This window comes from Cynocephalus volans, chromosome 8 (genome assembly GCF_027409185.1).
Source record: "Cynocephalus volans isolate mCynVol1 chromosome 8, mCynVol1.pri, whole genome shotgun sequence".
NCBI classification, from domain to species: domain Eukaryota; kingdom Metazoa; phylum Chordata; class Mammalia; order Dermoptera; family Cynocephalidae; genus Cynocephalus; species Cynocephalus volans.
The window spans coordinates 61080912-61225090 of record NC_084467.1 but is presented as its reverse complement, the minus strand read 5'-3'; the positions used below and the strand labels follow the sequence as shown (position 1 = coordinate 61225090).

At 37.4% G+C, this 144179-nt stretch overlaps 1 long non-coding RNA gene across 1 annotated transcript; it reads right to left on the bottom strand.

Moving 5' to 3' along the window:
- Positions 1–54427: 54427 nt before the first annotated feature.
- On the bottom strand, positions 54428–134044 carry LOC134383106 (uncharacterized). Its single transcript, XR_010024172.1, has 4 exons — positions 133980–134044; positions 58365–58538; positions 56920–57101; positions 54428–54542 (listed from the first exon to the last, which is right to left on the bottom strand). It is a non-coding gene; the product is annotated as an uncharacterized LOC134383106 (long non-coding RNA).
- Positions 134045–144179: the final 10135 nt, after the last annotated feature.

Genomic DNA, 144179 nt, shown 5'->3' with positions numbered 1-144179 from the left:
AGGTTAGGACTTCAACATATAAATTTCAGGGAAATACAATTCATCCCATAACAAGGAGAAAGAAAGATTTTCCAGAGGAGTGATGCTTGAACCAGTCTTAAAGGATAAGGCTAGGGAGGGTATAACCCCACAGACAGAATAGCAGAAACAAAGGCGTAAGAGCATGACTTTTCTATGGACTTTCAAACAGTATTGTATAGATGGAGCTTAGGATACATATGAGGGGTTGGAAATTGGTAAAAGATGAAGTTGGAAAGGTTATTGAATTATAAAAAAATTTTGTATTGGGGTGGGCAAAATGATGATAACAAATATGCCTCAAAATGTAATAGCTCAAACACAACAAAAGTTTACCTCAGGGTGGGTGTTACAGATCCACTAGGAGCTCTCTTCCACACAGTGATTCAGGGATCAGACTCCTTCATCTTAAGGCTCTCATCTGTGTGGTCAAAGCTGAGTTGCTTTGTCCAGCACTTTGACTTTAAGTGAACCAGCAGTGGCAAGCCTCTCTCCTGCTGTCCTGCCATTATGAGAACTGGTCATGTGACTTTTCCCAGTTGCTGGGTTACAGGAGTTATTACGTCATAATGAGTGTTGGTTGGTAACCCTGGTTATAATTCTATCATTATGGAAAGATAGAAGGGCAATTTGCACATAGGAGCTGTATTCATCAGTTCTGTAAGTCATACTAAGAGTTTTTATACTGAAGAGGACTTTGAGGATTTTTAAGTAGGAATGATGTAATTAAATTTTAGTTGTAAAATGTAACACTGGTAGCCCTGTAAAAAAGTATCTGTGAGACAATATTAGAAGCAAAGATATAATATTGAGGTGCCTCTTTTAGTCATTCTGACAGGTGGTTCTAAATTAAGGCAGTGCTGGTAGGAATGAAAATGGAATGGATTCCACTGATATTTTTGAAATAGACTCATCATGACTCCTGAGTGATTTCTTGTAAGGGGAGAGGAAGAGGAAAATTTCAGTAATCCCCGATTTCTGGCTTGGGTGAATGATGAGATTTTGATAACATTAATTGAGAAGGAGTGAGCTAGGGAAAGGCTCAGTTGGAAACATGCTGAGTTTGAGACATCTATGAGATATCCGAAAGGTTGTGTGAGTTGTATATATGAATCATGTTTTCAGGAGAGAATGTGGGGCTAAAAAAATAGTCTTTATGGTTATTACAATACTGATAAAAGGTAATTGAAATCACATGTGAATGAAGACATCCATAGTAATCACAGATTTATGTAATGACATAAGAATGTTGTTTTCTAATTTCTATTTTAAGTTCAAACAAAAAAGGTCTTAAGTAGAAAACAAGAGTTTAAATAATGCCTAATTATGAAAGCAGTAGTTTAGCTATTTTACAAGCATCTAATGGCAGAAAGAAAACAAAATAATTCCCTCAAAAATAATAGATTCAAATATTGTAAGAAGATAGACATGTTAAAACAGAAAATTACTACAAGAAGGGTTTTCTGACCTTGACAAAACTCTATGCATGATTATTGCCATTATATACGAGTATGTACAGTCATTGAGGTACACGTTTAATTAATAATTCTATGCTCTTGCAAGTATCCAGCAAGTATGTTGACAAAAGAAGAGGTGATAAATTTTATTCTTCCATTTATCTTCATGGCAAATTGCCAGCTCCTATCAGGGTTTCTGGAAGCCCTGAATCATTTACATTTACTTTTTTATTAACCTGCTCATTGGAGGACAAGCCCGAGGTAATTACTACTAGATTAAAGATGATCATGTGACCAACGAGTTTGTTAGAAACATGAATCAAAGACTGAAATGAACGAACCTATAAAGTGACTGTGAAGAAAATGCCAAGCAAGCAGCTAAATAATATCCAGATGTTAGAAAATGCTTGAAGTTTCTTTAGATGATGTTACTAAATTCAGGAAATGAAAAGGTAAAGTGATCATCTAATACCATTCATGAGGGTTCTACCCTCATGACCTCATCACTTCCTGAGACCCCACCTCCAAATACCATCACACTGGGGATTAGCTTTCAATGTATAAAACCTTCTGCCATGTAAGGTGTTTTCACTAACTCAAGGTAAAATTCGTTAATTCCTCCCTATCCTTGAGTCTGTACTTGTGGTATTTGCTAGCATGAGAGTTAGTGGACTGTTCATCTAAGACAGAGAAAGCATAGCAATATTTTCGAAGAATATTCCCTTCTGAATACTGCACTGCAAATGTGCATTTTTATATTTTATAAGTTCTAAAAAAATTATTTTATTTTATAAATTAGAATATAGTTATATTAGGTTCTTTATAGAGAGGTCCATAAGTAAACATTAGGAGATTTGAGAAACCTTTAAAATTACTTGGTGTGTAGGTTTGTCTTTGAATTTTTGCAAGGAGAAAGTCCATAGTTTTATCATTTTCTCAAAGAGGTCTGTGAACACCTGTCCCATCCATCAGAAAAAGTGAAGAGTTATGGGCCTAGAGTAATGATAAAGTAAACAGTCTCCCAAGTTTAAGTGCTTTATTTAGCTAGTAAATTAGGTAGTGTTATAGACCAAATGTTTATTTTCCCCCCAAATTCATATGCTGCTTTGTTTTTCTCTGGTTCTTAACCGCTTCTAGGAAATATCCCTGCTCCATAAATTTCCTTCAAATCCCTCTTCTACTAACTAGCGAGTGATCCAGGGCAGGTTGTTAAAGCTCATTTTTTTATATGGAAAAATAAAGATATTAACTGTTTTATTGTTGCCAGGAATAAATCACATCATTAAAAAAAAATGGCCTGAAACAATAACTGGAACATTCTAGGGTGGTGATCAATAAATTTAGTTTCTTTCTTTGTACCAAAGAGCAAACAAGTGGGGAATCCGACCTAGGAATTTGGGAAAATGGGAGAAAAGAAAAAAAGAAAGGCTTCCTCTAGTTCTGTCCTGTGCCAGCTTCAGGGAAAACAACAGTATTTTCTCCTCTAAGTACCAAGAACAGAAAAAATGTGTACTGATTTATGGAAGCTAACTCTTATGTAAGAGAGGGGTGTTTTTGTTTTCTTTTTTTCTTCAGGCTTTCAGTGTGCATTTGGGACTATGTTGGAATGAAGCATGCCCTGTGCTTTCCATATTCTGATGACTCAGGCTGAGACTGTCTGAGGTATAATGCACAGAGTGTACTAAATACATGCGCAGTGAAGGACTCAGAGTATGGCCATTACACACAGCACCTTTATTAATGGTGCTGTATTGCTAGACAAATTTATTATGCTGAGAGAAGATACATGCTGCATTATAAGTGCTAATGTAAGTTGTTAGAGTTGGGAACATTAAAATATATTTCCTAGTGGCACACCAAATAAGTGGTGTCTATTAAATAGTTTATTGAGAACATTACATGCTTTGTCAAAAACACTCAGTTATAGGCATCTTTGGCGACACACTGAATAAAAACTACATAGGCTTAACACCAACTCCAGTCCCAAATTTCCAACTGTCACAAGTGATTTACCTGCTATCCCTCCCTCACCCAAAACTCACCAGGTTTATAATCCCTGTCTAAGACCAATTACTCTGAGACCAGTTAACAATCTCCATTCCTAATTTTCTTATGACTTTAAATGCACCAAACTTGTTTTGAGCAAAGCAGCCCTATTCAAGTGTGCAAAAGGGGAAAAATATATCTTGGGCAGGAATTTCTCCCCCTTTTGGATGTCTTTTATTTATTTATTTATTTTTTGCTATTATCTCTTCAGCCCCTTCCCCTCCCTACTGAGACATTGCTTTCAGCCAGTTGTCAATTTCCTCCTTTTCTAGATTTTAATTCATGTAATATTTATTCTCCCAGAGAACTGATAAGAGAAAAACTCAAAAGAATGACTCTGCAGTGGTGGAATTTTAAAGACTGTGCCAAGCACAAAGTACATTTACTTGGGGAGGGAAGTCTTTCCTGACACTTACATATAATACATGTCTCACTACCAAAAAAGCTTTACTTTGCAGTGAAGAACACCTAAAAAGGATCTAAATAACCTCTTTTTTGTTACATAGTCATCAGCTCCAACTTCCTAAAATCCTATTTTGTTTATGTTATTATCCAATTGAAGAACCTACAAAAGCTCCTCTATTTTGTAGGACATTGCAATTTAAAACTTCTCTGTCAGACTCTCAATCTAATCTTACAGTAATTTTTTTCTTCCACTATTTGAAGTATACAGACTTTAAACTTTTTGAATTTTGGAATTAAACTACAAAATTAAATTTCGAGTGTAGAGTTAATACTATATATTGTTAATTAAATTGTTTGGTTAAATAGTGAATTAATAAGTAAAATCATTAGTGAATGAAAGATTGCTGTACCTGTTCCCTACATTCCACTATTCTCACTCTATCCTCTACACTTTTGCCTATGCTATTCCTTACACCAGGAATGCACACTTCCTACCTCTACACCAGTGGTCATAGTGTGCACCAGTATCACCTGGGGAATTGTCAAAACACAGATTGTTGGGCCTCACCCTAGGGCGCAGCCCAAGAATTTGCATGAGTTCCCAAGAGATGTTATTGATGTTAGTCCAAGGACCACACTTAGAGAACATGTATCTAGAGCTCATATTATCTAGAGTTCTGAGGCATACCTTGTATCTCAAATGCTTTTTTGTGATGTCCTCTCAATTATTTGAATCCATAGTCTCTACTATTTCTAAGTCTTTTTGTTTAGTTTTTCTTACTTCTAGAAACATGTTAGATATTGATCTTTTCTCCCAAAACTTGGTGATTTCCCATCCTAGTACCAACCATGCTTAACTTCTCATTTCTCCCTGAAAAGATTATGTGTTTTTGTGATTTCATGCTATTCTTTTTTCCCAGTTTACTTTCCATCCCTTTCATCTTGGTTAAATCTAAGACCTAGTTCTACTGTCCCCTCTTCTACAGTTTTTTCTCTCTGTAAGTTACCACTCCCATGGGTCTATTTGCTCCCATGGGTCATTGTACTTGTCAACACCACTGAATGAATCTGTGTATTTTCCAGATGCCTAAAAAGCAGGAAGTAGGACATATTTATATTTGAATCCTTAGTACCAACACAATGCCTAACTAAAAGTATTTTTTAAGTGCCCCAATTATTTGCAAAATATTGTGTTGAGTAAAAGCAAAAGCAAATAAAACTAAACCAAAACAACCACCACCACCAAAAAAAGAATGTGCTAAAGGTAGAATTTACATACTGAATCGCCATGCATAATATTGAAAATCAATTAGATCAATCTAGGTGGACCTTCTCATTAAGGCCCAACTCCAGGTTCTATCTATGATTTAGCCTAAAACACGCCAAATAGCAGAATGATATGTCTATTGCTCTTTATGTTTATAAATAAGAACTGAGCAGAAAAAGTAGGCAGAAAGGAAGTAGAACTATCTTTGCTCAGTCTAAGCAAGACTGATTAGATGAAAACTAGTCAAGGAAGTGAATGAATACTTAAATTTACTTGTTTATTATAAATGTATATTTTTAAAATCTTTAATGTCACTTCATGGTGAGAAGTATCTGAAAACAGCTCTCATGACCTCTTATGAACTATTTCTACCTTTAGTGTGCTTCTTTCCAATCAAAGATTTGATTCTTTTCCTCATGTCCTCTAGATGCTTTCTTGCACTTGACTTAAGGATCAGGGCATCTTGGTGGGCTCATGATCGACTTAGCTCTCTCCTTTCATCTCTAAAATATAAACCACATGTAACTTCAATGGTTCTGTTTAGACCTGGTGATCAAAACGTATCACAAAGAGACAAGAGAAAGTTTAGAGCTGCTAGGTTAGAGGAGGTCAATATGAGGAAGTAATCATCTGGACAGCTGACACTATGGCTTGTAATAAACTTGACCAAATGTTTGTTGTGGAAATTTATTGTTTCTGTTGTTATGGTTGCTTCTGTCAGGAAAGGAGATCTGGAAAGTGTTTTAGAAACCATGCTTTTCATAATTCAGATGATAAATCATCTTACATAACTATCACACTTATTTATATCTTCACATAGATGTAGGTAGATTCTCTGAAAATAGTGTTGCATGTGGCCTGTATTCACAAATCTACAGAGACACCTAATGATTTCCTTATAGTCAATACATGAGCATTTTTGTAGTTTAATATTTTTAAAGCTATGTTGGTAATAAACAGGCCACTTTTTCTGATATGGAAACTATGCAGGGAGAAACTGAGTTTCTCAATCACACAGTTAATGCAAATCTACATAGTCAGAGGATGTAGAAGATCAAAAGAAGCTTGGCTTTGCCAAACTGAGTTTCCTCAGCAGAAGTAGCTGAATTCCTGAAGTGGAGCCAGTCACTTTGAGATACGTGTTTTATTTGTACTGCAACATCTTCATGATGATGTATATTACTCATGTGTATACTCAGAGCCACATGATTGTGAAAGAAAAAAATAGAATTCAATGGGCTAATTTTGTTGGCTAACTTTGGTCAAAATTTTGTCTGGAGTTGTTGGTTGAGATCGTTTTGCCTTGCAGATAGTTTAGTGTATGATCTAATGTGTCCCCTTTTCCAGGTAATTAAGAGTTTAGTTTTCTAATTTTTATCTGTCCTTCTGATAATCTAGGGTGAACAAAATCATGCTTTGAAGTCACAGTGACATGTATGGGTCACTTATGAGACACAATGAGGCCTTGATAGAAAGTCAATAAAGACTCTTTCACTCTGATTTTCAATCAGAATTGAATTACACCCTGTGATAAGAAAGTATAGCTACATAGTGTTGGGTAAATTGATGAACATTTTTGAGCTTCAGTATTTTCATCTGTAGAAAGGAGCTAATGATACTGGGTTTACAATGCTGCCAAAAGAATTAAATGAGAATATATGTGAAGAGATTAGTGCAAGCCTGGCATGTAGAAGTTTTCAATAAATGAAGCTATTATTATCATTATGAGTAAAACATATTCTCAGAAACTAGAGCTATCCTGCTTTTCCACGTGGCTGCTGACTTCAGCACTTAGAGCATATTTTGACTTCTCAATCAACTACCATGAAAGAGTTTGCCTCACTTATTTCCAGTGGCTGGCAGTATTGTCACCATCTGGGGAAATATGGAAGTGAATCAAAAAGCTAATACCTCTTTAACTTCTGAGTTTAAAAATTGCCATCACCTCCTCTGAAGTCATTATTTCTAAGAATATCTAACTATTGGAAGAAAACATATAGAGTGAGTCCAGCTATTAACACTAGGTGATGATATCTGCTTTCATTCCCAGTGTTTAAAGGACAGGATCATTGTCAACAGATAAAAAAAAGTAAAGGGTCTTTTTAAGTAGACATTCTCTGCCTTCACATTCCCAGAACCTGTTTATTTGGCACCTGCTATGTGCTGGACCCAAGCAAGTAAAAATAAATCTGAGATCATCTCTGCCCTACCAAAAATCATTTCATTGTTTAATGATGTCTATTTGGGAAAAATATTGCAAATACATAAAATTATGTTAGCAAACATCAGTGAGAACCTACTTTTTACAAAGCACTGTGCTATGTGAGGAAAAGACAATAGAAGAAGGCATGATCTTTTTTTTTTTAGGCAGGGTAGATGCAATTAAATAAAATCCAGGTAAGTCAGTGATAGCAGCCACAAGCAAGGAATGAATAAAATGTTCTGAGAACTCAGAGAAGACAGAGTTTACTCCTATCTTAGACAAATCTGCAAGGCTTCACAGAGGCAAAGGAAACTAATATGGGTCTTGAAAGATGATATTAAGTTCATTTACTCTTCCATCAAGTATTTATTAAACCATTACTAAATACCAGGCATTATGGCAAGTATCTAAGATACAGCTCTGCCCTTCAAAAGCTCATGATCTGGTGATGGAAGACACAGACATGTATAACATGATAGACTTATATATTAAATATAATAGATGATATATAATATTAATACAATTCAATATAATATAATATAGTTAATAGAATATTGTTACTGAGGGAGTCCCTGACTCTGCCTTGGGTCTACAATTGTGTGTGTGTGTGTGTCTGTGTCTGTGTGTGTGTGTGTGTGTCTGTGTGTGTGTGTGTGTGTGTGTGTGTGTGTGTTTGTGTGTGTGTGTGTAGGAGGGAGACCTGGAAAGTTTTCAGAGGATGCTAAGACTTTGATCTAAGTCTTGAAGAAGAGTAGGACTTCAGCAAGCTGCCCTGGGTACTGGGGACATAGGAGGAGTGATGGAGGAAGGAAACCAGATTTTCTTCAGAAACCACAAAGAAAGGGAGAGTCTGAGTATAGTGTAAGGAGATGAAGAGTGAAGTTTAGGGTTGGGAATGAGATTATCAATTATAGTTTAGACATGAAGGAGAAGTGAAAACTCAGGTAAGGACCAGATCGTGAAAGGCTTTGTACAAAGCAATAGCGAATCACTAAGGTGGCTGTGGTTCGCTCAGTGGCTAAGCCCTGCCTTTGGGGAGCCTGGGCCAACATGCTGTACTCTGCTTCATTTATGCTGTAGCTTCAGCCACCTCTGATTCCCACTTCCACCCTGCTGTATTGCAAATATATACCCTCAGTGTGACTATGAAGCCAAAAGTTATTGGTATTGTTCAATATACTTTAGAAACACAAAATAACACTTAGTATGGAACTGTTAGCTTCATCTTTGGATATGAATGTTGTCATTTAGGTCTGAAAATTGAGACATAAAACAGGGCAAAATAGGTGGAAGCATTTTTAAACTGATAAGAGACTATATTTTTTGAGTAATAGTTCGGGAATGATTTCTTTCACCTTGAGTTACTCAGAATAGTTAACTTCTTTTATTTTTGGAACATTAGAATATTCATCCAGATTTCATAACCCATTTAATCACTAATCTCTCCCACTGGTAGAGGTACTCATGCAAATACTTTTTCTTCTTCCTTTTCTACTGGAGTTTTTGAAGATCAAATAAAGTATTGGAGATAAAACTGCAAATTGAAAGTGTTGTTTATTTCTCCATCAGTTACTAGTAATTTAGAGGAGAGATAAGAGCCCTTCCTTAGCAACGTCTGTGAATTTGGTAGGCAATTATCTTTCCACCTGTTTCCCAGCTTACTACTCTGATATGAACACTGATTAGAGAGACTTGGTTTAGGGTGAAAGCAATGTCATTTCGTACAAAGTGTTGTGTGTCACAAAGTATTTGATTAACCACGGTGGCCAAAAACAAGTTAACTATTTGGTCAATATTTTACCAGCCTTTTCAGTTATTACCCATTTTATTTTTAATTAGTTTATTTTCCTATTTTGCCCTTTACACATCTGATATGTTTTACATAATGTACTTAAATTGTAAGATGAACTGCAAAAGTCAGCCCAAAGACAAAATCATATTTTAGCAGAAACCTGTACCTGGCCTCATTCTGTTAAGACATGTTGATTGTAAAAACCACAAAAAAAGAAAAAACCTTCAGAAAAAGATCTACCAATTAGACTTTTTTTTAACTTCACCAAGTTTCTTTCAAATTGCTTTTTTATATACCTGCACTGAGATATAACATCAGAGTGATGGACGAGAACTACAAAATTTTTATAGCTTGAAGGTAAATGGGGAAAATCCTTTTGAGAGTGGATGTCATATGAAAAGTGAGGAATCAAAACACACTGTATCTATTAGTCTGTACTGCTGCTTTATAACTTCAGATTAGTCATTAAAAATGCTAAAGGGGTTGTATGTTTTCAACAACAGAACATTATTATATACAAGGACAATTTACAAAGCTCTGATTGCAGCTCTCCTGAGAAATGGAGTTTGCAAAATCTGTGGTCTGGGGGACTTTCTCAGTTCAAAGCAACTAGCAAGAGTTTTGTTTAAGCCAAATCTTAGAATTGGGTTCCTTAGTTCCTAGGTTGTGAATATGTGTGTTAAAAAAATAATCTGTAAATTTCAAAGATGAAATAACAGGCTAATGATGTAATGTAAATTTCTAGAATATTCTACTAAGTAGCTGTTTTTAAATTATAATTATTGATTGTGCATGCTAATTGTAGCAAGTCAAACAATCAGAAGTATATGAAGAAAAATATAGTTTCTCCTGCTTCTAATTCCTTCCTCTCTAAAAGCAGAAAGTGTCTTTTGTATATACCTTCTCATGTTTTAAAACATATCCTACATTAACCATCAAAGTTTGATATTTTTAACTTGGCAAACATGATTTGTAATTTCTATATAATTCAGTGGTTTTCCGTTTTTTTCACAACATAACACTTCTTTTTTTCCAAATTAAATCTCATGTAAATTATGGTACTTTTATGCTTAAAGGCTAGTTGGTCTCAGCTTAAATGTCACTTCTCCTGGGAAGTCATTTTTATCCCATAACTAGATCTATAATTAATTCTTGAGTGATTTTTTTTTTTTTTTTGGTTTAATGCTATAAGTTTCTTGAGGTAGAGAGAGATGCTATCACTCTATTATCAACAGTTTCCAGTCCAGTGCCATAGGTATAAAATGATAAATGAGTTCCTTCATTATTAACAGAAACTGTTTCATAATTAATGTTTTGGAACCATAGTCTTCAAACACAATTAAAGCAGGCCCATGCATAGTACCTGATAGATAAAAGTTGCTCAGTATTTGTGGAATGAAGAATAATGTTCCTATAATCATGCCAAGTAGTTTTAGCATGCTCTGGGACACGCTTGAGAACCACCAGATTAGTGGACAGGGCAACAACAAAGGAGCTAAAACATCTGGCTTGCAAGTTTGGGTTTTGCATAGCCTCTTTGTCTTTCAGTTGCAATTTCTACTTCACTTGCCTTATCTGGGCACTTGACATCGTTGTCCACTTGGCTTTCCCTTATTTTTCTGTTCTCTTCTACACCCCTGAGAGTTTCTTTCTCCTCAGTGTCCTTCAGGGTGGATGACTTCTAGAATACGGTACAGCTCTTTTCTCTTTACTCGACATACTGGGTTGTTTTTTTTTTTTTTTTTTTTTAATCATCTTATCCATTTCTGTGGTCTTAGTTACTTATATGTTGCTGGGTTCCACCAGCAGGTTTTTCCTCCCTTTCCTAACCTCTCCCACGCCGAACCCAAGAGCAAGCTGCCCTAATGCTTCACCTCTCGGCCCTTAGAGACGGCCAGGGGATCTCCCTGGGGGGAGTGAGTGATCTGCCCGCCAACCCAGCCCCATAGAAAGGACACTCAGACACAGCAGGGGTTCCGTCAAGCAGTTCCGTTTACTGTTGGTTAAGCAAGCCTATTTAAGCTTGGCCAGTGGGGGAGTTCCCTCCGCCCAGCCAATCAGGGTAAAGATCACGCAGTCATGCATGGGGGTTCCTTAAGCTATGCTAAGCAATCATGCCTTGATCACGAGCACGGAAAACCAGGGCTGCCAATGGAATTAAACGAAAGCAAAATGAAGAACCCAGCTGTCCCCTCCCACCTTGCTTCCTCTCCAGGCCATCTTTAGGTGGCCGCATGGAGAGGGCCTTGCCTAAATCGCCATTTTGGCGTTACTGAATCACATATGAGCCCAACAATACGTTGATGACATTGGGTCTTTATTTCCAGAGCCCACCATTCTTCTGATTTCCAGAAAACATTTCTAAATGCTGCTGGACAACCACAATTTTATGTAATGTGGATGCCTCAGATTCTCAGCTATCCTTTCTATTGTCATACTCCATAATCATGCTTCTTTTACTGTATGTACTCTCTCCTTTGGTTAATGTCATTGTCAAATCTAGGAAACTAAGTCATCTTAAGTGATTTTCACTTCCTTTACATATCACCAGGTCCTGTTGGTTCTAGCTCTTAAATAGGCTACTTTATATAATTTGTTCCTGCAGCCCGTGCGTTGGATCAGAACCTCAAGATCTCCTGCATGGGTTGTCTCTCTTCTACAATATTGCTAAAAATATTTTCTTTTTAAAACAGAAATATGAACATTTCATTCTCCTTTCTAGAAAAATATCAGTGACTTCCGTTGTCTAATTTATTAGTCTCTGTGTAGCCCCAGAATGTACATTGAGGTTCAGGGAAAAAAATTGGGATTTTTATTTATAATCACTCTTTTTAATACAATATTTGATACTTACTAATGAATGTAACATATGCATAAGTTATAAGGTATGATAATAAAATAAATGCTTGTGAACCCACTGCTGACTTCCATCCTGGAACACCACCACAGCTGCCCATCCACCTTTGCTTCCACTTCTCCTCTCCTCCTGCTTCCACTGACCCAACTCCACTCAAGGTGAATTTTATTTTTTATAATTCCCTTACTTTTTCCTGGTTTTACTACATATGTATTTATTTAGAAATAATATGTCGTTTAGTTTGTTTGTTCTTGAACTTTATAATAATGGTATCACCCTGTTGTTGATCTTTGTAACTTGTTTTTAAACTCAGTATTATGTTTTAAAGATTCATTCTAATTGTTGATAAAGTGAATGAGTGTAGTTCATTAATTTTTACTGCAGAGTAATGTTCCATTGTGCAAATACATCAAAAGTTATTTATTCATTCTCTTGTTGATGGATATTTGGGTTGTTTCCAAGTTTAGCTACTATGGACAATGCCAGTATGGATAGTATTGTATATTCTATTGGTGCATATGTGCAACTTTCAAGAATATACGTGGCAGCAGAACTGTTGTATCATAGAGTAGGCAAATGTGGAAAGCAGAATATATTAGTGGTTATACATGTACATATATGGGGACTTCAAAAAGTCTGCGGAAAGAAATTGAATTAAAAGATAAAAATAAAAAATATAAACTTTATTTCTCAACATAGGTTCCATCAAGTTCAAGACACTTTTGTAAATGATGATACCAGTGATCTTCATCTCTAAAGAACTGAGGGTCTAGGAATTAACCATGTGAAGGCAGTCTTTTTTTACACTATTAATTGAAGAAAATGGGTGCCCTTTAAAGATTTTTTGAGATTAGGAAACAAAATGAAGTCAGAAGGAGCCAAATCAGTAATATAAGGTAGTTGCCTAATGATTTCCCATCAAAACTCTCACAAAATTGCGCTTGATAAGAGGAATGAACAAGAGCACTGTTATGGTGAAAAAGGACTCCCTGGTGAAACCTTCTCGGATGTTTTTGTGGTACAGCTATGGCTCATTTTCTCAAAACACTCTCATAATAAGCACATGTTATCATTCTTTGACCTTCCAGAAAGTCAGCAAGCAAAATGCCTTGAGCATCCCAAAAAACTGTTGCCATGACTTTTGCTCTTGACCAGTCTGCTTTTGCTTTGGCTGGACCGCTTCCACCTGTTGACAGCCATTGCTTTGACTGTACTTTGTCTTCAGGATCATACTGATAAAACCATATTTCATCTCCTGTTACAGTTCTTCAAGGAAATGCTTCAGGATCTTGATCCCAATTGTTTAAAATTTTCATTAAATGCTCTGCTCCTGTCTGCAGCTGATCTGGTCGCAACAGTTTTGACACCCATCAAGCAGAAAGTTTGCTCAACTGTAATTTTTCAGTCAGAATCATGTAAGCTGAACTCAATATGTGTCAGCTATTGTTTCTGCTGTTAATCACTGTTCCTCTTCAATTAGGGCACAAACACCATTAGTTTTTTCCTCCCAAAAGGATGTGCATGGTCTGCCACTATGGACTTCATCATCAACATGGTCTCATCCCTTCTTAAAACAAGTTACCATTCATAAACTGCTAATTTATTTGGGGCATTGTCCCCATAAACTTAACATAAAGTGTCAGCGATTTTGCCATTCTTCCACCCCAGCTTCACCATCAATTTGATGTTTGTTCATGCTTCAATTTTAGCAAATTTTTTGTTACTTTGATAGGGGCTCTTTTCAAAATGATGTCTTATCCTGTTTAGTAGCTCAAGCTATATCCTGTTTAGACGTGTTATAACAGGTTAGTACTAGTTTATTTTGGTGGAAAAACATTTTGAAATCCATATACAGTTTTTTTGATAATACACATTTTCCATGAATTTTTTGAAGACCCTTTGTGCTTTATTTTAAAATGTATTAAACATATATTAAGAGTGAGAATTCAAAACATTTTTTTGTGAATAAAAGTGTGTGATTAAAAATGTTTGAAGACCAAGGGTTTATAGAATAAAACATCACTCCCAAACCTAGCTTCAGATTTCCTCTGTCTCCACTATTTCTAAGCAATCCTCTTTTGCTCCTGCTGCTATGAGTTCCATTGCATATATCACTATAACAATACCTTTCAGAGTGGTTGCTGTTTATTTCATACCAGTCACTTCACCTAGACTTAATAGTCAAGACTAGAGTTGCAGTCTCTTTCATTTTTGTATCTCTAGTACCTAGCCCAATGGTAACATGTAGTAAGCAAAAATTAAATATCTACTGAATGAGTGAATGAGTGTAAAACAGCACTAATAGCACATTTTTATATAGCTGAGAAGACTGATGAAATATCACAAGAAAACTGTGCTCTCTTGGGGAAAAGCATCATACAAATTCAAGGTGTTAGTGTTTCATGGTAATATTTAATCAATGGCGTTCTACAGCCTGGATATCAAAATATATATTTTAATTTAGAATTAATCAAGAGAGCCAAGGCTACATTTGTTCCTTATCTTTACCTTAGATGCACTAGCAGCATAAGCAAAGCAATGGAAAATTCTCTTCAGTCTCTAACTTATGTTCTCTTTATTAATATTCCCAGAAGGAAAAGATTATCTCAGAACAGAAAGATAACTGGACTAGGAATCAGACAGACCAAGATTTTTCTCAGTGTTGTCTTTGGCTAGCCATGTGACTTTGCACAAATTAACTTCTTTGACAATCTGTATAATAATTTTTAAAAGCTATTGCTTTTAAACAATTTTAGCTATTGCTTTTTTATTGCCATTTAGCTATTGCTTTTCAGGCACAGTGATAAACATCTTACATGGATTATTCCATTTAGTAATTGATATAAATATAATCCCTATTTTACAGAATTAACAAATGAGGATCACAGAAATTTTACAACTTGCTCGAAGTCCTTCAGAAACAAGTCACAAGTCACTTTGCATTCCCCTCTAGAACTTGTTTTTTAGTCATTATACTGTTCTACATTGTCCTGGATTCCTCCCAGGAGTTTTGAAAGGATCACATGAAATGTGAGAATATTCCGTAATGCCTGTAGTACTTCAGTGAAGCTAATGGAGGACACCAAAGGCATTGAAGTCGTGGTAGTAATGTGATTGACCTAAACCCCCTGGCAGGCTTTCACGCATATGTGCCCACCTTTGTGTCCTGAAATCACTACTGACCACAGCTTTGTGTGAAAGCAAACGTAGAATGCAGTTGGTCATGCACTTGTCATGTACACAGGAAGTCAGTAGGTAGTTTTAACTTCAGACATTTATTTATTTTTTTTTAATTTTGGAATATTTGAGCAGTGTTTTTTATTTTTTATATATTTTTTTTCTTAATTTTATTTTGTCGATATACAATGTGGTTGATTATTGTGGCCCATTACCAAAACCCCCCTCCCTCCTCCCTCTTCCCCCTCCCACCCAACTTCAGACATTTTACTGCTGCCACAAAGCAAATCAAACCTTATGGGCAAAAGCAGCCCTTGTTCCAGGTAGAAAAATATTCTGCTGGTGGGAAAACATGCATTACACATGCACCAGAGGGATGCTAGGTGAGAGCTTGTCCAGTTGGAATTTCTAGACTTGCAGCTTCCTTTCTTTCTCCACACTTGGAAACAAGGCATGCTGGGTCCTATATTTAATAAATATCCTTTTTGACGAGCATTAGGCATTTGTCAGAGACCCAGAAACTTCCTACAGAAAATTCTTTCTCTCCAAATATTTACTCTGCTAGAGGAGAATCCAGAAATTTGGACAATAACTTGGACTTAAGCACTAGGCAGATTCCATTGTTTAGGCCTGCACAGATATTTGTTTTTAGTAAGAAACCAGGTGAAAAAGACAATTAACCAGATTTGGTAGCAAAGAAATGGTGCTCTGGGGGTAGGCAATATACTGAGTGCTAGTGTAGACAAATACTCCTCCTTTGTACATTTGGAGATGTATACTTGTGTTTCTCTGGGTACATGCCTTTCTTTGCTACTAGATCACAAGCTCCTTGAGGGTGCAGACTTTTAAAATATACATATATATTAAATGCTGGTACTTAAGCTAGTTCTTAAAATAGACTCTTAGTAAAATCTCTCTTTTACTCATTTAAAAAGATACTGAGCATCTATCATGATTATTTACAATTTAAATAAGTAAGTGAGTATATAAATAAAAAAACAAATTAAAGACTTTGACAATAATAGCTGTGTGTATAACTAAACTTCATCAGCTTCCTGAGTCGTCTTATCTGTCACCAGTTTATTTGTAAGAGCCTTGTATAGAATATGTATAGCATCAACAACGTACAAAATTGTCAGGATTTTTGATTTCTCCTTCAGTGCTTTTTATCCTTCTTCATCTAACCAATTTTAATGGTCAGTAATAAACCATGAATGAATGCTGTCAAATTCAGGATCTCTGTTTCAGAAAAGAAAACAGAAACAAACATTTATTTTGTTCTTAGGATGTGCTATGCTCTTTCACAAGTTACGACATTTAATTCTTACAATAATCCTCTGAAGTAGGTAGTATTAACCTCATTTTATATCTATAAAGAAACTAAATTCATACTTAGAATTTAGAAGCATGAATTTAGAAGAAAGAGCAGCATTTTTCTTCTGTTTCCATGTAATTGTTTGTTCATATATATGTCTTCCCGTATTGACTATGGTCATTGAAAAAGGCTTTATAACCCCAAAATTTCATTTTCTAGCTTTGTGTCCATATTTAAAATTCCCATATTCCTTATACTTTGGACTGTGGACACTGATACTATATGTCAACATGGAAAGAAACATAATCTGGAGAGAAAACAAAGTAAACCATAATTAATCATTAACGCCTTGGTTCAAATTATTTTTATGAGATTTCATTTAGCAAGCAAAACCCTGAGAAAGTGAAACCCTGGTCAAATTTATTTTGAAGCCCTAATCAGTCCCAGTGGGACCTTGAATTGAAGTCCTGAACATGAGTTACACGAGAGCTAGAAATCTGCCCAGTCCCCCATTTTCTCCAGCCCATTGAGAGGCTGTCATTAAAAACAAGAAGTTAATTAAATGGCTGGAAAGGCATGAATGACAAGCTTAGTCTGGAATATAAAATAAATTCCCAACCTGTAAAGTTTCTCCAGAAACTCTTAGTCTGTTTCCTGAACGTTCCCTTTACCTTGTTAATTATTCTTTTGAAAACCTTTTGGCAGTTTCTACGCATAGAGAAATTGAGACAATTGTCCGGATTAATCAGGCCCCAAACTCTTAGCCTCAGCAATTGCCAGAATCAACAAAGTCTCTACAAAGGACAAGTAGGTGACCGTGAGCCAGCTCTGCCCCAGTAAGGCCTATGGCTCCTTTATCACCAGTGAAGACATACCTTACCATCTTAGGCTGGTGGAACTCAAAACTTTTGGTGAGATGTTTAATGATTTCTTTGTGGCTGTGACAACTGGAAGTTTGTACTAATCCTCTCCTATTTTTCTTTACAAAGAGTTGGTTAATATAAATGGAACTTTCCCTGAAACTTTTCTGGACTCCAATGGTTTTTCTTTCTACTGCACAGAGTGTAGAAGAGTATTTCCATTAAATGCAGATTCAACATGCAATAGCCAATTCCTATGTTTGTCTTCTTTTATCCCCCAGCTACAGCAAAACTACAAAAAAAAAAAAAAAGAAAGAAAGAAAGAAAAAAAAAATGTCTTCAGTAGAAGCAAATATTACAAATGCCCAATGAAATGCCTGAATTTTAGTTACTGTGTGTTAGTCACCACAATGATATTTGCTGCTTGAATTGAAAAGATATCTAGCCATTTAAGCACATACAGTTAAATGTACTAGATAGGTGCCTAAAATTGAAATGGGTTTTTAATCTAGGTAAATAGGCTCTGCAAGATATGTTTTTTACTTTCTGTGTTTGCAGACCAGCTGTGTTCCCAAATTTCTCAGCTCCTCACAGGTCACTGGAAAGGAAAGGTACTTCATGATGGGTTCTGAGAATTAAGAAAAAGCAAGATTCTTCATAGCATGACCCAAAAGACCTCCATCTAAATATACAAAGCCAAGAAATTTCCTGGTAAAAAAAGGGAGAATTGACAAAATTATTTCTTTCTCATCGGTTAAGAACTCAGAATCTATCTGGGTTGAGCTTGATCCCTGCAGACTAAATCACAGGGCAGAGTTGCAGAATGATTCAAATTATTAGAGAAATAAATTCTTATGGGCCTGGCAGCGGTTGGGGAAGAGAAGAGGGATCTGGAAACGATGCTTTACAGGTGGCTACTTGAACAGCATGTAGTGTCATTCCAAATGTGCCCAGGGAGCAGTTCCAGGCTCTGTGTCATTCATGGTTCAACTTCTTACTGAAAACCAGAACCTCTGTTTGTATCTCTGAATGACTATTTCTCAATTTGGATATTTTAGGTTTAAATGTAATAAAAAGTTGTCCTTATTCTCTGCTTCATTTTGCCTGGGCTTTTGTAGCCCATGTATCTGTTATGTAGAGAGGTCTGTCTATATATTACCACCATCATTTGCTTCCAGAACTGAAATAAGAAGTGGACCACAAATTGGTGAGCTATTTGTTCATGTTCAAAACCCAACCATAGAACCAGCATGCTAGTGCTATCAGAAGCTGAAGGATTGTCCATTCTAATCTTTCCTTTTCTCAATGAGGAGAGAGAGGCCTCTCTCTCTGTTTGGATCAGAGTTGTGAAGAGACTTGCCCAAGACCATACAGCAAGTTAGAACATAGGCAGGTCTGGAATTGAGACTTCCAACCCTTATTTCCTGTGACTCAAGTCCAGAATGATCACTGCATTGATTAGGATGCTGTAGAGAAAAGGTAAATTCTTGTCTGGGAACAAAGTGAATGGCTTCCAAATAAAGTTCTCTTTGAATTTTCATTGAAATCGGCCAAATGAGCCATTACATTTGAGGGTCTTAACTGCTAACACATCTGGGGACTCACCAACTGTCAGGTCAAATTTATTGTGAGTTTAGAGATTGTTACCAAGTTGGTAGAAGACAATCAGGCTCTCCAAACTATTTAAACAGATACGATCTGATATCCAAATTTGGTGTTCTTAACCAGCATGCTACATTTGTGCCCTCACCTCTTCCTTCTCTGTTATGTAAGGTCTTTGTGACTCTTAACAAGTATACTTCCTTTCCAAACTTTTCATTCATTTGTTTATTCACTCATTTATTCAATAGGCAGATAGAATTTAACACATACCAGGAAACAAAGACAGTTTCTCCCCAGAGTTCATAGATTAGTGAGGCAGACACAGATTATAACAGAAAATGACAATTAAAAAGTCTGAGATTGAAGGTAATATACCTGTGAGAATCATCTGCACAAGTTCTGTGACTTTTCTCTAGTGAAGCAGATTACAATGTGCTTTTATGTAAATGCTTCTCACCTCAAGCTTGTGAGGCAAGCAGAATAAAGAGAGGTCCCAAAGAGGTCGGAAGGGTCAGTAAGCCTCAGGAACCCTCTCTGTCCTGTTTAACACTCATGCCTTGTGCCTACCATAGGTTCTTGGAATACACTGGGAGCTCAATAAATATCTTTAGATGGAAAGGCTAAACATAGCTAGGAAATGTTGAAACTGGGCCTTACATGCAGGTCTCATCGTCTTCAGTCCAGTATTTATTCTATTGCATCCATTTTCAGTTTCACCTGTGACCATTACCTCTCTTTACTCCTCGGGGCTATAGCTCCATCTACCTCAAGTCTCACCTCCTTTAGAGAAAACATTCCAGTTAACTATTGCTTAGGAAGCTATTACCCAATATACTAAGAAAATTAGAAACAGTTTCAGCTGAGGTAGAGGATTATTGATTCTCTAAGTGACGTACTTCAGTTGAGTGGACAATCTGGACCAAGGGACCCATCAAATCATATTGGAGAAGTGATGCCCCACTCCCCCTTTGCAGAATCCCAGCCTTGGGAGTCCCGTGGCAAGCTTTGTGAGAAGAGTGAAGAGCCAGAGGTGTGACATTTTGTAATGGCAAACAGCTATAACTTTGGTTTTGAAATGGCTCCTATTTTGATCATTAAATGATGGATATTATGAAAATAGTAGTTATGATGAGATCATTGATGGCAGTAATGAGGCTGATAATAATAAAAAAACTGACTACCATTTATTGAGGTCCTCCTATGTTCCAGCAATGTTCCAAATAATTTACATGCTATCTCATATGTAAATCATTTAGGAAATCCTAACAATTCCATTAGTAGATTATATTAACTCCAATTTACAGATAATGGAAGCACAAGGGCTTCCATTAACTTCAAATATTCAAGGAATTCATCCTTAAGACGGTGATCCACCCTTAAATGGATATGCTGCTTTCTTTTTCTCACAGCTACATCTTTACATCTCCACCACCCCCAACACACACATAATATTAAAATACAAGTGTATCAGCTATAAGAAAGGACACACTAGCAGCTGAGTGAACAAAATATTGAGGATCGTGGAATACTTCCAGACTCATTCTGTGAAGCTGTCATTACTCCGATACTAAAACTAGGAAAAGACATGACAAGAAAACAAACTATAGAACATTATTTCTCATGAACATAGAAACAAATATACATGTATATTAGTCAATCAAATCCAATGATATACAAAAGCACAACACATCATGACTAAGTGGAGTTGCCTCAGAAAAAAAAAGGTGGTTTAACAATAAAAAACTAACCAATGTACTTCATCATATTAACAGACTTAAGAAGAAAAACCATATGAGTATCTCAATATATGCAGAAAAAAATTTGAAAAAATTTAACATTAATTCCTGATAAAATCTCTCAATAAGCTAGAGGTTAAAGGGAACTTCTTTCACCTGATAGAGGGCATCAGTGAAATTTTCTAGCCTAATATCACATACAGTGACAAAAATCTGAATGCTTTCCTCTCAAGATCAAGAATAAGACGATGTCTCTTCTGTATTCCACATTGTACTGGAGATCCCAGCTGGGGTAATAAGACAAGAATAAGAAATAGAAGGAATACAGATCAAAAATAAAAAAATAAAAGCTTCTATTCACAGAAGACTTCATTGTCTATGTAGGAAATCCTAAAGACTTTTTAAAAAACTTCTAGAACTAACCAGTGAGTTTAGTAAGGCTGTAGGATACAAGGTTAAAATTTAAAAAACAATTTTATTTCTATATACTAACAACAGTTGAAAATTCAAATTTAAAAGGCATTATCACTTACAATAGTGTCAAAAATATGAAATAGGAATAGATTTGATAAAATATGTACAAAACTGGTACATGGAAAACTGAGAAATATTGCTGAGAGAAATTCAAAGAAGACCTAAATAAAGGGGAAGATATACTGCATTCATGAAATGGAAAACTCAATATTGATAAGATGACAGTCCTTTCCAAATTTATCTATAGATTCAAGGTAATTCCAATCAAAACCCCAGCAGGCATTTTCTATAAAATGCCAAGCTGAATATAAACTTTATAAGAAAATGCCAAGAAACTAAAGCAGCAAAAACAATTTTGAACTACCTGATTCCAAAACTTACTATAAAGCTAAAGTAATCAAGATAGTATGATACTGACATATAGGTAGACATATAGATCAATAAAACAGGTAGGAATTCAGAAATAGTTTCACACATATATGGTCAAAAGCAAATCAGTTGTGAAAATAATTTTCAACAATGATGCTAGAACAATTGGAGAGTCATATGCAAAGCAAAACAAAAACAAACAAAAAACCTTCACTCTTACCTCATACAAAAATTAATTCCTAGACTTAACTATAAGAGCTAAAACTATAAAAGTCCAGGAGAAAATACAGCATAGGATCTTGGTGACTTTGAGTTTGACAAATATTTTTTAAATAGAACACAGAGTTCTTGCTATTAAATTTTTTAAAAAATCTATAAATTATACCTCATTAAAAATAAAAACTTTTACTTTCCCAAAGATACTATTAGATGAAAAGGTGGGGGCCACAGCATGGGAGAAACAAATGTGTGAACATGTATCTGATAAAGGATTTGAGCCTATAATATAAAAAAGACTCTTGCAAATCATTAACAAGAAGATTAACAACCTGATAGACACTGAGCGAAGGGTTTGAATAAACATCTACCTAAGAAGTCATATAAATAGGAAATAAGTACTTGAAATGATGCACAACACCATTACTCATTAGGGAAATTAAAATTAAGTGCATACCCACTAGCATGGCTGAAAATACAAAGGATGGTCGTACCACATGTTGCGGAGGATGTGAAGCAACCGGAACTCTCCTTCCCTACTGATGGAAATGTAATTTAGGACAACTAGTTGTACACTGAAAACTGAAAAATATTGCCAAAACACAGCTTCTTAAGTTAAACATATACTCACCATATTACCAGCCACTCCACTTCAAACCCAAGAGAAATAAAAGCAGACCCAGAACCAAAGACTTATACACAGATGTTCATTAGCAGCTTTATTTGTGATAGCTTAAAACTGAAAACAGAAGTCCATAATGGATAAACAAGTTGTGAAATATTTATACAATGGAGTACTACTGAAGTATAAAAAGGAACAAATTCTTGATATAGACAGAAGAATGGATGAATCTCAAAAACATTTATAAGTGAAAGAGCCCAACAAAAAAGTGCATATTCTATGATACTACCTATATAAAATTCTAGAAAATACAATCTACAATGAGAGAAAGCAAGTCAGTGGTTAACTGGGGACAGTGGTGGGATGCGGGGACAGTGATGGAGGGTGTGTTATAAACAAGCACAAGGAAACTTTTGTGGGGAAAGTGTATATTCCATTTCCTGATTGCGGTGATGGTTTCATGGGTGTATATACACATCAAATGTTATCAAATTGTATATGTAAATGTGTGCAGTATTTTATATGTTGATTATACATACCACAATGAAACTATAAAACATAGAAAATAAAAACAAAACCAAGATAAAATAGAAGGGTTTTTCTCTCTCATGTTTCAAACTGAGTATAAATAGCGCAAGGCTTATATGGTCGTTCCGTGATATTGAAGACACAACCTCCTTCTAGCTGGTCTGAAATTCTCTACATGCACCTTTCATTTTGTGATTTAAAACAGCTGTGCCAGCTCCTTCCATTACGTCCACATGACATAGGATATCCAGTGGGAAAGAAAGGAAAGTGAAAGACAAACTTTCTTTGACTGAGCTACAGCAAATATAAATGTACGTGTTATAGGAAATTTCATTTGAACCAACCCAGTAAGCAAGCTATTGACTATGTCACAGTTTTTACAAAGGTCATAGACCAGAAACATCCTCTATTTCTTTTTTCTTTTGTAAGATGGGAAGAGCTAGGTGTCAGATTGAGAAAGAAAGGAATGGTCTCCTGGATCCTGTAATCAAAGTTCAAAGCTATGTGAATGTTGAGAAGACATGAAAATTGCTTATAATTTTGTAGCATTTTGTAGTGATGTTATCTCCTCAAGAACAAACACCCACGGTCACTAAAGCTTCGAGTCCTCTGATCCACAGCCAACCAGGTCCACCAATATTTCTATGAGTCTGCACAATATGTTTAAATCTCAATGAAGCAGATCAATCTTTTTTTTTTATGTCTATTAGCTGTTTTCTGGGGAATGATTCTTTTCTCTGATCATGAATGTGAATATTTAGGATCATGAAAGAACTAAGAAATGTTAGCTCTGTTACCAAAGATGGATCTCTTTTTCTCCCTGAAGATTCCTTAATAAAAGATGAAGGCAATGTTCTGACACAGAAAAATGACTATACACATTATTTATCCGAGACTCTTATATTCACTGTGGAGTCCAAAACAAACAAAATGTTCATTTCCATTTAAGCTATAATATTATTTCCTCTCAGTTTTTCAGAGTTTCATGAAATCTAACCTCATCTAAACTTCTGATAAATTGGCTACAAACATCCATTATACAGGGTTCTGTCTCCCTGTTTCTTTTCTTTAAAATTTAGTTTCTGCCTTCTTACATCTTTTCTCTTCACCCGTCTTTTTTCTCTCCTTTTACAGAGCTCACACTTTGCAAGTACTTTGAACTCAAAGTTTAGTACTTGCCATTTTAAGGTGGTAGAGTTCAGATGAAGAGAATAATGAATTTATAACTGTCACATGAATACTACCAGATTTCCAGAATTTAGGGAGAAAACATTCTTTTAAGATGATCTGTTCCATTCTTCCCAGAAGAATATTTGATCTTATTAAAATGTGTGCTCTAATTTGTGGTTTGGAAAATAGGAATTGTTACTATAACTATAGAGGGGGAAATTTTATTGATGAGTATAACTGAGTATAAGAAAAAAGTCTGAGAACAGGTATTAAGAAAGAGGTACAGTACATCACTACAATATTAGATAAAAGTGTCTCTAATCTGTCTTGTTTGGTTGTCTGTCTTCAGTTCTACCAGTGTGATAGTTTGCTCAGGTTAAGCACTTTTGGGTCTCAATCTAGAATGATAAATTTGACACCCATGACATCTTTTTTTTGGTGGCATTTGTGATCGCTGGGTCAAATCACATTTGTTATTACAGTTCCACTGCCAGAACATTGCTCAGTGATACATATTTTTTTATCAGCACCACACTCTCCTGAGTGAGCCACCGGCCGGCCCTTTATTTTTTTAAACCAGTACTTGATTTATTTCTGTTTTGTAAATGCTGCCTCTCTCTGAGCATCCTCAACAGAAAGGATGGTTGAAATATTTTTTTAAGCATAGAATTAAGTTGAATAGCTTTTAAATCATTGTATTTCCCTGAGCAAAATTAATGTTCTGGAGCTATCTGGTCAGCTCAGTTGGTTAGAGTGCAGTGTTATAATACCGAGGTCAGGGATTCAGATCCCCATACTAGCTGGCCACCAAAAAAATGGGGATGAAAAAGAAATTAATGTTTTCATTTAAAGTCACAGTCAAACACCTCCAGCCATGGTTCAGCATCCTAGATGTAAGTGGTTGGATCAGAGGCCATGGCACATGTGTTGAGAATAAGCTGAAGATCTCACAGCTGTGACACTGGTCAGAAAGCCTTGTGGCTTTAGGCAGAACATGAGTGCCATTTTAGGGTTTTGCAGCAGAAAAGGCAAATGAGATCATTTTGAGCACAGGATTGTCTTTTGGACTAAAAGGATTAAAACTGCAGACCCTCATTTTCCTAGAGAAGTGTTTTCCTTTCTCTGTTTTCAGTTCCTTACTAAATTGTTATTAGCATTTCTTACAATAATAATAGGTAATGATTATTGAGTGCTTGTTAAATGCCAAACCACATAGTAAGTATTTTGCATGAATTATCTCTATTGATCCTCACATTAATTCTATGAAGTTTGTACTCTTATAATCTGTGTTTTACAGATGAAGACATTGAGCTCAAAGTTTGTAAGTGATGAAGTAAGCACTTCAAATCAGTCCTTCCTGATTCTTCAGCCATATGCAAGAAGAAAGCTAGTGTTCCTTATAGGGAGCCTTCTTTAACTAGTACTATTTTCTTTTTCTTTCTTGTAATACCCTATGTGGCACACATGGAATTCAAAGATATTTAAAGAGTCTACAATGAAAACATTTTTGTCAAGTAGCTATTAATAAGCCTGAATATTTCATTTCACTGTGAATGAATTGAGATAATACCTTATCTCAATCTCTCTCCCTAGTCTCATTTCCTGACAGCTTGACACATCAAATTGTTTAAAGTTACCTGACATCTAGTGAGCTGTCACACTTCTAGACCTTCAGATATGCTTCTGCCAGGGGTGACTTTCTTCCACATTTACCCATACATTATGACCTTTTATGGGGCCTTCTGAGACTCTTCCAGGCAGAACGAATGACTCTGTCCTCTGAATTTCTCCTTCCATGTCAATTTATATGTACCTTGGTTACAAAATATTTTTAATGGTAGCTTTTTGAAAGAGTGGTATATACTTATATAGAATTAAAACAGTAAAAAATGGTTTACAGTGGAAAGTATGTCTCCCTCTCCTGCTTGACACACAGGCTTTTCCTAAGGCAACAATTATTACCTGTGATGGTTCACACACACAGAAAGGTACATGTACACATAGCTCTTTGTGTTTAGCAAGATTGGAAGCCTGTGTAACACAGTGTTCTGCACTTTGCTTTTCTTCACGGAACAATATTTTGGACTTCATTCTATATTAGTATATAAACGTTATAATTATAATAGCTCTAAATATTATATTACATACTATAATTTACTTAACGCTCCTCCCCCAGATGGACATTTGGATTGTTTCCAGCTGTTATGTATGAACGCTGCTGCAATAAGCCTCATCATGTGTATGTTTATACAGACAGTGAGTGGATAAGAGGATGGGCCCTGAAGCCGGACTTCCTGGGTTTGAACCCTGGCTCTGCAAATCTTAATCAAGTTATCTATATGCTTCAATTTTCTCATATGTAAAAATGGAAATTTGAAGTTATTTCATAGGGTTTTCTGAGGATTAAGTGAAGTATGACATGGAAAGACTAGTATATAGTAAGAAACCAGTAATATTTACTACTGTTACTATAAAGATCATATGTCTTTGACCACATGTGTGAGTACATCTTTAGGATAAATTCCTGGAAGTGGAATTCTTGGGGAAAAAGGCTTGTGAATTTACAATTTTTATAAATATCTAACTTAACTGAGTTCCTTTAGAAGCAGGTCCTGGAACAAGGGGTGTGGAGGTGAGACAGGGAAGAGAAGGTAGTCAGTGACGGGCACGCTGTCAAGTCAGTCACCACTTTGGGTAGCTGGAGCTTAATCCTGCTGAGGAAACTCTGGGTGCCAGTATAGACAAAAGCTTCAGAGTTATTCTATCGGGGATGAGGAGGTGGGGTATTAGCATACTCACTTTGTCCTGTCAGGTCAGTCACTGGCCAAGGGCTGCCCGTGGGAGCAGTACACCCAGGGCAGAGCAGCGGGAAGGCTCTGCCTCAGGTTCTGGCAATAACAATGGGATTGTCTGCAGAGAATTTTGAAGGAGTAACAAAACAGACTAAAATTTATTCAGACTTTTATCATCACGCTATGCAGGGGCTTCTTAGTTATAAAATACTCCTCCCCTCATGGGCAGCCCCACCTTACCTCCCGCTCTTCCACTGCCTGGGAGATATTACTTCCCCACGCTTCTGGCCTATTGCACAAGCAAAGTGTGTTTTATTGATCAGAGAAAGAAAGAAATGTAGGTGCTGGCAGTTGGGAGCCTGACCAGTATGGACTGAAGGGTAAGGGACAGAGGACATGGTCGGAGTACCAACAGCATCTGCTACAGTTGGCCCTGCCCACTCAGGCTGTCCACACAAGTTGATGATCAGGTGTAATGTACTGCTTGAAGCTCTGCCCAGAGTAGTGAGAATTTCCCTCACTGCTCTTTCATGGCCACCCCTGAGTAGAGCTGCATAAGCAGTCCACTTTCAGTTCCCACAACACACTGAGCCCGCCCACCTGTGAAACAGACCTGGGTTCTTCATTCTCTAGCCTTCACAGAGGGTTATGGGAACCCTCTGGAGGCCATAAGTGTGACCTGAGGGAGAGGCATTGTTTAGCAAATTAAGTAATGCGAGGGGCTGCGTTGCCAGTTTGTGTAATGTACTTGTGCCCTCTGGACATGCTCACGCCTGACCACAAATGAACCATTCACTGGGTAATGAATTATCGCTGTGGCCACCCAACTTCGTGAGTTGGAGGATCTGACAATAAAAAGGTCATGATAAGCAGCCAGTCATATGATCTCTTGATGTCCTATGATGAGTCTCAATTTCTATTAGATCCAGTAGCAGACTAAGAGCTGTTTATTGAATGGTAAATGGTTCTTCGAAGACTTTGGTCTCTCACATCATGTCCTGATTGATAGTTGAGCCTGTCTTTTTTTCCCTCAGTCTACCAATGACACTAACAGCCAACTCCACGGTCCTTATAATTCCCATTATCCCCTTATCGCTCATATTCTGAAGATCTTGCATAAACCAGTGCATGCCCTTCATCCTGTATCCCAACACATTTCAGTAGGTGATGGGATTTGGAAATCAGGCCAGCATACGCTGAAATGTAAGGGAATGGGGATATAGGCAGGGTGCCAGTTGCTTCTACTACGCTGTCACTAAATTATCCTCCAAAGAAGGCATTTCATTTTACATTCCCATTAACAATACATAAGATGTCTGTTTTTATGCATCTTTGCCATCTCAATATATTACCAAATGTTTTGTCTTTGCTAATCTGATAGGCTTTTAAAAATGATACTTCATGGTAATTTTACTTGCATATCCTTGTTATGAAATTACATATATTTTCAAATATTAGAAACATTGATATGTCTTTCACTATGAAAATCCTTTGGCAATCCCTTTTTACATGCTTGCCTATCTTTCTGTCTAGTTGTTGGTCTTTTTTCTAACAATTTGTTAAAATTCTCTCTATTCTAATGAAATCACTCTTGTCAAATGCTTGTAAATTCTTTCCTATTTTCATATTTGTTCTTTTTTGTTGTTTATGGTATTTTTTTTTCCTGAAAAATTTTCCTTTTACATATCTACAAGTTTTAATCCTTTCTTAATGCTTCTATGTTTAATGACTTACTGTAAAGATCTGCCTATTAATACTATTATAAAAATAATTCTTCTCTGTTTTCCTCTACTTATTTTATTATTGTATTTTTACTATTTATTTATGTTTATTTCTCCCTTGCTAGTCTTTAACATTCTGGAAATGTCCACAATATAGAATACGTTCAGTTAATGATGGTTTCTTTTCTTTCTCCCTCTCTTCCTTCCTTACTATCTTATATAACTTTCTCAGTTCAATATCTATTGCGGTACCTGGAATGTGTACAGTAGATGCTCAGTCAAGAATGATTACAGTAGATGCTTACTCCAAGAATGAACAAGCGTCACGGACGTCTCTACCTTTATTTTTAAGTAAATTTTATCTTTCTGAAATGTTTTCAGTTTACAGAAAAATTGTGATAATACAGAGTTGTCATGTACCCCACACTCAGTTTATTATTATTATTAATATCTTACATTAATATGGAACATCTGTCTCAATTAATGCACCAATATTGATATGTTTTAATTGACTAAAGTTCATTCTTTATTCAGATGTCTTTAGTTTTTATCTAATGCCTTTTTTCTGTTCCATGATTCCATCCAGGAAATCACATTATATTTAGTCGTCATGTCTCCTTAGGCTCCTCTTGGTAGTGACAGTTTCTCAGACTCCTTGGTTTTGATAACCCTGACAGTTTGGGAGACCCTGAAGAGTATTTGTCATGTATTTTGCAGAATGCCCCTCTATTGAGAATTGTCTGATGTTTTTCTCATGATTAGACCAGGGTTATGGGTTTCTGACAGGTCGACCACAGAGTTAAAGTGCCATTTTCACTACATCATGTCAAGAACACATACTAAAACATGACTTAAGACTGTTGGCATTGACCGCGATCAGCTGACTAAGGTAGTATTTGTCAGGTTTCTCCACTAATTTCTCTTTTTTCTCCCTTTCTTTACTGCAATAATTGGAAGAAACCACTATGCACAACCCAAACTTAAGGAGTAGGGAGTTATGTTCTACTTGAGGGTGGAGTAGCTACATAAATCATTTGAACTTCTGTTTGGAAGATTTGTCAGTTCTCTCCATTTATTTACTTATTCAGTCATTTATTTGTGTAAGTATGGACTCGTGAATATTTATTTTGTACTTTGTTTTATAATCTGATACTACTTTATTTATTCTGTTGCTCAAAATGTTCCTGCTTTGGCTATTAGGAGCTCTTTCAGTTCACTCCTGTGTCCCTTTGACATATCCCCATACTTGTCTATGTATGTATTTTGTTTGTTTGTTTTGTTTTCTAACTTTCTTACTTTTTGGCACGACAATATGCCCGCAGCTCATCTTATATATTTCCTGCCCCAGTCCTAGAATCTGCCATTTCTCCAAGGAGCTCTGGTTCCTTTAATTGGAGAACTGTATCAGAAACCAAGATCTGGGCTCTAGATATTCCTGTTATTACTGGTACTCGATTTACTTTTTAAGCATATAGCCAAAACCAATATACTATTGTTTATTTAATAAGCATGTTTGTAATGTCATTCACAATGTGCCAATTGTGCTAAATTACAAGTTTCATCTGACAGAAATAACCCCAGGCAATCAATATTCCTTGAATGACTTTTACATAAACTTATGTATTCTCTTCTTAGCTACAAATTAGGTTGTTACAATATGTCAAAGTATGTACATATAAGTGTGTATTGGTTGTATATTTCTAAAAGAAAAGAAGCACCTTTCTGAGATTTAGCTGCTAAGTTTTTCAGACTAAGGAATGAAGATAAAAATGTCAGTTTGGACCCTTAAATGCCTTGCAGTGTAGAGATGATTTTCCATACTTAAAATAAAAACAAGCACAAAAGCTGTTACGTCCTTTTACTAATATTTGAACTTCACCATCATAACATTTGGTCATTATAGGGACCTAACATTCAGTGACCATAAATGTCCTTGACAATAAAAGTGTTGTCTTATGACTCTAATCTAATCTGACTTGCTAAGCACAGGAAACACTTGGCACATTCCTAGGGCATTGATTAATAAGGAAACACTCGATTTTGAAGTTAATGTGAATTATTATAACCCCTGGGAACCTATTAATTTTATAAGAAACCAGTTCTGTATGATAATTGCATGCACTGGTGTCCGTGTTCATAACATAAGAGCTACATCTTTTTTCATCAAGATGAAAAAATGCAATTTGGCTGTATTAGTCCTTTTCTGTTGCTTATAACAAAATACCTGGAACTAGGTGATTGATAAGAAAATGAAATTTATTGCTCACAGTTTCTGAGGCTGGAAAGTCCAGTCCATCTGGTGGTGGCGACAGTGACCCAGGGGTCTCACGTTATATGATGGTAGAAGCAGAGAGAGCACAAAGAGAGCAAGAGAGAGAGAAAGACAGACTCTCCTCTTCTTGTAAAGCCCTCAGAACCATGCCCCTGACCACCATTTTTAATCCATTCACTACTACATAGTCCTACCATCCAATCACCTCTTCAAGGCCCCACCTTTCAATTACCATAATAGGATTTTCCACCCTCAACAGCTACAATGGGGATTAAGCTTCCAATATATGAAATCTGGGGGACACAAATCAATCAATCTATAGAAGGGCTAATTTTTGGAAATGCATGCAATGTGCTAAATGCAACTCCCTACTCTTTTCTGCCCTTTTGGCTTTCCAGTGACATCATAAATATAAAAGGAATGGGGGAAATTCCAATTAACTGACTTTGCTACTTGTACATATATTTAACTCAATTCTTACAACAGCATTATTATTTCTATTTTAAAGTTGAGAAAACAAAGATTTGGAGAGGTTAAGTAACTTGCCCAAGATCATACGATTTACAAAGAGCAAATTATAAAATGATTATATGGATTTTATACCCTGATCAATTTGACTCCAGTGGAGGTTCTCAAAACTGGCTGCAGGTATAAGAATAATTTGAGAGGGTTTAAAAAATAATGATACTTGAGGCCTACTCCTAGGGACTCTGATTTAATAATTCTGGGGTAGAATGCCAGTGTCAGCAATTTGTAAAAGTTCCCGGGTGATACTAACATGTAATCAGTCTCAACAATAGCACGGCACCATTCTCTCTTCCCTCCCCTAATTGTGACAAACATTATGAAGTGTCCTGACAGTTTTTAACGGTTTTTTGTACATTGTTTAATTCTTAAACCACCCAGATAGGGATAATTATGTCCATTTTATAGAAGAAGAAACAGACTCAAGGAGTTTGAAAATCTCACTCAATATTACAGATGTAGTAGCTAAAGCCCAGGATAGTTTGAAAAGAGCCACTCTGTTTTCATCCTTATTTAGCATCTCCTAATTTTGCTCCATTTTGGATCCCTCTCTCTCTTTACCTTCCTTCCTCTTCTAGTCTATTCCTCAGTCCAGGCCTGCAAGAGTCACGTGGATGTCACTTAAAGCTATGAACTATGTGCGCATGGGGAGAAGTGGCAGCTGTGAGGACTGATTCATTACTAAAGAAACGTGGGTTAGTGTTAAAATCAGAGATCTGTGAATAAAGTTTGAATCACCTTAAGAAAGTGATTTTATTTCTTTGAAGCTCAGGTTCCTCAATAGCAAAATGGGAAAAATCATAGTAGCTACCTCACTGTTTTATCATGAGAATAAAAGAAGATTATAGGTAAAAAAGAGATTTGCAAATTGGTAGGCATTATACCCATGCTAGTCATTACTATCTCACTTGTAATGATTAGTTTTGAGGTGTTTGGTATTAGTTTCCCAGGACTGCTATAATAAATTACCACAACCTGGGTGACTTAAAACTACAGAAAATTATTCTTTTCCTATTCTGGAGACCAGAAGAATGAAACCAAGTGTGAACAAGGCAACATTCCCTCTGAAGGCTCTAGAAGAGAATCCTTCCCTTGCCTCTTCTGCTTCCAATGGCTGTTGGCATTCCTTGGCATTCCTCAGCTTGTAGCCTCATCACTCCAGTTTCTGCCTTCATCTTCCCCTCCATGTCTGTCTCAAATCTCTCTCTGCCTTTCTCTTATGAAGATACTTGTCATTGGATTTAGGACTCACTTGGATAAATCCAGGTGATCTCTTCATCTCAAGATCTTAATTACATCTGAAAAGACTCTTTTTCCAAATAAGGTAACACTCATAGGTTCCAGGAATTAGGAAATGGACGTATCTTTTCAGGGGCCAGCATTCATTCTCTTTCCTTAAACTCAGTATGTCACCCTCTGATTCACTGCCACTTGCTAATAGATTTAAGTTCTAAATCCTGGATATGGTGAATAAGGTCTCCAATCCACAAGTCAGCCCTGCCTCATCCCCCAACAGAGAACTTTCTGCTGGTTCCTGAATATTCCCGAACTTTCCTAACCCTGTGCCTTCACATATGCCTTCACTTTTACTTACTTTTCCTCTTTCTAGACCTCATCCCTATTTTTCATCCTCTTCTGTGAAGTATTTACTAGTCATCAAAAAAGACTGCTCCTACTTTTCTTTCCATATCTACTAGATTTCTAGGCTTCATATCTTTATTCCAGCACTTTCCATGGCTGATCTTTCCCACGGTAGCTGAGCACCTGCCTGCTTCCCCAGAGGACTGAGATTTGTGTTTGTTATGTGCTCAGGATACAGATGCTGACTCATTCATTTTGTGCTACTCACTGCATGTGGTTCAGTGCCAGGTGCATGCTAGGTTCTCAGCAAGGTTAGTAAGACTCGTGTGATGATTGGCAGCTACTTCCCTCAGGTTCCCCTAGTCTGTGACCACGTGTAGGCAGCTGAAAGTCTTATTCCTTTTTCAGTGGTACAAATTCTATTCTTTTTATTTGAGTATTTATTATCCTATTACTATTTAGACAAGTTGGTTTATGGGCCCCTTTTCTTTTTTCTCGCCCTGTAGATTATTCTGTGGTGATTAACTTCTGCATGTTCTAAGGTTTTCTTCTCTGAAAGTATTTTTTTAATGGAATTTCTATAGTTTACTGTCAGTGATAACTGATATTTCTCACATCACCTCGGTTAACACTTCGGGTGATGTCGTGGGAGGCTGTTTGAGTCTCTATTCTCTCCTCAGATCTGTGCTCTGTGCTTTGATTTAGGCTTCACCTTTTAAAAAAAAATTTTCTCTAAATTTACATATATATTTTTTCTTTATTTTTTATTGAAGCATAATTGATTATACATATTTTTGGGGTAGAGCATTGACTACCATCACCTGTGTACAACATGTGATGATCAAATCAACATTATTAACATATTCATTATTACAAATCATAATTATTCTTTATGCCCTTTACCTAATCTCTACCCAACCCCTTCCCTCTCCCCCCGCCACCACTAGTAACCATAGATTTGTTCTATCCTTCTGAAAGTTAAATGTAATAACGTGGTCTTTCTTTCCCTCTCTCTCTCTCTCTCTCTCTCTCTCTCTCTCTCTATCTCTCTCACTCTCTCTCTCTCTTTCTCTCTTTGCTCCCACTTATGAGTGAGGACATGTGGTATTTCTCTTTCTGTGTCTAGCTTATTTCACTTAACATAATTTTCTCCAGACTCATCCATGTTGTTGCAAATGGCAGAATTTCATTCTTTTATATGTCTGAGTAGTATTCCATTGTGTATATATACACCACATTTTCCTTATGCAGTCAGACATCGATTGACATCTAGGTCAATTCCATATGTTGGCTATTGAAAATAGAGCTGTGATGAACATGGGAGTGCAGGTATCCCTCCTATGTTATGATTTCCATTCCTTTGGGTATATACCCAGAAGTGGGATTGCTGGATTGTATGGTAGATTTATCTGCAGTTGTTTGAGAGAACTCCATTCTGTTTTCCATAATGGCTGTACTATTTTACAGTCCCAGCAACAGTGTAGAATAGTTCCCCTTTCTTCACATCCTCACCAGCATTTGTTATTCTCTGTCTTTTTGATAATAGCCAGTCTACTGGAGTGAGATGATATCTTAATGTGATTTTGATTTACATTTCTCTGATGATCAATGATGTTGAGCATTTTTTCATATACCTGTTGGCCAGTTGTATGTCTTCTTTTGAAAAAAATATGTTTGTGCATTTTTAATTGGATTATTTATTTTTTTACAGTGAAGTTGTTTGAGTTCCTTGTATATTCTGGATATTAATCCCTTGTTGGATGTACAGTTTGTAAGTATTTTCTCTCATAGGTTGTCTTTTCACTCTGTTGATTATTTCCTTTGCTGCGCAGAAGCTTTTTAGTTTTATATAATCACATTTGTTTATTTTTCATTGTTGTTGCTTGTGCTTTTCAGGTCTTATTCATAAAGTCTTTGCCCAGCCCTACTTCCTGAAGTAGTTCTCCTATGTTTTATTTTAGTAGTCTTATGGTTTTGGGTCTTAAGTCTTTAATCCATTTTGAGTTGATTTTGGTATATGGTGAAAAGTACAGGTACTCTTTTCCCTAATATATATTCTTGTTGCTGTTGTAAAAGATCAGTTGGCTGTAAGTGTGTAGGTTGATTTCTGGGGTCTCTGTTGTGTTCCATTGGTCCAAGTGTCTGTTTTTACGCCAGTACCATGCTGTTTTGGTTACTATAGCTTTGTAGTATAATTTGAAGTTGGGTAATGTTATGTTTCCGGCTTTATTATTTTTTTTGCTCAGGATTGCTTTGGCTATTCAGGGTCTTTTGTTGTTCCATGTGAATGTTATGGTTGTTTTTTCTATTTCTGTGAAGAATGTCTTTGGTACTTTAATGGGGATTGCATTGAATCTGTAGATAGCTTTGGGTAGGATGGACATTTTCACAATGTTAATTCTTCCAATCCAAAAGCATGAAATGTCTTTTCACCTTTTTATGTCCTCTTTAATTTCTTTCAGTAGTGTTTTGTAGTTTTCATTGTAGTGATCTTTCATCTCCTTGGTTAAATTGACTCCTAGGTATTTTATTTTTTTTGGTGACTATTGTAAATAGCCTTGCTTTCTTAATTTCTTCTTCTTTTTTTTTTTTTTTTTGTCGTTTTCTCGTGACCGGCACTCAGCTAGTGAGTGCACCGGTCAGTCCTATATAGGATCCGAACCCGCGGCGGGAGCGTCGCCGCACTCCCAGCGCAGCACTCTACCAAGTGCGCCACAGGCTCGGCCCTTAATTTCTTCTTCTGATAGTTAGTTATTGGAGTATAAAAATACAACTGATTTGGGGGTATTGATTTTGTATCCTGCAACATTACATTAATTGTTAATCAGATCTAAGAGTTTTTTGGTAGAGTCATTAGGATTTTCTATATATAGGATCATATCATCTGCAAACAGGGACAATTTGACTTCATCCTTTCCAACCTGGATGGCCTTTATTTCTCTTGCATGATTGCTCCAGTTTGTACTTCCAATACTATGTTAAATAGGAGTGGTAAGAGTTGGCATCCTTGTCTTGTTCCTGTTCAGGACGATATTGGTGATTGGTTTGTCATAAATGGCTTTTATTATGTTGAGATAATTTCCTTCTATACTTAATTTTCTGAGAGCTTTTATCATGCAGGGATGTTGAATTTCATCGAATGCCTTTTCTGTGTCTATTGAGATAGTCATATGGTTTTTGCCCTTGATTTTGTTGTGGTGGTGTATCACATTTATTGATTTGTGTATGTTGAACCATCCTTGCATGCCTGGTATGAATCCCACTTGCTCAGGGTGTATAATTTTTTGATGTGTTGCTGTATTCTGATTGCTAATATATATATATATTTTTTAAATTTTATTTTGTCGATATACATTGTGGCTGATTATTGCTCCCCATCACCAAAACCTCCCTCCCTTCTCCCTCCCCCCTCCCCCCCAACAATGTCCTTTCTGTTTGCTTGTCGTATCAACTTCAAGTAATTGTGGTTGTTATATCTTCTTCCCCCCCCGGTTTTGTGTGTGTGTGTGTGTGTGTGTGTGTGTGTGTGTGTATGTGTGTGTGTGTGAATTTATATATTAATTTTTAGCTCCCACCAATAAGTGAGAACATGTGGTATTTTTCTTTCTGTGCCTGACTTGTTTCACTTAATATAATTCTCTCGAAGTCCATCCATGTTGTTGCAAATGGCAGTATTTCATTCGTTTTTATAGCTGAGTAGTATTCCATTGTGTAGATGTACCACATTTTCCATATCCACTCATCTGATGATGGACATTTGGGCTGGTTCCAACTCTTGGCTATTGTAAAGAGTGCTGCGATGAACATTGGGGAACAGGTATACCTTCGACTTGATGATTTCCATTCCTCTGGGTATATTCCCAACAGTGGGATAGCTGGGTCGTATGGTAGATCTATCTGCAATTGTTTGAGGAACCTCCATACCATTTTCCATAGAGGCTGCACCATTTTGCAGTCCCACCAACAGTGTATGAGAGTTCCTTTTTCTCCACAACCTCGCCAGCATTTATCGTTCAGAGTCTTTTGGATTTTAGCCATCCTAACTGGGGTTAGATGGTATCTCAGTGTGGTTTTGATTTGCATTTCCCGGATGCTTAGTGATGTTAAGCATTTTTTAATATTTTGTTGAGGATTTTTGTATCCATATTCATCAACGATATTGGACTGTAGTTTTCTTTTTGTGTTGTATCTTTGCCTGGTTTTGGTATCAGGGTGATGCTGGCCTCATAGAATGAGTTTGGGTGAGTGGCCTATGTTTCAATTTTTTGAATAGTTTGAAGAGAATTGATATTAATTCCTCTTTAAATGTTTCATAGAATTCAACAGCAAAGCCATCCAGTCCTGAGCTTTTCTTTGTTGGGAGACTGCTGATTGATTACTGCTTCAATCTCATTGCTTGTTATTGGTCTGTTCAGACTTTTTATTTCTTCTTGGTTCAGCCTTGGTGGTTTGTATGTGTCCAGAAATTTATCCATTTCCTCCAGGTTTTTATATTTGTTAACATGTAGTAGTTTATAATAGTCTCTAATGATTCCTTGTATTTCTGTGGTATTGATTGCAATGTCTCCTTTTTCATTTCTGATTTTTGTTATTTGGAACCAAAAATGAGGAGTAGCTATTCTTATATTGGATAAAACAAACTTTAAACCAATAACCACAAAAAGAGACAAAGAAGGCCGCAATATAATGATAAAGGAATCTATGTAGCAAGAAAACATAATAATCATAAATAAATATTCATCCAACACAGGAACGTCCAGGTATATAAAACAAACACTATTAGCCCTCAAGAAAGAAGTAAACTCCAATATGATAATAGTGGGAGACCTGAACACCCTTCTCTAAGCATTTCAGATCTCTAGATCTTCTAGGCAACAAATCAACAGAGAAACACAGCATTTAAACTACACTTTAGACCAAATGGACCTGGCAGATATCTACAGAACATTTCATCCAAAAACTATGTAATATACATTCTTCTCATCAGCACATGGCACATTCTCCAGGATTGACCACATGTTAGGTCACAAATAAAATCTCAACAAATTTTTAAAAATCAAAATGATTCCAAGTATCTTTTCAGACCACAGTGGGTTAAAATTGGAAATCAATAACAAGCAAAACTCTGGAAACTATACAAATACACGGAAACTAAACAACAGGCTGCCAAATGACCTATAGGTCCAAGAAGTAATTAAGCCAGAAATCAAAAACTTTCTTGAAACTAATAAAAAATAAAGATACATCATACCAACACCTGTGGGATAATGCAAATGCAGTACTAAGAGGGAAGTTTATTGCAATTAACACTTACAGCAGAAGAATCAAAAGACTTCAAATAAATGAACTTACACTATACCTGAAGGAATAGAAAAACAAGAACAATCCAATCCTAAAAATAGTTGGTGGAAAGAAATAATTAAGAGTAGAACTAAAGGAAATAGAGACCCCCCAAAACAACACAAAAGATCACTGAAACAAAAAGTTGGTTTTTTGAGAGATAAATAAAATAGACAAACCATTAGCTGGGTTAATTAAAAAAGAGAGAGAGAGGAGACCCAGATAAGATTTCACCTTTTTGTAGTTCAATATGTGTTTTTCTTTTTCTTTCCACCTGTACGTTTTGTAGTGAAATCCTTTCTCAGTCTTAGAGTCAAAACTCCAAAATTAGGTTTAGGATAAAGCAAACAGAAGATTGGCTGCTGTGCCATTTCCACACTCACCTGAATGATTTGTTAAAAGATTTTCCTTTCAAAGAGGACACTTTTCTCAGAACCTCCTTTATTGAATAGCTATACTCACATATTTCTTAGACTGTAAATTCTTTAAGAGTAGGAAATGTCTCTTTTCCATCTCTATAATCATGATGCCAGCACAGTGTCTGCCTCATAATAGGTATTTAAAATTTTTTTTGATAAATGCAAATATGTCTTAGTAGTTGGCATAACATCAGAGATGATGGATATCTCTGATTTCTCTTTCCTACTATAAAATGTACTCTATTTTGTGGCAATATTTTAATAGAAATATTAAATCTCTCCTTTTTCCAACAAAACATCTAGAGAAGCCCAAAGAAACTTTTGTTGAAACCAACACATTTTGCAATTACTGTTCTGCATAACCTACCTCCATACAACAGCAGCTGATGACTATGTGTTTTCTTATAACTTCCCCAGTTCTACTTTGAGAATTTAGGGTCAGCTTAGGTCTGTGGGCATTTGAGTAACAAAAAAGAAAGCTGTTGCACTCTAAAAGCAGTCTCTTCCAAAAATCAACATCTGTCAATGTTTTAAGTTTCAGCCCTAGCACTTAAGCCTCTAAACTTGGGGGGAGATCTCTGGGGATTTCTCAGGAGACTAAGGTACCTCTTCTCTCAGTCTGGTTTGTAAATTTTTTCCTAGGGGCTTGGACATAGGTCTTATCACATATGGTACTGATTCTTCTGGAGGTTTACACTAAACTATAATTCCCTGACAGTATTAAGTATCATACCTATTTCCTCCCACTGGCCCAATGTATATACTAGCAATAAATGGTCAAATATCAAAACGACCAAGTCCAGACCCTCACTGCTTTGTCACTTGGGCTTGGTCAGGTTTATCCAAGATAAATTCATTCATTCGTTACAATCGCCTCCCAGTGCAAGCTTGACATTCTTCAAGGAGTGTGCTAAGTTTTGCATGGCAGTGGTGTCCTAAGAAGGCTGAGCTGCTCACTCCTCCTCTATTGCCTTCAAAATAACATACAGAACTGAAAGGCAATTCCCATGTTAACATATGTATACATTACATTTTGTGTCTCACCTCGGACAAGAAACAGACAGTACCTTAAAAGAAATGCTTAACACATGCCCAAGGTCTCTTTCCTCCCTCAATTCATCACTTATATGTAAATATGATATAAAATTACCAACAAAATGGATATAAAGGGGTATTGAAGTAATCTCTAGGGGTTCAATATCTGTTTCCCATTACTCAGTTAGAGCTGTGGACACTTAGCCATTGATTCCTGCACAGTAAAAGAGGGTGACACCCAGAATGAGAATACAAAGCAGCCTCCTTCAAGGTCCAACATGATGTACACATAGAAAAGAACACCACTCCCCCACCCCAACTCCAGAACTCTGCCTGCTGAGAGAGAAGGAAATACTGTCCATGATAGGAACTTGGGGTTTGGCAGTCATCCAGCAAAGAAATAGGGACAGAAGTCTGTAAGATAAGAAATAAAATTAAAGTTAATCTGAAACAGGCTTTGTATCTGAAGAAACATGCTAAGAAAAATAAGGGAGAAAATTGGTAGCTTTAGGCTATTTTTGCAATCCAAGGCTGCACCTCCATGGGAAATGCTGCTGCCAATGAAGTGTGAGTGAGGCATCCTCAAAGTCCTTACTACTAAAATTTATTTCTGATGTGCTCAAAATTTCCACCATCACAGACACTGCATCTAGAAAATCTGTGAATTATTGAAGAGTTTAATTCTGAATCACTGAAAGACATAGTACAATTACATCCCCAGGACAATTGGTACAAACTCATATCTATTTTCTCTCTTAAGTTATTTTTTCATCTTTGTCTTCTGTTCATCACCCATTTTGTTTGCATCCCTTGGTTCCAGTCCTTAGAATATCTCATGGAGGTTATCGCAATAAGCTCACAAACTGCTTTCTGTTTCTACTTCAGTCCTCTGCAACTTATCCTTCACACTACTGATAGTCTAAAACTCTCATCTGGTCCTGTTAGTTCCCTCCCCAAAACTCTAGTTTCCCAAAAGTAAAATCCAGCAGGATAAAATCCAAGAAGAACCATAAAAGCCCTTCTTAATCTGGCCCATGATTTCCTCTTCCCATCCCTCAGAACTCCTCACAGTTGCTCCAAAGCTCAATAGCACTTCACGGCTCTGTGTGTTCTCTCATGCACTTTCCTACTAGCCTGGGATACTCTTCTCTTCCAAGGCTGATCAATTTCAATTCATCCTTTGAGACTCAGCCTGGGTGCAATTTCCTGTAGGAAACCTTCTTCTATTCCTGGAGTGAATTATGTGCACTGCAGGTTACTATAGCATCTGGTTTCCTCCCTGCAACACAGCATCACAACTGTACATGTAATTGTCTGCATCCCCCACTAGACAGAAAACAACTTGAAGGCAAGATCTCATCCCCATCATTGGGTTGTGCAATGCTAGGTACAGAAGAAGTGTTTAGTAAACATTTCTTGGGCCTTTTCACATATATTATGCCTTTTAATCTTTCCAGCAATAACTGACATTCAACTCTGTACCCCATAAATATGTATAATCAAGAATAAATTAATTTTAAAAAAGGTCACATGCAACACTCCCCTCCCCAAATCTTTCCAGCAATAAATTCAACCCTTTTCTTTTACAAAGGAATGGTCCAGTTCTTGGAGCATTCTTCAAGCATCAGGCTGAGGTACACAGGTGAGCATCATTACACCAGGCGATTCAAGGAAAAAGAGGATGCTGAGATGAGAAATGGTGATGGAAGGGAAGAGAGTTAAGAGGGCCATAAAGCAGAGATCTTAAGACTTTACAACTCTGATGTTATAACAAAATATTATCTCCTCATTTGAAATCCAAGAGGGAAAAAAGAATGTGAGATGGTATCATTGTATAGTGTTAACTCTATAATATATTCACTATGCTATATGCTTTTATGCATTAACTTTAATTCTCAAAAAACTTCAGGGTATAAGTACTGTTATTATCCTCATTTTACAGATGAGAAAACTTAGAGAGAAATAATATGATCAAGGTACACAGTGCCTAAGTGCCAGAGTGATGATTATAAACTCAGGTACTCTGAAACCAAAAGACTACGCTCATAACCACTATATTATCTTCTGTCTTCATGATGCAGTTCTGATGCAGAGGGGTAGGTATTTTAACAAGCTATAAGCAGTGCATAGACTGATGGCAGGTTGGTGGTTAGGGAAGCATCACAGAGGAGGTGAGAAATAACCAGGTCTTGAAGGAGTAGGAATTAGCCAAGGGGTGGAAAGTGTAAGAGTATTTCAGGAAGTGGGAGTGGTATCTGTAAAGATGAGGAGGATGTGGAGAAGAATCTACCGTCTTGGTCTGGAGCTCGATTTATGGCTGTATGTCAAGTGAAAGGAAAAGAGGAGAAACAGAGAGACCAAGATGGGCATCAGTGTGGATTGCTCAAGTGCACTCAGTAGTGTTGGCCTTGGTCACCCAGCAGGGATGTGGAGGGAGTCTGCTTTGATAAGACCTGAGTATCCCTCACATGAATAAGCTAGGCAAGAAGCTGCAAACAAGCACGCCCCAGACCCAGCAAAGGACTGGGATGCTTGAGAGACACCAAATGCACCCTATCAGGATAGGAAATATCCACATCTTCATACTGTCTCCACCCCCACCTTTTTTTAAAATCAATGAGGACACAGAAGTTCAAATAGATTAAGTGATATAATTAAGGTTATACAACTTATGAACAACAGGATTAGAACTGGAAACTAGGTGATGCAGTGTTTTTCTTTGAAGAGCTGAAGATCTTTCAGGGAAGTAAAGATATAACATGGAAACATGTTGATATTAATAATGGCAGAGCATCACAGCAAATGCAAAACAAACAAACAAAAATCAGTTGCACAATTAAAAATCTAAAAGCTTAAGGGCTGACTAAGGTGGAAACCAGGAAGTCTGCAAGTCTTCCTGTAGCAGATTAGTTTTTAACCAGGTTTTCAAGAGGTGATGGACATTGGCTGGAGGCAGGGAGAATGGAGAGAAATGAGCTCTTGAATAGGGGCGTGCCTTATGGTACTGTGGTATACATGAGTTTGGTGGTTTGTATAGGCAGGCAGCTGGCCACAGTGGAGAGAACAGAAGAGAGTCCTAAAGAACTGGGGTCAAGCTGCTGCGTTCATCAACTGTGGAACCATAAACAAGTTCAATTATTTGAGCCCAAGTGTTCTCATCTATTAAATGAAAGTAGAGGTTCTTAACACACGGTGGTTATTATAATTACAGAAGCGTTTTGTGACAGTCTAATACACAGCAGGGATTGGTGTCCCCAGGTCTCCTCTTTTTCACTGTTCATTGAATAAATGCATGGATGAAGACATGAGTGCATGAATTCCCAGTTAGATTTTCTTCAAGCTAAAGAACTCTTTAAATCCACCTGAGCAACGGAAACGTGGTACTCACCAGTGCATTCAAGCATGATCTGATAAAACATATCTCACTGTCCCTAACCTTCTTACGTAGCTTGCCTGGGAGGAGAATGAACTTCCAAGACCAGTGAGCTGTGAGGGCTGTTTGATGAACCAAACAGAAAGGAAGAAGTGTTCCACAGGCACCTCTCTCTAAGCTTCTGAGAAACACCCTTATCACAGCCATGGGTGGAGGGACATCTTATCCTTAGATCCTATACCAGAAGTGTTTGGAGTTTTACTCCTCTTCAAACTGCAGGAAAAGAAATCCATCATCTGTGCTCTGTTTCAAGCTGTGCGGTGAGATATTTTCTCAGGTTTGTCTCTGAAACACCTAAATGTTGTTCCTGTTTATCCTCTGCTATCTTAAGGAGTTCTGGAAGGCTCAATCCTGGAGGAGAACTAGTAAGTAACTAATCAAAAAACTGGGAAAAGAGATTCTGTAATGTAAAATACCATAAAATCTCAGAGTTGGATGAAACCTTAAGGTCATCCACTTTAAGGGTTCCCAGACTTTGGGATTTCAAGAACTAGTAAAATTTCAAAAAGCAAAAGAAATAAAAACAAAAATAAGGACTCGGCATAAGGTAGCTATATTAGTTTCCTGGGGCTGCTGTAATGAATGACCACAGCTTGGGTGGTTTAAATGACAGAAATTTGTTGTCTCATGGTTCTGGAGTCTAGAAATCTGAGATCAAGGTGTCAGCACGGTTGGTCCCTTGAAAGACTGTGCAAAAGGATCCACTGCATGCTTCTTTCATAGCTTCTGGTAGTTTGCTGGCATTCTTGGGCACTCCTTGGCCTGCAGATGGCATTCTCCCTGTGTCTTCACATTATCTTTCCCCTTGTATGTATCTGTCTCTTGTCCAGTTTACCCCCTTTTATAAAAGGACATTGGTCTTGGATTAGGGCCTACCCAATGATCTCATCTTAACTTTATCATCTGCAAAGACTATTTCCAAATAAGGTGACATTCCCAGGTACTGGGGATTAGGACTTCAGCATCTTTTCGGGGACATAATTCAATCCATAACAGTGGCCAACTTGTAATTTAGTTAAGTGAGGACATTAAAAAAAGAAAAAGCCTGCATCTCACTATCTTCATCATTTCAAAAAGAAGATATTTGAACTCTAAAAAAATTTTAGGAATGTTATTTTACTGCAAAGGGCAGTGTTTTTCAGAAAGAACAGCTGGAACTTTACACCAAACAATATGTACACCTGCACTGCATTGCTCTTCTTAATCTTACTCCAGATTGCCAGGAACATTGTCACAGATTGGCAGGAATCTGATGTTCTCATACAACTGCTTGTTCACTGCTTAAATCTCCCCTGCCACCATCTTAGCCAGAACTTTGAAACCATAGTTCTTGTATATGGTAACAGATACAAACAAAACAAGAGTTTATGCTGTTGACTTGCCATCATACTCTTTAACTGAAATTATGTTAGACCTGGTTCTTTTCCCATTCTCTGTATTTTCTTTCCTTAAGTATGCTATGAGCTGTTTCTGTGAAGCAGGAACTTGTTTTTATAATGTCTTACTGCAAGGATCGAGCCAAGTGTTGTAAAACATCTTTGCAGCATCTAGTATATAAATTTCAGCTCTGCATCTGCCTACCTGATTCACAAAATGTACTGATTTAATGACCTCCACACTGGATTTTGCATGAACGATTTGTAGTTGTATGGAATGAGGAGTAACTGCTATTCAAAGGCAATGAGTGATCACAAGCAAAGACTCTTCTCGTATCTGTGGCCAGAGATAAATTTCCTCAAGTCTGTAGAATACTGCCCATATTAACGTTGGATTGTTTGAGTTGCTGTGCCTGATCAGCAACTAACTTGGCATTATGAATGTCCAGAGACCCTGATACACAAAGAGGGGGGACTATTGACTGTTAAGCAGTTTTGAGAAAATAAGAAAAGGATGCGTAAAAATTATGGCTTGTATATCATTTGTTCATTTCTCCTATTTGTCATTTCTTTGGCAAAACTATCCTCTTGCTACTGCCGCTGTTAGGAGAATTCAGGGTTGAGTTATCCAGAAAAAAAACGTTTGAGAGAAAACCAACAGAACACTAAGATAATTATGCTGTAGGTGAAAAGATTGGATTTTGGTGTCAGATATAGGTGATTTTTTACCCTCACCTCTGATATTCTATTGTTTTGTGATCTGGGTTACAATACTTAAACTCCTTGAGTCTTAGTTTCATCATCTATAAAATGGAATTAATAACATCTACTCTATTATGCTGTTGTAAAGATTAACATATCTCTGCCGGGGTTTGGGGTGAGATGAGGGGAGAGGACTTTCAAGAAGCAAACAGTGGCCTAAATGTACTTTTGCCTAAAAATGAGGCTTGATTCAAATGCCACACACATTGTCATTCATGATAGCATTTCATTAAAATATTTTTATTTTCATTATGAGTTGAGCAATTATGTAACATACTATTTTGGGGGAAAATGAGTTTGCCTTCAAGAACAACAGAAAATAACCAAATATCCTTCATTTCAGACAACCAGAGGGTTCTGAAGTGTGTTAAGCTATTCAAGGTCATATAGGAAACTAGGAACTGAATGCAGCTTTCTGGCAGACTTGCAGGCTCAAAATGCCATTTGGTAGTAAACATAGTTAAACTGATGATTATCGCAGAACTACGTAAGAAATCAAATTTATCAGGTCCTTCAAAAGGTTATTTTCCATTCTGACCAAAAGGAAAACATGCTTCTTGGCATTTATAATTTCATTTTTGAATAAAGCAAAAGATGTGCAGAAGTTCTGCTGTTACATATAGATTAAAATTTTTTGTTTTAAGAATAAAATTGTTGAATTTAAAAAAATGTTAAATGAGATTTGGATTTACGAGCAAAATGGAGTTTGAAAGATGAAGCTTCCCTTAAAATAACAGGGAAGCTACCAACAAATGACCTTTCTCTGTTGCTTTTTATTTTTTTTGTTGTGAATTTTTTTTTATTGAAATGCAATTGATTACACATATTTGTGGGGTGCAGAGTTGAATGTCAATACCTGTGCACAATGTGTGATTTTCATCAGGATAATTAGCATATTTGCCATTCAAAACATAATTATTTATTCATTTTGAGGACATTTGACCTCCTTTCTTCTAGCCATTTGATAACATGCAGTACATTAATGTCAATGACAGGTGCTTAGCTTGACTGTACATCAATAGAACCTATTTTTCCTAACTACCTGTTTTGTATCCATTAACCCATTTCTTGCTGTGCCCTACCTTCCTCCTTTCCCACCTCTAGTAACCACAGTTCTGTTAGCTTATTAGTTGGTTGGAGCGCAATGTCATTGTAACACCAAGGTAAAGGGTTCAGATCCCCACACCAGCCAGCCACTCAAAACAAAACAAAACAGAAGATTCATCTGTTGCTTTTATTTCCAACAACAAATGTACTTTGACTAGAACATTTAGAGTATTTCATCTTGGCAGTAGTTTTCAAAGGAATTTTTTTCTGACATTTTAACATTTGGTGTAATGAAATCCTATCCATTCACGGAAAAGTCCTGACGCTTCAGGGAAGGGTTCTTAGTCATGGAAAAGGCATTTCACATTTCTGCATGAATGCTGACATATGAACTTAGGAAGCTGGATTCTAATTAAAATAATGGTTTCTCTCTGTGGTCTTGTCACCTAACTAGATAAGGCAGATGTTGGAGAAAGTCCTGGTGAGGCAGCCTCACCAGGAATCACAAAGAAAGAAGTGTGTGACAGAAAAACCAAGAGCTACACTCCAATCCCAGCATGTTGGCCATGTTCCCTTATCCTTCTTTAAGCCACTATCCTATGGCTGAAACAAGAGGCAGTGTGCTGTGGGGGAAGGCAGCCGGCATTCTTGAATTAAATCCCAGGACTGCTACTTACTTAGCTGCATGACTTTAGTCAAGTATATTAGCCTCTCTGAGCCCCAGCTTACTCATCTGTGACATGGGATACCAGTATCCACCCTATGTGGATTACTGTGAAAAATAAGTTTGGTAATATAATTGCCAGCACATAACGGGTATATCATCAGTTCCTACCCTCAAACCACACAATCATAGTGTACTGCATGAGGAGAAAGATGATCTGGGAAACTATGGATCTGGGAGCTGATAAACCAGATCCGATGTGAGCTGTTTTGTTTTGTTCTTCCTTTAGCTCCAGTTTGTACTCAGTAGTAATGGGACCTTTTTTTTTTTTTTTTTTAAATTGTACATTGTTTCTGCTTTCCAGGAGCCAATTGCCTAACCACAGAAAGCACATAGATAAAATATTATTTAATATGTATTTCAGGATCTGCTGTGGGTGTAGTATTATGTTACCTGCTAGAAAGATACAAAGGTAAGCTAGGAGACGTTGCTGCTCTTAAGGTTACAATTTCTGGAGAAAGAAGACATGGGCAGCCACCATTTACTGAACCCTCATTTTGTGCCAGGCACCATGCTGGGCACTTTTAATACATTACCTTATTTAAATCTCAGAACAAACCTTTGAGCTCGGGTTAATATCAACATTTTACAGATGAGAAAACTCAGGTTCAGAGAGGTTAACTAATATGCCCCAAAGCAACAGCTAATAAGTGAAGGAATTGGGATTGAAATGCAGGTCTGGCTTCCTCCAAAGTCTTTTTTTTCCCCTGAGACTCCGTGTTTTACTACCTCACCTCTATGTATTTTACACTAGAGGTCACACAGTAGGTGCCCCAAAATACTGATTCATAGATCATTATAAAGAAATAAATTACCAGCATTGGAAGCCATTTCAACATTGACTCAGCCCTGTTGTAGATTTGCCCTTCTCAGCTGAGTGAGATTTCATAGCAAAGATTGTGTTTACTTGTGCCATTCCCATTTTAAAGTGCAATCTCAAATGTCTTTTCCTGACTCATGGCACATGTCTCTTTTATATGGTTTGCCACATCATATAAAGCATTTGCTAAGCATTTGTTAGGACCTTTTGAGGTCTCTGCTGATGATCTTGGCAAATTTTGTAATCTTCTTTTCCTTAGGCTATGAGTAAGGTTGCAAGAAAGTCCATGCTGTTTTTATGATTGCTGTTGCTAAAGAAAAAGAATGCAATGCAAGTCTGAAAGCTCTAAAACAACCAGACTATATCAAGAACACAATCCCCAGCCCTGGAGGGCACGTTATCTAAAGCCACAAGTGGGTGTACTCTGGTACTGTCTCTGTTTTCATATCCTTTGGCAGCAGTAGACAGCAGTTGATATCCTTGTATTTTAGAAACTGGAGGGGCTTTTTCGAATTTGCTTTGTTCTTAAGATTCACTTTTATCAATTAGAGTGAGAGAGAAAGAACAACTACAAAGGAAAAGGAGAGAGAAAGAGAGAAGGACTAGGAGTTTTAAGCCTTTAAGATTGATCAAAATATTTCTGGCTGCTTATTAATAAATCACTGGAGATCTGAGGGTGGCATCTCCAGTTTGTGGATGAGTGTGTTTATATCAAATGGGAATTCCAGAAATGCATTCCAAAATCAAATACAAATAATTTGGGGATTATTGTTTCTTCATTTTTTAAATTAAACAATCATTAATTAAGTGCCTATGTGATGGATGATAGTCTCTGCCTGATAGAAGCTCATGGTCTAGGGCCAGAGATAAGCAAAGGCACTGCTGGGAGTAAACTCATAACAGTAGGATTGTGGATTGTACTTGAAATCCAAAGGGGTGCCACTTAATACAACTAGGTAGATATGGAGTGAGTCAGGAAACTCCTCCTGGAGAAATAAAGCTGAGCTTTGCAAGGTGGGTGATAGTCACTGCTACAAAGAACTGGGTTCCGGGAAGGATAGCATGCTAATAAGGCATGAAGAAAGTACAAGAACTTATGAACTTATGTTTAAGGTACTGAAAAAACAAAATAAAACAAAAACTCCTATGGTGTGTAACTAGGAGCCCTCACATGTAACTCTAGAGGTAAGCCCAGAGAGAAAAACAACAGTCAGATCTTGAAGGGCTTTATATGTCCGATTAAGGAGTTTGGACTTTGTCCTAAGAAGAGTGATTGAAGGGTCTTTAGTAGAAACATGATAAAAACGAATTTCTCTTGTAGCAACTTGGAGGATAGGCCAGGGAGGGCTGTGTGTGAGAGGAACAGGCTGTTACAGTATGAAAAGATAGAATCTGCAGGGATAAATATTGAAGTGATAAAACTAATAAGACAGAGTTACTGGCTAGGATAAGATTAGATGGAACCTGGCAGTTGAGTGGATGATAGTAACATTTACTAAGATAACATACATAAGAGGGAAATTTAATGGAACAATATTTTGTGCTATAGTTGTTTTTGTGTCTATTTCTTCTATCACCCATTTGTTTGCAGGGATTAGAAGAATGATTTGAGGAGGTCATTTCAAATCTCAAATCACTTATTGGCTTTCTCATCTCAAGGAGACCACTTAGCCTCTATAAGCCTCAGTGTTGTCACAGGTAATGCACATAGAGTTCTAACACAAAGTGAGTGTTGAATAAATGGCAGTTGTTAATACTGTTGTTGCTGTTGTCTGTTGAATGCTCACTGAGTGGAGGGGCTACATTTCCTTCAGCTCTGTGTCCCCCCAAGGACTTTATTCAGTGGTCTGTACATAGTAGAACGTCAAGAAATAATTGTTGAATTGAGCTGAACTGAAATGATACAACATGGAAATACCAAATGAAGTTTCTGAAAGAGATGAAGAATTCATGCATGCTTAGTGTACAACTTCAGTCAAATAAGTCACACAGAAAAGGTGAAGAGTAACATGTGGAAATGAAGGACAGGAAGAGTCATGATACTGATTAGATAAAATGAAGGTGACTGACAGTAAAGAAAGCAAATCAACCCAAGGGAAGAAGCTTAGGAAGGAATCCTCACAGACACATGGGGCTTTCTACAAGAAGTTAGTAATCTGATGGTTTTCCTTCTAAGCTCAAGATTTTGCCAAGACATTATATCAGATATTATCTAACATCTTATCTTGCAAGAAGAAAACTGTAGGGAATAAACCGTATGAAATAAATTAAACAGGATCTTAGAATAGGAACCTAATCTAAATATTGATATATTGTCCAGTTGGCACATCATGGTTCTTATTTTATTCTTCTTTTGGTCATTTAATTTTCTTTGAATGTGAACCATGTTAAAGTTTATATACAATTTTTTTAAAAAAGATTGCTTCTGCATTTTCAAACTAAACTTATCCAATGGAGAAATAAAATAATTATATTTGTCATTAACATAAACATAAAGTATAAACCAAAAAAAAAGGAATAAAAACCTAAGTGGTAATTCTCTTGGTGTACTGATACTGGATTTAGATTTTGGGGGCTTAAATCAGGGGGTTGCTAAAGGACAATTTAGCATTTATCTAGGTATAGTAGGTCAGCAGTATATAATCTAAGCCAAGGTGGCATGAAAATGGGGAAAAAAATTCTTTAACACCAGATAAATCCAGCAGTTCTCAAGCATTTTCTTTTCTTTTTTTAAATTTATGTTTAAATGTACATATTTGTGGGATACAGTGTGTTGTCTCAATACATGCCTCATCATGTGATGCAATGATTCACTAAGGGTAGATAGCATATCCATTACCTAAACATTTATCTTTTCTTTGTGGTGATTATGTTTAAGATTCTCTTTTCTAGCTATTTAGAAATATACAATAATATCAGCTATAGTCAGCCTAGAACATCAGGACTTATTCTTCCTATCTACCTGTAACTTTGTACCCATTAATCTACCTCTTCCCTTGTCTAGTAACCATTATTCTACTCTCTACTTCTATGAGAAACCCTTTTTTTTTTAAGATTCCACATGTTAGTGAGATCATTTGTCTTTCTGTACTTGGCTTATTTCACTCAATATGATGGTCTCCAGTTCCATCTGTGCTGCCATGAATGACAGGATTGCATTCTTTTTTATAGCAGAGTATATATATCACATATCCCACATTTTTTAATCCATTCATCCATTGATAAACATTTAGATTGATTCCATCTCTCGGCTATTGTAAATAGTGCTGCAATAAACATGAGAGTGCAGGTGTCTCTTTGATATATTAATTTAATTTCCTTTGTATATATACCTAGTAGAGAGACTGCTGGGTTATAAGGTAGTTTTATTTTTAATTTTTCGAAGAACCTCCATACTGTTTTCCATAATGGCTATATTAATTTATATTCCCACCAACAGCACAGGAGAGTTTCCCTTTGACTGCATACTCGCCAGCATTTCTCAAGCACTTTATTTTCTAACAAACCTATCAAACTCCCGCTGTGCACTATGACCCACCCTACCCCAGGGCTGCTGCAAATTATCATGTACATTGTTCACAGCACAAGGGTGTCAGACAGAGGAGGAGAAAAGTGAATCCCTAAGGAAGAATCTTTTTCTAATTTGCACAAATCTATGAGTAAATAACAGCACTGCTACATTTCATACCCACAATGTCTTTCCACTGGGGGGAAAAAAATCCCAAATACATAAATTAAGGCCTAGTTTCTTACTGTAGAACTGTCTCTTTTCCAGCACCTCAGGTAGATTTAAAAGCCTGGGGGGAAGGCAGGGAATGGGAAGATGAAGGTCAAGGGAACACAGTTGCTATTAAGTAGGATGAATAAATCTGGAGACCTAACGTACAGCATGAGGACTATAGTTAATAATATCGTATCGTATACTGGAAATTTGCTAAGAAAGTAGATTTTAGGTGCTCTTACTGCGTACACACACACACACACACACACACACACACACACACACACACACACACACACACACACACACGAAAGGTAAGTATGTGAGATGATGGATATGTTAATTTGCTTGACAGTAGTAATCATTTCACTGTGTATATGTATAGCAAACATGATGTCATATACCTCAAATATATATAATTTTTTAAAAAGCTTGACAGACTGAAAACTAGGATCAACACTGATATATTTTGGTGTTTCTGAGTTTCCTTGACCCTCTCTGTAGTTCTCTCTAGGAGTCTGTTATTTATTCTTTAAATGGTAGTTTTTCAGAGGTTTTAGATCTGCTTGATATCACAAAAGCCATTTCCTTTGTGTCCCTTCCTGACTGTAAGGTGCCTCCTGCAACACTACCATGCTAGCACTGCTTCTGCTAAGAGGGCTTGTTGGGGCTGTTCTCTGCCTCCCGGAAACTCAGCTTGGAGCAAGGCCAGGGCACTTGGTGCACATGGTGCAGTTCTGCTGACTTTCAAATATCAACACCCGCAGCTTTGCATGCTTTGATTAACACCAAAATGAAAGGTAGAAACAGTGTTGATGCTTCACTGCTTTCCAGTCAGGATAAAACCCTTATAAAGCTGCCTTTTCTAACCCTTATTTTGAGCTACTCAGAGAGTTCTAAATAGAATATTATATTCAAGCATAATGGAAGAAAGAAATATTTTTCTGTTCTCTGCTCTTGTTTACATACTGGTCTATAGTTTGTGTTTGAATATGAGCTTTGGAATATTATGAAGCAGCATAATCACCCAGCCAGAAAATGAAAGCTAATATAAATCAGACAGCTCACATGCAAAACAGATTTCTTAAAACTTGCTTTATATTCTCTAATGCATCACAGAGAAGATATCAGAAATTTGGAAATTTAAATTTATATACAGAAAGTAATTATTTAGGGGCTTTATTGAAAAGTAGGTACTCTTGTCTAAGAGTAATAAGCAAAATTAGAACCTAGAATTGAACCTAGAAAGCAAACTTCAGTCATTCCCTGGGCCATAAACAATAGCAGGAACTATAGATTTAGAAACCTGAGGCTTCCTCCTGCCACCAAAAAGGAGAAAGAAAAAAAAAAAAAAAAAAAAGAGGATGCTATCAATAGGAACAAACATAACATTTGGGTTAAAAAAAAGAGAAAGAAAGAACTGTAATAATTATGACCAGCTAAACCAGAATGATCAGCAAAAGGGCTTGGAGATAAAGCAGACCAAAACCTGAAGCTAAAGCATTTAAAAGTCATGTGTAAAAAGTGCCAGGAAGGAATACATTTACTAAATTCTCCACTTAGTCCCTTTTAGGTTGCAGTATTCTGTAGAATTCTAATGGGAATGAAAAAAGATCTGAAGAGCCATTAGAGTCTGTATAAATGCCCTTCCCATCTCAGATGGTCTTAGGCCCTCACCATTAGTGTTTAGAGGGGCTCTTAACACCACCCAGTAAACCTTTTCTTCCTGCCCACAAAGAAAATTATAAATTTCCTTCCCAAGTCTCCCACATTCTTCATTTTCTGTCCCAAAACATTTTCCTGCTGTCATCTTCAGGATCCCTCATTCCCCCATCCCCTATGCTGCAGCTTCCCCCAGCGTTAACTTACTCCTCCTCCTCCATAGTAAGGAGTATTTAAGAACTGGGACCCTGGAGTTGACAAACCTGGATCACAGGGCCAGTTCTGCCATACACCAGGACTGCGACCTTGGCAAGTCACTTCATTCCTTCATTCATTCACTCATTCTTTCATGAATTCAACAATATTCATTGAGCATCTAGTGTGGACCAGGCTCTTTACTGAGCACTGGGGAGAGAATAAAGAACCACACAAAGTTTCTGCTCTCACGAGGCTTTTATTCTAGTTGGAGGAGACAGAAAATGTGTCACGATGAAAAACAAAGCAGGGTAAGGATGCAGAGGGTGATGTGGGAGTGGAGAGGAGAGGAGAGAGGGTTGTGTTTTTGACGGGCTGGTCAAGAAAGTCTTTTCTGATAAGATGACATTTGAACCTGAATGAATGAGGAAGTGAGCCTTGCTGAGATCTGACAGACAGTGTTCCAGGCAGGGGGATCAGCAAAGGAGCATTCTCAGGGTGTCTGAGGAGCAGCAAGGAGGAGAACAGGAGGCAGGAGAGTGATTAATCCAAGGGAGAGAGTAAGAAATGATGTCACAGAGGAGTTGAGGGAAAATCTGCACAGGATCTGGGAAGCCGTGTTAAGAACCTGGGGTTTAAACGCAAAAGAGATGGGAAGCTATTGGAAAGTTTGACCAAAACCCTGACATTATTCAATTTGTGTTTTAAAAAGGTCAGACTGGGTGTAGGGAAATGGCAGAATCTAAGAGACCAGTTAAAAGGTGACTTACTGCAAAAGTTTCAGAGAAAGAAGAGACTGGAGTAGTGGTGGAGGAGATGGTGAAATGCGGTAGCATGACTTCAGTCCCTTTTTCAGTAATCACTCCCCATTGTCTTGGTCAGTTCAGGCTGCTATAAGATATCATAGACTCCGTAGCTTAACAGAAATTTATTTCTCACAGTACCGGAGGATGGGAAGTCCAGGATCAGGGTGTAGATCTGGTGTCTGGTGAGTGCCCTCTTCCTGGTTTGCAGAAGGCAGTCTGTTACTGTATCCTCACATGGTAGAGAAAGCACTGACAAGAAGCAAGCTCTGTCCTTTCCTTTCTTAAAATGACACTAATCCCATAATGAGGGCTCCACCCTCAGAACCTAATTATCTCCCAAAGCCCCATCTCCAAATTCCATCACATTGGGGATTAGGGTTTCAACATATGAATTTGGGTGGCAAGGAGGAGGCATGAATATGCAGTTCCTAGTAATCCCTAATCACATGAGTTGTTGTGAGGTTTGTACTCAGATAAAGTTAATTAATGTAAAGTGCTTAAAGCAGTTCTTGGCTCATAGGAAATGGTCAACAAAAAGACATTATTTTTACTACATGGCTTAGCAAAAATGTCACTTCTTCAAAAATTCCCTCACTACTTGCCATCGTCCACCCTCACTGCCAGCACAATCCCTCTCTTCATTTGGTTTGCATTGCATGCTGTATACAACGTTGTCATATTTGTAGCATTTATCATAATGTGTATTCTTATTCTTTTCTTATGTTTTTGTTTTATCTGCCAGAATGTGAAATGGAGGGGGTGACTGTTCCTTATTCTTGGGCCCTCAGAGCCTAACACAGTGCCTGACACATCAAAGTTTCTGAGTGCATGCTTGTTGCATGAATACATAAATGAATTAGCTGAAGTCCAATTTATTCCATGGAGTTTTCTTTTTTTAACTTGCTCTCATCTCTACCTCCACTTAATATTTGTGCCAGTCATATCATTTAATGCATGTATCACTTAACCCGTGTTATTTTGTGTGCAAAATACTTAATTTTTTTGCATCTATATTTTGTTTCCAACTAGATCATAAAGTCTTATGGAACAGGAATTGTATATTTTGTGTATCTTTAAAAAATGTTTTTAGGAATTGTATATTTTATTTTTTGTTTCTGTCTTAGAGTCTTGTGTATACATACATAAATTATCATTGTCCTATTAAAAGAAAAGCTTAATGAGGAAATGCATAGATGGACTTAAGAAACATTTGATAGACAGAACATTACACATTTTTGCAGGACTGAGTGAGTGACGATGTTAGAATATCATTATTGTTGCTTTAGAGCAACCACAGGGAACCCCAGAAGCATAGCCAGAGAAGGGTATAGCAGTCTGGGTGGGGGTTTCAGATCTCTGTGACTGGACAGAAGAGTTAGGTGTATCTAAGAAGAATTTAAGGGGTATGGTTGATGAGTATTACTTTTCTATTGCTTTCTATCAAATCACCGAAAATTTACCAGTTTAAAGCAAAACAATTTCATTATCTCACAGTTTCTGTGGGGGAGTCTAGGAATGGGTTAGCCAGGTCCTCTGCTCATGGTCTCACTAGGCTGAAATCAAGGTCTTATCCAGGGCTGTGATCTCACTTCAGGCTTCGGGTCATCTTCCAAGGCCAGCAGGAGACTGCTGTTTCTGCTTCTTGTTTCTTTTAATGCCTTGCCTGATCAGTTCAGGCCCACCCAGGAACTTTTTCCTTTTGATTAACTCAAAATCAATTGATTAGACACCTTGATTGCATCTGAAAAATTTATTTTGCAATATAGCACCATCACAGGAGTGATAGCTCATCAGTCACAAGTTCTACTGTTTATCCAGATTGTGTACACCAGGGGGCAGATACCTTGGGGCCATCTTAGAATTCTGTTTAATTCAGAGGACAGTGACTTAAATAAAGCAAAGTGTGTTCCAACAGCATTTCAGAAAAGAGTCTCAAAATCACTTAGGAAGGTCAAATCACTGGGGATGATATAATTATGTCAAATTATAATGATGGCAAATTTCAGTATAATGTAAGGAGAATCAAAATGTCAAAGTCACAGCTCTAAAATATTTGTATTAAGAATCTGTGCTTATTTAGAATTGTAATCACTTGTACTATTTAAGAAAATTTGACCGATTAGAATACCAAGTCAACCTTGTAATTCCAAGTTAAAATGAGTAATTGAATAATTGCTTTAGACTTGTAATTTCAGATTAAAAATCTTACTTGGAACATTTGAGAGAACATAAGTTTCATCATACCTATAAATCTAATTAATTAGATTTATAAGAACAGCTTAAGTTCTTGGGAGGTTTGTTAAGTCACGAGATTGATGTGCTTAAAAAGGAAATAAAAGTGTATTACATTAATAAATGTGGTGAAATATTTAAGGAACTTAATTAAATTGTAAAATCTTCCTTCAAAGTAATTATAAAATTTGCTACATTTACGAATGAATTAATAAGATTTATAAACTAACATACAAGCTTCAAGTGTTTAAATGAATTGAATACTCGTTTTGCACCAAAATAACCTTGAATATGTTTTTCTCTAGGTATAAAAATTGCCCTTAAGAACTTAAAAATACTTACATTTAACAAGTTTCAACTCTGCTGTTTTGCATGACCTGTGCCAAGTCACTTAACTTCTCTTAGCCTCAGTTTCCTCATCTGCAAAATGGGTGTCATCATACTAACTTGTAGGGTTGCGAAAGGATTACATAAGATATTTTGCATAAAGTGCTGGGAACATGTGAGGCCCTCAATAATGAGATCTGAAAGAAAAAAAAATGGGGTTATTCTAAGTGTAAGGGCAGAGGCTTTGTTTACAGACCGTCCATGCAAGGGACTCTTTAAAGATCAATCCTCCATATACCCTCTTAGGTACCAATTAGTTTGTTACCTTTCCAGGCATGCGTGATTTAGAGAATTAATTTTGATGCCAAAGGTAGAACAGTAGCCTGTTAAACCCCAGGAGAGGTGGTCACACCCTTCAGATCTTCACCAGAAAGTGGCTGAAGGAAGACAGTATCAAACAAATGGCCCATTTCAGTCATTAAAATTTGAGGCACAGACAGCAGAAAGTCAGCATCAATCTCCAAGGACTTTATGCAACCAGTTTGTCTGTGCCAGTATCTTGGGATAACTGACTGGAATGGGGTTTAAAGCAGTAGGGGAAGGGAGAAGCTGTGTATTCCCTTCAGGCTAATAGTCGCCTGGTGAAATGTCACTGTATTTGTGTCAGCAGGAACAGAGGAATGCAATCCTGTCTGGGCAGAGGGCAAACCGAAAACCCGGAGGAGATCAGATCCAATCACTCTGCGTGATTTAGGATATGTTGTGATTACTCCTATATTTGGGAACTGAAATGCTCTTTCAAAGAAAAGAAATGTAAAATGAATTATCTGACCACCAATTTCTTGGAAAAATGCAATGATTTTTGATGATAACTCTGGAAGGGAACAAACGCAAGTACAGAAAGGTGCGTGTGAGTGTACATGTGTGTGAGAGAGAGAAAGGGAGAGGGACAGAAGGAGACAGAGATAGACAAGGCAGATGGGAGGGAGAAATATAGAAACAGAGAGAGAGACTCTCAGAGAAAGAAAACCAGGAGTGGATTCAGAGAGAGGCTGTGAGATAAGACCCAGACACAGAGAAAACAAACACGAAGAGGGGATGTTAGAACACAGAAGGGCCTAACACTGAAACCTGATGACATTAAAAGTAAGCAAGACTCTGAAAAAATATATATAATGTTCAAGGATGCAAGGAACCAGGCAGAGGAACAGGAGAGGGAAAGGAGAGAAAGGAAGATAACACAGGGCAACATTCAATTTAGTCAATATTTATCAAGTGCCCACAGGGAGCACAGCAACCTACTGGAGCTTAAGAGGAAATAAATTCAATTGTCTCCTGTCCTGAGGGGTAGGGGTGGGGTCTGTGGGGATGCCTGGGGGCCGAGGAGGTGCGAGAACACGCAGATCCACACTGTGCCCTGCTTCTGACATTTCCACCCATCGCTGCCTCCTTGGACTGACCTGCAGCCCTCCTGTTCCTTCGGTTCCATGGAGAAAAAACAAATATCCAAGGACAAACAAAGATGAAGCATTACAGGTTTTGTGTTTTCTCCTGTACTTGTAACAGCAGGTCTCAAACAGTGTTGTGATTAGCAGTAATACCATATATCTTTGTGAAACATAAAAATCTGGAATCTAGAAATAAAAAAGAGAAATGTTAAAATTTAAAAGAGAGACTGAGTCAAATTACTTTCATTAGTCATCTCCCCACCGTGTCCTGATATATACAGTAATGTGCAACATTTGAAAAATAAATCTCTCTTTATTTCATAAAATTCAGTCTAGAAAATGTCTTAGGAATAACAGGGTACCTGACACAAATCTGATCAAAATGTCTCCAAAAGTCCTGCAGAAAGGGAAATGCAGTCTGTTATGGGACTCATGGTGTCCATAAGATAAAAATAAACCAGCGGTTTAAAAGAAACACAACTATTTCTGGCAGTGGGTTCTATAAAATAGACTCACAAAGGAAGGACACAGTCATCAAAACTCATTACACTCCATCAGCAGACCCACATCCATTCAAACCAACCCATCCGGTAAACCTGAAAGAAAAAAGGCATGTGGCAGAACAATTTATAAACTATTCACTTACTTTTATTCTTCCTGTATTCTCCTACCTCACAGCTGGAACTTAAAATTTCCTGGCCTCTGTGATTTTTGCAGGGTGGAAAAACAGAAGATGCATAAAGGGTTCTTTGTGTCATATAAAAGTGAGAACTTTTTGAAGAAACTTGGCTACTATTATCCTGAGGAAGGGAAGTAGAGTAACTCTGAGAAACTTGGGAAGAGGAGTTGGGAGCAGACCAAAAAGAGGGTCAAAAGTTAGGGGCCCCTGCATTGCTTAGTAGCAAAAATAGCACTCCAGGGAGGTGGCATGTGGCAGTGGAAAGGCCTCTTTGATATACCAGGAAAGTGACCCCCTATGCACCAGAGTTTCAAACTTCACCAAAGATCCTGTGCCTCAAGTGTGAGATGGAGCATCAGAGTGACCAGGTAGGAAGGATCACACAGACTAGAACAGTGGGACTCTCAGTGGTACCCCGTGAAAGTCAAGGTGGGCATCACAGAGGAAGTGAGGTTGGAGTGGGCTTGCAAAAGTGAAATAAGAGTATGGCAGATGAACTAAATAGCCAATAGGCAAAATGGCAATGGATGGAGGTATGTAGATTCCAGGTGTGGGAACAGCATATGCAAAGGCCTAGGATATGAAACACCATGGTATGTCTAAGGTATGATAACCTTGTATGCTTTGCTTAGGCATTTAGCTTTTATCTTATAGGCCCACTGTAAGCATTTAGCTTTTATCTTATAGGCACACTGTGGCAAATGGAATTAATCTTGAGAGCCTTCTGGCTCCTCCCTATCATGGTATCCTGTAATGTCTATTAGGGAGGAGAAAGAGAGGACTGTGACACAAATGTTGTCTATTTGCAATCTAAGCATAGATAATCTTAAACCTCTGGGTTTTGTTAGTCTGGAGAGCAATGGACCTAGAAGTTTCTATCTTGCCACTCCAGGTGGGAGAGCTTCTTCGAGATCTAGCCTGGGCTTGCAGGCATGTCTATTGATCATGACAGGTCCTCTATCTTTACAGCCATTTTTAACTACAAATAAACAGCCCATACATTCAGAGTTATGATACTTGCCCTTGAGAAGAAAATATTAAACTTGAAGAGAGGAATAAGCAAACAAATAAATATAGTGTGGTAAGTGCCATAATAAAGGTACATTCTTATAAGCCTGCAATGCACAGCAGAGAGAACAAAGTCTGCCTGCATGATTGGAAAACTCTTTGTCAAGTAGATAATAAAAGAGCCTTGCACGACAAGTTAGAAGTCTGAGAGGTGGAGAAGGGTGTTCACAGAAGAGAAAAAGGCCTGAGCTAATAGCACAGGTGTGTGAGAGTGCACAGTCCATATGGGGAGAAGCAAATGGTTTGGGACTATCGGGGTGAGGTAGAGAATGAGGAGGATCGGGGCCAGTGGCAGATATGCAACTGCAGAAACAGGTTGGGGAAATTACAAAGTGCCTTGTACAATGTGCCTTGAATAGTGCTCTTTTCAGACACACCTCTGATGCGGTAAGTAGAGTAGGTTGTAAGAGAGCACAGAGGCAGAGAGACTACTTTGAAATCTAGTAAGGCATTTGGAGCAGAGAAATTGAGCCAGAAATGACAACATTCACCCTTTTTCCTGCTGCTTGGGAAAAATATACAAACCCAGGTTTGAGTTCTGGTTCCATCACAGACAGCTGTCTACCCTGTGTCTCAGGCTATGGGAACACCTTGAGCGCTCCCAGACCGATAGAGCTGTGTGTGGTCTGTGCAATAAGAGAATATGCCTGAGACGGTTCATATAGAACAAGGACAATTAACTCTTAGGACTGGGGGCTCTGCTGGTGGTTTGATCTCTAGCTGGCAGTGGAAAACGCCTCGTGAAAGATATGATTGGGCTCTGAAAGAATAGGACTACACAAAGCCATTAGTAGCAGATGGGTTTTCCAGGAGTTGAGATCAACATGGATTATTTGGAGAACTGAAAGTAACTCTGTATTCTAGTAGCATCCACAGTTGGAACAGAATTAGGTAGATTTTGTAGTAGCTCTTTCTGAGGAAGTCTAAATGGTGCTAAGTGTTTCCCAAAGTGTTTCACCCTGCAAACATTAAGCAATGTGGTATAAGATCTTCATGGTACTTACAGTCAAGTATTAAAACAAATGTCCAAATGGAGAGATATGAAGGGACACTTTCTGTAAAGTACAAGTTCTACACAAGTAGCAATTGGCAGCAAAGGGGGCATCTACACTGAAAGGGACATTTAAGGATGGCTTCCGAGAGAAGGAAGTGCTTGAGTTGAACTTTGAAGAACAAATGTGTAGGAATTTGCCAAGTGATAGTCGGGGGAGGGTGTGCCTGCTTTGTTTCTGTGATGAGGTGCTGGCTGGATGTCTTTCTGCCTCTCTGGGCATGTGCTGCTCTCCTCCTCTGCTGGGATTGATCTCCAAGGTTCTGTGCTCAGCCCTCAGATGGCAAGTTGGCTTCATTTTCTCCCTCAGTGACTTCATTCACATCTTTACTTCCACTAACACTTGTGAGCATCAATCTTTTGACTTAGTGGAGTCTCCACATTACTAAGTACATGACCCAGGAAGTCAGCCTATCCCTAATGAAACCTGCTCCAAACAGAACCCACCATCTTTAATGTCCCAAATCCTTCCCTCCCTGGGTTGGTTGCCCCACCCACCCTTTTAAAAGTCAGGAACCTGATTTTAAAAGTCAAGAACCTTGAAAAGACCCTTAGTTTACTCCTTTTCTTTCCCCAACATCCAGTGTCTCATCGAGTTCTGCAGCGTTCTTAAGTCTTTTTCCTTCTGTGTCCACTATTACTGCTTTAAATTGGTCCCTCCGAATCTCTTACCTGGCATATTGCAGTGGGCTCCTACTCTGTCTCTCTGCTTCTCATCACCCCTTCCGCCCACCCTGCTACACTACTGCTATGGTAATCTTTTTAATAAGCAAGTCTGATCTTGGATTGTTTCCATCCCCATCCCTCCCTCCTGCTTCCAATGCTTCCGTGTTCCCTACACCCTTCAGAATTAGGTCTCCGTTCCTTAGGGTAGTGGACAAACCTCTCCTGCTGACCTCTCCAGCTTCATCTGCTATCTTCTGCCTCGAGAAATTCTTCAGAAATCCCAAACTAATTGTAGATTCCCCCTAAATATCATGTTGTTTTATCCTTTCCTCCCTTGACATGCTGTCACCTGAAATATATTCTCTCCATCTCTCTTTCCAAATGGTAAACTCCAATTTATTCCTCAAAACTTAGCTGGAAGTCATTTCCCTTAGTGATTCTTCTCCCTTTTGGATAGATAACCACCCTCTTCTCTGGGCTACTTCCGGACCACGTATGTGCATCTACTATCACACCATTCTGTGCTGGGCAACAAACCGTAGCAGTTAAGAGGATAAAACCAAATCCCAGCTCTGCCACCTCCCAGTGTGAACATAGGCAAGTTATTTATCTCTCTTTGGCTTAGTTTCCTCAAAGAGAGGGATGATAATTGTACCTGTTTCATAAAGTTGTTATCAGGTTAACATACATAAAATGCTTTCTATAGTAAGTGTTATATAAGAATTTGCTCCAATTGCCAACTGTAGTGTCTGGATGTTAAGGAACCATGTCTTACTCATCTCCATTTTCCCAGAGCCCAGCTCAGTGCTTGACACAAAGTGTATGTGGAACAAATGCTTTTTTAGAGAAGGAATGACTGAACCTTTGGGTCCTTCCCTTTCCCAAGGAGGGAAAGTCCTTGGTTTTCTTTTCCAATGTTCAATGCATTTAGTTTTCTCTACGTGGTAACTGTCACTGCTCCTCATTTATTCAATAAGAAGTTATTAATTATCAATAGTGTACAAGGTACTCTAATTGCTGAAGATACTTTTGTGAACAAGATAAATTCCTTCTGCTATGGATTTTACATTTTAGCAGATGACACAGGCATTAAATAAGAGCACAAGTTATTTGAGCATAAGTGTGAGATATGTATATATAATGGAGATGTATATATATATACATATATATAAAGGATTTGTGTATATAAATAATGAGCCATAGAGGTTAGTAAATTTCTCTTAGAGAAGAAATTTGATGACTATATGATAAACTGGAAGTAAATAGCTAGAATAAGATGGCAGAAGCTGTGGTTGAGAGTGATCCAGGCAGAGGAAACAGCATGTGCAAAACTCTGAGGCAGGAAGAAATTTGGCACATACAGATTTAGGGATCCTTGTGTCTGCATTATTGCTACCTGATTTCATATAGGATGATGCTCCCTGAAGGTCTCAGATTAAATTGTCTATCACGTGGATTCCCTGGGGCTCAAGAACCTTCCATGACTCACCATGGCCTACTGAATGACATACTAATTCCTTAGTTGTTTTTCATGACCCAATACAATATGGGCTCCAGTGATTATCCAGTGTTATCTCCTATAAATCACCTGCATTTATACTCAACAGTAGCCATCATGAACAATTTGATATTCCCCACACATTCCTTATTTTTCCCTACCTTCCCACTTTTGCTTGGGTTGTTATTGTTGCCAAAATGTCTTTCTTCTCTGTTGCCATTGTTTTGTTTTGCAAAATAATATTCACTTGTTCTGTGTGTGATATGCTTTGCTATTTTTCTATTTTAGTCTTTTCTATTCTATTTCAGTTTTTAAAACAAAGAAACAAGTTGTAACCCACTAAAATATTTTCACAGCTCAGTAATGATCTTGACCCACAGTTGAAAATGTACAAAATAGCCTTAAATATTTTTTCTAAGATCGATGATCTTTGAAGAGGATTGGCTTTGGTAGAGTCCAAGTTTTCTTCCAGCAGTAAAATCCCCTAACTCAACTACGTTATGATTATTGGGCATCTGTATTCTCTGAAGACAGGATGGTAAAATTCCACACGAACACATATCAGTGGGGAAGCTGATCATACAGATCCAAGGCACAGTGAGAATTCTTGGCAATGCCTCTTAATTTGCAGGAGATATCATACTTTGCTATTTCACTCCTGCCAGTGTTCTGAACTGAAGTTGCTAATTGTATTGAGCTGTTCCAGATCACATATTGGGCAAAGATGAACATGGGAGAGTATTTGTTCCAGCTATAACTGAGAAAAAACAAAATGTCCATTAGCAAACACATCCATGGCTGCCAGGCACAGCTGTGGCTCTTGTTATGTAGTACGTGTACCTTTGCTTATAGATTCGCCTTATAATTGCCCAAGGGGAATATTTGAATCTTCTGTAATAACAATTCCCCAAAGGATCTGTTTTTCATAATTGTTTTTATATCTTGGTTTAACTTCCAAGTGGAACATTTTGGTATTTCAGTATTTCTTCCATTTAAAATGCTGTAACTTTAAAACACCTAGATCAACTTACCATCTTGAATTAACGTTCTTCAAATTTTTATCTCCAGCCCAGATTACATTCCTATATTTCACTTCTTTGTATCTCCTACAGCCAACTGGACATAGTTATGACAATGACCCCCAAACACCCAAACTTAGCAATTTAAAAGTGAATTGCTTGTCATCATCTGAATCAATTCCCTCCATGTTTCCTTGATTAGAGAACGGCCCATCATCTCTCCATTGATTAAAGTAGCCTCCTCCTTCTTCAACTAACCTGTCACTAATCCTACATGTCTCTTAGATCTGTCTACTTCTCAACTCTCCAACCTCCCTGCCTCTACTGGAGTTCAAGCCTCCCAAATGGTCCTCTTGCCATCTTTGTTAGCACATTTCACACAGTGGCTGATCTATTGTGTCACTTTCTGGCTTGGAACCATTTTGTTATCCACTAGTCTCTTTAGGAGAGAGTCCAATAGAGAGCACCTAAAATTGCTTGCCAAGCCCTTCCTGATCCACCCACACTAAACTTTCCTGCCGCATTTTCACTCTTTCCTTTCCTCTTTTTCTTCTTCCTTTGCTTTTTCCCTCCATTCATATTCTACCCTCCAATCATTAAAAAAAAAAAAAGTTCTTTGTGCCTCAAACACTTTTTTTTTTCTGGTTCTGGAAAACTCTCCTTTTTACTGGACAGCTATTACTTTTTCTTCAAGCCACATCTTGGATATCTCATGAGAAACATTCCTTAAGCCTTCTAAGTGCAGGCTATAAGATTCTACCCTGTCCTCCCTTAATACTCTAGAGTTCACCATTACAGTATATTAAAATCATCTATTCACTTCTGTCCGATAGTGTGAGCACAGGAAATATTTAGCATCACATCTATACTGCCTAGCACATAATAGGTGTACAATTAATATTTCTACAGTGGACAAATAAGATCTAATTTGCTCTCTCTCAAGTGGTAAGGGGCGCCCCTATGGGAGAGCCCTACAGTGTCCAGCTATGCTGATGACTTGGGAGATAAATCTGCCCAACACCGGGATGAAGTATCTGTAAACTATTTTGACAGCAAATTTAAGCCTGATCTCCAGACAGCTTATCAGGAATATAACTTACTATTTTTACAAATCTTCATCTGTTTAATGTATCTTATTTCATAAATTCAGGGATTAAATGGTTATTTTTTGGCTTTCTAAATTCCCAAAATTTCAGGTTAATCTCTTTTCTTAGACAACTAAAATTTTACTTCTTACTCTACTCACACTGGCCAATAACTAGATCCTCCAATCAATGGGGCTTCTACTAGTTACATTTACTTATTCTCATTCATCTACTCCTCATTGATTAAACACCTACTAAGTGCCAAATACTGGATAAGTTAGATGTCATCCCTCCCCTCAAGACCCAGTCTATCCAGGGCTAGGAGGAGGGAAGGAAACAGATATGTAAGCCGTAAGATATAGATGCCCGCCAAGTTTATGCAAACTTGAACCTAGCCAAAGAGTTCCACAGCAGTATAAAAAACGTTAATGTTAAATGTTAGTGTAAGTTTTAAAGGATGAGCATATATTTGCTTTCTATATTAAAGAAATGTTAATTCCTCCCCACTCCAAGTGGCCATCTCTCTTTGTGACTTGCCTTTTCAATTTTCCTTACTACATTTACACTTATTAATGATAAACATAATAAGGGCAGAACAAACAGCAAGCAGCAGATACCATATGGAGAAGATTTTTGCTAATGGAGCTATGAAGATTCTCTTTGTATCAGCTCACATTTAGTCAGTGCTGTTTGCGTTAATCGTTCTTCTATTAAATTCTATTCATAACTAAAAGCAAAGGTTATTGGTGAAGCTGCTACACGCTGATACCAGAAAATTAGAAATGTGTTTTGAAGGATTTTTGACTTAAGCAAAATTTGAAATGAGCAAGACTTTTCTGGACAGAATGATTCTATAATTTTCACAAGTCCCAATTTTTTCAAAATGCATCTCTAAGTCTTCCGCATAAGTATTTCAGGCCTCATTAAATTTCTTGCTATTTCTTTAACATACCTTGCTTTACGATACCTCATGCCTTTGCTGTTCTTTCTGATTGGATCAGCCTCCCGCCCCTCAGGTGCCTGTTAAACTCAAATGTCACCTCTTCTGGGCAGCACTGTACAAGGTCAATGGAAATCCCTCAGGCTGAATTAATTTCTCCCCACTCCAAGTGGCCATCTCCCTTTGTGACTTGCCTTTCAAATTGCCCTTACTACACCACATTATCCTTATTCGTGGACGTGTCTCTGTTCCCTAATAGATTGTGTTGAGCTACTCAGTGTTTCTGCATCCACAGTACACAACAGTGTCTGATGCACACCAAAACCTCCATATTGGCAAGTTTACTGGGTAAATCATTCTACTTTTCCTTCACCTCTTCTGTGTTACTGTAATACTAACTCCATGTTCTCTTTCACAGTCTTTCCCTCTCCAGTTTGGAAAACTTCATGAAGCACATTATTAAAAAGTTCTAATCTCACAATCAAAATATAAATTATTTTTAATTGGTTACAAATTTATCTTAGAACAAGCAAGGAGTTCTACTTTTAAGACTGTCTTTGTCAATAAAGGGTTGTGTGGTTTGGGGCGATCAATTTTCCTGTCTTGACTTCAGTTTCTTCATCTAGAAAATAAAGACATTACTCAATAATCTCTAAATTCCACCTGTGCTCTAATTCTAGGGTCCTATACTCTCTTCTGAATTCCTGAAAAATTAATAGTCTGAATCACATAATTGCACACTTAATTAACAGCCTTATTATTTTGATTTATTTCCTCTTTCTTTGCTTTGCTTTCCCTCAAAAACACATAATCAATTTGTGAGTTCTATGACGTGTTAAGAGCTCTGAAAGTCAAGCAGATACAGGTTCAAGTCTTGATTCTGTCATACAAAACTAATTTTCTAATTTTGGCAACTTCCTCAACATGGCTAAGCCTCAGTTTCCTCATGTGGTAAATGGGAATAATAATAATAATAATACTTATTTAATGGAGTCATAGGTGGTGTCCTTCTGTACTTTTTATCTGAGTCCCTGCAGTTTTAAGACATATAGGGTTGCTAAGGTCATAGTAACAAAAACATATTCACTGATGAATTGATCACTACCTTCTACTTTCTCCCATTATGTCAAAATGTTTTACCTGTTTCTTGCCAGTTGCCAGATATTATATATTGTAAACATCTGACAATATGATAATACAGTTAAATACTGTGCCAAGTAAATATAGTGAGTGCCAACTGAAACTGCAAATCTTGCAACAGATGCAAAGTTTCATGAAACTGATAAAAATAAAGCCAAATAATTGTAGGATACACAGGCAAAGCCATTGACAAATAAATTGTAGAAGAGAAAACAAATAAGAATATGGCAGACCAAGCATCCAAAATACACTGAAAGGAATAAAGGAACAAGGAGATAAAACCCTCCAACATTTATCAAAAAAAAAAAAGACCAAATTTATAATCATGCTGCAAAAGTTTAAAAAGAATGTTATGTTTGACTGTAATACATTTTTAAGTACTCAAAATTAATTATTCAGTTTATTCCTTCCTCTTCCTAAGAAGTAATTTATGGAAGAAATGAGCAAAAGGATGAAATTCAGCATGAGAATAGTAACGTTTCATACAATGGGCATCATGGAGAAGGCCAGGGACAGGGAGAGGCAGCAAAGACAGCCCTCGCCGAGCCCTCGGTTCTTCTGCAGGCCAGCTCTGGAGCTTGTCAGCAACATTAGGAAGTTGTGGAGAAAAACAGAACACAAAGACTGATCATTCAACTGTGTGTGTTTGACATCTCAGACTCTATAAAAGTTTCAACCTAAGCAAGTCTATTCAAATATGAAAAAAAGCCTAATAATTTAAGCACTTTAGTAGATCTTTAATAAACAGTAATTTCATTCATTTCTATAGCATTTTTTGGATAAATAAAGGTGATTTCATTGTTTTTGTTTTATGTATAACTGTGAGGTAGCTAAAACAGATATAATTGAGGTGTAAACTAAAAAGATTCAAAATAATCACTTTTTCTAAGACATACTTTCTAAAATTCTGCTTTACTCTGAAAGCCTTTTCTTTTTGCGTGTACTTCTATTATTAACGAAGATATTTGACATTGAACTTCAGCAAACAACCTGACATAGTGAAAGGAGTGAAGGTCCTGGGAAAAGCAGAGGCTGTGGAATTGGGAAAATGATATTTACCAGTGACTTTGAGCAAGTTTATTTAATTTCTTTGAACCTCAGATTTTTTAATTTTTTATTTTTACAGATAATTGGAGGCAATAAAATCTATCCTGAAAAGAGTATAATGAGAATTAGAGCTACATTACTAGTCAGATAAAAGGGACATAAAACATCTTTATCAATATGCCCTGGAGTCAGGGGCCTGTGTTCTATCTCTGAGTACCTCAGTAGCCCCCATCAACTTTTGGTTTTCAGCACTAAAATAGAGGCAATGTCTGTCACCATGGTGGTGAGTTCCTGAGTTTTCTTTTTGCTTTATATATCCTGGACTGAAGAAGCCAGAAATCTTGAAAAGTCAATGGGAACTGACCCCCCCCCTCCAAAAGCACTCATAAAAGTCTTCTCACTTGAGCAAAGGACTAGGAAAGGGGCAGCCTAGAAAGACAAAAAACTTTTAGACAGTAACTACCCTGTAGCAGCCATCTACTGTAAAACAAAATGCAGCTCTAGTCCTATTCTTGTCAACAAAAGCTGTGTGGGGAGCCTAGATTTCTTGCCAGACTGTAATAATGAACTCTAATATTTCTGCTGCTGTGGTATCAGAGAAGGCCAAGTGGGGAGATGGGATTTTCATTCTCACCTGGCAGTAACAGGCCTCTCCTCACAATGTCAGTGAAGGTCACGTAGGGATCCCGGACTTCTAATCCCACCCAGTGGTAATGAGGCACCCATCTCTCCACAGGAGTGACATCAGAGGAAGTCAATTGGAAAGCTAGATCTTTCCACACCAGCCAGCAGTAAAATTATTTCTCTCTTGCAGTGTCAGTGGAGACCAAAACCATGAGAAGATCATACAGGTAGTGACAACACGACACATCTCCCTCTCCTAACCTGGGAGATGTCAGCAGAAGCCTAGTGGAGAGCCTGACGTCTTACCTCCATTCAACAGTAATGAGATGCTTCTCTGTCCCTGGGGTGTCAACAGAGGCCAAGTGGGGAACCTAAACCTTTGCTCCCAAACTGGCAGTAGTGAGGAAGTATCCTCTCTCCCCCACTGACACAGTGTTAGAGGAGGCCAGCTAAAACAGAAGACTTAAAGAAGCTCCAAAGTCCTCTTATAATATAATATCCCAAATGTCTGGGATAGAATACGAAATTATGTGTTATACCACCAAGAACCAGAAAAATCTCAACTTGAATGAGAAAAGACAGTCAACACATGCCAAGATGACACAATGTTAGACTCATCTGGCAAGGTTTTTAAAGCAGACATCATAAAAATGTCTCAATAAGTAATTATGAACACACTTGAAACAAACAAAAAATCTCAGCTAAGAAATGGAAGACATAAAGAACAAAATTTTTAAATTTAGACCTGAAAAACAAAAGAATTAAAAAGCTCAGTGGATGGGTTCAAGAACAGAATGGAGGGAATAGAGAAAACAGAATCAGTGAACTTGCAAATAGAACATTATAAATTACCTAATCTGAACAACAGAGAGAAAATAGACTGAAAAGAAAAAAAAAAATGGGCAGAACCTCTGGGACTTGTGCAACTATAACAAAAGATCTAAAATTTGTGTCATGGGAGTCCCAAAAGAAGAAGAGAAAGAGGGTGAGGTTAAAAAAATATTCAAAGAAATTTCCCAAGTTTGGCAAAGGACACAAATTAACAGATTCTGGAAACTGAGTGAACTCCAAAAAAGAGAAACCCAAAGAAATCCATGCTAATATACATCCAAATAAAACTTAAGAAAAGTAAAGACAAAGAAAAACTCTTGAAAGAAGCAATAGAAAAATGACACCCTAGCCATCAGGGGAGAGAATGATTTGCATGACGGTGGATTTCTCACCAGAAATCATAGAACTCAGGAGGAAATGGCACATTTCTCAAGTGCTGAAAGAACAGAACTGTTTAACTCAAATTCTGTATCTGGCAAAATTTTCCTCCAGGAATGAAGAGGAAATAAAGATATTTTCAGATGAATGAAAATGGGAAGAATTGTCATAAATAGGTCTAAACTAAACCAATGTCTAAAGGACACCTTTAAAGGAGAAAGAAAATGATTAAAGAAGGAATCTTAGAATATCAAGAAGGAAAGAAGAAATATGGGCAAATACAAAACACTTTAATTCTCTTGGGTGTTCTAAATTTTGATTAATAGTCAAAGCAAAAACTATAATATTCTCTGATGTGGATCTCAATGTATGTAGAAAAAATATTTAGGACAATTACATTACAAATGAAAGAAGGGGGTAAAGAAACTTAAAGGGAGGCAAGTTTTCTACATTTGATTTAAACTGGTAAAATATCAAAACCAATAGATCTTTGTGGTGATAGAAGAATTCTGTATTTTGCTTCCAGTGATGGTTATAGGAATCTACACATGTGATAAAATGGCACAGAGCTATACACACATTATACCAAATTCCTGGTTTTGACATTGTACGATAGTTAATGTAAGATGTACCACTGGGAGAAAGTGGGTGAAGGGTACCCAGGAACTTTCCATCTCTACAACTTCTTATGAATCTATAACTATTTCAAAATAAAAAATAAGCACTTAAAAAATCTTTGCTGGGTCATACTCTGAAACTTCTAACCATGAGAAAACATAAAAAGCATAGCAAGAGTTGTTATAAAATTACAGTTCAGATTTCCTCAGTAGTTGGTTGTTTTGTTTTAGTTTGGTTGTTTGATAGTCACTTATGACTTGTTTGGTTTGGGGAATGCAGTTATGTTTTGATGTTGATGTTATTATCAATTTCTGCTTTTTATATGTCTTCATTAATAACTGTGTAAAAGCTAATGAGCCTTGGCTAGGTCATGACTATAATTAACAACTTAGTTAACAGTTCCTAAAAAAAATCATTTATGATCATCAGCTATCAGAGCATAGTCATAGACACCTTGGAGGTCTATAAGCATTTTTTCCGTTTCAGAGAAGTGAAAAAGACCTAGCATAGGAGTTTCAGGATCTACTAGTGGCACAACTACATAGTGGTATCAAACTGTGATAGCCAAATACATCCAGGCCATACTACCAATACGTGTCTGTTTTTCTTATCTACAATGAAAATTCTTCTTGTGCTTCCAACCTATAGTAAACATTTTTGGAGCCTCCACAAAGCCCATATTACTCCTTGAGATCTGACCCCCCCTCCCCAATACAGCACTGTTTAAATTATGTGATCTTCTCCACTGGACTAATATGTGATTCTCTCTCCAGAGAATCTAGAATTAGGACTCATAGATTCAAATTGGGTGAACTTAAGATCCAGTGTTGCCAATTTGATGGTGCTGTTACTTTTTATCAATTGTGAAATATTACAAAAATACGCAAAACACCCAATTACTCCCCTCCCTAAATAAACAGGCATTAATACTCTGTCATACTTGTTTCAAATTTCTTTTTTCCCTAAAAAAATTATAAAAATTTTGATATAGACACAAAATTAAAGATACTAATAACAGATATACCCATCACCAAGATTAAACAATTATGAAGATTTTGTTACACTCGCTTAACCTATATTTTATTTATTTATTTTTTATTCTGGGGAAAAAACTGTGTTTTAACATAAAATTTGCCAACTTAACCATTTTAAGAGTACAGTTCAGTAGTGTTAACAGTATTCACATTGTTAGGCAACAACAGATCTCTAGAAATTTTTCATCTTGCAAATCTGAAACTCATACCCATTGAACAAGAACTTAACTATTTCCCCCTCCCCATAACTCATAGAAAGAAGAAGAAACTTTATATAAGTGGAGCCATACAGTATGTCTTTTTGACTAATTTATTTCACATAGCATAATGTCCTCAAGGTTCATCCATGTGGTAGCATTGACAGAATTTCCTCCATTTTTGGTCTGAATATTATTCCACTGTGTGCATATTCCACATTTTCTTTATTTATTCATCTGTCAATGGACATTTGGGTTGCTTCCACCTCTTCTTGGCTATTGCGAATAATGCTGCAATGAATGTGGGTGTGCAAATACATCTTCAAGATTCAGTTTTCAATTCTATTGGATATATGTCTAGAGGGTGGATTGCTGGATCATATGGCGACTGCATTTTTAATTTTTTGAGGAAAATCTATACTGTTCCATAGTGATGGCACTATTTTACATTGCCATCAACAGTGCACAAGGCTTCTAATTTCTCCACATCCTCACCAACATTAGTTATTCTCTTTTTTTGTAATAGTGGCCATCTTAATGGGTGTGAGGTGATATCTCACTGTAGTTTTGATTGAATTTCTCTAATGATTAGTGATTTTGAGCATCTTTTCATAAACTTTTTAGCCGTTGTATATCTTCTGTGGAGGAATGTCTGTTGGAGTTATTTGCACATTTTTACATTGGGTTATTTGTTGTTGAGTTGTAAGACTTCTTTATACATTCTAGATATAATGCCTTATCAGATACATGATTTGGGAATATTTTCTTTGATCTCTAGGTTACCATTTCACTCTATTGATTGTTTCCTTTGGTATGCAAACGATTTTACATTTGATATAGTCCCATTCGTCTATATTTGCTTTTATTGCCTGTGCTTTTGATGTCATATCAAAGAAAATCTTGCAAAATCCAAAGTCATGAAGTTTTTCTCTTATTTTCTTCTAGGATTTTTATATTTTTTTGCCTTACATTTAAGTCTTCAACCCGTTTTGAATTCATTTTTGTATATGATGTAAAGTAAGGGTCCAACTTCATTCTTTTGCATGTGGATATCCAGCTTTCTCAAAACCATTTATTGAAGAGACTGTCATTAATCCCTTTGTGTGGTCTTGGCACCTGTCAAAAGTCAGCTGACCATATCCAAGGATTTTTCTGGGATCTTTGTTTTATTCCATTGTGTCTATATGTCTGTCTTTATGTCAGTACTACCCTGCTTTAATTACAATAGATTGGTATCACTTAACCTATTTTTTAAATACTTTTTTCTTTCTTGACATATTTTACAGCAAATATCAAGTAGTATGATTTTGCCCCTTCCTAATTCAGTATAAGTCTAAACATTATGGGCATTATCTTATAAAGCACAACAACATTATCACTCATAATCAAATTGGCAATATTTGTTTGGTATCACCTTATACCTAGTCCATAATCAAATGTATGAATTGTCTCAAAAATGTGTTGGTTTGTTTGAATCAGGATCTAAATAAGGTCCAGACATTATTTGTTTATGTCTTTTAAGTCACTTTAAAATCAGAGTAGTGCCTCCTCCCCCTGCTTTTCTCCCGGACATTAACCTATAGAAATTGGATTAGTTGTCCTATAGAATGTTTGACATTCTGAATTTTTCTGTTTACTTCCTTGTCCTGTCATTTAACTTGAAATGGAAGTTAGCTGGGCGGTCATTTAACTACAAATTAAAATTAGCTTTAGAACCTTGATCTCTTCATATCTGCAAGCAGTTTTTTAAACTTATTTGCAAATTGAAGATTCTGGGGATTTTTTTCAGTTTCACTGGGCATTTTCACATGTCTTCGCATGTTTCCACCCAGTGCTATATAGGATCTTCTCTTAGGAGTGAATATTTGTAGAAATCTTTTTGCACCTGCATGTGTGAGGTACACAGGCTGTCCCATCCTTTTCTCACTATTCTTGCCACCTAGCTTTGATCTTGTTCTACTGCTCTAGGTGACTTAGTTCTGCTGTTCATAATCTGAAGTTTATGGAAATGTCTTGCCTCCTGATTTTATTTAATATGTTATCAGTGAATTTCTCATTTGCTATCCTAATAGCCTTGTCTGTTTTTCAGGAGGAATTTTGGGGAAACTAAAAACTTTGCTGCCAAGATCACATCACTGGAAGTTCCTTGACTCTCTCTGACATACAACACGAGCACCCCTCCTCCCAACCCATTCTCTCTCACTTCCTTCCCCTATGCCCACTCCCTTATCCAGAAGTTGATATGTCCCGTTTCCATGCATGTGTTCGTATTTTAACTACAGGTGTATGCATCCATTAAGTTTATATCCTGTTGTTTTGTGAGTTTAGAATACTTGCATACATGTTTTCATATTATATATAAGATTTGCTACTTTGTTATCTTCACTCAGAATTATGTTTCTTGAAATTTATTCATATTCAAACATGAAGCTCTAGATCATTAATTTTAATTGTTATAGATTATTTCAGAATTTGAAGAAAGCATACTTTGTTCAGTCCCCTGCTGAGGGAAAATTATTTCCAGTCTCACCATGAGAAGGAGCACTGCAAAAATATCACCTGCATACATGTTTGCTTGTGTCCATCTGCACGAACTTCTCTGAAATAAGTATCTGGAGTGGAAGTTCTGAGTCAAAGGCAGGTGCCTCTTCTTATGGGCACATGTATGAGAGCTTCCCCCATGTGTCTTTATACCAACATTCATGGTGTTTTAATTTTATACATCCCTGTCAGTGTGAAATGGTGTCTTACTGTTAATTAATTTTACCATTTCTTGACTGAAATGTGAGGTTGAGAATGTTTCCAAGTCTTATTGATTATCTGGTTTTCTTCTTCTGTGTCAGGCCTATTTATAAAATTGACAATTTCTCTCTTGGGTTATATATCAATTTCTAAATGATTTGTGAAGGTTTTTAAAAATACAATCCATAATAATCATTGTGTGTGTTTATTAAATGCCTGTTCTCATAACATCTTCTGTGATTCCTTTCTCCCTCCTTCCCTCTCTTTCCCTTCTTCTGCCACTGCATCTAACTCTCTCTATTTCTGTCTTGATAACCCTTTTTTCTCTACGGCCCAGATTTTATCCATGGAAATAGCCTGGGAAATAGGCAGCATGCTGTATTTTCCATTTTCCCAAATCTCCATGTCTAACCACCCCTCACCCCATGACCACCACTCAAGTTTCTTCATGGAACATCCGTTCTTTCTGAAACATTGATACTTATGCAAACAGATATTAGGAGTAGAAGTGCTCTGCCTTTACGGATGACCAGATAGAGTCTATTCTGTATATTAGTTTTAGGTTCAATTGGGGTTTTTCCTTCTTTCGGCATGCCTCTTACCCCTTCCCTCCTTCTGGATCTTTCTATCCCATAATTTCACTAGGATTGTTGTAAGTCTGGTAAGTGCAATAAACAAAAATGTGTGCAAATGGTGCAAATACAAATAATAGGAAAAAGAAAAACAAAACCTAATTACCTTTCAAACAGAGACCATACATTGATATGAGTATTTGATGTTACTACAAAGTAATTTAGTTGAGATGATAATGTTAATTTATTGATATGGGTAGATGTTATAATGAGTACCAAAAAAAAAAGTTTCTAGGACATACCAGATCATATTAACACATTTCCTTCACACACAAAATTGGTGTTAATGCATAAATTCCTCTGGAAGTTTATGAATCAGAAACAATGTCATTTTTAAAATTATTTATTTATTTATTTATTTATTTATCTTGAGAGGATGAGAACCAACCAAAGGATTTATTTTTTTAATTTTTATTTTTTATTATTAGCATATTCATTATTACAAATCGTAATTTTTCTTTATGCCATTTACCCAACTTATCACTCCCCCAACCCCTCCATCCCTCCTCCACATCTCTAGTATCCTTAGGTTTGTTCTCTCCTTCGGAAAGTTCAATGAATTATTGTGGTTTGCTCTTTCTTTCTCTCTTTCTCTCTTACTCTTTTTCTCTCTCTCTCCTTCTTCTTTCTTACCACCCAGTTATGAGTGAGTACATGTGCATTTCTCTTTCCTTATGTGGCTTATTTCACTTAACATAATTTTCTCTAGACTCATCCATGATGCTGCATAGAATTTCATCTTTTTTTTTGGCAGAGTAGTATTCCATGGCATATGTATACCACATTTTCCTTATTCAATCATCTGTTGATGGACATTTAGGTTGGTTCCATATTTTGGCTATTGTAAATAGAGTTGTGATGAACATGGGAGTGCAGGTGTCCCTTTGATATGATGACTTCCATTCCTTTGGATATATAACCAGAAATGGGACTGCTGGATCGTATGGCAGTTCTACCTGTAGTTGTTTGAGAAACTTCTGTACCATTTTCCAGAATGGCTGTGCTATTTTATAGTCCCATCAGCAGTGGAGAAGAGTTCCCCTTTCTCCACATCCTCACCAGCATTTGTTATTCTCTGTGTTTTTAATAATACCCAATCTAGCTGAGGTGAGATGATATCTCAATGTGGTTTTAATTTGCATTTCTCTGATGATTAGTGATGCTGAGCAGTTTTCATGTCTTCCTTTGAAAAATGTCTATTCAGCTCCTTTGCCCATTTTTTAATTGGATTATTATTTTTTTTTTTACTGTTAAATTGTTTGAGTTCCTTGTATATCCTGGATTTTAATGCCTTGTCAGATATATAGTTTGCAAATATTTTCTCCCATTCTGCAGGTTGTCTTTTCGTTCTGTTGATTGTTTCCTTTGTTGTGTAGAAGCTTTTCAGTTTGATATAATCTCTTCTTTTAATTTTTTTCTTTTGTTTCTTGTGCTTTGGGGATCTTATTCATAAAGTCTTTGCTCAGCCCTACTTCCTGCAGTGTTTCCCCTATGTTTTCCTTTAGTAATTTTATGGTTTGGGGTCTTATACTTAAGTCTTTATTCCATTTTGAATTGATTTTGGTATATGGTGAGAGATACAGATCCAGTTTCATTCTTCTGCATATGGATGTCCAATTTTCCCAGAACAATTCATTAAAGAGGCAGTCTTTTCCCTATTGTATATTCTTGTTGCCTTCGTAAAAGATCAGTTGGCTGTAGGTATGTGGGTCGATTCCTAGGTTTTATATTTTATTCCATTGATCCGAGTGTCTGTTTTTATGCTAGTACTATGCTGTTTTGGTTCCAATAGCTTTGTAATATAATCTGAAGTTGGGTAGTGTTATGCCTCCAGCTTTATTTTTTATTTTATTTATTTATTTATTTATTTATTTATTTATTTATTTATTTATTTATTTATTTTTGCTCAGGATTGCTTTGGCTATTGGAGTCTTTTGTTGATCCATATGAATGTTAGGATTGCTTTTTCTATTTCTGTGAAGAATGTCATTGGTATTTTGCTGGCCCATGCCTGAGTCCTGGAGAGATCTGCTCACTGCCCAAGCAGTATCCCAGGTGAGCATCAGTCCTGTGCACTGCTGCCACTGGCCCATACCCTAGCCTCAGAGAGGCCCATACACCACCCAAGCAGGAGCTGAGGCAACCCACTGCTCACTCAATTCCATTAATACAAGAAGAATCACCAGCAGAGCCTACAAATAGAGGAGGAAATCTTTCCCCTCATTGCTCATTCTAGAAAAATAGAAGAAACAAGTGCCCTGACAGATGGCCAAATAGCAATGAAAAAATACTAGAACTACAAATAAACAAGAAGATATGACACCACTGAAGGAATATGGTAATTTGCAAATACCAGACCCCATAGAGCAGGAAACCCTTGAAATGCCTGAAAAGGAATTCCGAACATTGATCTTAAGAAAACTCAAAGAGATAAGAGAAGACTCAATTAGAGAGCACAATGAAACAGGAAAAAATATCCAGGATATGAAGGAGGAAATTTACAAAGAGATTAATACCTTAAAAAAGAATATAGCAGAACTCCTAGAACTGAAGGATTCTCTCAATGATATGAAAAACAAACAGAAAGCTTGAACAGCTAGCTAGAGTAAGCAGAAAAAAAAAAATCAGATCTTGAAGATGGTCTTCTTGAAATAACCCACGCAGACAAAATCAGAATAAAAGAGTTTTTAAAAAAGAAGAAATCTAAGAGAGCTAACAGACAGCCTTAAGCACACAGTCATGCTAATCATGGGTGTTTCAGAAGGGGAGAAGAAAGGAAAAGGCATGGAAAACCTATTCAAGGAAATAATAGAAGAAAACTTCCCAGGTATAGGGAGGGATGCAGACCTTCAGATCCAGGAAGTCCAAAGATCCACAAACAGATTCAATCCAAAAAGATCCTCTCCAAGACATATTATAGTCAAACTGGCAAAGCTCAAAGACAAAGAGAGAATTCTAAAAGCAGTAAGGAAAAAGCATCAAGTCAACTATAAGGGAGCCCCCATCATACTAACAGTAGGCATCTCAACTGAAACATTACAGGCCAGAAGAAAATAGGATGAAATATTCAAAATACTAAAAGAAAAAAAAAAATTGCCAGCCAAGAATTCTATATCCAGCAAGGTTATCCTTCAGTAATGAGGGAGAAATAGTGTATTTCCCAGACAAACAAAAATTATGGGAGTTCACTACTACATGACCAGCCCTACAAGAAATTCTCAAAGAAGTCCTGCATTTGGAATCTGAAAAATGATAATCACTATCATGGTTTCACAAGAAAGAACAAAACCCACTGTCAAAACCAAAATGCAAGTGAGAAAAATAAAGAAGCTAAATCATGTCACCTCAAAAATCCAACTAACACTGAAGATGATAAATAAGAGGAGAATAAAGGTACAAATGATATTTAAAACATCTAAACAAAAAGTCATATAATGACAGTAGTAAAGCAATACTTGTCAATAACAACCCTAAATGTTAATGGCTTAAACTCCCCAGTCAAAAGACACAGACTAACTGATTGGACTAAAAAGCTAGACCCAATTATATGCTGTTTTCAAGAGACTCACCTCACCTATAAAGACACATAGACTAAAAGTGAAGGGATAGAAAAAGATATAACATGCAAATGGAAACCAAAAATGAGCATGAGTATCTATTCTTATATCAGGTATAATAGACTTTAAGCCAAAAACATAAAAAGAGATGAAGAGGGCCATTACATAATGATAAAGGGATCTACCCAGTTAGAAGACATAACAATCATAAATATGTATGCACCCAACACTATAGCACCCAGATATGTAATGCAAACACTCTTAATATATTAGAATCTAGTAATGCTTGATTCTAACTTTTAAACTGAAATATATAGACTAGAGTGATTTTTTTGTTTTGCTTTTCTTTCAGTCTCTTTCACTTTCCTTTTAGTATAGACTTGAGAAATAAAGGCACATTTAAATGCTTAGATTTAGTTACTTGTATTCCAATTTAAATTTTCCATTATATTTAATTTTATCTATCTGATTTCAGAAGTAAATCCCCCAAATTTCTTCTCTTCTTACTGAAGTTCTTAAAATAGAAGTAATATTATAACATTTGATAATAAAAGCCCAAGGAGGATGGTAACATCCAAGTGTAAGTTTGTATCACATAATCCAGAATTAATTGTTTCTTTTTTCAGGAAAATGCATTATACAAAAAATGGTAGGGGTTCCTAATTATGACAACAAATATGGAAGAGAGAGCCAGCCTGGGATAAACATACACAGTTCAAGTTTGTAGCCAATATAATTTTTTTGTCTGTAAAGTAGAATTATAACCTAAAACCAAAATTTATATTCTGAGTGATGAGTCAGATTTGGACAGAAAAATATGATGTTTAAAACTGTTCAAAAATATGTTATTTTATTTGAAAAATGGCAAGCATTCTTCAGAGTTCTAGGCCTCCCATTATTTAAATTAAACAAATTTTCTTGAAGAAATGCTTATAAATTCTCAGCCATTCACTAGTTTATACTGTACCATCAGGGAGTTCACTTGGGAAACTGGCAAACTCCTATTCGGCTCAAAAAACAAGTGCCCTTGGATTGGGGTTCTGTTTAACACAAAATGCAAAAGGTTAATAATTTTACTTGAAAAAAATTTCAATATTACTACTTTTCATACTGTTTAGCCTACATCACAGTCAAAAGAAATAAATTACTTTGGTGGTTTTGAACCTAACCTATCCCAAAGTTCTTTCCTTGTTTGTTTGTTTTAAGGGTAAATATAACATTTGTATTAACTTCAGATTGTACATTATACTACAAATTCTCAGTCTCTGGACTTACAAAATAGTTGGAATCATCCTTGCAAGTGTCCAATATACGAGGGAGTGGGTAAGCATCTTTCTTCATAACTTCGTCCAAAATCTTCTAAGTAATTGGGATTGATTCTTATTTGCTTTTAATTTAGCACCATGATCTTGTAATCATTTATTTAACTAGCTAGTTCATAAAACTCTGTATTAAACCTTTGTATATACTAGGCAATTATTAATTTGTGACTTAAGTTTTGAATTCTTTCCTCCTTAAATTAATAAAATTTAGAATTTTTGTTTTAATCTTCAATTATTCCAATAATTTATCTCTTAATAACCAGCCTGAATTGAAGGGATGTTTGAAATTCTTAACAAATGCCATTTTTGTCTCTCATATCCTCATACTACTCAGAACTAGGAAGTTTGTACATACAATTATCCATATGAAAATCTATGGACTCTCAGTGGAAAGGAATAGCACTTCCCCCAAGGCTCCTGAAAGAGTATGATCTGTAATATTGCATAGATACTGGGACACACAGCAGTGTCAAGAACAAACACCATTGCCTGCCTTTAGGCAGGAGGCTGCCAACTGAGGAGACCCATGTTCTGAATGAAGGTCCTGGGAGCTAGAAGACATTGAGGAGAAAATAGGATGATCTCTGTTCCTTCCCAGCCCAGCCAAGACTGCTCAATAGGTAGACAAACAAACAAACAAAAGTGAACCCAATAATATTTATTTAGTTCCTTCTATGTGCTAGTGTTTGCATGAATCCGTACTGCTGGTTTTAAGGGCTTACTTCTATGTGACCCTGGACAAGGATGTAACCTCCTTGTGCCTCAGTTTTCTTATTTATAAAATGAAGGCAATAAAGCATGTTCCTCAGAGTTTGCTGTGATGATTTCACTACATTTGTTGTTTAAAAATGTGTAGCATAGTGCACAGCACAAAGTAAGCATTTCTTAACTATTTGCTGTTATTGTAGTTTTGTTATTGTTGCTACTATAAGGAGTGACACACCAATATAATATGTTGTGGCAGAATTTTAGCAAAGGTTCTGTTGACTTAGCCTTTCTGATCATTTTGGACATCAAATCTTGAACACAATTACGTGCAAAGTCCTAATCATTCAGCCATTTTTCTGGAACAACACCAGGTGGGTTTATTTTTCTACCTGCAAAATAAATCCTTCTTTAAAACTGACTCACTAGAAATTAGAGGTTTTTAAACAGAGTGTTTTAGTCCATTTTGTGTTGCTATAACAGAATTACCTGAGACTGGGTAATTTATAAGGAAGAGAGGTTTATTTGGCTTACGATTCTGGGACAGCTGCATCTGGCACGGGCCTCAGGCTGCTTCTACTCATGGCAGAAAGCAGCAGCTGGCGGGTACAAGCAGATCACATGGCAACAGGAAGCAAGAGAGAGAGAGAAGGTGCGAGGGTCTTTTTAAGCAACGAGCTCTCGCAGGAACTAATAGAGGAGAACTCTCTCACTACCCCTCCCCCAGGGAGAGCATTAATCCACTCATGAAGGATCCGCCCCCATGACTCAATCAGTTTCCAAAACTGCCACATTGGAGATCAAATTTCCACATGAGTTTTGGAAGGGACAACACATCCAAACTCCATCACAGAGCTTTTCAGGTGCCCAGGAGTTTCAAGTGGGAATTAATATGTGGTGGTCTTGAGGTGCCAAATTGAGAATGCTTTCCTCCTGAGATGATTTATTTCCTCTTCTACCTGGAGATGGTTGCTAATGACCTGCGACCACTTTAGCCACTTAGAGGGCCTTGACTTCATATGAAAGTCTTGGCTTCTACTTCTGCACTTAACAGCAGACTCAATGCCCAGACCCTGCATTCCAGCCCCATATTGGCATCAGCTACCAGGTAATCCCAGATAACCCATCTGCTTACCATTGCTCCAGTTTCATTACTCCAGGTTCAGCTCACTTCTCCTTTTTCTTGTTTCTCCCTTTCCTCCTTCTTCCTTTTCTTTTGCCATTGGAGATTTTCTTATTTTTATATCAGCCAGAAATACATACCTTTTAAATCAATTGTCCCGCAGAGGGAGGGCTGCTTAGTGTTTCTAGTCCATCATAAAATTGGGAATGGAAGTCAAGTCCGTTCTTTTTGAAGGTCTATTTAGAGTTGCATTTGTATTTCTTTTGTTTGTAATGTTGTCCTAAGACGGACTACAAGGAGACCCAGTTTTTTTTCACATGATACAGGCTTTTTCACCTCCTTCCTACAGCAACACAAACTCCTGCTAGGAAGTTAACTGTGTGGGCACAGGAACCCGACTTTACCATGACCTCCAAAAAATGGTTTTAATTCTTTCTATTCCCTCCTACCAATATACCTACTATTGCTTTCCCCTTCAAATCTCAACAATTCAGTCTTTTATCTTGTTGCATTACATTTACATAGACATTTTACATATTTTATCTGAAGCAACACAGAGCATGAGTTAGTAAACATAAGTGTAGGGAGGGTTGCACATGGGTGCAGCAAACTGTAATCTCAAATTTTTCATTATCCTGTGTGATAAGAGAGAGGGTCAAGCATTGGTAACAAGGAGTTTTTCAGAAAACAGATAACGTATGTCTTCAAGGAAGAAAGGACAACAAATCTCAGACTGGTCAGAAATGACATTTCATAGCATAAACATCCACAGTTCATGCTAAGAGCTACATGTAGGGTTAAAACACATTATTACAGGTGGATTTCAGCCTTTGATTGTTGCTGTATGAGTTGGACACTGGCAGGGGCTGGGTTATTATGTGCCGCAGCTCTTTGCTCCCAGAATCCCTCTAGCAGTTATGTGCTAGGAGGAGAAAGCAGGTGTGATCAGATGACTGCTCAGGAATGTGCCCTAAAGGGGACACTAATTATGACATAGAAACTGGTCATGTGTTGGAAGTTTGTTTTAAAGAGTTGTCTGCAACTGTTGATGTCTATGATCTGTACCTAAGTCACCTTCAACAACTTCTCTTCCTGTAAACAGGGAAAGGCATGCTAGGAAACGGGCAAGAGAGAAAACAAGGGGAATCCCAGTCACTTCTAGCCCCACTAGCCAATGTGACCCTATTTGCTAGCCCTGGGGCTGAATTTTAGTAGTCCGTAGTAGTTCTTTTGTCTGCTTTTTTTAGAAAATGAACCTCAAAGCAGTGAATGCTAGTAAGTTTGGATGCTGCAGTGGAAAGAAATCAGGGTTTGAAGAAATCACATCTTAGCTCCACTACTTCACAGCTTTGTAGACTTCATCTCATTACATAACCTCTTTATGTGTTATTAACCCAATGTGTAAAATAGCGATTATAACAACCACTCAGCAGATGAAATAAGGAAACATGTAAAATGCCAGGCAAACACTAGGTGCTCAGTACTTAAGGTTCCTTTTTCATCATGCTGTAAGTTAACTGAACCAAATCCTACACACAGAGATTGAGTCGGATGTTAGAAAAAAAAAAAAAAATTAATATATAAATTCACACACACACATACACACATACACACACAAACCGGGGGGGGGGGGGGGGAAGAAGATATAACAACCACAATTATTTGAAGTTGATACAACAAACAGAAAGGACATTGTTGGGGGGGAGGGGGGGAGGGAGAAGGGAGGGAGGTTTTGGTGATGGGGAGCATTAATCAGCTACAATGTATATCGACAAAATAAAATTTAAAAAAAAAAAAAAAAAAAAAAGAAGACATTCACTCATTCATATTAGGAGTCAATACACTCCATCTACACTGGCCATCCTTGCTGTTCCTCAAACATGGCAGGCATTCGCCTGCCTTAGGACAATTTATCCGGCTGTTCCCTCTCTGAATGCTCTTCTCTCAATTATGCATGTGGGCTGACTCTCACACCTCTTCACCTCTTTGCTCAAGTGTCTCCTCTTTGTGGCTTACCCTGACACCCTCATTTAAAACTGCAATCTATGCAAGTCTCTCCTCGCTGCTTCCTTGCTCTGTACTACTGAGTCCTGTTGTTGTAATCCTTTACTTTTCTTTTTAGTATACTTACTATCTTCTAGCACTTTATAAAATTTTGTTTTTGTGCTTACTGTTTATTCTCTGCTTTTCCCCACTAGACTGCATACTCCGTAAAGGCCGTCATCTTTATTTATTTACTTCACTGATATGTACCAAGCACCGGTTTCCTGGTATGTAGTTAAGGCACAATAAATATTTTTGAATGGATAAATACACTAAAGCATTTCAGACTAAATCAGATTACAGAACTTACTCAGGAATAGACTGTGCCCTGAAGTAACATGATTGTTTTTTACTGCCACATCCCTAGAGCCTGAAGCGTAGGAAGTATGAAATGTGTAATGGGATGGATGAAAAAATGAATTCCCAAGAGGCCTGGAAATTACCCAGGCTCAGGCAAAACACATTTTCATTCTCTTCTTTCTGACAACCAAACCCCTGGCTTAGGATTTTTTCTATATTTGGCTGTTGTTATGCACCCAGAAGGTCAAGATAATGTGGAGACTATTAACTACAGCCCTTGAGTCAAGAACTCTGATATATGGCATGGTGAATATTTATGCTCACTAGGTCACTTAAAGTGTGAATGTTGACGTTTAGATTAAAACTAAATTACTGTTCATCATTTTTATAATACAAGAACAATAAAATGAAATTCAGTTGCCCCTTATCAGTGGATAGTCCTACACTGCTACCTGTGTCATTTTGAGCTTGACTGAGCAGGACACTGGCATTTAATCTCATGGAGTGATCCTATCTACCTCACCCAAGTGAAGAGACACAACTTATTAAAGCCCCTTCTGATAATCTATTCTTTGTTCTTGGAATTTTCTGTTCTACATAGTAGCTAGAAGGCATTACTAATACAATCCTTAAAAACTGCAATACCCTCTCAATGCTTAAGAGATGACATAATGTTCAGACAATTTCTAAATAGTCATATCCAAAGTGAAGAATAACTTTATAGGTGAATAATTGGGAGAAATGCAAACCATGAGACATAAAGAGGAGCAAATGTTATAAAAACAAGGAAAAAGGTTTACAATAAGTGTGGTAAATTTTTGTCAAGAGAGCTGGAATTCAGACATGCTCTATTCTCATCTGACCTTTCTTTCCCTCTACCTACAGGAGTTAAAATGATGGTGTTTCCCCTGAGTTCTCGCTATAATGGGTACTTTAGGAAATATCAATCTGATTTCACACAATTGCTTTGCTCAGTCTTCTGTACTCAAAGTGTCATATATGCCTGAACAACCAGGATTATGCAAAGGCTTTATGTGATACTAGCATCTTGTCTTGCCTTATAGAAATGCATTTATCAATTAAGTGTGCTTTTTTTTCTTCTGGATATGAACACAGTTAAATATTTCACAATATTCACCTAAGAATGATGCCCTAGGGAGGCATTGGGCCTGTTTATATTCTACCTCATCATGAATATAGTCATTCACTTATTTGAACACACAGGGTAAAGGAAATATGCAATAATTTTCTGAAACAATGTGAAGAAACAGGATTAAATTAAACATTCTGGTAAATAATCTGTTGCCTCAAAAATGTATTTTAATATGTTCAACAGTCTTAAGTGCTCAAAACCCAAATGCCTCACTTTAGAGTTAGAGCTCCCAGGTGGCAGACAAAACCACCAACTTGTTCATGATTTATTCTAACCTTTTTACATAAGACTGCAACTGGGAGCACAATAAAAGAATAAACAAGAAAGCTGACTCAGAAACTTCCATTAAAGATTATTCATCTGAAAATATTACTTAAATGCATGGAGAAATCAGGAAGGAAACATCAAAACATGAGATCATAAGCCTGTAGTGTGCTGTTTAGGCATGAATGAGCAGAGATCATTGGCTTTATGGAGAGATGCTCTACTGAGAGGAAGAGATGAAAAATTGACTGCCCCTAAGACTCTGATGACATTAGTATTACAGAATAAGAAATGTATGGGATGGTTAGTGCTAAAAGTAACTTTTGAAGACAACTATCCAACCCCAGTTATTTTATAGAAGATATAAATGGGTTCAGAGAAGTTGAATAATGTGTTCTAAATCCATAGCTAGTTGATTCTGAAAAATATACCCCCAAAAAGAGTAAAACATTTTTTGCCATTAAGGTGTATCTGTCTCATTAGGTTCAGCTCATGTATTTAGGGCTTCAAGTCATGTGATACCCAGTGGTTGAACTGGCCAGTATTTCAGTTTGTTAATTTATGGATGAGTTTTATTCTATTTTGTCATTGCCGTTGTTATAATATCAGTTACAATACCCTTTTTACTTCAGTTAGAAGATTATTGTTTCTGGGTATCTTTTCTTCTGCCCACACAGGTTATTTGTATAAACAAGCCATAAAACGGAGTCCCCAGGCTCTGTTCTTGTTCAGTTATTCCGCTTTCTACTGTGCAATTAACTACAGGGAGGTAAATATACAGCACTGACAAGGGGGCAAACCAAGGGCCTGCCATCAGGTGATTTTAGACATTGAACAGCAAAGCAATTAAATCCAACTAACTGGAGAGGCAGTAAACAATATGGATCCAGATTACTCATCAACTATTTCAGATGCATGGTTCTGGTTACAAAGTGAAAACCTGGAAGTCATAAGGCCATAATACAGGTTGCTACAGCCGTTTTAGTCAATAACTCACAGACCATTATAGTGAAAAGGGCTGAGAATAATCTAACCAAACAATTCTTGCCCAAGGTCAGAAAGGCAAATGATGGCTGAACCAGAATAAGGACAAAGAATTCCTCACTCAAGGCCAGGACTCTCTTCAACCAAGCTCTGACCTTGAGGATAATGTAGCAATGTATCTCTGAAAGAGATTTGTACCTATTTTTCTGAGTTCTGTGGAATATTTTAATGGCCCCACATAATTTAAAATAAATCTTGTTTGAGGTTTCAAGGGTCTTGGTTTGTTTTAAAACTGCAAGTTATTTACAAATTTTAAAATTAATGAACTAGGTTAATTTTTTTTGTTTGTTTATTTATTTAAGAAAAGGGAGAACAAATAGCCCCAGAATTCAAGCTACTGATGCTGAGGAATTGAACCGTATAAATCAAGGACACAGGAAATATCAAATGCCCTTAGTTACAGTCAGTAACAAATATGCTGGGCTGGCCAAGAGGTTTAAAAGTACAAGGCAAGAGATAAGGAAGAAGGAAAGCTAAGGAGATAAATTCTTCTTATGAAAGTCCTCTAAATTACTCTTTTTATGACAGGTCTTGCGAGAACTTAGATAAGCCAGAATGACTACGTTACTCTTCAAATAAACTGCTTATGTGTCAGGATGCTTTTTCCTACACTCAAAAAAGCAGTTCATTAGTACTTCAGAACCCTGAGGGAATTAACGGTTGAGCAATCTCCTTCGGAATACTGCTCTCCTAACTTGTTAAGGGATCAGACCTTGTTACTAACCATTTTACCCATCTTACTCTCTGAGTCTAGAAATAGAATACTACCCCTTCCTTACTGTTGACATTTTTCAGTATTTATTAGGTCAAAAAATGTTAGACCTTCAAGTCCCAACTTGACTGTTTGGAGCAGGGACCTCCTGCCAATTGCATTATGCCATCAAATGAGCAAATAGTAAACTTTTATTATGTTAAGTCACTCAAATTTAGGAGTTGTTATAGCTACTACTGTTACTTACCCCAACTTATGCACAGAGGCAAAAAAAATTTTTTTTAAATAGGTAGTTTTTTCCCATGTGATAGACATTATACATATTTTTCACCAGTCTCTTATTTTCCTCTCCTTCTGAACACCTAGAAGATGTGATTTTTGGCTTTCTTGAAATTGAGTAAAGCATTTTGAATAGTTCTGGCCAATAAATTGTAAATGAAAGTTATGTGTGGCCGAGGCTGTGAATATCTCATGTTCAGTTAACTGGACTGTCTTTTCCCATGCTGTGGTGATCAAGAGAGTTTCATGTTCTAGATGGTACAGCTGCCACATAGTGCAGCCCCTGCTGGCCTGAGTTCCCGAGTGACTGTGTATAGTGCAGCCCATGACAACTGAAAATAAATATACAATTTGAGCAGAAAAGAAGGTTTTATTGGATTAAGGTACTGAGATTTTGAGTTTGTTAGCACAGCACAACGTACCCTATTCTTACTAATATAAAATATTGGGGTAGAATAAATATGTATATATGAGTATATGTGTATATTTATGTGTGTATGTGTGTAATATGTATATATGCATCTATGTATAGTATATGTATGTGTATATATGTACATATGTATATTTGTGTGTTTGCACATATGTATATACATATGCATACATTTATATATATGAACTCATATACACGTAAATTGATATGACATATATTATAATATGCAGGTATGTATGTATACATACATGCACATATATACACATATAATTACTAAATTATTGTATGAGGAATTTTGATAATATAGCAGTGCTTTATTTTCTAGGAAGATTTCATAAGCATGCCTTTGGAAAAAAAAATGATTTTCAGCAATTTAGGTTATTTATTATAACACTATGCCAAAAAGCAAACCATAGACTAGGTGACAACCTCTGCTGGAGGTTCTGCAAGGTGCTAATCACACCCTCAGTCCTCTCTACATTTAAAATATGAGCATACTTCAAAAAGTTAATTTTATTTTTCCACAGACTTATGCCCTCATAGTATGATAAATAAACACAGATAATAGAAAGAACTGTGAATCTCAAAATATTAGCTTTTTCATACTAAAAAAAAATGGTGAAAGTGGGTTTTTCTACTCTATATACCTAACTGACTCATCCATCTACTTGCAGGGAGAGCAGCTGGAGGACTGCGGGCTTCCCCTTGCAGAGCTGAAAAAGCCCTGCTGCAGAGAGTGTCCTGCCGGCAGAAGTAAGCAGAAAGGGAAACAGGCACTGCTGGAAGACGTGTTGGAGAGGGAGCGTGAGGTTGTGGTCTTGCCCAACAATGACGTTCACCTTGATCTCACCCTTCAGAGAAGTGAATAACAGGGAAATTGGGAAGACAGACCAAGGTGCTCGTCCAGTACTGTTTCCTCTGGGAGAAATGCAGATTCTCTTTTGTCTATAAAATTTTGAGAAGCTAGTTAAAAAGCTTTCTCTTCCACCTACAACAACCTTGTGTGAGTCTTCTACATCTTTGCAATTATTGCTACACAACATTAAAAACCGTTGCCTCTGACTACAAAGACATGATGACGAAGCATAATGTGATATCCTGAATTGGATCCTGGAACAAGAAAAGAACATTAGTAAAAAACTGGTGACATCTGAACAAAATCTGGAGTTCAGTGGATGGTAACGTTCCAATGCTAAGTTCTTACTTTTGGTAAATGTACCATGAGCATATAAAATGTTAACATTAAGGAACACTGGATGAAGGGTGTATGACAACTCTCCATACTACCTTTGTAACTCTTCTGTAAATGCAAAATTATTTCAAAATAAAAAGTCTAAAGGAAATGTGTTTGTCTTCTCCTATAAGATAGGGAGCACAATTGTTAGAAATTTAATTCTGTGAGTAAACTCATGGCAAACCTGCCTTAAGAAAAAGTGGATTAGGTGAGGTGAGTCTGAGGAGATATACTGGGGCTTCTCTTTTAATATTCTGACTTAAGCATAGTGATAATACTCTTGTTGTAATACTTTATAGCAAAGCTAAGACAAGATGGGCATATTTAAGTAAATCTGCATTAAAGGTTAGTGAATAATAAAAAAAGCAAGCACTTCAAAAAGCTGACCTACAATATGTAGTGGACTTCTCACAATTTTGTGAATCCTAAAAGGTGTTCTCTTCTACTTTGCTCCCAACTTCCTTCCACCTGGGGAAGTTCTTACCTACACCACTATCCAAGAATAATATCTACTCTTCTCAACTTCTAAACTGGGGAGGGGGGGTTGTTTAAGTTTATCCTCGCAGGTTTTTGAGGGCTTCTGTAGACATGTAGAGTTACCCTTGCTCAGTGCAATGTCCATGTCTGTACATTACAAATAACCTCAATGCTCATGTACTAGATACAGGCTGGTCATTTAATTTCCACAAATGAACACTCTCTTTAGAGTCAAAACAGTAGATGGTTGATAGCTTTGGAGTCAGAAAGAACTAAATTTAAATATCAGATGTCACTTTCTCGCCGGATTCTCTTAAGCAAAATATTTTATCTATTTAAGTTTTAGTTTGCTTCTCTGTAAAACTGCTTACAAGGTTGTTGTGAGATTTAAATGACACAGCGTAGGTAAAATCGTTCCTGGAGAGAAGTAGGGTATCTCAACATACTGGTTCTACATTCTCTGAAAAAAGCAGCGTTTAAAATAGTAGGATAGTGTGAACCTAAGACCATCAACAAGGAAGAGCAGAGCTGGCCAGTTAGCTCAGTTGCTTAGAGCCTGGTGCTGATAACACCAAGGTCAAGGCGAATCCTGGTACCCTCCAGTTGCCAAAAAACCAAAGATGGAGGGAGGAACAAAACGTCAGTGAGAGAAGTCTAGGCATATAACTGGTTGGTGGCCTTACTGAAAGGTGTGTACTTTTTCACAATTGTGTAAATGCTGGATTGTGGTCACAGCTGTAGCTGTGCCCTTGACAGTATTAAGATTCATTGTAAAACAACTCAGCTACTTGTAAATGGTAACTTCTTTTTATGTCAATTGCATAATCACAGACAACTCAGTCAGAATCAGTTTGCTGGTTGTTGCTTTAGGGCTTTCAGGACCACCATGTGGAACAGAACAAATTTAACAGTAAGATTGATACTAAATGGTGGTCATCTACCTGATCGAATAGAAGGCCTCTGCCCACCCAAAACAAAGCACTTCAGTGGCTTTTGAACTCAAATTTCAAGCAATTAGCAACTGTGTACCTGACAACTCACTGATCAGAAACAATTCTAAGGAAAATGATCATCACAGTGATACCTTGTAATAAGTACAAGAGCTTTTAGGAAAAAGCTTCAAGGCCTTATAACACAAGTTAACGATGTAATAATGTTCTGTTCTGTTTAATTAGCAGTCATAATGCAGTGTAATTAAACCCAATGGCAGGAGGATAACAGTACCAAGATGCAGACAATTGAGTTAACCACAACATATGGAAGATATATTTATGCACCATATAAATCTTCTGAGAGGAAGATCTATATCTATCATAATTAAAATAAGCATTTTTCTTTCATTTGAACCATAATAAAAACATACTCTAAGCAGTAGGATAAATTGCTAATGATAATGTTTCTAAAAATTGGATACTAAAGCTAACTGATGTCTAAGAAACATCTCTAAAAAACTGGATTTAAGAGCTGAAGAATTATTTCTTATAATTCAAATGTTTAGAGAAGCCCTGGGTGAGAAACCCAAATAGAGCAAACACAATATCTTTTAAAAATTGATTTGCAATTCATTATATTTCTGGGTAATAAGTATTTGTTGTGTATATATTGCAAATATCAACCCCAGATTTGGAGCTTTTCTTTTACCATTATCATATCTTTAAAATACAAATTTCTTAATTTTAATTTCAACACATTTATCAATCTTTTCTTATATGACTTGTATTTTTGTGCCTTATTTAAGAATACCTTCCCTACCATGTGGCAACATATGTACTTCCCTGTTTTCTTCTAATAAAGTTTTTTTTTTTTTCATATTAAATTAATCTCTCTGAAGTTAATTTTTGTGTTTTGGGTGAAATTGGGGCCGAATTTCACATTTTCTAAGGAAATCCACTGACTCAATACCATTTTTTTCTTTTGTTTTGTTTTTTTCAATTGAGACAACCTAGTTATCTTTTTTTTTCCCAGCACCATATTTTTGAATAGACATCCTTTATTCATTGTTTTGTAACACCATGTCTATCATTTATATCAAGTCTTTATGTTATTATATATGTATTGGGGGACTCCCTACTACATTACATATGTCTATTCCTACGTTAATACATAACTGTTTTAATTTTTATAACTTTGGTAAATGTTGATATCTGGTAGCCTAGTCTTTCTTTAAATGTGTCTTGGTTTTTCTTATTTCTTTAGTCTTCCATACTAATTTTAGAATTAGCTTTTCATGTTCCATAAACAACAGCTGACAACTTTATGACACTGAGTCCTCCCTATACATGGCACAAATATCCATTTATTCAGATTTTTTTAATATGTCCTTTACTAATGCTTGAAAATTGTCCCCATAAAATTGTTGTATTGATCAATTCCAGTGAAATTTATAATATTGGACATTGTTTTCAGTAGGATCTTTTTTCTGTTATGTTTTCTAATTGGTTGACAGGAGTAGGCATCCTTGTTTTTGACTTTAATGGGAATGCTTCTAAATATTGAATAATATTTAAGAAGTGTTTAAGTAGCAGGTCTGTAGCTCCATAAGAACAGGCCTTCCCTACTATATCATCCATGTCTAGGACAAGTATTTGATACATGTATGCACAAAATAAATATTTGTTATTTTCTTAAATGAAGATACGATGCAGGGTTTTTTTTGGAAGAAATCCTTTATCTTTTTAAGGAAGTTTTCTTTCCTTTCCAGTTATGTAAAAAAATTAATTATGAATCAGTTTAATTTTATTATTTATTATTTATTTATTGATATAATGGTTTGGGGGTTTGTTCCATAATTGATATGCTTTTGAACTGATGACTTCCCTAATATATAGTTATCTTTGCATTCATCCTTGGTGATGGGGCATTGCATTTTTGTATATTGTAGAATTTATGTTGCTGATATATTAATATATTTGCATCTCTTTCAAAAATGAGATTGGTCTAAACTTTTCTTTTTATACATTTCTTACAGAAAACATATAGTCAGATCATGTTTTTTAATTCATTTTACCAATTGCTGCTTTTGAGTTGAGTGTTTAATTTCCTTACATTTAATATAATTACTGGGAGGTAGGATTTATGTCTGCCATTTTGCTATTTGTTTTCTATATATCTTTTTATCTTTCTTGTTTCTCTAATTCTCCAATTTTGCTTCTCTAGTTCTCTAAGTTTTGTCAGTTAAATAGTACCACTTTAATTCCATCGTTGTTTCTTTAATTACATTTCTTTGAATTATTTTAACAGTGGTAGCCCTAGGGACTGCAATTAACATCTTAAAATAATATAGTTTGTATTAGTCCCAACTTAATTACAACAGTGTTCAAAACTTTGTTCTGATATACCTCCATTCCCTCTTCCTTCTCTGTGCTATTATTGTTGTGTAAATTATATTTTTATATATCATAAGTTAATAAATACAGTTCCGTAATTATTGCTTTATGCAATTGTCTAATAGCTATCATATTAAGTTACCTTTATGAGTGCTCTTTATTTCATCATGTGGATTCAAGTCATTGTCTACTGACACTTCATTTCAGCCTAAAGAACTCCCTTCAGTATTTTGTCAGGCAGGTCTGCTAACATCGTCACTTAGTTTTTGTTTCTCTGAGAATGTCTCTATTTCTCCTTCATTTTTGAAGGATAGCTGGATGTAGAATTCTTGGCTGATAGTCTTTCTTTTAGCAGTTTGAGTATGTCATGCCACTGTCTTCTGGTCTCCCTGGTTTTTAATGAAAATCAGCTTATTAGTCTTTTTGAGGATACCTTGAATGTGATGAGACACTTCTCCCTGTTGTTTTCAGGGTTCTCTTTGTATTTGTTTTTTAGCCGTTAGATTATGATGTATATAGGTATGGATCTCATTGAGTTTATCCCACTTGAAGTTCTTTGAGCTTCCTCGATGTATAGATAAACGTTTTTCATCAACTCGGGAGAAGTTTTCAGCTGTTAGTCTTTCAAATATTCTTTCTGCTCCTTTCAGTCCTTTGCTTTGGGGATCCCATTATGCATATGTTGGTAAGTTTGATGGTATCCCACAGGTCTCTTATACTGTTAATTTTTCTTTTTTTTTTTTTCTGTTCCCTAGACTGTGTAATCTCAATTGTTCTATCATCAAATTTACTTTTTATTTTTTCTTTTGCCATCTTACATCTGTTACTAAGCATCTCTAGTGAGTTTTTTCTTTCAATTATTGTAGTTTTCAACTCTAGAATTTTTGTTTTCTTTTTATAATTTGTCCCTTTATTGATATTCTCTATTTGGTGAAATATTATTCTCATGCTTTAATTTAGTTTTTTAGACACAATTTTTCTTTTAGTTCTTTGGTGCATAGCCTTTCTCTTTGCTGCTATAGTTCTTAAATCCTTTTTCAAGTTTCAACGTTTTGCCTCTTCTAAGATTTTTCCATGCTCTTCTTTTCCTCTTCCTGGGTTAGGTTAGGTACCTTTCTTCTATGCTGATTCTTTATATTCTCATAATATGTCCTATGTACATTTTTATTATAGCATATATCTCAATGCATTGTGAGGGTGAGTTTTTAGGCTGTTGATACCACTGGCCTGCAGTAAACTCTTGAGGGCAGAGACTATGTTCTATATCCATGATGTATCAGAGAGTTTCTGGCCATGTTAAGAGCTCAATAAATTTTCCTTGAATAAATGGATAAATAATATCAATTATACTTTTTTTCTGACATGGATTATTCAGAGAAGGAAATCAAGTACACAATTCAAGTACTATTGCTATTAATCTAGGATTTACTATAAATTGATACACACACTATAGTAATTTTAAATACAAACATGGAGGTATGAGTCAGTAATGTCTCGATTTTGAATTTTCTTATTCTGCTTTAATAAAAAGTTTAACTATTAGCATTTGATATTCTAAAGCTGAGGTTTCTATGTAGATCCCAGTCAGTAGTGATTAAAATGTCCCTTGAAGTTTTTCTCTATTGCCAATTCTATTTGCTTTTTAAATCAAACCAATGTAAATCAACCGGTATCAATGGAACACCTGTTAATCCTAGAGGGCCTGAAAGTCTCAACATCTTTCATTACTTGCCCTTGAAGAAATGAATTTCTGTTGCATGCAGCTGGCCTCAGCTGCCACATGAGAAGTTATGACTACTGGATGCACCTTCATATCCCCAACACACCTTGTAGGACTATGAGTTTCCAATTAGGATATCTCAGAAAGCTAACTTGTACTCCGATAGCTAGTTGACAAAAAAGAATGCTGGTTTCCTCAGCAACAGTTGTAGTTTTTTTGTATTTTGAATCAGACCTGCATCACAATATCAGACATAGCCAGCTTACAAAATATGCGATATCTTTTGCAAATAATTACATTAAAAAAAAAAAACTTAAGGGAATATTTACATTTTTTCTAATGAAAATATTTAAAAAATTTTAATAGCCTCTGAGAAAGTAACATTGGTCATAAAGTTTGTTATCCAATCTATCCAATCTATTAAACTGTGTCAAAGTTTTTTGGACTAAGACAAGGTATACATATACATAAAAATATGTACACTATGAGAAAGGCAGATAACTATAGTAGAGCAGAAACAATCAGATATGATGGCATGACTGAGAAATAGGAGCTGGCAGCCTGGAGAGGAGCTAGAATGATTATAAAAGCTTAGCTGTAAACCACACAAACAAAGAAGACAACCATTTAAAGATTAAAATTTGCAAAGACAATGGGAAGTGGCATACCAATTAATCTTTCTTTAATCCAGTCCAAGTAAGATATCACATGTGTAATATTGATAAATGCTTCTGAATTACATGTAAACTCAATGAGTCCATCTTGAAGAACCCACAGTGACTACTTAACAGTGCTAGAGGTTCCCTTTATCCCGTTGATCCTCAGAAATGTGACTTTTGCATTCCCTGTCTACTAATGGTTAGGTGTGACACTATAAGATTTGAAACTTGTCTTTCTCCCTCAGAAGGAAATAGAAGTCACAGTAGGCATCAGCACTCCCTGCACTTACTAGCCCATGTGAGCTCTGCAGCAAAGAAGAGACAACACAGCTCAGAAAGCAATTTCTCTGAGTGGACGATCTGACTGAAGGTTAAGGCACAGCTCAGCAATGAGGAAAAAAACAAAAATTCTGCTTCTGTATTCCATGTAATCATGTCTTGAGGATTAAAACTCATTTCCATTCTCATTTTCCAAGCAGTATTGCAAAGTTTTGATCTCATAAAAAGGAAATATTATAAATGTTTAATTCTGTTAATGAATAATGAATGATTATGTTGCGACTGGTACTACATCATTGAGAAAGTTCTTCATGTTATTATTGGTGCCAACATGCTTGAGATAATTACTACTTTACCTTCGACAACATGATTTTTATTGGGCATGAATAATCTTGTTTCATTCCCCCCAACTGCCTACACCAAAGGAAATTTCTAGCCAAAGAGCTGAAATCCCCACTTAGTGAAGTCATTCTTTACGAAGGAAGCATTGGTGTATCCAGAAGCTTCCTGTTCAAATACAAATAGCCCTGAAAGCAGTGTATCAAGACTTAGAAATCTTTAACACTTCAGTGTGGAATATCTCTCAGTGTTCTTTTGCTTCAAAGAAAATGAGAAAGGAGAATTCTGAGGCTTGTATGTGGCCTGGGCATTTGAGGTTTCATCAAATGACTCATTGTCAACTAGCAACTGTGCAGATAGAGTGGGACACACTGGACAAATACCCCTCGATGGGGTAGAAAAGGGACAGATAGGTTCACAGCTTCTCAAACACACCAGCCTCATCCTTCCTCTAGGTCTTTACACTTATGAGTCCCCTGAAAGTCTCTACTCCTCTGTCCCAATGCCAAGCCCACCCCTCTACCTGCTTAATTACTATTCAATCTTTGGGTCTTAACATAGATTTCCCTTCCTCAGGCAAGCTTTCTTTGGCTCCTAAGATTGAGATGCTCTCACAGAATACTTAAATTCTCTATGTTTTGCCTATATCAAATATCAATTAATTCTTTACCTAATTAAATTTTAGTGTCATCTTCCCAACTGGACTGTAAGCAACATCATGACAAGGTCATGACAATCTTACTCATGATCCTTTTCCTGCTCCTAACACACTGTAAGCACTTAAAAAATATTTGTGGACTGATCCCCTACTTGGTACAAGGCAATACATGCAGTGAGATTAAAGGTGGGGCATTATTGTAGCAAATTCTATATGGCAAAAGAAGGATGGAAATCTGTGTGGTGGTATAAACCTGGGAAGGATACACATAGGGGTGAAAGGGAAAGGGAAGGGGGAAGGAGATCATTTTCTCAACTTCAAACTTTGGCTAAACATTTTCCTTGCTATTTCTCATTGGCTCCCATGTTTTCTATTCCCTGTAGCCTCCTCTTTGGGGGTTTTGGTAGAAATAATAATAAAATCGGGCAAAAACTTATATAGTGCTTGCCATGTACCAGGCACTGTTCTAAATGCTGCATACACACTAATTTATGTGATCATGACAGTAACCCTCTGAGAGAAATACTTTCATCAACCCCATCTGCAGTTGAGAAAACAGAAGCACTGACAGATTGATTAAGTAATTTCCTAAATTCACACAGATAGGATGTGGTGCACCTAGGCTGGAACTCAGCACTCTGAGTTCAGAACGCTTGCTCCTAAATCCTTTGCTAGGATTATGTAAAAAGAGAGTGTGGAAGACATCCTTGCTTAATTAACATCTATTTTTAACCTTCTTTTCTCTTGCTGACATCCTTTAAAGGAAAAGTAAAATTTTATTGCTTTTCCGGTCTCCATTGCATTTTGGGTGACTCTGCAAAAGCCAATTCTGATTAAAAAAAAAAAAAAGGCATAAGAAGATGTCTTTTGAAGAGAGAATACTTCTGGGACAGTAATTGTTTTTCTGCAAACATAAAGGGGTAAATGCGGGCGGTACTATCTTTCTCTCTGTTTCCTGCTTGGAATGCAGATATGAAGCCTCGAGCTCTAGTAGCCATGTTGTAACTATGAGAGAAAAGCCAAAGAATCATGGAGGTGACAGCCAAAGCCTTGACAATATTGAGTCTCTGAACCAGTGTCAGTATCTGACCATACCCATTCTCCTTATTATATAATTAAAAACAAACCTCAATTTGTTTACCCACTCTTGGTAATGTTTTCTGTTAGTTGTAGCTGAAAACAAGCCTAAATACATAGGTAAGAGAAAACATTACCAAGAATAGGTAATCAAATTGAGGTTTGTTTGTTTTTACCACATACCAAAAAGAATGGAGATCTAAGGAACTTCTGAAGAAATGCCAAACTATAATGGCAATTTAGACAGGAAAGTATTGTGAAGGGTTAAAATCATACCCTACTGTACCAGTCAGGGAAACCAACAGAACATTCAAAAGAGCTTAAATGAAGACACTGTAAATGAGATTATTTACAGAGAAACCAACAGCAGATGGTGAAACACTCAGAATCAAGCAACAGGCAGGAAGCTGGGCCTGATGGGGCAAAAAAGGGAATAGAGTTATCAGAGTTCAGAAGGACCTGGAGCTGTGAGAGCTCCACCATACAGGAGCTTTGTATATAGAGATGCTTAGTCACTGTCAGGACCCTCGTGGTCAGGGATGAGTTAGGAGTAGACGAAGACTCTCATCAGTACTTCTGCTTTCCGATCTCTTGCAGGAGGCTCCCCAGTGGAAGCCAGAGGACAGGAGACCCTGGGACATCCAGTTCATAGAAGTCAGCCTCCTGGGGCACTGAGAGGGCAGAGAAAGGCTGAGAATAGATCTGAGGGTAGGAAGGTGGGAGGAAGAGATGTGAATGGAGAGTATAATCAAACTTGCTCTGGAACGGAGAGAAGACAGGCTTTCTTATTCTCATTGCCTTCTCTTCTTTTATAGGTGTCCCAGAACTTAAGGTAAAATGTTTGGTAAAAGTCGCAAAGGAAAGTAGTTCTAGCCCCTACAAACTGTGAGACCTAGAACAAGTTACTAAACCACTGTCTCATTGCATCCCAAGCCCAGTCTATATCCTGGTGGCTTCAGTGTTCTAAAAAATGGCCCATCTGATGCCCTAATTTTTTGCCTTCTTCTTTTTTGCCTTCTTCTTTGCCTTTGACTCAATGACCTTGATTTGCTCCCACTTATGACTATACTTTGGACCATGTTCTCACTGGAAACTGCTCCACTGTTGAAAGTTTAAACAAAAACAACCTGAAATCTGAATACAATGTTGTGGCAGATTGAATAAAGCCACCCCACCCCCCACCTCCAAAGTGTCCCTAATATATTACCTAATATGGCAAAAAGGACCTGACTATAAGTTAAGGGTCCTAAGATGGGGAAATCATCCTGGATTATCCAGGTGGGACCAATAATGTAATCATATATTCCTTATAAGAGGAGACCGAGGGACATACTGCTACAGAAGAAACTGTAATGTGGTGATGGAAGCAGAAATTGGAGTGATGCAGCCACCAGAATTTAGAAAAGGAATAGATTCTCCCCTGGATCCTTCAGAAGGAGCTAACCCTGGAGACACCTGATTTTAGACCCCTGTACTAGTCCATTTTGTATTGCTTATAACAGAATACCTGAAACTGGGTAATTTGTGAAGAAACAAAATTTATTTCTTACAGTTTGGGAGGCTGGGAAATCCAGGGTTGAGGGGGTGCGTCTGGTGAGGGCCATCTTTTTGGTGGGAAGTCTCTACAGAGTTCCTGCGATGCAGGAGATCATAGTGAAAAGAGAGGAAGAATGTGCATTAACTTACTCACTTGCTCTCCTTATAAAGCTGCTAGTGCCACTCCTGTGATAACCCATTCATCCAATAGCCCATTAATTCATTAATGGATTGATCCATTCATGAGGACCTAGCCCCCATGATCCACCTTTTAAAGGCCCCACCTTTCAAATACCATATTGGGGATTAAACTCCAACATGAGCTTTGGAGAGAACAAACATTCGAATCATACCATCCAGGAAAGAAAACACATAAGGTATCACTCCTTTGATGATTCCTTGGCTATTCCATATGCTTGGGTACATTAAGCACCAACTGTAATATGCTGCCTCATCATGAACAGCACTAACCCTAGAGTCATAATTTCACAAGCTGGGAAAAAAGATAGCTAGACTAAACAAATTGCATTTGTCAGGAGTTCTAAAACTTTTTTTTTTTCCAACTTAAGAACTCCAGATTGTGAACTGGTAGATAGATTTGGTGCCACCTTCTAAGTCACAGGTTTCTCTTCCAGCTCATAGGAGAATGTATTTATTTATTTATTTTTATTTATTTATTTATTTATTTTTTCATATTGTGATTTTATTTTTTTATTTTAATTTATCAATATACAAGGTAGTGGATTTTTGTGCTCCTTTATCAATTCCTCCTTTCTCCCCCTCCCTCTCTCTCTGCATCAACATCATATCTGTTCACTCAACAGGTTCAAGGAATTATTGTGAGAACTTAAATATAATATATTCAAGATATATTTATTGTGAATACAGGGTCAGTTAGAGCTGCAGAGAAGGAGAGAATCTGTTGGCATGAAGATGAGTCCAGGTGTTGTGGGCTCCCAGCACATTAGCAAGTGCCCTGCAATGGAGGTTCTGGCATTAGTTGTGGTAGGTACATAGGTTTGTGGTAACTGCACCTGTCAGATTATCCCTGTGTCAGGAAATTGGCTGTGGTGGTCTCTTTCAATTCCTGCTAATCCTAGTTCTCCAAGCTTTCTTTTTTTGCCTAAGTTAACCAGATTTAGTTATAGATTTTTGCAACCAAGAACCCAGACTAGTACAACAGTACTTTGGATTGATCTCCCCTGGCCGTTTGCCCTAGGGAGCTAGTTCCACAGTGCTTTAGGACAAAATATGAGGCTGGTAGCTATAAATGGGAAAGTTAGTAAATTTCCACGGTATTTGTTTGCCCAGTATCCCTTTTCCTATGTTTACAGTAATGTACACTCTCACTCTTGCTTCCATATAGACACGTGATCTACACTTGGCCAAACAAAATATTTTACCATCATCTCATGTCACAGAGATAAGAAGAAAGGGTGGGTGTGACCAACGCTTTGACAATCAGACATAAGTTGGGGATTTTTTTGTTGAGAGAGGTGGGGGAGAATAAGAAAGGGCAGCGTAAAGAAAGGGAAGATGTAGTAGATGCTGCTAAGGCCCCACTCACGGCTCTATGGGTCTTGTTACCGTTTTCACTCACCTGCACCTCTTTGTGGGAGGATTGACCTCAGGATGCTAGATTCACCTTGCATGGGCAGCTGGAAGATCCTGGGAATTTACAATTCCCTGGGAGCAGCCCTTAACGAGTGACTAGTAAATATCTGATTACTGGGACAGTGCTGGGGGTACATGTTCATTTCCAGAGTCCTCTTGGGGGATTGAGCCCAAGGTCCCTTTTGTGGGGCTTTGCTTGATTTTGCACCTTCGCAACTTTGCTTAGTTTCCTTCCCTTCTCTGGCCCCAGTCTCCACTGCCTTACCAGGTTATCCCAGGAACATTTCCTAATAAATCACTTTCAATGTCTGCTTCTGAAGGATCTAATCTAAGACACCATAGAAGCCAGCAGTTTTCTCTCCTTCTTTGTGGATAACAGTGCTTGAGAAAATAAAGCCAACAAGCAGGGATATGGATCAAATCTCTGCTTCCAACTCCAGCCCCTGCAACAGATGGACTGATACATTCCTTTTCATGCCTAAGCTGAGTTTGATTTCTGTCACTTGCAATCAAGAGACACAATGCATCAGGATGATATAGAGTGACTCCTTTCCTTGCCCCATCCAATAACAGATCTAGTAGATAAGTGAGGAATATCAGTTATATGACCATAGAGGGAAATCAGCAGTATTTTCTGAACAAAGTAATCAGAAGACCACTGTCATGTTCACTGTGCTTTGGGTGCAATATACCTAATTTATGATTTGTTATTTATATATCTTTCACTAGAGTTTATGGAGCCACTTCCAAACTTTTCCATAGCACAAACAAATGAAAAAATTTAACCTATCTTGATATATTCCATAACACATATCATACATATGTTAAGTAAAAAAAAAGAGGCGAGAGTAAAATGTTTCTAAAATGCAAATATGGTCACATCAGACCAGGTTTAAAAACTTGTAACAGTTCTTCCTTCTCCTCAAAATAAGGTTCATACTTCTTAAAATGGTCTCAAAATTGTTCATCACGTGGTGTCAGGTGCAATTTCCAACCACATTCTTGCCATTCCATGTCCCTATTCTAGTCACAGTGAATATGTTCAGTTCCTTGAATGACGTGCTCTTCTTGACCCTGGACCTTTGTCCTTCCTCCTTCTCCACATGCCCACCTCCTCGAACTCCTACTTTATTTGGATTACTGGGTTTAAGGTTTTAGCTGAGATGTTACTTCTTCCAGAAGCCCTCTTTGATGTCTCACCTTCCCCCACAAATTCAGACTCAGGTTTCCTCCTTGGTGTTCCCACTGTCCCCTTTACTTCCCTGTAACTGTATATATCACTCTCTAATGTGAGTAAATGTGTTTGTTTGAAATAAGAATACATGGCCCTTGAGAAAAGATTAAGTCTGTCTGTTCAACACTATACTGCTGGAGTCTAGCACAGTGTCTAACTCACAGATTCACAATAGTTTTGAATCAATCAGAGATAGATGTGGAAAAAGAAGAAATGATGTCTTCTTGAACACCAGCATAGCTGGTACATTAAATTCCAACCAGGAAACATCACCTTAGAAAAAAATGTGCTGATGGAGAAAAGACACATATATATGCCACCCCACCCCCTCGCCCCCAGCATTTGTCTATCCGGGCATCAACTCTTTATGATATCGAAGGTGAATAACCATAAGATATGTACGCAGCAACAAGATAACTCTTGTGATTTAACAACAAGATCAAGAGTCATTCAGCCATGATACCTGGCTTCCCTCCCAGAACAAGACAGCGAAGTTCTTCTTGAAAAAAGACAACTGAAATGAGTGTTCTCACTTCTGCGAGACCTGGGCCGATCATTTAACCTCTTCATTGTTATATTAAATTATGGATTAATGTCCAGGGGCAGCTAGCTGTAAAGACTGATCTTTAACACAATTTCATTTTCAAACTTGTCTCATTTATTAACTAGCAAGATTGAGTAATAAGGAGGCATTGATTTACAGAAAAAAGTGCAGGACTGAAAGTTAGAAGTTCATAAACTATGGAGAGAATTGTAGTATATTATTTCTGGAAGAGAAGGAAGACTAGTCTGTCACCTGAAAAGCAGCACTCGTGCAGTAGACTGAAGAAAAGCATTCACTGAAAGGCGGGTACTATATACACAAATCAGATACACACATAACATGGAAACCTTTACCATGAGGCACAGGCAGCCAAATAAATAGAAAGCACTAGTATGTATGATCTTTTCTATCAAGTGCAATGAGAAACTTACCCTTCTGTCAGCACCCTTTATTAGTTTTAAATTGTCAAGATTCACTCTGCCCAGGGTCCTTATGCTAGACGTTATGTCATCAAATAATAGCCAAATCAATCTCAGAAATAGAAAATATGACTAATATTTTTACTCCTATATGCAACATCATTGACTGGTATCACTAAGTAATTAAGATACTCTTTTCCTTGAAAACAGGTTCAGCCTCACAATGTTCATCAACACATTCCTCTAGCATTCACTATTGCCCAGTTGAAGATTCCAATGAAAGAGAAAACTGTTGTGTCATTCTGATTTTCCCCTGAAATAATGACAGACAATTACCTTTGGGATCTCAAACACTCATCTCCCTGCCATTATTGATCTCGCTCTGTCAATACTCATAGAACTACTCACCATCTGCCAAAGTACTGGTCTAGAGAAGATGACATCTAGGGAGCTGATGAAGGGAGCTACTCACCCATGTTGATTTTAAGCCCCATTTACTTCTTGGTGATTATTCTTTGTCCCTTTGCTCTCACATTATGAGTGTTCTAAATGCTCATAGATAGTGATAATGCCTGAAGCATCATGGTTAACCCAATCTAGTCCATTTCTAAAAAAGAGGAAGGTTGCCCATCCACCCAGGCAAGAGTATTAGGAAGGATTCTTCTTTTACACTGAAGAATGTCCATCCTACCATGTACTTTTTCTATTTTTAAGTATCTTTATCCAAGCCCAATTAGAAAAGAGTACTTGAAAATATGACCTTTGTCCTCAAACTATTTGTTTTCTATATCATCAATCTTATCAGAAAAAAAACCTCAAAAAAAACCCCCAACTCTTTTGTCTTCCAAATTCCTTGTTCTCCCATTTTTCCTCTCTTATTTCATAATCCAGCCCAGAGTATCCCATCTTCACGACCTCTGGCAATTGTATTTTGACTCATAGTTAGATAATACGTAGATTATTTGTTTTGAACTAACCCACTTTTGTAACCCTTTACTTGTCCTAAGCAATAATAGCCATGGGATACTTAAGTATTTTTATAATATACATTAGAAAACTATAACCGCTAAAATTTAATATAATTTAGCACCATCTAAGATGATCTTAACTATGACTAGTATAACTCTTTGAGAAACAACAACTTATGCCAGCGGTTCTCAATACTGAGAAGTTTTGAAAAAGTTTTCCCAGGTGATACTGGCATGTCAGGATCACCTGGGAAAACTTTCTTTTTTATTTCCAGTGTGTAGATATCACCTCAGACCAATAAAATCAGAATGAGAATATGGAGAAAAGTGATATATCTAAAAGGGAAAAACTAATCATGCAGAAGCTCTCACTCTAACCTTTGAACTGTGTGAAAATCTCAAGATAGATACTCACAACACAAATTGAGTCAAGAGCTGCTTTACTAAATTAGGGCTTCTTTCCCATCAGGGATTAATGAATCAGCATTCAATTTATTAGAACCATTCTGATAAATCTTTTAATTTTAAAAAGATTGGTTGACTTTTGCTAAAAAAATTAATTTTTCAAACTTCATTTAAACTGAACAAAACACAATCTTCATAGAGACATATACAGTTCTTTATGTTCCTCCACCTGTATACATTGAGCACAGCTATGATTTCTGTAAGAAGAGGACCTTTGTCTTTCTCACATCTATGTGTATAAGGTCTCAAGCAGTGTCTGGCACAGAGTAGGCCCTCAATAAATGGTCATCAGATAAAGAAATGGATACACAAATATACATAATTTTAATGCTTAGAGGATACAAATTATGTCCAAAACATTTTATATTTTCCTTCTTATTTGAACCTCATTATCTCTATTGTGTCTACTATAAGGCTGTCTTATATGATTTGAAAAATGAAGAGTACGGTTTTCTAATATTTCATCTCTTACTAGGAAATAAAGTAATAGTAAGTGATAAACGCCACCTTAATAGTCTGTCTTAACTGCATGTATTTTGATGTTTGCAATCTGAGAAGCTGCCATCAATTTCAGAAGAAGTTAGTGCTTCTGACCATTCCAGGAGAATTGGCAGTATTTCACTCACATTCAAGCCACTGTCCAGTGTCAGGCACATAGTCATTGTTCAATAAATCTGTCAAGAGTATTAGAACAAACATGACTTGTGGGATATAATCAGAACTCTTTCCAGTGGGGGATTTTTTTTCCCCTGCCACTGGATGGAAGCTCTGGCAGGCCCCACAGCATCTCCAATCTTTTAGTCTCACCATTTCCATTTAACCTCCAGAGGACTGCTTTTCCTCGTCTGTAAAACGAAGGGCAAGAACTGCAAGATCTCCACCATCTCCATTCTATTCCTAATATTCTAGTAGCATGGTTTTACATTTTCTGTGTAAGAACCAGATATATCATAACTTTTTCTTATTTATGATTTCAAGACATGGGATTTACCTGTAAGACACTTTGCACTGCTATAGAGACCCCATTATGATTATAAATATTGATCTCACCCACCTTTTTCAGCAAGATCAGGGTCCCTGTGCCCAGTGGATCTGGACAAAGCTGAAATTGTTGATCTACAGAAAATGATATAGAATCTGCTGGATAACTTTTTAAACTTTTTTTATTGAAACAAACTGATTGTACATATTTATGGGGTAGAGAGTTATATTTCAATACCTGTATACAATGTGTAATATCTATTCAGAGTAATTAGCATCTTCTGCCTGGTAATTTTGACATTTTCTATTTTTTAAAAATTTATTTACTCTTTTTTTTGGCAGCTGACTGGTATGGGGATCCAAACCATTGACCTTGGTATTATAACACCATGTTCTAACCAACTGAGCTAACTGCCCAGCCCTCATTGTAACATTCTCTTGCCAGACATTTATCTCCTTCTTTGATTTGAGAGGATTTTAGTTTCCATTTTATTGACACATGGATTCAGCATAATTTCTTCCTTTTCATAAAGATTTTGCATAGAGGCCTCTACACTTTCAGAAATGGGTATCTTTTGTAAAACCGATGGATTGAAATATATTAGAACCCTCCTCCCCCACCACCATAAATTTCTCTTATAAAGAACTGGTTCTCACATTTTCTGAGCTTCATGAGCAAATGAATGCAAGATATCGGCAACTTGTATTATGGTGTTGTCTCTATCTGCTACAACTCAATTGTCGCTAATTGATGTTCTTATTTTCTTCATAATTAAACCAGAGCCAATTCCTGTCATATGCTGCAGCCAAAGGACAAGACAATTTTAGATTCTGCTCCCTTCCACTTCCAATCTGAAGCCCAAGCTCTGGATTTTCTTGTCTTGAGATGTCAGAGAGAAGTCCTTTTTGTTCCCATTGCTAAGCCAATAATGAATAATGCAAACTGCAAATCCCATTCTACTTCCTTGTACCAATTGAAAGCAGGAAAAAATATCCTTGGTGAATAATAGCCAAGAAATTCAACTGTATCCTGAGGGGACAGGAAGGATAAACATGATACTGTAGTGTCCTGATCAGCACTGTTATGGGACACAGATATCACTGGCACCCATTCTTCTCACAGAGTACATATTAGACCAGAAATAGGAATGCGTGGGTAGGGAAAAATCCTCCTCATGTGAAACCCGGACAAAATTCATTGCCCTCTGTTTCTATTTTGGGGGAAAATAGCTAAGAGGTTCATGAGGAACTAAGGGTAAGTTGGATCATATTTATCTTTTTGTCCATGTTCATTTCTTTCTGCACTCATTTATACTTTCCTTCTTTTGTATCCATAGATGGTTATCAGGGAGATATGTACCAGCACTGCGATAGCCTCTAAGAACACAAATGTAAGTGAGGCACAGCACAGACATCAATAAGCTGAAAACTAGGTGGAATATAGTTAGCCATACAGATTATTATACTACAAAGCTTTCTGGAGGACATGATCCCCGAATTTTAGTTTAATTAAAGCTTTGGTTTAATACTAAACATAAATTTAATTGGCCAGATAATCCCACTTCACACTGTAAAATTTGTTCTTCACCTCATATACACATACACACTTATCCATAACAATTATTAAAGGATGACTAAGTTAAATTTTGAGGGGAGGAAGTAAAGATGGTGTAGAAGTGGGAATATCATGCCATGTAGAAGAACTTGCATGAGCAAAGACTTAAGAAACAGTTCAGTGTGTTGAGCAGATAACATGCTGTTTTATATGAATGCAATTCAGAAAAAAATTGAGTAAGGTGACCATATATTGATTGCTCAAAGTGGGACACTTTTTTTCGAGGTGTTTGTTTATTTTTAATTTTTAAAAAATTTTATTTATTTATTTATTATTATTATTATTTATATTCTAGGATGTTGTGGAGCAGTTGGGGAGGAGGGAGAGGGGCAAAGGCTAGGAGGAAGACGAAGAAGGGAGGCGGGGCATGGTCAAGGCCCGTGGCATCCCCTCATTCTGGCAGGGGAGGCCTGGGCTCTTCCAGCAGCAGATCGATGGCCATTACTAGGCTGGATGCAGACATATGGGGGCCATAGCTGAGGCCCTTGGCCCCCACTGCCCCATCTAAGGAATCTGGAGGGCTTCCAGCCCTTCTAGGATTTATAGGTATTCTTTGGTGGTGTTATACCTTTACTGATTAATATCAGAACTTTTTCTCTGATGTGTAGGTTTTTGTTTTTTCTTTCAGTTCTGTGTTGGATTATTCACTATTCCTACCACTTAAACTCTGCACTGGAACTAATTTGTTGTCCTTTGCTTACTTCTAAAATGGGGGAGCTTTCTGTGGGGACCAGCACTTGAACTCTGTGGTTGAGCTAAATTGCTGCTTTACTGCTGATTTCCTGGGGAAGGCCTTTTGTGCAGCTCAGGTTTTAATTGATGACCTTGTAAGCACTTTCAGGTCTTACGAGGCCTGGTACACCTGGATTGTGTGGAAACTCTGGACTGGGTCTGAGTCTTTTCAGCAAACTGTACCTCCTGCAATTCTATATTCCTGACCAGTCTCCACTGAGTCGTCCTGCACTGATTCGGGGGCAGATCAGCTGTCCATGCTGTGCCCCAATGTTCCACCAATGGGCCCATCTCCACCCCACTATCCATACTCCAAATACTTCCCATGAGATGCACCATGAGCCAGTTCCTTGTGATGACTCACTGGCCTCCGAGTGGCTCCTTTTTTCAGTTGTTGTGGCTCCTTGTTCCTATGAGGGTCTATGGGAACCCTGTTAGTGGTCTTGCTTGCCTGGGGGCCACCAAGGCCCTCTTCTCCCCTGCAGCCTCCAAAAAACCTTATAGGAAGGGCACAGAAGTGGCTTTCTCCAGCTCTTGCTCCGTGTGTTTACCAGGGCCAGCCTTGAAGTGGTAGGGGCTCAAATGCTTGGAGTGGTCCTTTCTCTCATTTTGGCTTTTCCTGCCTTCATGAACTCTGTAGGCCTCTTCTCCTCTTCCCCTGAGCTCTAGTGGCCCCAGCTTGGCATTCCTTGCCTTTAAATAGTTGTAGATTGGTTGACTGTGGGAGGGAGTGATGCTGGGGACCATCTATTCTGCCATCTTGATCAGAAGTCCAAAGTGGGATATTTTTGAAAGCAAAAAGGAATGCTATAATAATTTAAATTATATAATTTTAAAAGTTTATATATTGACTTAAAATTATTGTTATAATTATTAAATTGGTGAACCTACAAAATGTTGATTCAATATTTTCAAAAAAGTATTTCAAAAATTAGAAATAACCTCTATATACATTCATTAAAGCAAGCAAACAACAAAAACCACTTATTTATCTGTATGTTAAAAACTTACATAAGGAGAATATTTATTCCTGATATAAATGTTTGAATTTAACCAGTTTCTGAGTCAGCACAAGTGGCTGGCAACATTAAATACTTTTTCCTTTACCCCCTAAGACCCAAAAATGTGAACTATTCCTAAATGTGTTTGTTTATCTACTAACAAACACTCTGCACCATGTCTTTGAAAGGAAGGTAATACCTGTATCATGCCTGAAAAGGCTTGGGCAAAGGAAAGTGGTTTTGGCTGGTTATCTTCAGATTTAGCCACGTGTTATGGAGAGAGCTCTCTTTAACGTACATGCAACTCACCACTACCGTAAGACAGGGCAAAAGCTGGAAACACAAAGTGTAGCAAAATCATCCCAGCTTCTCTTAATACAATTGTCAGTAATAACACTTTGATATCATGAGAAATTCCGGACAAGCTACACTAGGTAGGGCTCTCAGATGACACTTGTAAACCTGAACTGTTCTAAGCAAAGTGGACATACAAGTACAATCAGCCGACAATAAAGAAAGTGATAAAATAGAAAGCTGAAGAAGGAAGCAAGCGGGTTATGCAGAGCTTCGTACACCACGGAAGGGAGCTTGGAATTGAGCGAGGCGAAGCCAATGAAGAGATTTTGACAGAATTGTGTTTTAGTTAGAACAGTGGCTGTTGGAAGATGAATTCTGAGGAAGCAGAACCGCTGTAGTGTTTACACTTCAGGTAGCACCAGAAGCCGTGGGCTCCAAACAACCCACAATATAACTGCTCTTTAAATGAGCAACATTTAATTAAAAATAGCCAGAAGAAAGAAAGCACATACAACATAGCAACTGAAGTCTTATGAGACATCTCAACCTAAGGGCACAAAGGTGTGGATAAGACAAATGTGAAGACAAGCCTTAGACATGGGCAGGGGTCATGCCCACTTAAACGATCACTCCAGCCATTACTTTGATCTTGTGATGGCACTGCACACTTTAGCCATGATGGTAAAATCACCCAAATGTAAAGCAATCTAATACCACTCTCCCCCTGGGATTCCAAGCAGTAACTGACCAGAAGGAAATATCATTGCATTTCTAGTTCATGGATAACTCCAAGATAACTAGAGAAGAGCAAGCCCACACTCCTCTCCCCTCCCTTCGGCCCAGGGCTTTACTGGGAAATGGAACATATAGAGTTTCAAAAACAAGGCCACTGGCCACTATCCTTCCTAGGCCTGATGAAAAAAACAACATACTATACTGGTCATTAACCTCCTATTTCCAGTGTTCATGTAATTTGTGGCTTCCAGTCTTCTGAGTCTTTATATGATGATTATGCATTTCATTAAGAGTTTTAGCCAAGAGAAATTATGTTATTACAGAATGGGGAAGAATAAAATAAAAAGGGCATGTGCTTTATAGCAATTATGCCATACAGCAATTATACCATACTCTGGAGAGGATTGTCTTTTGTAAATGTTACAGGCAACAGGAATAACTCCTTTCCATGTTTTATAACACCTCTTATGATCTGCTTACCTCTCTACTCCCGCTTCAGCCCCTGCTGTCCCAAACTCAGTCTCCTGTCATACCTACCTACCTACCGTCAATTCCCTCAAAGACATCATCCCTTCCCTTCTTGACCCCTGCACATGTTCTTCCCTCTGCCTAGAACATTTTCACAACCACCTTCCCTATTTTCTGTGTATTAGTTATCTATTGCTATGTAATAAGTTATACAAACAGCAGCTTAAAATAAGAAATAGTTATCTCATAGTTTCTGTAAGTCAGGAACCTAGAAACAGCTTAGCTGGGAGGTTCTGGCTCAGTGACTCTCATGAGGAAGAGAGGCTGTCTTCTGAAGGCTTGCCTGGGGATAGCGGATCCACTTCCAACATGGCTCACTCCTACGGCTATAGGCAGCAGGTCTCAGCTCCTTCTCAGGTGGGCCTCTCCACATGGCTGCCTGGGTGTCCTGACAACATGGTAGCTGACTTCTTTCAAAGCAAGTGACCCAAGAGAGAGCAAGGCACCACATATCTTTTATAATCTAGTCCTGGAAGTAAAAGATCATCACTTTGTCATATTCTGTTTATTAAAAATGAGTCACTAATTCCAGCCTACATTCAATGGAGGGAAATTAAGCTCCACCTCTTGAGAGGAATGTCAAAAAAATTGTGGACACATTTTAAATCACCACAGCCTTGCTAAAGCCAACTTTCAGCCTGGAGGGTTACCTCCTTGTTTAGTCTCTGCACCCTTCTTAAGACTGGGTTGGTGTAGGAATGCTGGCCAGAATTCACTCCACCTTCATGGCCTCAGAGCTCTGGTTTTAATAGTTACAATCTTTCCCCTGCACAGGTTACTTAGCAACCAAGAAAGGAAAAGGAACAGAATGCTATGCTTATGTGAAATAAGGGGAGTGACTGCAGCAACCCCAAGGACAAGCAACAGGTGGCTGTGAGTTGTCAGGGAATCTTCCACTTCCACAGACCTTCTCTTTGGCATAGCTCCACTTTTGTCTCCAAGTCCTTTATATGCTTCTGCTCCCCCTCCCCCCCCACCCTGGGTTGTAGAGAAAGCAGCTGCACAGCAAACATATTCATATTCTGCCTGACCTGTTCCCTGTAAGTAACTCATCCATTAATAATGATGATGATGATGATGATGATGATAAACTCCTTGTAAGCCATATGGATTTGCCTGCTTCATTCTTCAGTCTCAGGATACCAAACTGAGAGACTGGTGAGCATTATACTCTTAGCTCACACTTAGACAGCTGGTATCTCTCTTTAGCTTTCAAGAGGTACCTCTCCTGTTAGGTACTACATATTTGGAATAGTCCATATTTACTAGTCTCTCTTCTCCACTAGAGATAAACCACTTGGAGGTAAAGATCGTGTCTTGTTCACATTTGTATCTCCAGGTCCAGCACAGTAGCCTTTGGTAGGTATTCAATCAATGTTTGTTGAAAAACAAGTCATGATGCTATGCCTGCCTTCCCATATGATAAGCAGAGAAGGAAAGGAGAGCACTCTTTGTCATACATTCCATTGTATTTTGTATACATTATCTTATTTAGTGATAAACTGAAACTGTGATAAAGGGATAAGTCTGAGGTAGAAAATGAATAACTGTACTTTTATACTTCTTGCCACTTACTACTGCACAGTCTTGGGCAGCTTATTTAGACTCTTAAAACCTCCACTTTTTCTTGAAAAAAAATTAAAGTATATAATAATAATTGCCTTGCCAACTTCACATAATTTTAGTGAGAATCAAACAAGACAATGTAAATGAAAGAGAGGTGCAAAGCATAAAATGTCATACAAATATAATATACTATTATTTCTTAAATTTCTATACAGTATAGATGATATTGCCAAACATGAAGAAAATTCTTCCATCTTTGGAAATTTAATCAAAGGTGAAATTGTTAACCTAGTGATGACCAATATTTTAATTCATTCATTCATTCAATAATAGTTGAACTCCAGCCATATGCATATTCAAGGCATAGTCCAAGTGTTCAGACATCTCAGTGTTTTCAATTAATTTCCCATGCTTCTGCAAAGTTTTCAAAATCCTTTTATATAGAGCCATTAAAGATTCACTTGTAAGAATTAGCACTTTTTAAATTACAGAGGAAGGTTGCCAAAAAACTGGTGCAAACAGAGGGCTAGAGTTCTTAGCCATTTCCTGACTCAGAAGTCTGGTAGCACCTGCTACTGCTGCAGCCTTGGCTCTCCTCTCAAGGTAGAAAATGTTGGTGCCTGGCATTCAGCAAATGCTCATGTTGGTTGAACAAAATTAAACAAACGGCTATCCCTTGCATAAGAATCATCAGATGCTATGCCTGGATGGGATAGCTGGGGTTTCTAATCCAATTCCCTCATTTTGCAAAGAAGGAAATAGAAGCTCAGAAAGGTTAAGTCCCAAGGTCATACAGGCAGCTAATAGCAGAGTTTAGACTCCAAAAAAACATTTTCTGACTCCCAGTTCTATAGCATTTCATTATGATTTGTATTACCTTTAACAAATACTAGACTCTATTTTGAGAGTTTATTAATAGAAGTAGATTTGCATTTGCAAAATGATGAAATATAACTCTGGTTTACCTTCTAGCCATTCTCAAAGGACTATAAAATCATTATGTTAATAAAGTACTTCAATATTTCACAAATTATGCCAATTATAGTAATTGTAGCCAAAGTGTATGGACAAGCAGCAGAGTTCATACAAGTCTTTCGGCCACTAGGGTAACATTTAATGCAACAGTCAAAATTGCACATAAAATCTATCCTGCAATAACCTCCTTTTTGGTATAACAACACCCAGGGTGGGCAAAATGTCAACAGCAATATGGAATTAAACTAGCACAAATTGTGTTTCATTTTATTTCTTCCTTCATCTATATTTTCCTGTTAAAGAACAATAGTATTCCCCCAGAAGGAAACAAATACTTTATATCAGACAATCACTAGGCTGAATGCACAAACAAATGCCCTTGTGTGCCAGTTTTCCAACCTAGATTATTCTCCTGATGATGCTGAAGAAAAATATGTGCAATTCCATCTTAGTTTCTTGGAGGAACAAAGGCTAATCTCAGCAGCTATTGAAACTTGGAACTATTTCAGTCACTCTCCAATGTCCTCTCCAGTCAACTCCTGATCTTAGATTTGTGGTTTTTCCATAACATGGTAATATTCTTCATGGAGTGTGATTAAGATCAAATCATCTACTGCACCTCTGGCAAGCAGTGAGCCAGCCTGGGCCTATATCAGCTCTTCTTAAGGAATTCAGCCCCAAGGTGAGAGATGTCAAATGACAGCAGCTTGGTTACCAGGAGACATGCTCTGCTGGGCCCATCAGTTGACATGAAATGCGATTCGTTCCAGGTAGGAGAATATTCACTTGGTTCCATTTTCCCTGGCTCCTTGGAGCAATGTATCTGGTCTGTTTGCCTGAGTTCCAGGTGAGCAAACTTCCATTATGCCTGGGGTTTGGGAAAGCAGTTGTAACTTGAAATAAAGATAAAGGAATTTACTGTGAGGGCTTTGGTAGCAGCCATCTCATGCTTTAAAACAAAATCAACACACAAACAAAAGTGGTGTGTTAAAAAAATACAATGTGGAGGTTAAAATATAAGCTTTAACATCAGAACTTGGTATAAAATCCAGTGGTACACTTGACAATTGCATGACTCAGAGATGAAAGATTAATGCTTATTTATAAAATGGAGATAATAATACCTACCTGATGGGAATGTTGTGAGGATAAAGGAAATAATGACTCCAGATCCTTTACCCTGTGCCCACAACTACTATGTGCTGAATAAACTGTGGCCTTTGAAATTAGACTCCTACCTCTCACCATATGCAAAAATCAACTCAAAATGAATCAAAGACCTAAATTTAAGACCTAAAACTGTGAAACCATCACAAGAAAACATAGGGTAGATGTTATATGGAATAGGAGTGGGCAGCACTTTTTTGAACAATACTACAAAGGCACAGGCAACTAAAGCAAAAATACACAAATGGGACCACATCAAACTGAAAAGTTTCTGCACAGCAAGGGACACTATCAACAAAGTAAAGAGACAACCTGCAGGATGGGAAAAAGTGTTTGCAAACTACATATAAGACAAGGAGCTAATATCCAGAACATATAAGGAACTCAAAAAACTCAACAGCAAAAAATAAATAAATAAACCCAATTAAAAAATGAGCAAAGAAGATATAACAACCACAATTATTTGAAGTTGATACGACAAGCAAACAGAAAGGACATTGTTGGGGGGGGGAGGGAGAAGGGAGGGAGGTTTTGGTGATGGGGAGCAATAATCAGCTACAATGTATATCGACAAAATAAAATTTAAAATTAAAAAAAAAAAAAAAATGAGCAAAGGACCTGAATATACACATTTCTCAAAAGAAGACACGCAAATGGCCAAGAAGCACATGAAAAAATGCTCTAAATCCCTAATCATCAGGGAAATGCAAATTGAAACCACAATGAGATATCATTTCACCCTAGTTAGAATAGCTATCAGCAAGAAAGTAAGAAATGCTGGTGAGAATGTGGAGAAAAGGGAATGCTCCTATTTTGCTGGTGGGAACTAAAAATAGATCTACCTTAGGACTCAGAAATTCCACTACTTGTTATATACCCAAAGGAAATGTAATCAATATATCAAAAAGACACCTGCACTTTCATGTTCATTGCCACGCTATTCACAACAGCCAAGACATGGAATTAACCTAAATGCCCGTCAGTGGATGAAAGACTAAAAAACTGTGGGATGTGTACACACACACACACACACACACACACACACACACACACACACACACACACACACACACAAAGTACTCAGCTATAAAAATAAATGACAACCAATCATTTGCAGCAACATGGATGGAACTGTAAACCATCATGTTAAGTAAGTCAGGCACAGAAAGACAAATACCACATGATCTCCCTCATATGTGGAAGCTAAAAAAAAAGTGGTTCTCATAGAAGTGGAGAGTAGAAAAATAAATGGTTACCAGAGCCTGGGAGGAAAGTAGTGCACTAACAGATACAAAATTATGCTATCTACCATAAGTGAATCATTGCACAGTATATACATGTAGGGCAGGAATCTCAGATCCTTCTGCCCCTTCCTGTGCAGGTCGTGAGTCAAGTAATCAAAAGAAGATATTGGCAGCTTTATGCAAGGTAGACATACTTTATTCTTCAGATATGAGCTTTGCAGACATGGCTTTATTCTCAGACACAAGCTCCGGCTCTACTCCACCCACTCTCCATGCTCTGCCCTCCTTCCATGCTCCGCCTACCAGCAGTTCAGAGCAGTTACCTTTATGCTCTTAGTACACAATCATAGCCACAAGCCAAGCATTACATAATTACAACAATCATGATGAGTCAGTAAATGGGTGCACATGCACAGTTACCCTACTTTTATACCGTTTCTAATGAGTGTGCTGAATTTTGCCCCCATTTGTAACAGATGTGAGGCGAGAGATCCTGACTAAACTTTTCTACTTTCCTTACAATACATTTATTGAAACAACACATTGTATTCCACAAAAAGAAATATAAATAATTTTTTTTAATTGTGGCTTTTATTATCACAAATAATAAAACCAAATGAAGGCAACATATTCCCTAAATAGTGTTTCCTGCTCTTTGAGAATTTTAAAGGCCTTGCAATTTATACTTATCTTTGCCATAAATATGTAAAGGATCATTAAATTGATCTAAACTTCCTGAGCCTATTGATGAAATAAGAACATTTATTCCTCTCCCCAGGTATTGACTAGGCTACCATAAAAGACGTAAAGCTCTGACTTCCAAGTGAATCAGTAAATCTGTTATGACTCCTCTCTCTCATTGGGCACATTCAAGCACTAGAGTGAAGAGCTGTGTGCTGGCAAAAGTTGGGCTGGGAATTTCTTCCAGAATGGTTCAACTGACAAAATCCTGAGGTATAACATCCCCAAATACTTCACAACAAATCTTCCTCTTTAACACAGATTCAGCATTATGCAAAGGAAAATGCTGACAGAGTAAAAATCCAGCGTGATCTTATTCAATGATATTTTCCTGTCCAATTAAATTGCTTTTCTCTCTTATGAATAGGCCTAATGACATAAGTATAGCACAGAATGAAAAATTACAATAGTACTGTTAGTGTCATGGCAAGAAGACAGATCATCCAGATTAGAGTTTCCAGATAAAGTGCAGGATACCCAGTTAAATTTAATTTTAAGATAAACAATGAACATTCTTTTTTTTTTTTTAAGTAGAAATATGTTCTGAGCCACTCCTGAACTTTGAAGGTGGACTTAAAAAAATTGTCAGGGGTACCTCCAATGCCCAGGCTTGATGTCGAATATACATTTGAGACATACAATTTTAACTGGGTATTCTATATTTTTATTTCTTAAATCTGGCAACCCTACTCCAAATGAACTGAATCATACTCATCTCTACAGTTACTTGTTATACTTTATTACCTTTCAAAAATTCATATTCTGAGACCCCTTTCAGGCATTTTTCTAGTATTTATTATTCTGTTTATTTATTTAAATTAGTTAACTGAAACATTGATTTTACCTATTTATAGGGTACAGAGTTATATTTCAATATATGTATACAACGTGTGATGATCTAATCAGGGTAATTAGCATATTCATCACTGCAAAACTTAATCATTTCTTAATAATGTGAACATTTGATCTTCTCTCATCTAGTCATTTGATGGCATGCATTAAATCATTGTTAATTATAGATTCCTGGGACAACTGTACACCAGCAGAACTTATTTTTTCTATCTAGCTGTAATTTTGTATCCATTAACCAGCCTCTTATTTACCTTCTCTCTATTATTAAAAGATGACAAAATCTATAGATTAGAAAGTTACTGAATGTCATCACTTTTTATAACTAGATTGTTATAATTGCCATTATTATTAATGATAACTTAATGAGAAGAAAATTAACAAGCCAAAAAATTGGGCTTAACTCTCCATAGACAAGCATGAAATAAATATACCAGAATAAGCTTCTGGGAACTAGAGAAAGAGGTATTCCCCTTATAATTGGAACCAGCTGGAAAATTTCTTATATCAATGCCTATGACCGTTTAGACACAAAGAAACTTCTAATTTCAAATCCTGGACAGTTTTCACCAGTAATGTCACAGCAGAGAACTGGGTATTTAGGGCTTGAAATGAAATTGTAAGATCTGTGCACCGTGCACAAACCCCACACGTCAGGATGGCTCACCTCACAAAGACCATGAGACAGAGACTGGTGCAATCAAGCAAGAGGAGTTTATTCCAGCATGCTGGGGTCACTCAGCATTCAAGACAAAAGCGACCCCGAGCCCTTAACACAAGCACTTTTTATACAGTTTTTTTTTTAGGCAGACTTTGGCAACAGGATGAGTTGTTTACTGTTTACAGGTTATCAGAGGTGACCTTTGGATTTATTGGTGGGCTTTAGCGGGCTGGCACACCGATAAGGCATAGTGTATTTCCCAGTCGTTTATCTTCCTTGTGGCCAGGTGGCCTCTAGATAAGGAACTGGTCAGTTCCTGGAACTGGGTGGTGATTACTCCCTTCCTGGAATTTAGCGTGCCTGGGCCTGCCTTGACTTGCCTGGCCTCTGCATATCCCCTTAGAAGCTGCCTTACTTAAAATGGCATTAGTTATGTTTTCTCGTTTTTATTAGTACAGAAGCAAATTGCACGTGTTAAAGTTATATTTTTCTTTACAAAATCTGTATCATGTAGGCATAAACTTAAAGTTGAAACTTTACTCATGCCAATTTTTGACAGTGTCAGATTTATGCCATCAACGTTCTAATACTTTTAGACTACCCTCTGATGGCTAATAAGAGATGAATTCTGGGAAATTCTTTCCAAATCTGAGTGAATAGTCATACTGCTGTGTCTCAGTACAGTCCCTATAGTTTCATAACATTTCTGTCTCACGAGGAGACCTACTTGCTCATATGAATTGTCCAGTTTGTGAGAGATTGGCCAAGATGTAGCCATTAGCCTCAATGCCTGACCTTTGCTTGCTGAGGTCCCTCAGGCCTTGGGGGACAATTCAGAGTGTGGGTAGTAATCGTGATGACCTCTAGCCCCGGAACTCATCACAGAGGGAATCCAAGTCCCTCGGCATTTCCTGTACAGTCCCTATTGGATTGTGATCCAAAATCAGTAAGACCCAATCCTTGACTTCAAAAGTGCTGTGGGGACAGTACGGCTGTTGTTTCAGTCATCACCATTCTCCATCTGCGGCTACTCTGCTCTGCTCCTACTGCTCCCTAGCTCTTAAACTGGGGACAGATTCCCCAGCCCAGCTCCAGTCAGAACACATCCCTTTAGGTGGACACCACTAGGCAAGCTGCTCATGTTTTTCACAACCTTCCTCTCAAAGAACCTAGGACAAATCCCCAGTGCTGGTTCAGAAGATATTTCCATAGTTCCTTTTGTGTTTCACTCAAAAGAATACAGTCTCCTCTGAGCTTGCCCTCTGGTGTTCCAATCAAGCTGCCTACTTCTCAATTGTTTCTTTCTTTTTTTTTTTTTTCCTTTTTCTTTATTTTTAATTTTATTTTGTTGATATACATTGTGACTGATTTCAATTGTTTTCTTAACCACAGTGAGTTTCCTGTTGCCCAGGGCGCTTGGTCAGTCTTCTGTTTTTTGAGACTAACTCAAGAACCCTTGATCATATTGTAACTTTAAATGTTTTCTTTCCTGTTTTATCCAAAATTACTAACATACTCATGTAAGTAGTGATTTTAATGACCTACTGATTTGTTCATTTATTCCTCTATTTATTCAATAATATTTTGGCTCAACAGCATTGAGCCAAACAATTTGGTTCCTGCCCTTATGAATCTCGTAGTTCAGTAGGGGAGACAGGTGCAGCAGAAATAACATTTTTAAGAAATATTACCTGAGGTCTTCTCAATTTCCTCTAAATCTTGTTGTCCTGTTACCTCTCATACAATAACATTTCTCACAACAATAACATTTACTTTCTTCAGGAAGAATTCAGTTCTTGCCTAGAGCAAAGGGATCATTACTCAGGTTTAGGTTTCAAATTAGACTTCTTTCTAAGTATATTTTCAGCAGTAGTCTTGAAAGCTAGGTTAACTTGAGAGAGAGAGAGAGAGAGAGAGAGAGAGGTTTTCCAAATCCTAAAAATTTTCTTTGAAATATTAGAGACTTAAACTTGGAGGATTGACTAAGGCATAAATCATAGAACAGGGAGGCAAGAGTACAGTCTGTGGAATTCTGGAAGTCCTGACTCCCTTGGAAAGGAATGAGAGGAAGACAGAGAGTGGAAACAGGTGAAGATGCTGCCTGGGCCCGCATTAGACCCAACATGCATCATTTTCCAGGCTTCAGCCCAGGGTGGGAATAGGGAGCAAGATGAAAATAAAAGCACATTGGACCAAACCAAGCAAATAGAGTGAGATTGTCCTCGTGGAAGGCATACTAGTGGTCACAATTTCCCAATCATGTTTCCTTCTGGGCTTATGGCTCTCTGAAATTAGACACGGCCTTGTGATTTACTTTAGCTGACAAAATATGAACAGAAGTAATGTTGTTCACTTCTAGGTAGAAGCACCAAAGACCCAGGATTCTCCATACTCTCTCCTGCTGGGCAGCTGAGGACACAGAAGGCACAGTTACAAGGTACCAGAGACTCTGTCAGCCTGGATTCCTGAGCATGTAAGCAATGATATTTGGTTTCTATCTGCCATTTTTTAACTTTATTTTTCAATTTGTCCTGAACTCAGGAGAGGAAATGTCGGGTCCGCCGCCGGCCGACCCGAACAGCCCTAGCCTCGTTTGGGGTAAAAACCATGAACTCAGTTTTGGATATGTGAGTATGGGATATCTGAGACATTCAAGAAAATAAGATGAGTATGCAAGTGGATGTATAATACAGAACTCAGAAGAAAGATCTACAGAGATTGTAACGCGGGAGCCCCAGATCTGAGAGTGCATTCACATAGTGTTTGCCTATTCCAAAGAACTCACCTGGAGGTCCAATGGGTAGAGACTTTGGTTTGTTACAAGAGATACTGAGGTGGCCTTCAGACAGAAAATCCGCACCGCCACAGAGTACATACAACAGTTATATAGTAAACAGATCAGAGTAGGGGTGTAAGTCATTTTCAGGCTTACGTGCAGACCCTCACCCAGCTCACATAACTCAGAGCGCTGGAGATCTGGCTGAGCAGATAAGTTAAGCTACTTGCTACTCTCCGAGCACTAGTTCTCGTTCAATTACTTAGGGTCTCTGCTCCCTCCAGCCTTCTGTTTGTTCTTAAAGGGGACGTGCCTTTCCTTGGGTAACTACCTTGGCCAGGGAGAGTTTCCCAAGGGGGAAGAGGAACTGTGGTATACACAGGAAGTGGGGAATAGGGCTATGTCTACCATTTACCCTACAAGATTTAAACTGTTTTTTTTTGTTTGTTTGTTTGTTTGTTTTGTCTTTTTCATGACCGGCAAGGGGATCGCAACCCTTGGCTTGGTGTCGCCCGCACCACACTCAGCCAGTGAGTGCCCCAGCCATTCCTATATAGGATCCGAACCTGCGGTGGGAGCATCACTGCGCTCCCAGCACCGCACTCTCCCAAGTGCGCCATGGGGGGTCGCCCGATTTAAACTGATATATATCAAAAGGATGTATAAATGCTGTCTTCCACACTCAACCACATTTCCCTCATTAGAAAAAATATTTTGAATCCAGAAAGGATTTAACTTATGATGATTCTATTTAATTGATGCTAAATACATAGAAGAAAATTGTTAACATGACACATTATTTTGAAAACATATGAAATAGTATTATCATTTATACATACATAGAGAGAAACCAAGTATATTGCCATTTGCCTTTTTTCTTAAACTCCACCGTAATTCTAGCTCAGCAGCAGATAAATTCATTTATTTCTAACAGTGATACAGAAAACAAATTGAAACTAATGAACTCCATCCATCCCTTATTTGATTCATTCCCAGATACATACCTCTTAAGGTGATTTTAAACACAGAAAATTAGGAACATTTAAAATACACAAATGAATCAAACACTTTCCTAAGAAGACCTAAATTTTTGACTCCATAGTTTATCTTTTATAAAGAGATAATTCCAAACTATAAGAAAGTTGAGGATGAACCAGTAAGTGAACATCCAGGTATGCATGTATACATAGAGGATAAGGCAAAAGTGAGTATGTAAGAGTACAAAACAATGTGCTCCTCTTTGAAGTGAAAAGAACTGAGTTATTCCATGTTTTCTTGATAGCTTGCTATTAAGATTGGAGAACCATTGACTAGTGACTTTAGTCTCATTGAAAAAGAAGAGAGATTAATGAAAGCAATCATGGTGGTGAAGAACATAGATTTTAAACATTCAAGCAATGGTGGGGAGAATATGGTGGGGAAGGGGATGTCAGGGAGAGAAAGAATAGCTGTTTAATGTATTATAATGAATTTTATAGGAAAATGGGTGGTATTTGAACTGATACAGCTCCAGATGATAGAAGATATAGGGCAAATTTTACTTTGAAGTGAGGACTTATAAGTTATGTTTTTCTATTTCTGATTCATAGAGTAGTACTTACTTGCTGCAAAATTTTTTTTAAAATATAGAAAAGCAAATGTTAATGTTAAAAAAAATACCCAGAGATAATCACTGTTAATATTTTGTGTACGTAAATATAAATATGTACATACATGTTTATTCATTAATTCATTCAGTAATTATTTACTGAGCACCTATTATGCTCCAGACACTCCTGTAGGCAGTGGGACTCACAGCAACAAACAAAAAAGTCCCTGATCTTAAAGAGCCTACATTTAAGTTGGGGGAGATGGATAATAAACCAGTATGTCAGTTGGTGAGAACTGAAATGAGGAAAAATAGAACTGAGTAAAGGAGATAAAGCATAATGACTCGGGGGGGGGGAGTGGTTAATGGTGTATTATACGATTAAGATGATGTTTGAGCAAAATCCTAAAAAGAGGAACCAAATTATAAGGATATGTGGGAGAAGAGCTTTCTAAATACACCCAAAATCAGGCTTGATAGCTTTGTACTCTATATTTTTATCTCACAGTGTATGGTAAACCTCTTTCATGTAATGAAATATATCTCACAGACATTATTTTTAATGTATACATAGAAATCTATGGTATGGATATACTGTAATTGATGTAATTCCCTACTCTTGGACATTTAGGTTGGGTCTACTATCTTGCTACTATACTAAATACCCTTGTATATAAATTTTTATGTGCAACTCTAACTAATTTGTGCTTAATTTTCTTAAAGTAGACTTTCTGAGTCAAAAGATATTCTGAAATTGCTTCCCCAAAAAGATGACTTATTTATTTTTCATTAGCAAAATTTTCAACTACCATTGCAAACACTGTTATTAAGTTTGTTAATATGTGCTAATAGAATTTAGAACCCATATCATACTTGTATTTAATTTGCATTTCTTTTCTTACTAATAAGGTTGAACATTTATATTCATATTTTTAATGAATCAGTATACCATTTACATTAAGTGTTATTGCATAGACTGCATTGTCTTGTGTCCCCTGTGAAGGTTAATTGTAGGTGTCAATTTGATTAGGTTTAGGAATCCCAAGAAACTTGGTAAAGCTATCTTTTTTAGGTGTGTTCATGAGGGTGTTTCCAGAAGAGATTAGTATGAAAGTGTGAGTGGACTGGGTGGGAAAGACCCTCACTCAATGTGGACGGGAACCATCCAACCCGCTGGGGGCCCAGAGAGAACAAAAGACAGAGAAAAAAGGTGAAGCTCTCTCTCCGTTCGCTGGAGCTAGGACACACTCTTCTCTCCTGTCCATGAACATCGGAAACTCTAGACTCTTCAGCTTTTGGGTTCCAGGACTTACACCAACAGCACCATCAGCTTCCCTGGTTCTGAGGCTTCGGGGTTGGACTGAGCCATGCTACCAGCATCCAGTTTGCAGACAGCCTATCTGGGACTTCTTTTCACAACTGCATGAGCTAATTCCCCTAATAAATTCCCTGTCTTTATTTATAACGTATCCTGTTGTTTCTGTCTCTCTGGAGAACCCTGACTGATACGTCCCCCCCAACTTTGTTTGTTGAAATCTAATTCCCAATATGATGGTGTTTGAAGGTAGGACCTTTGGGAGGTGATTAAGTCAGAGGGAGGAGCCTCCATGAATGAGATTGGCATCCTGATAAATGTGTCCCCAGAGAGCTCCACCATGGGAAGATACAATGAGAAGATGACCAGCTGTGAACCAAGAAGCAGGTCCTCTCCAGACACTGCACCTGCTGGTGCCTTGACCTTGGACTTCCCAGCTTCTAGAACTGTGAGAAATAAACTTTTGTTGCTGATAAGCCACCCAGTGTGGTATTCTGTTATAGCAGCTTAAACAGACTAGGACAGAGATCAAGCAGATTTAAAGAATACTGATAATCTCTATAAAAACTGAAGATAGGATGAGCATCCATGTACCCAGCACCTTTCAAATGCTTGTGTACTTCAGTATATCTTTCCCCATCCACAGTAAGCACTATCCCCAACTTTGGATTTATCATTTTCTTGCTTTTCTTTAGCATTTACCACATCTATTTATATGCCAAATAACATAGTTTATTTGCACAAGTTTTTTAAAAATTTATGTGAGTGGGCTCATACTTTACAAAAACAAAAATCTGCTTTTTACTCAACCTTAAGAGACACAACTTTGTTTTTCCGTATACCTGTATTTCATTCATTTCACAGCTGAAGTATAATGTATGACTATACACTTTTTTTATCCTTTCTACCTTTAATTGACATTTGAGTTGTTTCTAGTTTTATGATTTTACAAAGTATCTGAACATTTTGTATGCCCTTTCTATATACATGTGCACGGGTTTCGCTAAGGCATAGTTGTAGGAGCTTAATCTCTCTGTATCATAGCGTAAGTGCATTTGCAATTTAGAAAATAAATTTTTGTTGTTGTTACTATTGTTTTTTTACCAATTTACACCACTATAAAAGTATTTAAGTGTTGTCACAGAGTTGTACTAATTTATACTTCCACCAAAAAGGCAAGATGTCTAGTTGTCCCACATTCATGCCAGCACTGAATATTATCTGGCATTTTTGTATTTTCCAATTTGGTGCATATAAAATACTACCTCAGTGTGAGTTTTCTTTGTATTTTTCTGATTACTAATGATGTCAAACATTTTAAAATTTATCCATCTATTTTTAATTGACACATAATAATTGTACATATTTATGGGATACAATGCCATGTTTCCATACATATCTACAATCTTTAATAATCAAATAAGGGGCCGAGCCTGTGGCGCACTCGGGAGAGTGCAGCGCTGGGAGCGCAACGACGCTCCCGCCGCGGGTTCGGATCCTATATAAGGATGGCTGGTGCACTCACTGGCTGAGTGCCAGTCACGAAAAAGACAATAATAATAATAATAATAATAATAATAATAATAATAATAATCAAATAAGGATAACTGGCATATCTATCACCTCAGACATTATCATTTCTTTATGATGAGAACATTCAAAATCTTCTCTTCTTGCTTAATTGAAATATGCAATATATTAGTGTTAACTGTAGTCACTCTCCTGTGCAATGGAACACTAGGACTAATTCCTATCTAACTGTAACTGTGTACCCATTGACCCCTTACCCCACCCCCCACACCGTTCCTAGCCTCTGGTAACTACTATTCTACTCTTTACTTCTATGAGATAAATATTTTTAGATTCTAAAGGTATGAGATATTTGTTTTTCTGTCCCTGGCTTATTTTACTTAACATAATGTCCTCCAGGCTCTTCCATGTTGCTGCAAATCACAGGATTTTATTAATTTTTATGGTTAAATCATGTTCCATTGTGTATGCATGCCACATTTTCTTTATCTATTTGTCTGCTGAGGAAAACCTAGGTTGAATCCTGGCTATTGTGAAGAGTATACAATAAACATAAAGTTAGAGATACCTATTCAATATACTGATTTCCTTTCATCTGGAGAAATACCCAGCATCAGGATTGCTAGATCACGGTAGTTCTATTTCAGTGGTCAATAGGCTAATAGAGCTTCTTTGACTGTCCAGCCAGTTTTCTCCAAAGCCTCTTTCCTTGGGATCCTCTTTGGTCTCCAAGAAACACACAGCTTTGCACATTGTTTGCTCCGCCTGGTCAAATGCAGCTCACTCTCAGTGCGACCCTTTTTACCCTTCTTTCAGCAGCCACAGCCTGTCATCTCTCATTCTCATCTCAGGCTTGAGAAGGACTGCAGATGTTACTGAAATGACTTTGTGGCTTTTCCTCTTTGACTTATTAGATATTATATGAGGGTACATCAAAAAGTTCATGGAAAATTGGAATTAAAAGATAACACGAATCTTTCCATGAACTTTTTGAAGACTCCCTTGTGTTAATAATACTGATTTTTCTTTTTTCTTTTTTTTTTTTTTTTGTATACGAGGAATAAGTTCTACTTGTTCTTCACTAGAGCCCGGGAAGCGGAGGGGGCAGGGGAGACAGTGAAATCTTGGTTAATGGACACAAAATTACAGCTAGATAGGAACGGTAAGTTCTAATGGTGTACAGTAGTGCTACGCATCCATAATTAACAATAATTTACTGTATGTTCTCAAATGGCTAGAAGACAGGAGTTCAAATGTTCTCATCACAAAAAAACAACAAATGTTTGCGATGATGAATTTGCTGACTAGTCTGATTTGATCACTACACATTGTATATATGTATTGAAATATTACTGTACCCCATAAATATATACAATCAATAGTCTCAGTTTTAAATAATTAAAAAAGAATCTATTTGCTAATATCTTATTTTCTAGCTTTGTATCTCTGTTCATACGTAAGGTCAGTCATAAAATTCTTTTGATTAGGTTTAGACATCAGCGTTTGGTTAATTTTCTAAAATTACATGAAAATGGTCCAATCTGATTCCATGCTCTGGAAAAGTTTCTATAGCATAGAAGTCAACTTTTCCTTGGACATTTTAGATACTTCCTTATGAAACTTGCTGTGTTGAATGTGATGGAGGCCCCACCGAAGCTTGGCCTCACCCTGGGAGATGATGTTAGGAGTTGGTCTGGGTCTCCATCACAACAAGCCATCAAGTCAGGTGGGGAGGGGGTTAGTGGGACACAGGGAACCTGGTAGGTACATCAAGTGGGAGTGGCCAGCTGTTTTCCACCTCCAGCTTTGCATGTGTTTGCCCGCCTGGAACATTCTCTCACTCTTAACCCAGTCTACTTCCTGGTCATCTTTCAGGTCTTGCTTTAAATGTCACTTCCTCAGGGAAAACTTCCACATCCATACTAATCTAAATCAGACCATCAGTTACGGTTTCTCAAATTATCCTTAACTTTTAATATTAGCACTTATCACAATTTGTAGTTCTATATTTACTACTGTGATATTTTTTTAAAAATCTGTTTGGCCCTTGAGACAGTAATCTCTATGAAAGATGTGTTTTTCCCCAACGACTGTGTACCTATTTACTATGTACCCAATAAATTCATAGCACATAACAAATGCCCAGTATATGTGTTTTAACTTATTGTCAATATACATGTTTTGTATAGGTATGCATGCTTTTATATTTGATGAGCTCCACTTTTTGTTGTCATGGCTTCTAAGAAGTCACTCTTTAAATCTCTGGCACTTATGGAACCTGCCTAGAAAACTATTAATCAAGTCCAAATCCCACATCTAACCAACAAGGAAATTAAACAGAACGGTCAAGTGATATCTCCAAAGTCTTGCTAGTTAATACCAGAACCTGGACCAGAAGTCATATCTTCTTGATTTTTGTTCCCATGTAATTCCCACATGCTATAACCTCTCTTTTCCCACCAAGCTCTGTTTTCTCCACTCATTCTTCTCCCTTCCCTCCATCAGAAGTCCCCATCTCTCCCTCCCTATTTCTCAAGCTCCAACATGTGATGAGAGAAAGCAGTATCAAAGAGCACAAGGAGATTTGAAATCAGACAGACCGGGATTCAAATCCTGACTCAACCACGTAACACCTGTGTGAATTTAGACAAGTTCCTTAACTCCACTGAGGCTGTATTCACACCCATAAAATGGAAGCAAGATTGTTATAAACATTAATTGAAAAATTATATATAAAATAATTGTCCAGTATGGTGCTTGGCACATGCTAGTGCTTGAAAATGTCAATCTATGTTATCTGTTTATGTTATGCCACACCTGGGCATGTATTTGCCCCGACATTCTGTTTATAAAGTGTAGAAACATCCACAGAGAATGGTCTGAGTTCAAACCCAGGATGATTAATGCTGCACTGAGAATTGAGATTGTCTTTAATGTTATAACATGAGGAAGTCAAAACAGTCTCTGGAAAAAAGTCTTTCTTTCTTGAAGCTTCAGTGGTTGCTACAAAGACAAGAATATTGACCTTGAGCTCAATCTTTTCATTTCTTTTCATGATTACTGTTCTGAAATAGGGAATGCAATTAAAATTAATACTGTATTAGTTCACTTTCCTCAAAATGAACATTGATCAGATTCTACATGAGGGGTCTGTAACATCTCTTCTGTAATTATTTTTAAATATATTAAGAGGGATCTGTACTTTGTAGAACACAGAGGACTGTTTCTGGGAGACAGGAGTTCTGGATCTGACACTAGCTCTGCCCTTCACTATGTGACCCATGAAAAGTCACTTCTGGTTGAGCGTCCATCACCTCTGTAAAATGGGTACCTCACTACTTCACAGGATTACTTAAGGATCACCCAGGTCATGCATATTAAAGGCAAAAATTGCAACTAACTTATAATGAACTATTACGATTATTACCCACATTTCTAAAAAACACAGTTAATACAAACCACACAGAAATCAGGGTTATCAAGACTTGACACAAATATGTTATAAGGCTTATTGTTATTATGATATGAAGCAAATATATACAGAGTACTCAGAAAACTAACTAACTTATGTTATAATAAAGGTATGGGTTTTTTTTTTTTCTTCATTTTTAGATGACAGCCAGAGAGAGGGGTATGAAAACAGTTCAGACTCACTACTGCAGATTAAATATATGTATTAAATAATTATACCTCCAAATGATCCAAAATGATCAGAAACTGAGACAATATACATACACTTTTGCACTCTTTTCCAAACAGCTTACTTTGCTATTGTAAAATATTAATCCAGACTATTTGTCATAAGTACACTCCAGATTTTAGTAAACTTTCGTCTCGACAACTTTCCTGATGTTTCAGCATTACTGTCATCTAAGAAATGCTTCACTGCCGCAAACATTAACTTAGCCCTTGTCAAAACCTGTTAGCCATGAGCTCTGACAATTTTATGGAACTTGTAGATTTCACTTTAGATGGGAATAAAAAAAATTCTATTGCGATAGCATAAGTCTTCTTTTTAATAGCCCAAGTATTGGATTAATTGTGGCTATCCCAAAAAGTACAGGCTGTGCACAGGTGGTAAATAATACTTAAATAGAAACTTAACTATGTCAGGTATCATTTTTAACAGCCATCACAACGTCTAAAATTTCACAACACCATAAAACTCGGTCCTTCATCCAGCCCTGATTGGGCTAAACAAAATGCTCACCGTTTATTTCAGATCATGAAACTGACAACATTTATATCCAGACTGATTCCAGAAGAGGTAACATTTTCCTGAAGGGAGAAAAAAAGCCATCTGCTGCTCTCTGATAGAAGTGCTGGCCAGCTGCATACCCATAATTGTCATCAATAATTACTAGATGGAAAGGAAATGATAAATTACCTTGATTGAGACATGAACCAGGGTCCTGTTTTGCTGGCTCAGAGAGCAACTACTTTAGAGACTAACATTTCTTGGGGTTACATAAAAACGAAAAGGAGATACATCAGAGGATGAAAAGGAAATCCTGATGAAAAACAAGCCCAAGTTCCTCTTGGCAAATATTTATGTATCTTTTTCTTCCTCTAAATGTTTTTCATTCAACCTTCAACAAACATTTATTGATCAACTAGTGAGTGTTTTTCATTCTTTAAGACATTAATGATTGAGATGGGTAAGACACAGTCTCTACCTTCAAAGAGCACACTGTCTTTGAGAAAGAAAAGTGTGTAACCAAGCAATCAGAAAATGATAGGATACTTTATAAAAGGCCTTCTAAATGCTATGAAAGCACAGAAGCATGAGTGATCTATGTTACTAAAGTGTTTCAACAAAGATTTCAGAGGAAGCAACATTTAGTCTGAGTCTTGAAGCCTAAATTTAAAAAAAAAAAAGAAAAAGAAAAAAGATATTCCAGATAAAAGGTAATTGTGCAAAAGCACAAAGTATTAAAAAGCATGACACCTTTAAGAAATAACAAGTAATTAATTACTTTTGTCTGGATACTAGTTTTATTAGAAGAGATTATCAACTGCCAACTGTCTGAAGAAACCAGCAAAATAACCTGTTTGATCCAGCAAAGACAAGCTTATTGCCTTTGAGACCACTTATTGCCTTTGAGATAGGAGGTGCTCAGTTTCCCTGGGCTCAGGTTTCAGGACACACTTCTGGGTTTCAAGCCATTCTCCAAGGTCTCAGGCCCCTCCTTTAGGACCTCCCCTAGATGAAAGTTGCTGTTACTAGCTAGACCTATTTTTAGCACAACAGGGGAAAAGGAGACCACTGAGGATCTGGTTTATGCAAATCCAGTGGCTGGGCATGTTCCGTAGAGAGAGGTTACATAAACCTGGTGGCTGGGCATGCTCAGTAACGTAGAGGTTATCCTCCGAATGACCTTCTGCTAGAGGTGCTAGAGAGCGCCAAATATTCTTGAATATGCCTGGTGAATGTGATAGGATCTGACCTATGAACATCCTCCAAGAAGAAGCCAACTGAGCATGTGCAAGACTATGTTACATAACTGGGAACCACCCCCTTCACTGAATATTCATCAGGTAGAGAAACTATAAAAGCTGAATCCCAGCACAAGGTGGGGTAGCTGCTCACTTTCCTGGAGCCAGCCTTTACTTTGTTAACCGAGGCGTGTATGCTTTACTTTGTATCGAACTTACTTTGATCAAGCAGCTGCTCACTCTCTTGAGCCAGCCTCCACTCTATACTGAAATTTAAGTATGTTTTTCTTGCTTTTCTGTTAGATTTGGTGTGGGCCCTGCTTAGTCCCTGGAGCTAGGCCACACTCTCTGTGAAATCTGTGTCTCTTATTCATTATCTTAAACGTGTTCTCACTTTCTACTGTGACTCTGCTCTTGAATTCTTTACCGTGGTGGAGCCAAGAACCTGGTAAGAGGACGGGTGGATTGAGGGCAACTATTAGGCCTCCTGAACCCTACATCTGTCATCACCTTGATGGAGTCTTAGTAGCATTTTGGAAGAGGGGAATCAAAAGCAGCATTTGTAACGTTTTGGGGTGTAGCTTAAGGCATGTCTTTCAGTGAAGTGGGATTGGTACTGAAAGGTGTTTGTTATAGAATAGTATAAGATTAATGGACACAGTAAGAGGAGACCTTTGAAGAGTTTTTAAAGAATAAATAATCATTTAAATAAGCCCGACTGAATACTCCATTTTTCTGAGAAGAAGCTATTTACCTAATGAGAACAAATCGATTTTTCAGATAAATAAATTCAGGAGGTTCTGATATAAATAATAGTTATTTGCAAATTCACCTTCCTGGGCAAGGCTTTCCTGGAATAATAAAATCAGGTTAATGCAGAGGTTGAAATTATGTTAATGTAGACAATAAGCTGCCTGGGTGTAGATGGTTTCAGCTGTCAAAAGTAAAAAGAGATGAAATTTAAAATAGAATCTGAGGCTGAGTCGTGACAATCTTCATATGCCAATCTGAAGAATTTGAAATGGGAAAGGAAAAAGAGATCAAGCTTGACCCCATGCTAAAGTACTTTGAAAAAACAAAACAGAACAAAAAACTCATTTAATTCTTATAACAATCCTATAAAACATATATTATTAGACCCAAATTCCCGGTGATACTGAGGCATAGAGAGGTCATATGTAAAAAAATAGACCTCATCCAATGTCTCTTAAGGAATAGTAGAGCTAGAGTTCAAATCCAGTTCTAGTTGACTCCAAAGCATCTTGCTTTTTCCCTTACAAGTGCTGTTTTCAGTAGACTGTAAAGCAGAGATGCAAGATGACAAGATTTCTATTTAGAGACTGATTATTCAGTGTGGCCTCATGGACTACTTGGTTGCTTAATAGAAATGAAGAATCTTGAACTCTACCCTAGAATTACTGAATCAAGGTGATTGCTGTGCACATTAAAATCTGAGAAGCACTGTTTTAGAGGACTCTGTAGAGTTCTGGAGTTGCCATCCTGTACCCCTTCAGCTTCCAGCCCTGTCCTTTTCTCCCTTGTCTTCCTCATCTATGATAGGAAAACAAAAGCAACAGAGACTTTGTTTGTTCCATAATATCTTATGGAAACTCTGCTATAGAAGAACAATCAATATAGCACTCTAGAGAAATGTTGCTTTTCTTCTAGATGTTCCTCCCTTAAGACTTTGAAAAACTTGAATCTACTCCTAGTTGGACAGTAAGGTTCCAATATATCTTTCAAAGATTGAGCTCATCTCCAGGACAGAACTGAGACTGTGGTTTAGGTGGTGAAGCAGGGAAGGGTAGAAGGGAAGAAAAGACCAAAGGAAAGTTGGGGGGAGGAGGACAAGGGAGTAAAACAAGGATGGAGAGCAGACTTCAAAGAGGTTACCAACTACTCAGCAAGAGGCGTTACTATGAACTTTTTGGGAAAACAAATGTTTTATGTCATCTGAATCCATGTGTGCTGGAAATCATAGGATCATATCCTTTCCCTTCTGGTGATCATCTGTAGCTACATAGTAACTAAATCTTTTGTCACCTTCTTCATTTATTCACTCAGCAAATCTTATTTTTTTTAATGCCTACAATATGTCAGACACTATTCTAGGCAATTGAGATAAACTAATTAATAAGATAGATAAGGTCTGTAGCTTCTGGGTGCTTACATTCTAGTGGGAAGGAGAGATAGACAATTAATATAAAAAAGATGACTTTAGATGTTTAAATTAAAGTGATTCTCTAGGTAATTATAAAGAGAGATCTACACCAAGAGGGCAGGTGACATTTGAAATCAATATTTTCATGAGTAAAGTTCGCAAAAACAGGAAAGCTGCACATCTAACAGAATAAAATACCACCATGCCTTATTTCAAATCAGCACACAGCAGTAGGGTGGGCATCATGGCTCAGATGTGAGGTGAGAAAGGAGTATGCCCTGTGCCATGTGGGCATTTTATATTTCTCAGTTTCTTACCTACAGCATTCTCTTTGGGAGCTCTGCACATGAGGGTAGGCACTCTTACTCCCAATTTCCCTGTTTTCAGATCCCATTGCTCAATCCCGTCTTGTAGATTTTTTTTTTCTTTGAACCATCCAAGAAAGCATGTCATCAATATCCGCGCAATTATCACTTAAGAAAGCCTCCCAAAGAGACATGACTTGCCATCCCTGGGACATTTCCTGTGTCACACATCTATTTTAGAAGCTTTAGTGGGACTTTCCCTGCAGAGTGGCCCGGTGTTCAGCCACAGAGGTGGCAGAGGTTCTAACCCACGTCCCTTAGGGCAGAGGCCTTTCACCCTGTTCTCTCTGCGAGTGTAAATAGTAATAACCGATGTTTGTGAAGTATGTGACAGTTTACAAAGGCTTTTCTCACACTGTCTTATATAGTTATTTATATGTCACAGCTAAGAAAATGGACGTACAAAGAAAATAAGCATCCTCCCCAAACATCGCTGTGCCCAAGAAGTCCCACGTCTTCTAACTCCAACCTCTCTATTCTTCCTGCTATTCCAATGCTAATACTCCATCGTAGTGAGTCCCTCTCCCCTCGCGTCCCCTGCCCCTCCCCTCTTCCTTATGGTTAGGATATTTTAAAGGCTAAAAGGAAAAGAAAAAGCTATGCTTAACTAACCTCTTGTGCCATCTTACCTTACCTTTCATTTTCACGGCCTTGTTTACAGGAATATAAGTGCTTGAGATTCCTCCATCACCATTTACTATAAAGGTAACAATATTAGTACCTCCCCTAACAAATTACAGACACTGTCATCAGTCCTGTTGGCGCTAAATAGGACTGCTTGCCTGGTGACTGCAGATCTCAAAATAAACTTGTTTTTAACTTTCTATTATTATCATGTACTAGCATCATTTGTTAAGGCCATAATCCAGAGACAGTGTTTGGCACTGAGAGAGAAAACACCTACACAAATCTCCTTGAGCACAAAGTTTCAGTAAAACACTTTAAAATTGATTGCCCCCTTCCCCAAAAAGATTATTCAAGAAGAAATTTCTTCCTCCTTAGGGAACTTTTCTTTGATGTCTAAGGCATTGATTATTTAGCCAGTTACTGGAACTTGAGGCAAACTGAAAGAAATATAATAAAGTAACCCATAAAAATTAATTGTAGCAAGGATGAAAAATAAAAATATGAGCAGTAATCTTTGTAGGTATTTTAAAGAAAGCCCTTATGGATTGTCATTATCATTTTTTTTTCTAGTACAAATATATTATTGAAGACAGCTAATATTTGACTTCCTCTTAGTTACTTCAGCTTAATTTGGAAGCATATTTATATTGGATACTGAAAGTAGATTTAGCAATGTCTCAATATCGAAGTTTTAAACTGATGCTCAAGTCTGTTTAGTTTGTGGATGGTACTTATCTGCCTCCCTAAGGATTTACAAAAAAAAAAAAAAATGTGAAGCAATAACATTAATACCTAAATGAAAAGGATGTGGATCTGCTTCTCTATGTTCTATAACTTAACGAACTTATCAAGATGCACTGCAAAGACATTTAGCAAACTTCCAGAATAAATGTCTACATTCAACAAAGGTTTCAGCATATATCCTCAAATTCTAGAGAAACTTCCCGAAAGGGGTAGTTAACCTGAAGAGATGGTCTTCGAAAATTGTGTTTTGTTTCTGCAATTGTAACGAACAGTATGACAGAGTGAAATTAGTTACAAATGGAGGAAGAAACTGTGTCTTACATACCCTTGCATTTATAAATCTAGAGTACCTAGCTTAGATAAGGTACTTAATAGACTATATGAGGGGACTTCAAACAGCTCATGAAAAAATGGAATTAAAATATAAAAATAAAAAATGTGAACTTTATTTTTTAATATAAGCTCCATCAAATTCAAGACACATTTGTAAGTGATGATACCAGCCATTAGTTCATCCCTGCAGAACTGAGGGTCCTGGGAATTTAACCATGTCATTGCAGTCTTTTTACATCATTAACTGAAGAAAAATGAATGCCCTTTAAGGATATTTTAAGATTAGGAAACAAAAAGTCAGAAGAAGGCAAATTAGGACTTCCTAACATACCCAGGAGAATAGGAACAACTAAATATGAAAAGAGTAGTCCCCATGTGTACTCGTACACACACACACACACCCTCCTTTGATTTTCTAGTCCTGCGCCTGCTGTCTGTCCACAGCTACACAAAAGCTTCCCCAGCCACTGTGCAGCCAGAATCAAACCAAGGTGAAGTCTAGATGGAGGTGTTGCCCACAGGGGGGAAAGTAAGTGCTCCTTTGCGCTTGTTTCCAACCTTTTCTCAAGCCCTCTAGAATCACCTCAGGATTAAACTCACAAACTGCCTCCTATCCTTCCTTTCTCATAACTTTTTTTTTTCAATTTTTTTTTTTTGTTGTGATGGTGTTGGTGGTAAAATAACACATAACATAAAATTTACCATCTTAAATTTTAAGATCTTGCTTATTATCTTTGATGTTCTGCCATGTTACTATGATATTCCTGGTGAATTTTTTTTAATCCTGCTCCATTTGCAGGGAGATTTTCCAATTTGATGTATCAAATATCTCTTCTAGAAAATGTTACACATGTTTGCTTAAAAAGCAGAAATTTGTCATCTCACAGTTCTGGAGAGTAAAAGTCTGAGATCAAGGTGTTAGGAGGGTCACTTCCTTCTGAGGACTGTGAAGGAGAATCTGTTCCTAGTTTTGGTGGTTTGCTGACAGTCTTGGGCACTCTCTGGCTTCTCCTGTGTTACTCCAATCTCTGTCTTCATCCTCAGATGGCATTCTCCCTGTATGTGTGTCTGTGTCCAAATTTCCCCTTCTTATAAGGACATCAGGCATATTGCATTGGTGCCCACTCAATCCTAATTACATCTGCAATGGCCCTATCTCCAAATAAGGTCCCATTCTGAGGTAATGGGGGTTAGGATTTCAACACATGAATCTGGGTGGTTGGGGTGGGGACACAATTCAACCCACAACTGAAACCAGCAGTGTGTTCTGTCCTATCCATACTTTGGTGCACTTGTCTTCAGTCTCTGGCCTCTCTCAGCTTCACACTCCAAAACCTGGATCACATGCCTGCACCCTTGCTGTAATGAAGTTTGGAAACTCAGTTTCTAGAATTTCCCTTGGGAAGCTGAGACTCACAGTGTGTTATCCTAGCAGAAAGTAGAGAAGATGTCCAAAAACTTTGAAGATCCACAATTCATAGATACATTTTATGACTAGGTTTTAAATCCAGCCCTGTTCCTTCTTCATCTTTAATTAGTTAATTAATTTTCCTGATCTTAAATTCCCTCGTTTTTAAAAACGGAGTTTTATGTGGCCTAAATGTTAAGGACTTGACACTGTGTATGGTGCACTGACAGGTATTCCATAAATGCTAGATCCTTTTACTTTCTTTCACTTCTCTGAACCCTCGGAACTCTTCATTTTTTATGTGGCCTCTATCACATCCTGTCTCATGTTTATGGTTGCTTGTCATATTTCACCAATTTTATTGTAAGTTTCATAAGCCAGGAATATTGTTCTAGACTTGAGCTTCTCAAATAACTTGATATATATATCAAAACTGTCACATACCAGTACTTCTTTTTTTATTGAATCATAATTGATTATATATATTTTGGGGATTCAAAGCTGACATATGTTGATCAAATCAATATTACTAACATATATTTTGTTACAGATCATACTTATTCTTTATGCCCATTGACCAATCTCTCCCCATCCCCTTTATCCTCCCCTCTCCTCCTTCTAATTACCCCAGATTTCTTCTCTCCTTCTGAAAGAGTAAGGGTTACTCTGCTGATTTGTTGCCTAGATGATCTGTCCAATCCTGAAAGTTGTGATCAGGTCCCCCAACATTATCATAGAGCAGATGCTTCTTCTGTCAGTCTGGAATGGGCTTTGTGGAAAGAGACATCTATTCTTTTCTTTGGTCTCTGCTGGTGACTCTCCTTGTGTCAATGCACTCCAGTGGCTAGCGGACCATCTGCATGGTGGTTGTGGCATCTAGCCACTTTCACAACAGCTGTGGTGAGTGTGGTGGCTGTGGTAGGCCACACCTCCACATGGAGGTGATGTCTTTGGCATGCTTCTTGGCACTGGCGGTGTGCCTGGTTGTGGGAGGGGCAGACCACTACTTGTGTACAGTATTGTAAAAATAAATTACTAGCAAGATGAAATTAAAAAACAAAGACATACAAAACACAACTCCTAATTTTTTAATTATTCAACTAACATAAAGTTACTCTGTCAAAATTGTGTAAGGGTGTGTAAATGTGTACTTTCAATTTCTGTATTTAAAACCCAATGCAGACCAGTAACCAATGGTTTATTGACTAGCACTGGTCTGTGGACCACACTTTGATTGGCATGTCCTAGACCCTCGCCCCTCAGAGTATGGTGCCAGGACTACCAGTTTTAGCCTCACCTGTGAGCTTGTTAGAAATGCACAGTCTCAGACCTTACCTGAGATCTAGTGAATCAGAACTCGTTCACTGAATTTTGAGCACTGTCACGGATCATTCGGAATCCTGGAGCTTCAAGTCTTTCATAAAGCAAGTGCTCAATGAAAATCTATTAAAATTGTTTCAGAGGGGAGACCCCCAAAAGGGGACCGATATGTGACTTTCAGTGCATCTGGCAAGAGATTTTCATCTTACTGGGATCTTATAAGTATTTGTTGATTAATTATTGAACAGTTTTTATAGGTCCATCCTGATTGCCAAGAACATCAATTTTTATGTGAATAGGTGATTTTATATTTTTAGAGTACAATATCATTAAAATTTGTATTCTTAACATATGTGTAAAGGTGTGTGTGTCTGTATATCAGTCTGTGAAGGATGCAGAGGAGGAACATGAGTCTAACAGTAGATAATTTGCTATTTTGTTTCATTAAATCAAGATAAAGACTAATAGTTTTCAAAACTGAAGTATATTGAATTGAAAGGGGATCAGCTTTGAAGTCAGAAATGCCTCCATATAAATGCTGGGTCTTTGTCCCTTATTTACTACTTCTTTTGGTCAAAATTTCCTCATCTGTAAAATGGGATGATTATTTTGATTCTGTGGAGTATATATAAGGTAAAAATAATTTATATAAGGTACCATTATGATGCTTTATATTATTAGTACCTAATAAACTTTATTCTTATGGAAAGAGAGAAATAGGTTTAAAGTTTTTATTTATTACTTAATAAGGCTTTAGAAGAATTTAAATGCATACAATGAAATTAATGACTGTCAAGTATATAAAACTTAACTTGAGTGTGTCAAAGAAATGTAATTTGGCAGAGAAATTCATATATCATAGCCATTTCTGGAATACTTGTAAGTTCTGAGAAGTTTAAAATGTCTGTTGCCCCTGTTCAAGTGTGTCCCAGTAGAACACTTGCTTGCAACTTGACCTCCATTAAATCATGTGTGTGCATGCGTGCGCACACACACACTCACACAACAAGCTTGCAAGGCTAAGCCCTGGTGGATCTGGAAACTCCACTCCCCCTCCCAAACGCTGTTTGATCCTAGGAGAAGCCCCTGGCCAAACTACGACAATCTCAGTGACTTGGATAAACCCCAGAGTTAGGCTTGCTGTTAAAAACCAGGAGTATTGCCACTCCATCTCTGGGTCCCAAGCATTTCCCTTCACCCCAGGGCCCAGGGTGGCCTTGGGAATTTGTCTCCCTCCTCCAGCTGGCTCCTGGGCTTTGCATGGTGGGCTCTAGAGGCCACATGGGGACCTACCTTCCTAGCCCTTCCATGGCTCACTTTTCTACAAACACTGGATCTACTAGGCCTGGGAGGGCAGGGCAGGGCAGAGAGACAACAATGTCCCCTAGCCCCCTCCCAGCGAGTGTACATACTGCCCAGGTGGAACAACTGTGTATGAGCAAGGTGCACATTTGCTTTGTAATGTGGCTGCAGTGCCTGATTCCCTCAGGTAAGGGGATCATAACCCTTGGCTTGGTGTCGTCCGCACCGCGCTCAGCCAGTGAGCACACCAGCCATCCCTATATAGGATCTGAACCCGCGGCCTCAGCGCTCCCAGCACCACTGCGCTCCCAGCGCCGCACTCTCCCAAGTGAGCCACCGGGAGGCCCTGTTGATTTATTATTTCTGAATAACTTTTCAGGGTGGAAACCAAATATCTTTTAACATATTATGTATATATTGTACACACTCATGTGAAATATGTATATTTTGGGGGTATATTAGTCCATTTCCATTACTATAACAGAATTCCCAAGACTGGGTAATTTATAAAGAACAGACGTTTATTTGGCTTTTGATTCTGGGACAACTGCATCTGGCACAGGCCTCAGGCTTCTTCTACTTATGGTGGAAAGCGACAGACTGCCGGTGGGTACAAGCAGATCACATGGCGAGAGGAAGCAAGAGACGGAGAGAGAGCAGAGTGAGCAAAAGGCAGGCTCTCTTTTAAAGCCCTCAGAACCATGCCCCTGACTCTGACCACCATTTTTAATCCATTCACTACTGCCGGGTCCTACAATCCAATCACCTCTTCAAGGCTCCACCTTTCAATTATCATAATAGGGTTTCCCACCCTTTTAACAGTCACAGTGGGGGCTAAGTTTCTAATACATAAAACTTGGGGGACACAATTCAAGCATCAGGGAGTTTTGGGGGCACATAATTCAATCTACTACAGGGGAGGGGGGATCTATTTATGTACCACAGGGAATTCTTTTCTGTCAGAAATCTTATCGGCTGCTTTGTGTTATTTGATCAGATTCCCGACTGACACATTTAGTTTCCTGTTGCAAAGGTGCTTTTCCTGGGGTGAACTAGATCTGTTGATTTCTTTTTTTTTTTTTTTAAAGTTTTTTCCTTTTGATTTAATATACTGAGAAAGGGATGGGAGACTTCTGAATGTTAACAAGATCCATTTTAAGAGTGTTTTTAAAATGGATTAAATACTGTGACTGTGTATTAAATAGCCATTCATTCTGGAACACAAAGACAGGATTATAATAAAATGGAATGGGATAAAGAAAAATAAAATAAAATAATAAAATAAAATGTTGGTTGCTATGTGTCACAAGTTGTAGATGCTAAACATTTTTTCCTCCATGGTAAAACTGAAAATTTTACCTAACATGAATATATCATGTGCTCATAGCACCTATTACAGTGCCCTGCTCATAAAGATGCTTCATAAATGTTTCTGGAAGAAATTGTGAATTCTTTGCTGTCAGGGACCGTGTTTTCTTCTCTTATTCTATGTTCCCCTACATCCAATGTGCTGCTACCAAGCCACACGGTGTTCAAGTGTACAGAGGTCTCGATCTCCTGCACACTATGGGCAGAACACAGGGTCTGGACTGCTGCAGCAGCCTCTCTGGGTTTCTCCTGGTATGTCAGTGTTCCGACATGAAAAAGATGGGTCCGTCCTATCTTCTTTCCTAACCAGAATCCTAACTAGATGTACATGACTCTCTCCTGCAGAGAGAATCTCCCCTTTGAAAGGGGGCCCGAATTTTATTCATCCTTCTGTTTGTTACCTCCATTTCCTTCCCATTAGGCAATTGCCATGAGTCTTTAGGTGTTTAGGTGACATGCTCACCCATTATTTTTGTTATAACCTTGACCCTCATTTCTAAGTAAATGTGTTTTCTTCCATTACTTTTTCGAGTGTGCCATGCTGCAATTTACTACTTCTCGAGCAAAGGTACTAAAATGATTTTACAGAGTGTGTTGTTAAAGTTTTTCTTTTCTAATTAGCTTTCAAGCCTCAAAAAGAAAGTCAGTTTAGGGTTAGTGTGACTTTCACAACTTCTCATGCTATTTTCCCTTTTTAACAATGGATGTATAGGGCCTCAAGCTTTTTAGCAGGCAACAGTCTCCAACAACAATTAATAACTTTGTTTTATCTATCATATTTATTTTTATGATTTTTAAAATTTTAAATAAGTTAAGGGTTTTTCATTTAAATTGTAGTAATATAAAGCTCCTCTTCAATGTATAATGGTTTAAATAACAAAGTGAGTTAAAATTTTAAGTTTATGGACATAGCAAATTCAAGTACATGGATATGGCAAATATATGAAAATGGTGTGTAAACACCTTAAGTTTGCGAAACATCAGTACAACAGAAAGGGGGCTGGATTTTGAATCCAAATACCTATGACTGGAAAACAATCCTGTTGATTACTATAAGAAGTTAATTAATCTTCAATAGACTCATTTTGTTTTTCCTTATCTGTAGAATAGGGATAACAGGTAGCTACCCAAAAGAGCATTTCTTGGAGATTAAATGAAATAATGTCTGTGAAAGCACTTTGTAAACTAAAAAAAGTTATAAAAAATATTAGTTTATTATTTTTATCAATACATCATAACTGACATTTTAAATTATGATTTATATCGCAGTAGTTCTAAGAGGGAATCATACAAATTGCAAGATGCATGATATGAGTGTATTAAATTCCAAGGATTTGGGCATCACATCAATAATAACAATGTTTTTTAAGATTTTGTAAAATCTTAGAGTTTTAATAACATTGTATCAGGTTTATTTTCAAGGTTTATTATTTGCCTAAGTAGCTGCAGAGTTAGCTGAAAACTACTAATGGAGACCATTTGGAATGAGCTACACAAATAAGCAGGGTCACTAGAACTGCAGGCAATTAGGAACTCCCTCAGGCCAAAGATGAGAGAAAACCAGATGGGGTGGGTGGTCTGAGGAGAGGTGATTAGAGAGCTGTGTTCTGTGGCAATCTGGCCTTCTTTGAGCCCCACCAATAGAACCAAGGAGCCATAATGAATATGCTGGGAAACAGGAAAGTAAGAGTGCTGAGTCTGTGAACCTTTCACACTGGTGGAGAACCAGTCTACGTATTCTCAAGTGGTCTGCCAAAATACACAGTGAGGAAAAGGAGGAGATCTGGACTCTGAGAGCTACCAGAAGAGAAAGCCAGCTGGGCTGTCACAGACTTGTTTATACACTGGACACCTGTATTATTAGGGCTAGGGTTCACATACCCTTCAAACCCACTGTATAGACTGGGTCACAAATCTCTCATATGCCAGGCTGGGTCACCAGACCCCTCACACACAGGTCACTAGGAAATTGGGAAAGATCCTGGAGCCGTTGGCAGATGACATGAGCTCAGTTCTCAGCTTCCTCAGCAGCAGCAGCAGCAGCAGTGGTGGTGGCCTTTCAAGTCATCCCAGGGGCACTGGCAGCAACAGCCTCCAGCAGCATTAGTGGCCTCCCTGTGGACCCCCTGGGGGCATATGGGGAGTGGGGAGCAGCAGGGCTGTGGGTCAGAGCTATTCATCTTTTATACTCAAGTCTGATAACCCAGGACACCTGGGTGCAAATCAAGCAACCCAGGAACACCTAGGTGCCCATTCACATCCACAGACAATACCCAAGGAACACCTGGGTGCACATACACAGTTACATATTTCCATCAATTGCTCAGCAAGATTCTGAACATCCGAGGGAGCCCTGACCATTTTCCTATATTTTCCCTACAATTGCTGATGGATCTGTTGAGGCTTGGTAGCTGTGAGGAACATATATTCGAATCTCACAACAACCAATCTCTGTTCAGTGGCTTATGAAACCAGTCAGATGAGGCTTGATGGAGTTTGGATGTGTTGTCCCCTCCAAAACGCATGTGGAAATTTGATCTCCAATGTGGCACTGTTGGAAACTGATTGAGTCATGGGGGCAGATCCCTCATGAATGGATTAATGCTCTCCCTGGGGGAGGAGGGGTAGTGAGTGAGTTCTCGCTCTATTAGTTCCTGTGAGAGCTGACTGTTTAAAGGACCCTGGCACCTCCTCTCTCTCTCTCTCTAGCTTCCTCTCGCCATGTGATCTGCTTGTACCCGCCGGCTGCCTGCCACTTTTCTGCCATGAGTAGAAACAGCCTGAGGCCCGTGCCAGATGCAACTGTCCCAGAATCGTAAACCAAATAAACCTCTCTTCCTTATAAATCACCCAGTCTCAGATATTTCTGTTATAGCAACACAAAACAGACTAAAACAAGGCTCTAAGAGAATAAAAAACCTGGGAAAGTAACATTATTTCTCACATCTGCAAAATCAGCAGTGACAAAGGTCCTGATCTTTCTGCAATGCATGTAAAAATTCTAGAACTTAGAAATCTAAATTTATATTCATGTTCTTCCATACTTTATGCTACTAAATAGTCTATTTATTTAAGCTTGAGTGATACCAACCATGAATATTATTGTACTATCAATCAAACCAGCAGAATCAGTAGGACATCAAATTTATTGGCTAAGCCAGTGATTCTCAAAGTGTGGTCCAGGGACCCTTAGAAGTCCTCAAAATCCTTTCAGGGGGTCTGTAAGGTCAAAACTATCTTAATAATAATTCTAAATGCTATTTTTTCTTTCCCTCTCATTTTCTCATGAGTAGACAATAACGTTTCCAGAGTCTACATGTAGTGTAATATTGTAATTGAATGCAGAAGCAGATATGAGAATCCAGCTGTCTTCCATTAAGCCATAAAAGAGGTTTGAAAAAGATGTTCAACAATGACACTCTCCTTACTAAATTTTTATTGTTTTGAAAAATAGTTATTTTTTATTAAAAACATTTATGTTAACATTGATTTATATTAATATGTAATGGGTTTATTATTGTTATTCTCAAATGAAAAATTTCTGTTTTAATTTTTAATATGGAATCCAGAAATAGATAAGTCACACATATAAACTACTTTGTAGTCCTCAATACTTTTTAAGAGCATACGGGAGTCCAGACACTAAAAATATTGAGAACCGCAGGTATAAACTATTAAGCTGCCAGTGCCTGCAAGGCTAATTTTATCTCTGGTTTGGATTTTTTAGTATTG